This window comes from Lemur catta, chromosome 15 (genome assembly GCF_020740605.2).
Source record: "Lemur catta isolate mLemCat1 chromosome 15, mLemCat1.pri, whole genome shotgun sequence".
In the NCBI taxonomy this organism is placed as follows: Eukaryota; Metazoa; Chordata; class Mammalia; order Primates; family Lemuridae; genus Lemur; species Lemur catta.
Genome location: NC_059142.1, coordinates 10,401,706 through 10,527,259, shown reverse-complemented (window position 1 = coordinate 10,527,259; position 125,554 = coordinate 10,401,706). Strand labels below are relative to the sequence as shown.

The following is a 125,554-nucleotide window of genomic DNA, read 5'->3' as shown; positions in this document are numbered from 1 at the left end:
AAGTCTGGGGCTCGGGCCCAGGGCCCGGGTGAGGGGTCACCGGGTCGATCCCCCTTCTGACGCCCGCCCACAGCTCTCCCCTGCCAGCCCAGGCCAGGGCGGGGTTGTGGGAACAGCTGGCCAGAGCCCTTAATCTCCCCAAGCTGATTAGGGTCCCTTAATTAGGCAGGGAGGGGTGCGCTAGCGGAGGATGGGAGCCCTACTGCGCCTTTCTGGGGTGGGATCTGTCCCGGCTTCCAGGCGGTGAGCCAGCCAGATCCTTTTCCCACCATGCCTCCCAACTCTCCCACCACCACCACCACAACCCCTAGCACGAAAGCAGCCGCGGGTTCCCCCTTCAGGCTGCTGCCGCACTGCCCTGTGCAGGGGGAAAGTGACAAGATGTGCCCACGGGCACTTAGGAGTGATCAGTCCTGGAGGAGGGATTCTCTCAGTCCCATTCGTTACAATCTTCCGTTGCCAGTTCTGCCAGCCAAGTTCAAGTCCCATCCTTTGGCTGGCAAAGTCTATATCCCAGGGACAAAACCCAAACCAATCTAACACCTGCCTTTCTTCTCTCACCTCTCTTCTCTCTCTCACTACACTTGATTCCCTGACCTCCAGTTTTCCATGCCTAGAAAACCATCCCTTTGATCTTGGGAAGGCAGAACCCCGGGAAGTAATGGAAAGAGCTTTGGCCTCAGACAGACTTGGGTTCAAAGTCCTCCTTACTGATTTGTGACCTTGAGAAATTGCTTAGTCTTTCTGACAGTTGTTGTGAAAATTATCTGTGACAATAAATATAATTGCCTGGTTGGCAAGAATGGGTGGCAATTTTAGAGAAGAATATGATGGAGACTTGTCCTACCAGATATAAAAATTTATAAAGCTATAGCAATTAAGACCCTGTAGTATTGGCACAGTGATAAACAAATAGACCAATGGAACAGAATAAAGAGTACTGACACAAGGACAGCAAAAATGGAAATTTGATGTATGAAGTGGACGTTTCTTACCAATGGGGAAAGAATGAGCTCTGACAAATGGAGCTGATTAGTCATATGGGCAGGGGGAAGAGAATTCAATCCCCATCTCACACCATACACAAAATCAATCCCAGATTGAAGACCCACGTGTGAAAATGAAACTTAAAAACTTTAAATGAATCATTTTCAACCATCATGGCAAAAGTTGGATCAGGTAAGAATCATCAATGGATGCTAAAGCTACGCGGAAATTTTGATTAGGAGCAAGATATTTGCAGTTCTTAAAGTGCCTTCCTATAGATTGCCATCAGTTAGAAGGGAGCAAAAAAAAAAAATTAAAAATGGTAATCATACAATGGAGAAATAGGGTAACACTTTGACCAGGTTACCAGAATTAACCAATGAGAGGCAGATAGATATCTTGTGCCTCCAGACGTGATACCCTGAGAAGGACATAAATACTGCTTCTATGCAATTTTGCACAATACTACATCTCTGCAGTATTCCAGCATTATTTCAGTCTAATCACAAGGAAACATCAGATAAACAGAAAATGAGGGATGTTCTACCAAGAAAGAGGGGAGACTATATTCTTCAAAACTGTCAATGTCATAGAATGAAAATAAAGTTTGAGGAACTGTTCCAGATTAAAGGAAGCTAAAAAGACTTGACAATTAAATGCAATACCTGCCTCTAGATGGATCCTGTACTATAGAATTTTAAAAAGTGGTATAGATTGTAGGGTATATAGGGTTACAAAATGCTATAAAGAACATCAACATCAACAAAAAAATTGTCAACTGACAAAATCAGAATATCATGGGAGTTTCAATAAAAGTTATCAATGTAAATTTATGAAGTGAATAACTGTCCTATAGTTATGTTAAACTATCCCTATTTGTAGGAAACACACACTGAAGTATTCAGTGGTAAAGCATCATGTATGTAACTGTCCCTCAAGTAGTTCAGAAAAAGATATATATAACATATGGTACATGCATGTTGTATATATTATATTTTCAAATGATAAATGGGGTAAAATGTTAACAACTGGTGAATCTGGTAAAGGGCATCTAAGTGTTCTTTGCATTATTTTTATTTCCCTACAATATTTTGTAAGCTTGAAATTATTTCCAGGCCAGCCAGGGTGGCTCATGCCTGTAATCCTAGCACTCTGGCAGGCAGAGGCGGGAGATCAGGATCCCTTAAACTCAGGAGTTAGAGACCAGCCTGAGCAAGAGTGAGACCCCATCTCTACTAAAAATAGAAAAAATTAGCCGGGTGTGGTGGCGAGCACCTGTAGTCCCAGCTACTCGGGAGGCTGAGGCAGGAGGATTGCTTGAGTCCAGAAGTTTGTGGTTGCTGTGAGCTAGGCTGACGCCACGGCACTCTGGCACTCTAGCCCAGGTGATAGAGCGAGACTTTGTCTCAAAAAAAGAAAGAAAGAAGGAAATTATTTCCAAATAGTTAATAAAACACTTTTAGATTTAAAAAAAGGATGTCTTTATCAATTCAGGACAGGAATGGATTTATTCAACAATACACATAAAATACAAACTATAAAAGATTGATACATTTTAAAACATTAAAATTAAAATTTCTGTTCCAAAAAGCACATCACAAAAAGAAAACTTAAGCCACAGACTAGAAGATATTTGCAATACGTTAACAAAAAGGGTTAGTACCCATCTCTATTTATATTTATAAATTTCTTTCTATCTCAGATAAACAACCCAGCAGAAAAATGGACATAAGACATGAGTAAGCACATCACAGGAAAATCTAAGGAGACATGCTCAACCTCACTAATAACCAAGAAGATGCAAAATAAAACAATGAAATACTAGTCACACCCATCAGACTGGTAAAAATACAGTGTGACAATACCAAAATGGGGAAACAAACCCTTGTATATCCGTGGTGACAATGTAAATTGGTGGGCAGTTTGGCAATACTTAGTAGAGGTGAAGCAATCCCACTTGTAGGAATCTACACTAGAGAAACTAACATTATCTATGAGAAGACTTGTACAAACAGTCATTCATTTGTTCATTCAAAACACATTTACTAAATTTGTACTATGTGGCAGGCACTGTTCTAGGCTCTGGGGATACAGCAGCAAATAAAGAGTTAAAAATCCCTGTTCTCATGCCTGTAACCCTAGAACTCTGGGTGGCCAAGGCAGGAGGATTGCTTGAGGTCAGGAGTTTGAGATCAGGCTTGAGCAAGAGTGAGACCCAGCTCTATTAAAAATAGAAAAAATTAGCTGGATGTGGTGGTATGCACCTGTAGTCCCAGCTACTTGGGGGGCTGAGGCAGGAGGCTCACCTGAGCCCAGGAGTTGGAGGTTGCAGTGAGCTTTGATGATGCCACTGCAGTCTAGCTGGGACAACAGAATGAAACTCAGCCTCAAAAAAAAAAAAAAAAAAAAAAACCACTTCTGCTCTAATGGAGAATTAAAGATAATAAGCAAAATCAAAAGGTAAGATATAGTATATATGGCAAAATATGAAAATTTGTTATTTTTTGGTCCCAGACACTTAATCGCTATATTTAGGGATGTTCTGTGTGTCTGCCATATTTTATAATTTAAATTGTTAAAATTATCTTTTGAAATAAAAAATTTAAATGTCTAATCTGCATCAGAGTTCCAAAATTCAGTAGGCATCAGTGTTCATTTATGTTGTCCTTTACATCTTACCTTTCACAAGGGTTAATTCCCCACATGTCCTCTCTAAAAGTCCCAGTTTTCAAGGTTCCTCCCATGTTAGGGTGTGTGTCAGAGTTTCATTGATTTTTAAGGCCGGATAATATTCTATTGTATGTACAGTATAGTCCACATTTTATTTATCCATTCATCTGTCTGTGGACATTTAGGTTGCTTCCACCTTTTAGCTCTCATGAATGCTGCGATAAACATACAAATCTCTGTCTGAGTTCCTACTTGCAGTTCTTTTGGGTGTATACCTAGAAGGAGGATTGCTGGATCATGTGATAATTTTATGTTTAATTGTTTAAGGAACACTTTATGTTTGTTTGTTTTCTACAGAGTTTGCACCATTTTATATTTGAGAGGCAGAATATTTTAAATGCGTCCTAGTGCTCATGCCAAGGTTAGGCAGCCAGCCTCCCACCACCACACTGCCCCTCCCACCAGAGCTTGTTTATGTTTCTATCTGTTGCCTGCTAAATTTGTATTCGATCTGCAATGTACAGAAGCAAAACATGCCTCCTTACATAAAGGGCGGGGCCAAATCTTAAAGTAGCAGTCCTCCGGAGTTACTACAGGGCAGAATTATATTTAACCCAACTACTGTACTATAAATAACCTCAACTGCAGGTGGCGCCCCCTTCTGGAAGGTCTTGGTTTTTCTCTCTTTCTTTAGAGGGAAAGGGACTTCTAATCCTTTCCTGCCCCTCATGAAGACATGAAATTTGGAGGAGTTGCAGAAGGAATTAGAAGTTCCTGTTTGTGAAATCACTGCAGCAGGAGATAAGGAAAATTATTTTTAAGTTTAAACGAGGCAAACAACTTTTGAAACCAATTTGGCCTGAATCTCATAGTAGCAAACAAGGTGGGGTGGGGGGGTCTGATTCTTAAAAAATGATTCAAGTGGCAGAAAGGAGCACTGAATCTAAAATAGTGGATGAAAGCCAGGATTCCATTAAAGTGCAGTTTGTAGTAGTTAAAGAATAGTGAGGACCAAACAGAAATGTCTAAACCACAAGGAGATTTCAGCTTAGGTCCAGTTGCTCATGGCACAAAGATCCAATTCAATTATTGAGACAATGAAGATTGCCAGAAATTTTTAATATGACAGATGTCTTGGGAGAACAGGAGAGAAGTTGCCTCAAATCCGTCTCTCCTAACTAAGGTGGAGATCATGGGCTTCTAAAGGAGGAGGCAGGTGTCTTGAAACAGCTCGTGGTGTAACTAACAAGGGGCTACTAGCCTTGGGACAGGTTGTGCGGATGGTGAATCTTGTCAGGAAGTCTGCCCAGGGCCCTTCAGAATCTCAGCTCCTTTGTCTTGCAGAAAATCCACGATTTCTGGGAAAGAACTCAAAAGGTCAATTAGGGCCAGGCACTGTGGCTGACACCTGTAATCCTAGCACTCTGGAAGGCTGAGGCAGGAGAATCCCTTGAGGTCAGGAGTTCGAGACCAGCCTGAGCAAGAGCGAGACCCTCGTCTCTACTAAAAATAGAAAGAAATGATCTGGACAGCTAAAAATATATAGAGGAAAAAAAACTTAGCTGGGCATGGTGACACATGCCTCTAGTCCCAGCTACTTGGGAGGCTGAGGCAGGAGGATCACTTGAGCCCAGGAGTTTGAGGTTACTGTGAGTTAGGCTGACGCCACGGCACTCTAGCCCCGGCAACAGAGTGAGAGTCTGTCTCCAAAAAAAAAAAGGTCAAGTTGCAAGACTACATAGGGGTCATGGAAATTTGTTCAATGGGGGCTGGTTACAGAAATATATCATTTTTTCATTCTTTCTGATTACAGAAGCAATGCACATTTTTGTACAATTAAAGCATACAAAAATGTATATGTAGAAATAAAAGCCCTTCAAAGATAGCTTTTAAAAATGCATATATGAGAAAGTGGATCATTATATGTACTACTCTACAATTTGCTTCCCTCTTTAAAAATATTTTATTGTTTTCCCAAAGCAGGACCCATTGGTAGATTCTTACATATCTTCTGGAGATTGTTCTGCACACACAAAGAAATATTTTCTTTTATTCCCCTTTTGATATAAACAGTAAGACCATTCTGTACTTTGCTATTTTATTTTAACAATATTGTGGAGGTCTTGTTTCATAGAGTGCTGATTATAGCTGTATAGTATTCCATTAAATGGAAGTATCATAACCTGGTTAACCAGTGAATCTTTGCCATTAGTAACATTGCTCCAATGAACAATCTTGCACAAACCTCGTTTTGCATGTATGCAAATACATCTGTAGGATAAATCGCCAAGGTAAATACACTGTAATTTGGATAGATGTTCCCAAATACACTCGCACCAGCAATGAGTGGAGTGTCTCTTTGGCCACAACCTGGATGCAGAGTGTTTTTAAATTTTCCAATCTAATATTTTGGGGAGGGGGAATGGCATCCAAGAAAAAAATGGCATTCTTGTATAGTTTAAATTTGCATTTCTCTTATGAGTGAGGCTGAATCTATTTTCATGTTTATAATCCTTTTGCATATCGTTTTATGAGAACTGACTGTTTATATCTTTTGCTAATTTTCCTGCTAGGTTATTGGTCTTTTTCTTCTAATTTTTTAGATCTCTTTATATGTTAGGAGAGTACTAATTTGTGATATGTGTTGCAAAAAAAAAAAATTCCGGTTTCTGTGTCTATTGTTTGCTTATAATGTGGGTGTGTTTTTGCCAAGCATGTTTTTAAATGTAGTCTTTTTTACTTTTAAATGCCTTTTGGATTTCAAGTCCTTATTTGAAAAGCTGAGGTTATAAACAAATTCTTCAATGTTTCCTTCAAGGACTTATAATTTTCACTTTTTTAATTTAAATCTGTGACACCTTTGGAATTTATCCTGATATGAGGTGTGGAGTATGGATCCAAGTTTATTTTCTTCTGGCTGGTCCCAGTACAGTGGTGTTTACAGCTAACTGATCACAACCAGTTGCAGATGCCTTTGTTTCTTCTCCACTCCCACTGCTTCATTTGACTAGCCTTAAAAAAAATTTAAAAAAAAGAAACAAGTTTATTTTTTTCTGGCTGGCTCCCAGTTGTCCAGTTACCATTCATTGAATAATTCATTTCTTCCTCATATTCATCATAAAGGACATTCCTGAATGTATCTGCATGTATTTCTGAACTTCCTCTTCTGTTCCACTGGTCAGTTTGTCTAATATGAACCAGTACCATACTGTTTTCATTACTGAAGTATTGCAACATTTTTCATTACCTTATAGAGCTACTCTCCACCCTCTGTCTCATTGCTCCTCCTTTCCAGAATTTCCTAGCTATTCTTATGCATTAATTTTTTTATATGACCTTTAAAATCAATTTTATTACTTTAAAAAAATCATTGGTACTTTCTTTGTTCTTGTGTTACATTTATAAATTAATTTATGGAAAATTTATATTTTAGGATGTTGAGTCTTTCTATGCAAGAATATGGCATATGTTTCTGTTTGTTCAAGCCTACTTTTGTATCCTCCTGTATTATTTTAAACTTTTCTTTAAATAGGTTTGGTATGTTTCTTGTTAAGTTTATTGAAAGGCATTTTATCTTTCATACTGCTCTTTTTTTTTTTTTTTTTTTTTAACACAGAGGCTCCCTCTGTTGCCCAGGTTAGAGTGCAGTGGCGTCATCATAGCGAGCTACAGCTTCAAACTCCTGGGCTCAAGTGATCGTCCTGCCTCAGCCTCCTGAGTAGCTGGGACTACAGGCAGGTGCCACCACACCAGGTTAATTTTTCTATTTTATTGTAGAGACAGTCTTGCTTTTGCTCAGGCTGGTCTTGAAGTCCTGACCTCAAGCGATCCTCCTGCCTTGGCCTCCCAGAGTGCTAGGATTACAGGTGTGAGCCACCACGCCCAGCCTTATATTGCTCTTGCAGGTTGTTTTCTTCTAGTATATCTTCTAACTGGTTATTCATTGTTAGTTTCCATTTTTACTTTATTATATATCTTAAGCATTTTCCATGTTCTTAGATATAGATTTACTTCATTTTATTAAACTATTGTTTCTCCATTTGAATGTATAAAAAGGTAAGGATCTTGACATCGGAGATTATCCTGGATTATCTGGATGGGCCCTGAATGTGCTTGCAAGTGTCTATGTAAGAGGAAGACTGAGGGAGATTTGACAAAGAAGGAGCCAGTGCAACACAGAGCAAGATGCTTCATCCAATGGGTGCAGGAATGCAGCTCTAGAAGCTGGAAAAGGATAGGAAATGGATTCGCCTCCAGAGCCTCCAGAGAGAGCACGGCCCTGCCAACATCTTGACTTGGGCCCAGTGAAACTAATTTCAGACTTCTGACTTCAGAACTGTAAGAGAATAAATGTGCGTGTTTTAAGCCATTAAGTGTGTGGTAACTTGTTACAGCAGACATGGGAAACTAACACGCGGGTCTTTCTTTGCTTTTGTATGTGCCGTATGGCCAACCTGAAAGTGTAGACTTGGGGCTAATGCGTGAAAGTTGGAGCTACAGGCTAGGAGGAAGGTTCTCTTCCTAAAGAGTATAAATATATCATCAAAATATTTGATATCAAATCCACAATAATATAGTACATTTTAGACTCACTCTCCAATGATGCATTTCCAGGATTTTGAGTATTTTGTTTGTTTCATTAACAACTGAATGTGCAGACTATCATATCTCCCAGCTTAAATCCAATGAACATCCTGTTGTAAGTAAAGATGTTTGTCTTGTCTCCATTATATGAAGCGTACGAGATTTATGTTATCCATAGTCTCATATCTTGTAAGATAAATATTCCAAAAATGGTAAAAACAAGCATTGCTATACAGATGAGGATGCAGCTGAAATAGAAAGTGAGGTTGATTGACAGGGTCACAGTGTGATCCCTCCAAATAACTATCAGCTGATGTTCAAAATTCTGAATGCAGCATGGAATGTAGCTATGAGATTTGAAAGTTAAATGAAACTAAGGAGGTTCTACAATTGGGGATGACATCCAAGTAGTGGAATTAGTTCACTCAATGACAGCCCAGAGGAATGGTGATACCAAAAGTCGATGTTGGCAGATTCTGGGTCTTTCTTATTCATCCGGGTTTTCCATAGTCTAACACAGTGCCCGGCAGGTGCACTGTATTCAGGGAGTCCTCGTAGCATGTTATGATGCTACGTTCCAAGGGCAACTCTTGCCCGCTCCACAGATGTGGCTGATCTCATTTTTAATTCAGGACAGGTAATCTGAGTGCTGCTGAAAATTGGTGAGCAGCACCCACAGATGCTTATCTGCATCTGGACCCAATTTGGATGCTGAAATCCTAGACTTCCAGTTGATGCCATAATGGGAAAAAACTTGTATTTTCACGTGGGAGTGAAATGTTGTGGCTGGAGGGTGGGCTGTGGCAGATTGTATTTTCTAAAGATGGCTGCAACAATATCCCTCACGTCACACACATGTTGCACAATGTGACTTTGACTCTCTTCATTGAGAAATAATATCTGGCCAGGAGCGGTGGCTCACGCCTGTAATCCTAGCACTTTGGGACTCCTAGGCAGGAGGATTGCTTGAGGCCAGGAGATCAAGACCAGCATGAGCAAGAGCAAGACCTTGTCTCTACAAAAAAATAGAAAAATTAGCTGGCTGTTGTAGTGAGTGCCTATAGTCCCAGTTACTTGGGAGGCTGAGGCAGAAGGATCACTTGAGCCCAGGAGTTTGAGGTTGCAGTGAGCTATGATGACATGGCTGCACTCTAGCCCTGGCTGACAGAATGAGACCTCATCTCAAAAGAGAGAGAGAGAGGAGAGAGAGAGAGAGACTATCTCTGTCCCCTTCCTTTGAATCTAGATGGGCTTGTGATTATGGCAAAATTCATATTATGTGACTTCTCAGGCTAGGTCATAAAAGCCACCATGCAAGCAGTCTGACTGCCCTGAGGCTGTCATATTGTGACAAAGCTCAAACTAGAAATCTTAAGCAGAGACACCACATAGGGAGACCCTGAGTCTGTGAAGAGAGAGTGAGAGAGAGAGAGAGAGCGAGAGCGCATACACTTTGTATTTTTTCTTTTTAAATCAAAATTATTGAGGTATAATTTACAAACAGCACCAGGTTAGTTGGAAGAGTCTAGATTCTAGGATTTTAGTTCTAGAACTTAAAATATATTATGTCTTTTATTTTTTAATATTGTCTTTTATATTTTTTGATCCGTTCATATCAGTTGCATTAAGTTTTTCAAACATTTAGGGACAACAATTAAGACTTAACCACGTTTTGCTGGTTTCCTTTCTCACCATTGTTTCTTGTTTTACTATTTATTGTGTTCTGAATTCTGATTCATGTTTATGTAATAAGATTGTAAATTTAACAACACACTCAGATGCACAAGCGATGGAGACTCTTAATGTCTGTAACTGATCTGTTCTTCCTTCCTTCCTTTCTCATACGGGCAGCAGGAGAAAATACATTAACTTGGTAGTGGACTCTCTGGCTCCTCCAGATTAGACACTCTCTTTGGAGTAAATATGCAGTCATTTCCTAGTTCATCTTCTCAACTGGGCTGTCCTTCCCCTTCTCACTGCCTTTCCCAAGGTGGCATTTGGGCATAGTGGGAGAGGAGTGGCTGTCCCTGTGCTGTCCTCAGATGGTCGCTGACACAGGGTGACTAGTCTGGTCTCTAGACCCATGCCTTGGCCTGCTGTGGTGACCACTGTTACTGGCCACTGACGACCCCTCTCTTCAACACCAGGCTGCAGCTGGCTGGGGCCCTCAGCAGACTGACCTCCCTTCACTGTGCCAAGCTGGGAGACATGGGTGTCCTGCATCACACTGCTACATGTCGAGGCTCTTCTAACTCCTGCCTCCCTCTGCCTCTTCTGTGCTGTCACCCAAATCGCACCAGGATGCGACTCCCTGATGGGCTTCTCCTGGTCTGAAGCATCCCCTAACCTATCGAGTTCCCCAGTACCAGTCTGGTTGGTTCCACCACACCAGGAACTCCCCAGTTCCAAACTAAGAAAGGAAAACAGGACCATGGCTGCCTGACCTCTCTGAGGGATATTTCTTTCCCCCCTGTCCATACCCTGCAGGGCCTGAAGAGCGACTTTGCTCCCTTAACAGGCAGCCTTAAGCCCTTCTTCTTAGCTGGCTGTCTCAGCCCGTTCTCTGTTGCTTGTAACAGAACACCTGAAAGGAATTCTTTTCTTACAGTTACAGAGGCGCGTGTATAAGTCCACAGTCAAGGGGCTGCATCCAGTGAGGGACTTCTTGCTGGTGGCGGCTCTCTGCAGGGTCCTGAGGTGGCGCAGGGTGTCACGTGGCAGGGAGGCTAGCAGGTCTCTCTTCCTCTTTATTTTTTTTCTTTTGACCTGTCACTTCAGGAAAGATTTCTTCTCTTCTTATAAAGCCACAATCCCACATCCATGATAACCCGTTAATCCATTAGCCCGTTAACCCATTAACCCATTAATCCACAAAGGGGTGAATCCATGCCTGAGGGCGGAGCCTCATGACTCAGTCACCTCTTAAAGGCCTCGCCTCTCAATGCGCCACAGTGGAGATGAAGTTTCAGCTCGAGTTTGGAAGCGACATTCAAATCATAGGCCTGGTGTTCCCGCTGCACCTCACGCCTCTCCTCTTCAGGATCCCAATCCTTGCCCCTCAGCCTCAAGGCAACGTGCAGGGGATGTTTTCTTTACGCTGTGGAATAAACACTATACTTTTGAGTTAATACCTGATTTTTCATATTGGAACCAAGGACTTATTTGGAAATTGGATTTACTAAGAATGGAAAGAATTATAAATCCAAATAGAGGCCTCAAAAATTTTCTGAGAATTCTTTGGATGGCCTTCCAAATAACAATGTTTTTAAAGCAGTGTCCATTCCATTATTCTCTGCTTTCATTGAGTTTTTCATTTTTACCATTATATTCTGAACTTTTAAGAACTTTTTCTTGTTCTCTGATTGCTCCTTTTTCTATAATAGGTTGCTTTGGGGAGATATTTTCTATTTTGGTAAAAATACACATAAGCCATTTTAGCCATCTTTCAGTGTACAGTTCAGTGGCATTAAATACAGCCACAATTTTGTGTAACCATCACCGCTATCAATACCCAAAAGCTTTTTTTATCATCTCCAACAGAGACTGTACCCATGAAACAATAATCCCAACCCTCCAGCCCCTGGTAACCTCTATCCTACTTCCTAGCTCTCTGAATTTGCCTACCCTAGGAACCTCACATAGTGAAATCATCCAGTATTTGTTCTTCTATATCTGGCTTATTTCACTTAGGATGTTTTTCAGGGTCCATCCAAGTTGTAACATGGGTCAGAATTTCATTCCTTTTTATGGCTGAATACTAATCCACTGTAGCCAGGCACAGTGGTTCACGCCTGTAATTTTAGCACTCTGAGAGGATGAGGCAGGAGAATCACTTCAGCCCAAAAGTTTGAGGTTGCAGTGAGTTATGATGACGCCACTGCACTATACTCCGGGGGCAACAGAGCAAGACTTTATCTAAAAAAAAAAAAACAACACAAAAAAACCCCACTGTATGGATATACCACATTTTGTACACCAGGTTGTTTATTATGAACACAAGATTCTGCCATTAGTATTATTGAGGATGTTAGTTTGAGTATTTTAAGTACATTGGGGTTTCCTCCATCCATTGGGGGCCATTCTTAGCGGATTGTCCTTCCTATTTATTTATTTATTTATTTATTTATTTATTTTTTGAGACAGAGTCTCGCTCTGTAGCAGATTGTCCTTCCTTTTTTTTTTTTTTTTTGACACAGAGTCTCGCTCTGTTGCCCAGGCTAGAGTGCCATGGCGTCAGCTCCATCCACTGGGGGCCATTCTTAGCGGATTGTCCTTCCTTTTTATTTATTTATTTATTTATTTTTTGAGACAGAGTCTCGCTCTGTAGCAGATTGTCCTTCCTTTTTTTTTTTTTTTTTGACACAGAGTCTCGCTCTGTTGCCCAGGCTAGAGTGCCATGGCGTCAGCGTAGCTCACAGCAACCTCAGACTCCTGGGCTCAAGCAATCCTGCTTCGGCCTCCAGAATAACTGGGACTACAGGCATGCCACCATGCCCCGCTAATTTTTTTTTGTATATATATTTTTAGTTGTCCAGATAATTTCTTTCTATTTTTTAGTGGAGTTAGGGTCTCGCTCGCTCTTGCTCAGGCTGGTCTCGAACTCCTGACCTCGAGTGATCCTCCCGCCTTGGCTTCCCAGAGTGCTAGGATTACAGGCGTGAGCCACCGCGCCTGGTCTGGATTGTCCTTCCTTGGCCAGCTTTTTCAGGACGCTCACAGTCCCTACTTCGGGGTGAATCTCCGATGACTGGTAACACTTGGGAGTGTAGGTGGAGGCTGGCGCGAGCTCCCGGAGCGTTTGCACCAATCATCTTCTGCTTCCTCCCCTCCGCTCTCCCCAGCGCCACTTCTGCACACTTCTCGCGGGTGCAGATGGGGCAACAGGTACACTTCCCTGCAGAGACCAGACCAGCCGCCAGTGGGCACCCCAAGGAAAAGGCGAAGGGTGGCTGGGAACCAGGGGCATCTGGGCTACCCGCCCACTGCTCTGTGGAGGCCAAGGTGCCACCGCCGAGCCCCTCCCTCCCTGGCCTCCCCTCCTCTGGCCGCAGCGGGTGGGCTGCAGAGAGCTCCGTGTGCTGCGGGGCCTGGGCAGCGGCGGAAGGGGCCGCGGTGGGGTAGCAGCCGGTGGGACGCTGCCCGCGTTCCCTCTCTGCCTTCCCCACCCACTTCTGCACCGGCCTTAGCAAGCCGCACGCTGACTTGCTGAGGGAGGAAGGCCTGCGCGATCGGCCACTGGACACGGGTCCGAGACCCTGCTGCCTGGGGCCCGCTGCGCGGAGCTGGGGCTGTGCTGTGCTCTGCTGGGGAGACCTTCCCACCTTCTCCCGGGGAGCTCCTCTTTGGGGTGAGCGCTCAGCTCAGCACACTTTGCTCTCACAGAAAACAACAGATTTGCTCAAATTTTCAGTTCTGTTGTTGGTATTCTCTCCAGTTTTTTAGTTTGCTGGAACAGATCATTTTTTAACTTGTACGGTTAGTTTTCTCTGATAATTTCCATGCGGTTTGGGGAGAAAAGAGTGGCGAGTGTGGGGTACAATCCTTCTTGAAGCCAGAAGTTAATGAAGTTATTATATTTGACTGGATTTTAACATTCTACCGAATCACGGTTTTCTGTTTCTCTTCTCCTTTGCCCTTCTTATTTTTCACTTTTTTGATAGTTATAAAAATTGATTCCTAATGGTCTAGCACATTCCGCTGCACGATTTTGGGACATGTTTCGTTGGCGATTATCGTTCTGAATTACAAAGTGTTATCGAATTGCGCTGTGATCAGGATTATAAATGGCGGAAATTACATAGTTTTTGAATTAGAAAAGATGTTCTAGATTGACCTAGATATATACAGACTGTTGGGACACCGGGTGGGTGGATCGCAATTAAGCCCTATTATCAAGACTCTGAAAAACAATGTTTTCCACCAGGGGGCGCTGTAGACTACGTCTGAATACTTTGTTCAGCGAAACGTGTCTTTCCTGTGCCGTTTTTAAACGTGATCCTCCTGATAGCAGATTCAGTAGGGCCACAAGACCAACCAGGCTCAGGCAGAGAGCCTGAATGCCTTCTTGTAACTGAAAGCTAGAGGCATAGGGCTGCCTTCAGGCACAGCTGGCTGCAGGTAGAGACACCCCAAGCCTCACTTAGGCTTTGCTCTCCTCTGTGATTGGCTTTATTGTCCAAAAGGCCCTCCCCTCCTAGTGGCAAAGTGGCTGCAGCAGCTCTGGCCTCCCATCCTCCCAGGCTTAAATCAAACGAGCAAAGACCCCACTTACCTAATGGCTTAAAAAAAAAAATCTGAGAATTGAGTCTCTTGACTCTAATTGGCCTGACTTTGGTCAGGTGTCCACTCCTGAGCCCGTCTCAGTGACCAGGCAGCGTGATGGATTGGCAAGTCACATGGGGCTGAGGGTGGAGCCAGGTTAATCCAGATGACAGGAACTGAGGGGGAGAAGGGAGGGGTCTACAGACAAAATCACCTCTGCTACTGTAGGGAGCTGGGTGAATGGGTGCTGGGCAGTCCTCGGAAAGCATGCAGAGGGGAGGTGAAGACACAGGCAGGTGGGATGAGATAGTGTGGAGGTGGGGGCGGGGCATGGGGTACAGAGCACAGGCTTCGCCATCGGCTTCGGACAGGAGGAGAGGCTTCTTGGCTGGCCATTGTGATGAGCAGGCAGTCTGCACTAGTGACTTCAGAGGTGAGGCAGCTCTGGGAGATGACACAGATGGGGTTTGGTCCTTTGAGGTCATGGCTGAAGAAGGTGGAGGAGAAGCCCACGAGACAAAAGGAGGTCAGAGGGCTAAGAGGCCAGAGTGACGGCGGGATGGATCACAGGGATGTTGGAGTCAGCAGGACAGAAGACGGAGGGCTGCTGAGGAAGCGGCTGTGCCCGCTGCTCAGTGGGGGCTGGCGTTCACCAGGGACGGGGCAGTGGAAGAGATGAGGGGCACACCCTCAGAGAAGCACTGCGAGTGAGGAGGCCTCACCCCCAAACCTCCCTGTGCTGGGGTTAGAGGAGTCTGGGAGGAGCCTTGAGCAGAGCCAGATCTTGAGTAAGGAAGGAGGTGGAGGGGAAATTCTGTGAGTATGTTAAGAAGGCGGGAGAAACTGAATTAAACGGGACAGATTAAACAGATCTATTTATTTCTTCTCCCTCCCAAACCCCACTAAAATTACAGTAAAGAGATTTCAAAAAGGCATAAACCCACAAGGACAAGAAGAACGGGGGAGGAGACGAGCACAGACAAGGGAAGTCAGCGTTCTGGAAAGTGGGGGAGGACGCAGAGGAATGACAGACGCGCAGAGCAGCGAGAGCTCAAGCCCGAGCGCTGGCGGGCGGGGGTGGACTTCAAACCCCAGCAGAATCCTGGAAGCCTGGGGGACAGAAATACCAGGTGTTTTGTCTATTTACTGGTAGGAAATAAAATACCCCAATATTTAGGGACTTGAAGCAACAACCACTTGTAGTTCATGATTCTACACATCCACTGGATTCACCTGGGCAGGTCTCCTGTGTCACGTGAGGCTGGCTGGGGCATCCAAGGTGGCAGCTCAGCTGGGACTGTCAGCAGAGGATCTCTGGACTTCTCCATGTAGGTCTCCATGTGGCTTGGGCTCCTCAGAGCACAGCAACATACAAAATGAGTTGATGCTTAGGTAAATCCAGTGCTTCCTCAGCCATTTTCCCAATACATCTGATTATCAATATCAGCACTATCACATGACCTGTATACATAGGATAGTTGAATCTTAGCTACAAGGTCACTGTTAACACCATATCGCAGTATGGCCACAGATATGACCTGAAAAATAATACTCAAAAGATACTGGTGCATTACTAGAGTCCTACTCAGTCATTAACAATGGGTCTGGTCCATCTAATCACAGCATATGACCAAAGTGTCTCCTGGAGCCACTCCATTCAGGTGTGCAGGCTTCCCTTTGGCTTTGTCAGGTGACAAAAGCTGGAGAGATCTCAGCAACATATGGCTTTACCCATCTAGGCATCCTGCATAAGTGAGTATAGTAAGAGACATATCATCTCTTGCTCTGAGCCCCTCTTGAGGCGTCAATGTAATATTTTACATCTTCATTGTGCACCATTAGTTCATTCCTTTACATTCAGCTACCATTGTTCCTTCTCTCCATTTATATCAGAATGTTTCCACCTTTGAAAGAGACATTGGGTCTGGCCACTGTGCTGGTCTAGAATGCCATCAGCAATATGATTCTAGCAAGTGCTCCCTCAGTCTACTCCCATTCATACACAGGCACAGAACTAATGGGCTGTCTCTACCACTAGCAATGCAGCCGTACTCACTGTTAACCCCAATTTTGCCAGATGGATGAAGACACAGTCCACCCCGTCAGCCCTTAGGAATTCTGCCATAAAGGCTTAAAAGTGTAGTTACAGGTTCTCACTTTTGAACCATCCCTGCTCTGGCACCCACAGTCACAGCCCTGGCCTGGAGGCCACTGCATCAGGTAGGAAAAAAGAAAGTAAAGCGATGTGGGAAAGAACTGGATAATGCTGCCAGCAGCATCCCACATCCCTCTTTCCCCAGATCCCCCAGAGCAGTGGCATAATCTATCCAGTGGGGTCCCTCCCTCAGCCCCCTCATGCTGAGTGTGAGCACATGCTCATGAAGGCGTGTAAGCCAGCCTTCCGTGCCTCTATCTGTCCCCATTTGGGACGAGAAATGTTTCAATTGTCTGTTTCAATTCCTAGCAAACCATTACTCTGAGGATAAAAATGTGTTCCTTGGTCTGAAGAAATATGACTTGAAGTCCAAATTGGTGCAGTATTTTCTGTTTCAATTCTTTAGTGTTTTGAGCACTGGCATCTACTACTGCAAAGCCTAGTCCAGAATGAGTGTCTATTCGTTTCAGGACCTATTTGTGGCCTCCCAGGACTACTGGCATCAGTCCAACCTGTCAGCTCTGTACGAGGCCTTCCCTGTGAGACCTCCCTTATAGTTACCTGCGGTCCCTGCCTCTCCTGTTGGTAGACAGAACAGCTCTTGTTGGCACTTTGTGCCTCAGAGGGTGCAAGAGGAATGTGTCTAGAGTCAGCCCATCCCTGCACTGCTGTACCTCCCCGTGTCCACTCATTTCATGGGCCCAAGTGGCCACCTCAGCCGAGCACCCCAGGATATCCACGTGAAGATTCCAATCCCCTTCCAGTTCTGGAAAGGGGTTCTTCTGTTAAGCATTGGCATGTCCTACTTTAATACACCCCTTAAATGTCCATAGTGATTTCCATGGGGCCATGCTCCATATGGGGATCCCTTTAATAGTTCAGTCTCCACTGTCCTTCTTCCTGACCCCATAGCCTGGCCATTAGCCACCACCCATGAATTGGTAAGAGCCTAAACAGGGGGTCCAAGAGCATGCAATTCAGCCTGCTGAGCTGATTTGTTTTTACCTTTGGAAGCAGAGTGGTGGTCTTCCAAACAGGATGCCATCTGCTCACCTTGGAACTGCCATCCATAGATAAGAAGCTCTTTGCTGGTCAATAGAGAGCCGTGCATAGGACAATACCTAAGTGGCCCAAGTGGCCACCCATCCAGCAGGATCCCAGGTGGTTTCAAAGTGGGTGCCAGGGGAAAAGAAACTACCTGCTCATGAGTCCCTCTTTGCATTCCCTTGGTAGCATGTTGTGGTATGAACCATATCTGCTTGTTATGGAGCTCTTCTGGCACCTTCCTCCCCAGGGCAGCATCTCTCCAACATCGCCCAAGACATTATGGGTATTGGAAGTTTCAAGATTACCTTATGTCCTTCAGTCATAGTGGCAATTTCAATTAATGTTCAATAGCAAGCAGTAATTGTCCCTCAAATGGAAATTTTCTGGTTCAAAATCCCAGTGGTCTTTGCCCGGTAGTGCTTTTGCTACAGCCCAAGTCTGCACTCCACACAGGGCTCTTATACAATCAACCACACCAACACTCCAGCTTCTAACGCAGCAATAATTTAAGTGGTAATATCTTTTTGTCCACCAGGTATTCTATATTGTTGCAAATTAACAACCTGTGTGGGTATGGGCCATTTTATCGGTCATGCGACTTAGCAGAGGGCAGATTTACACGCCTTCTATTTTACAATACTAGGTAGGGGAAGCATTCCCCATTCAGGCACCATATCCATCCCCATAATACATCCAGGTAAAGGAAACAAAAACCACTTCACATAGTCTGTTCAAACATCACAATTTTCATCCAAACTTTCACCTTAATCCCATCAACTGTTGCATTCCCATATCCTCCTAATCTAACAGCATCCTGTGTTAGGACTCACCAACAGGTTTTGGAATCACAGTACATGGGTTTCCATGGTAAGGAGTCCCAGAAATGTCTCTTCTCCATCGCCTGACCAATTTACCCACTCATGGGCCTATGACCTTGGGTTCTCAGCAAAGATTGGGCTAAGAGACTGAGGCTCTTTCAAAAGTTCTTATCTTTTTTTTTTTTTTTTTTTTGGAGTCTTGCCTTGTTGCCCTGGCTAGAGTACAGTGGCGTCATCAGAGCTGCCTGCCACCTCCAACTCCTGCGCTCAAGTGATCCTCCTGCCTCAGCCTCCCAGAGAGCTAGGATTACAGGGTCTGGTCGAAAGTTCTTATCTTGATTAGATTGTGGGATGTCCTCTCAGGCAACTTGAGGTCAGGTTTCTCATTGTCATCTTCGCCATTTGGCTTTCTAAATTCCTCAAAACTAGGGCAAATAAAACAGATTTGTTAAGGGCCCCTCAAAGTTGGGGGACTAGCAGGGGCTCCCATTGGTCCACCTAACCTGCAATAGTATTGAATTAAGACCTTCGTTATGACTCATCAATGTCTGCTTTATTCATCCCATTTCTTAATAACCATTTAAAGATTTCCTCCTTGATGGGATGAGTCCTTTGACTCTCCCCTTTCTCTTTCTCCATTCTCTTACAAATCAGTCTTTCCATGATATCTGTTGTTTCAGCAAAATTTTTGCCATCTGCAGCAGCCCTGAGGGTAGCAGCTGTAACTTGGACTGGCTGGAAACCAACCTTGGCCCACTAAGAGGCACTGTAACACTCCCTTTTCATTTTAGCTATCAAAGACAACAGTAACCAAGAGATTATATATTTAGCTTGTTTCTTGTTATTTTGCACTTCCATATGCATCCAGTGAGCCAACTACGTGGGAGTTAGAGCCTTCATTTCTAAATTCCATTTGTAACTTTCACCTCTAGTAACCGATCACAGTGGAGCTGCAGTTTCATACCAGGGGTGACTAGGTGGCCATTCAGGAATCAAAAGTTCATCAACTCCCACACTTTCATTTTTCCTTTTCCCAAACTACACATTTCAGTGACTTACCGTCAATCCCACATTTGATGCCAATTGCAAGAGTTTCGGCCAACTGTACAGTTACAGGAAATAGTCCACACACAGGACTTCCCTCACTTCTGATATCAGTAGCAAGTGCGGGGGATTCCCCAAATTCTCCTCTGTTTTAATACTTCACTAAAAGGACCTACAGAGAGAGCTCACTGGAAGCAGTTATATTCACAGTTATGGCTTATTACAGGGAAAGGATGGAGATTAAAATTAGCCAAGGGAAGAAATGCATGGGGCAGAGTCCAGGATGGGTGCAAATGTAGAGCTTCTATTGTCCTCTCCCTGTGGAGTCATGGACAATGTTAACTTTGTGATGATACACATAGCGTATTGCCCACCAAGGAGGCTCGCCCAAGCCTTGGTGCCTGGAGTTATTCTTGGGCTCAGTGACATCCTGCCCACATGGCTGACCTTTAGTGTCCAGCACTTCTGGAGATCAGGTTGATACAGTAGGTCTTCAGTTCTTTCAGGGGCAGAACTAACACCACTACCTCCTCCAAAAGCCCATCATAAATTCCACTGTTACACTGTGTCTTTACTACAGAGGTAGACAAAGTATTCTTAAACAGAACAACACAAAAAAGCATGAGCCGTAAAAAGAACCTGGCAAAATGTACTTTATCAAAATGAAAAACTTCTGCTCTTCAAAAGACACCATTAAGAAAATGAAAAGACAAGCCAGAGAAAGGGAGAGAATATTTTTAGTAGACACATTTGACAAAAGACTTGTATCCAAAATATGTAAGAACTCTTACAACTCAATAGTAAGAAGACAAACAGCCCAGACAAATAAACGGCAAAAAATTTGAACAGACTCATCACAAAAGAAGATGAGTGGCCAAAAGCACATGAACAAAATGTTTGACATTATTAGTCATCAGAGAAATGCAAATTGAAACCACACAGAGATGACACTACAGTATCAGAATGGCTAAAATTTAAAAGTCTGACAAAACCAAGCGTTGGAGAGGATGTGGAGCAATTGAAACTCTCATGCATTGCTTATAAGAAAATAAAATGGCCCAACCACTTTGGAAAACAGTTAGGCAATTTCTTCAAAAATTAAATATATACCTCCCGCGTATTTACCATGTATTTACCCAAGAGAAAAGAAAATATATGTCCACACAAAGACTTGAAAGGACATAGTACCTTCACCCATACAGAGAATGTTCATAGCAGTTTTATTTGTAATAGCCCAAACTGGAAACATTCCAATGTCCATCAACGCAAGAATGGATAAACAAACTGTGGCATATCTATACAGCAGGGTACTTCAGCAATAAAAAGGAATGGCCTATTGATAAATCTAATGACATTAATGAATCTCAGAATAACTATACTGAACAACAGTGATGGTTTCATGGGCATGTATGTGTGTTAAGATTTATCCAATGGCATGTCTTGATTATCTTGACAAAAATGAATGAACTACTGATACATACAACAACATGGACGAGTCTCAAAAATATTACACTGAGTGAAAGAAGCCAGACACAAAAGATTATATGCTGTGTGATTTCATTTATATAAAACTCCAGAAAAGACTAATCTAATCTCTTCAGTAAGAGAAAACAGAAAGGTTGCCTGGAGCTGGGGATGGGGCAGGGTGAAGATTGACAGGGGTGGAGCACAAATTTTTTGGAATGATGGAAAAGTTCCATATCTTTATTGTGGTGGTTGTTAATTGGGAGCCTGAATTTATCAAAACCCAGCAAAATATACACTTAAAATGGGTACATTTACAGATACATTTTATTTACTTTAATAAAGTGATTTTTTAAAATTATCTACAAATACTCTTTCCCAGATAGCTAGTGGAGCATGTGCTCTACCAAAACAAGAGATTAAACCAAGAAAGAACAAGATGTGGAATTTAAGAAACAGATGATCCAATCTACAGGTTAAGGGAATTGCTGCAATAATGATGAAAGGAAATCCTAAAATATGTGTATAGTAGACCTAGAAAACAAAAATTTCCAGACTGGATCATGGTGACAGAGGGCTGCAGAAGGTAAGTCTCCAGAAAACATTTTCTTGTTGTTGCTGTTAGAGACAAGGTCTTGTTATGTTGCCCAGGCTGGCCTCTTACTCCTGGGCTGAAGAGATCCTACTGCATAGCTGGGACTGCAAGCATGTGCCACCTCGCCCTCACCTGACCAGAAGACAATTTATAATCTGCTGTGTTTTAACACGTGGAAAATTATATTGAGAGGCTGTAGGAGGATATAGGAAAGAATTAATGATAGGTATATAGAAAACTAAGCAAAGGAAAATACAAGGCAATTACTAACTCCTGGAAAATCAAAATGAAGAAAAACAAAGGAAACACAACCATAGAACACTTACATACTGAATAGATAACCACAGTAATGGAAGTGATGTAAACATGGAATATTGACTCATCTGAAAATTATTTTTTATTTATACTTATACATTTATTCTCCTTAGAAAGTGAGATCATACTGAGCCAGGTACAGTGGCTCACACCTGTAATCGTAGCACTTTGGGAGGCCCAGGCAGGAGGATCTCTTGAGCTCAAGAGTTCTAGACCAGCCTGAGTCAGAGCAAGAGCCTGTCTGTACAAAAAATGGAAAAATTAGCTGGGTGTGGTGGTGTGCGCCTGTAGTCCCAGCTACTTGGGAGGCTGTGTCAGGAAGATCTCTTGAGCCCAAGAGTTTGAGGTTGCTGTGAGCTATGATGATGCCACTGTTTTCTAGCCAGAGTGAGACCTTGTTTAAAAAAAAAAAGAAAAGAGAAAAGAAAATAAGATCATACTGTTTTATAATTTGCTCTTTTTACTTAATTAATATATCATGAACAGTTTTCCATGTCATTAAATACCCTTCTACAATATCAATTTTTAAAAATCAAATAGGATTTGATTGTTCTAACATAACACAAATTTCAGAGGTAGGCAGATCGGGGCTGGTCCTCTAGTTCAATGATGTCATCCACTTTTAGCTTCAGGCTTATACTCTCTTAGTGGAAAAATGACTGTCTCACCTCCACCTTCTCCCACTTTTTTCCCCTCTGGACATTTTGGATGTCTGAAACTCATTCTCTAGTACATTTTTGAGAAAGGGCCCTTGAGAACAATACTCCCTAAACTCTTTTTTTTATATGAACCTGACATTGTGAACATATTCCCTAAACTCTTGAATGTTGAAAGCAGTTTGTACACATTATATAATACTTGAAGATTATTGTAGTTTGGCTGGGTATAAAAATCTTTAGAACACATTTTGTTTCCTTGAGTTTCTTCTTCTTATTATTTTTTTCTTTGACACAGGGTCTTGCTCTGTTGCCTGGTCTAGTGTGCAGTGGCATCACTGTAGCTCACCGCAACCTCAAACTCCAGGGCTCAAGTGATCCTCCCACCTCCGCCTCCCAAAGTGCTGGGATTAGAGGTGTGAGCCACCACACCCGGCCTCCTTGAGTTTCTTAAATACATTACCCATTTACCTCTGCAGAGAATAAAGTATTGCTATGACAACACCTAATGACAGCCTGATTTTTTTTCTTTTATATGTGACTTGATCTTTTTGCCTGAATGCCCAAAAGATATTTTTCTTTCCAGTAATTATACTAGAATATGTCTTGGCCATTGGTCACTATGCATCAGTTATTTCTGGTATGTTGTGCACCCTTTCGTTAATGCTGTTTCAAAAATAATTTTTTAAAACATTTAGGAAAGGTTCATTTTGACTTGTTTTGGAAAAGTAGGTTACAGTTTTTATCTGTTTTGCAGTTATAACTTTCTGGTGATCTTTTATAATCTGTTCTATATTCTCTTTTTCTTTCTTTGTTTTTTAACTTATTTTTATTTGTATATATTCATGGGGTAAAAATGCAATTTTACTACATTGATATATAGAATTATGGTGAAGTCAGGGCCTTCAGTGAATCCATCACTGGACAAATGCACAGTGTACCCACTGAAAATTAGATAAAACTAAACTGGGAGAAAGAGAAGGAAATCTGTGTGTGTGTGTTTGTGTGTCTGTGTACATGTGCTCACGTGTGTGTGTATAAAAGAAATGACTTGTGATGTGCCCTATTAGGAAGTCCACAGATAATTTCTAAAATTGAGAAATCAAAAAAATAGCAGTACCTGCATATTATTTGGTGGATTGATAAAACATGGTATATGTATGTCATGGAGTACTACTCAGCCATAAAAAGCAATGGTGAACTAGCACCTCTTGTATTATCCTGGATGGAGCTGGACCCATTCTTTGAAGTGAAGTATCACACAATGGAAAAACAAGCACCACGTGTACTCACCATTAAATTGGCATTAATTGATCAACACTAATGTGCACATATGGAAGTAACATTCATCAGGTGTCAGGCAAGTGGCGGGGGGTGGGTAAATTCACACCTAATGGGTGCGGTGCAGGCTGTCTGGGGGATGGGTATGCTCATAGCTCTGACTTGGGTGGTGCAAAGACAATATAAGTAACCAAAGTGTTTGTACCCCTGTAATATTCTGAAATTAAAAATAAAATTAAGAATACAAATACCAGAAGCAGCAACTAAAAAAGAATTCCCTCTGGAAGGTGGACCTGGAGAAGAGGGAGGGGTATGGTCATGCCCAGCTGCTGTTTTCATCATGAGCCTTTTAATACAGTTGATGATTTTAACTATGTGAATGCATTACTTGGCTAAATATAGAATTAATTTTTAAAAATCTACGTGAAGAAGTTTGTTTACCTTGGACAGGATTCCAGAGGCCCAAGTATAAGGGTTTGGGACAGACAGGTGCAGAGGCAGGGGATAGGCTGTGGGGGAGGAGAGGAGGAGAGAGGAGCCCAGACTCATGGAACTTATTTACGTTTGCCCTGAGCCTGCTGTGAGGGCAGCAAAGCCAGAGGGCAACAAACCTGACGGAGAGGATCATGGAGAGGATTCTGGAGGCTGGGGCTCAGAAGGATCCTAGGGCTTTGCGCAGAGGAAGGGCTTTCTCACCTCCAAATCCTTGGTGAGACTCAGGCATTGCCAGCCTAGGGCGTTGGCAGCTGAGCGAAAGGACAGACAGGCTATAAAATGCAAATGCAAGATCTCAAAAGAAGAGCAGTCTTGCATGAGGGGCAAAGACCTCACTTTCATACTGCAGGAGTCCCTGGGGACCACCCAGTGCTGAGATCCACGGTGATTTATTTTTACAATGATGGCACTGAGTCATTGGGAAAGTTAAATTATGTTCAGTGGGCTCTGCTTTTTAAGGAAAAGGAGGGTTTTAGAAATATTTCCAGCTGGGCTCATGGTGCACATGCCTGTAAACCCAGCTACTGGGGAGGCTGAGGCAGGAGGATCACTTGAGCCCAGGAGTTAGAGACCAGCCTAGGCAACATAACAAAACCCTGTCTCAAAAAAATATATATTTCTATAAAAAGTGGTTTAAATTATTTAAAATGTGTAGCTTTTGGTTACCTGGCCAGCCTGCTTCTTTCCCCTCCTTCCCTGAGAAGAGCACTCTGCCCCTGTCCCTGTGAGGGGATGAACTGTCCCCTCCAGCTCCACAGGCCTCCCCACGCTTGCTGTGACTGGGAGAAGCAGTCCCGTGTTCTGTCACCTCAGTGAATGGCCATTCAGTAACAGCCACCCTCTGGCCCCACCAGTCCTAAATAACCAAGGTGCTAGAGCTAAATCCCATGCAGATGCTGTAACCCAGCAGTCTCTGGTCCCCAATCTTTTTGGTACCAGGGACAGGTTTCATGGAAGACAATTTGTCCACAGATGGGGGAGGGGGGATGGTTTTGGTATGATTCAAATGCATTACATTTATTGTGCACTTGATTTCTATTATTATTATTACATTGTTATATAAAATGAAATAATTATACAACTCACCATAGTGCAGAATCAGTGGGAGCTGTGAGCTTGTTTTCCTGCAACTAGATGGTCCCATCTGGGGGTGATGGGAGACAGTGACTGTAAATACGAATGAAGCTTTGCTCGCCCGCCACTCACCTCCTGCTGTGCTGCCAGTTCCTAGCAGGCCATGGACTGGTACTGGTCTGTGGCTTGTGGTGGGCGAGGACTCGGGGGGCGGTTAGGGACCTCAGCTGCAACCGGTATGGCTATGGGATGATGAATTGTCAGGAGAGTACACGGCTTCCGAAGGGTTATAATCACGAAAGGCAATCCATTTTCGTCAGGTGATTTGTTTCACCTTTCGGTAATGAAGACTTACTGTTGAAGAGCTACTTTCCTCAGAAATCAAGGGATCTGGGCTCCAGGGATTATTTTCACATTATTCACTGTGAATCCTTGAGCAAGAAAATTAATTCTCCACTCTCGTTTTAGTCTCCCTCACCTGTGTAAAAAATAAAAATACAGAACTAGACGATTTTCAAGGTCACTTCTTTCCCTAATATTGCCAAGTTCTACTGTTCCAACCATGGACCCCTAAGTTCTTGTGCATTTCTACCCAAAGGACGGTGATGAGCTCCATGCCACCCTTCTCTGCAGAGCATCTTTAAGTCTTGGGAATTTTTAAAAAATGGATAATAAATTTACAGGATTAAGAGTCACAACTATATAACAAGACATCACAGAGAAACCCAGAAAACCTCGGTCCCACCCTCGCCTCCTTCATCTTTCCCTCCCTCTGTTCACCAGAGGTAACACGTCTGCAAACATGCATTCTGATCCTCCTTTCTTCCCTATGAGGGAGTGCACACTTTACACTGTTCTGAAAAGTTCTTTCTTCACTTAGCAATAATAAATCAGAAATGCTCTATTCAGTACATAGCAATCTCTCTCCTTCTTTCTTACAGCTTATATTATATTTAGTCCATCATGTGGCAGGACCATAATTTATTCAACCAGCCTCCCATTACTAGACACTTGGATTGTTTCCACTCTTTTGCTATGACAGAGTCTCAGCGAATGTCCCTGTGCCATGTCATTTCATTTTTATGAGTGGATCAGTATCTTGTGCGCATGTCTTAGATGTGTGTCCCTTACGCTGCGTCAAAGGGGAAATGCAAAGTGTGTCTGTTTCCCCAGAGCCGCACCAACAGAGCGTGCTGCCCAACTTTGGGATGTGGGGATTTTACCAACACATTAAGTAGAAAAAAATGGTGTCTCACTACAATTTAAGCTTGCATTTCTCTCATGAGGAAGGTTCAACTTCTTTTCAAGTATTTGAAGACTTCTTTTTTTTTTGAGACAGGGTCTCACTCTGTTGCCCAGGCTAGAGTGCTGTGGCGTCAGCCTAGCTCACAGCAACCTCAAACTCCTGGGCTCAAGCAATCCTACTGCCTCAGCCTCGCAAGTAGCTGGGACTACAGGCATGCACCACCATGCCTAGCTAATTTTTTCTATATATTTTTAGTTGTCTCGTTACTTTCTTTCTATTCTTAGTAGTGATGGGGTCTCGCTCTTGCTCAGGGTGATCTTGAACTCCTGACCTCGAGCGATCCTCCCGCCTCGGCCTCCCAGAGTGCTAGGATTACAGGCGTGAGCCACCGCGCCCGGCCTGAAGACTTTTTATATTTCTTTTTTTGTATGTGTGAACTATCTCTTGCTCATTTTTTTTTAATTAGATTGGTGGTCTTTTTCTTCTCAATTTCTAGAAGCTCGTTCTGTATGAGAGATTCAGCCCTTGGTCTTTGTTATAAGTTGCAAATATTCACGCCAGCTTTTTGTGTGTCTTTTGACTTTGTAATTTTTAAAAATAATTTAAAGAGATTTATTCTGAGCCAAATTGGAGGACCATGGCCTGGAGCCATGCCCAAGAAGTCTTGAGCAAGTGGACTCCTTGATTTTATTTATAATTTTTAATTAAACTTTTTGAGATAAGTGTAGATTCACATACAGTAGTAAAAAAAAATAGAGAGCCATCTGTGTACCCTTTATCCAGCTTTCCCCAATCGTATCATATTGCAAAACTATATACAATATATTTATGATAGTTTTTGCCACACAAAAGCCCTTTGTTGTTGCTTTATCTTTTTTTTTTTTTTTTTTTTTAAGGAGACAGAGTCTGTCTCTGTCGCCCAAGCTGGAGTGCAGCATCCTGATCATAGCTCACTACAGCCTCAAACTTCTGGGCTCAAATGATCCTCCCACCTCAACCACGCTAGTAGCTGGGACTACAGGCTCGCGCCACCATGCCTAGCTAATTTTTGTTATTTTTTGTAGAGGACAGGGTTGGAGGTGAGAGCAGGGGGCTGTCTCGATATTTTGCCCAGGCTGGTCTGGAACTTCTGGCCTCAAGCAATCCCCCCGATCCGACTCCCAAAGTGCTGGGATTACAGGCGTGAGCCACCATGCCCGGCCTATTTTTATCTTTTTGAAGACCCCGGTCTGGCTCTGTTGCGGACTTGGGCCTCCAGAGTAGCTGGGACTACAGGCACACTGAGCTGGACTGCTGTTATTTTTAATGTACTGGAATTTATTAGTCTTTTTATTTATAGCCTCTGGATTGTGACTCTGGAACAAACTCTCTTGCAAATATTTGTGTCGCCGCTAGAGGGGGCAGTTACCTCTGTGAATCCCTAAGCCTTGGCGCGGCGGGGGAAGGGATTCCTGCAGAGGGGCCGGTTCCCCCGGAGTTGTGTCTCCGCCCGCACCGTGACTTTTGTACTCCCCACAGAGCCCACTTCTGGCAACTCCGCTGTTTCATGAACATCCCGGGACAGCATTGAAAAACCGCCCCCCAAACTGAGAGGGAACCCAGAGACCAAAGAATGACTCGGACAAGCCCAGCGTGATGAGTTAGATGAGTTTGTCAGAGGTTACTACTAGGGCGCTCGCTTCTGGGTGGCACAGGAACTTCGTCCGCAGGAGCTTTCTTGCCAGCAAAACCCGCATCTACCCACCCCGTGGTGTTGCCTTAAATCCCTTCCCAATGAGTCATACAAAGTTTTTACGTTGTTATCTTTGCTTGTTCACAGCGAAACACATCACCACGCAGGCACAATACTGTCATCATATACTGTCATGCAACCCATGTTATGTTAATGACATTGCAATTTCCCACTAGGAGGGGATTTCATATTACAATTAGCTAAAGGGCACGATAGGACAACCAAAGCGGCTCTAAAGCGGTCAGGGCCAGTCTGAGCCGGAGCTTTCAGGGCAAGAAAGTGCTGGGCACTTTTCCTGGGCCCCCTAGTTCTCTTGGTTCCCGTTTAGTCTACTTTGTAACGATTTTGCTGAGCACTCCAGGCTAGCACAGTGTTTCTGCTACGTGATGGGGAACATGCATTTTCCCCTCACCCGCTCTCTGGCCCTGGCCTGGGTAGTACCGTTTCTGGCCACACAGACAACTCGACTCTGCTCCCACCCCGCCTGAAGGTCTGCCCATGAGCCCCCCGCTCCTGCCCAGCAGCCACCTCAGTCAGGTCAGGTAACTGGGTCGCGGGCATGGGTGGCAGTGCCATTTCCAGTGCCCTGCCTGTCCCCTTGGCTTGGGGCAAACCTCTCAAAGTGGTTGGTTCTTCAATTCCACAAGCCTCTTTCTCTGGCCAATGCTCCTGCCTTTTCTTCCCGCTACAGATTCAGGGGCTTTAAAGTCAAACTCATCCCCGGGCTGCTATCGACCACCTGTCATTTCTGCTGCTTAAGCTACAATTACAGGCTTCCCACACTTGACCTGTAATTGAATTTCCTTGGGAACTCAATGACAAGATTGATTCAGCCTAATTGAGTCGATGATCAACTCTCCCTGCCATTCATCTAGTCCAGTTTCTGCCTGGGGCTCTCTGAGATGAGGCTATAAGACTTTCACAGTTTTTGTGTAAATAGTCAAGAACCAACTGACACTTTTTATTTATTATTTTTTATTATTATTATTTTTAATAATTTTTTTCTACAAAGCATTCAGAAGCAGAAAAACTGACACTTTTAAACACCATTTTGTTAAAAGGTGCTGTGGAACATTGCCTTTCTTTGCCTTCCTCTGTCTTAGCCAGCCGAGAACAGAGGAAACTTCTGTTTTAAAATTTGCGTGTGTTCTCTTCACATGAATGTTAACAGGCAATTCTAAGGGGAAAAAAAAAGTCCACCCTTGTTCAAAAGCAGGTTTGGAAATGAGTAAAAAGTCAGCTTCTGAGTGATTCAGGAAGTTAGTAACTTGTTATTTAAAAAATTTTCTTGGTATGACTCAATAATAAAAAGACAACCCAATTTTTAAATGGGCAAAAGATCTGAATAGCAATTTTTCTAAAGATGGTATCAAAATGGCCAATAAGCACTTGAAAAGATGTTCAGCATTTTTGGCCATCAGGGAAATGCAAATCAAAACCACAATGAGATATCACTTCACAACTACTAGGACGGCTACACTAAAAAAGATAGATAAGAACAAGTGCTGGTGGCCCGGAGAGGTGGCTTACGCCTGTACTCTGGGAGGCTGAGGCAGGAGGATCACTTAAGCTTGGGAGTTCGAGACCAGCCTGAGCAAGAATGAGACCCCATCTCTAAAAAAAAATAAAAGTAAAAAAAAAAAGAACAAGTGTTGGTGAGGTTGTTGAGACACTGGAACCCTCGTATGCTGCTGGGGGAATGCAAATGGTGCAGTCACTTTGGAAAGAGTCTGGAAGCTCCTCAAAAGGTTCAACATGACCCAGCAATTCTACTCCTAGCTATATATGTAAGAGAAATGAAAATAGATGTCTACACAAAAACTTACACACCAATATTTATTGCAATATTATCCATAATAGCCAAAAAGTAGAAACAACCCAAATGTCCATCAGCTGATGAATGGCTGAACAAAATGTGGTATAGCCGTACCATGGAATATTATTCAGCCGTAAAAGGTAGTGAAGTACTGATATGTACTACAATGGATGAACTTTGAAAGCATTATGTTAAGTGAAAGAAGCCAGTCACAAAAGACTGGATGTTGTGTGATTCCATTTAGATGAAGTGTGCAGAATAGGCAAATACACAGAGACAGGAAGTAGATGTTAGTGGTGGCTTAGGGCAGGGGGCATGGGGAGATTGTGGAGTGGCGGCTAAAGGTACAGGGTGATGAAAATGTTCTAAAACTGATTGTGGTGGCTGGGCGCAGTGGCTCACGCTTGCAGTCCCGGCTACTCGGGAGGCTGAGGCAGGAGGATCGCTTTAGCCCAGGAGTTGGAGGTTGCTGTGAGCTAGGCAGATGCCACGGCACTATAGCCCAGGAGACAGAGTGAGACTCCATCTCAAAAACAAAACAAAACAAAACAAAACTGATCATGGTGATGGTTGTATAACTCTGTGAATATGTTAAAAAAAAACTGAATTGTACACTTTAAATGGATGAACTGTATGGGATTTGAATTATACCTCAATGAGGCTGACAGATAAAAAATTAGTGCCAGGAAGGGAGGAGGGGCTCTTCCCTACACAAAGCCTCAAAAAAAAAAAGAAAAAAAGGAAAGTAAACAGCAGTATGGCCATCACCTGGGAGCTCAGAAATGCAGAATCCCAGGCCCTCCCAGACCTACCAAATCAGAATGTGCAGTTGAACAAGATCCACAGGCAATTCGTACTCATAGTGCTACCTGAGAAGCACTGGACTACACAACTTCCTGCAATGCAAACACAAATTTAAAAAACTACCCCTTGCTGGCCTGGTTCTGACTCAAGTGTTTCTGCAACTTGTATGAGTGCAATAGATAGCCTCCAAAGATGGCTACCATTGGATATAGGAAAAATCAACACTTCTGATACTTCTGACACCACAATGTGTGTGGGGGGGTGGGGGCGGGGGCAGGTTTCCCCATACATCAAGCAATTCTGCAGCAGACACCAGCTGGGTATCAATAATTCAATTTGATTCTGGCACCATCTATTTGGAGGTAGCATCAGATCCCACAGGTTAAGGGCTCTTTCCCACAGCTTGTTCCCCACTGTGCAGTCTGGTCGAGGCTTCAGATTTGCTGCCACTGCAAATCCTGAGCGAGAACTGTTCAGATGAGTCCAGTCAACCCACAGAACCATGAGTGAAAATAATATATTTTTGTTTAAGCCACTAAGTTTTGGAGTGGTTTGTTACATATCAACATATAACCAGAACAATGTACTACCCCGAGGCTAGTCACCTGACAACTGCCTGAAATTGGAGGTCATGGTTAGCAAAAAATTCTGTAACCAAATCTAGTGCTGTATACCAGGAACTGGTGATTTGTTTTATTCACTAACTTTAAAACCCCTTAATATGCCTCCCAGGCAGTTACCTGGTTTAAGATATCACAAAAGAAAATAAGAGGAAGAAGGCTGGGTGCAGTGGCTCATGCCTATAACCCTAGCGCTCTGGGAGGCCAAAGCAGAGAATCACTTGAGGTCAGGAGTTGGAGGTTGCAATGAGCTATGATGATGCCACTGCACTCTAGCTGGGGTGACAGAGTGACACTGTCTCAAAAAAAAAAAAAAAAAAAAAAGGAAAGAAAAGAAAGAGAGAAAGAAAAAGAAAAAAGAAAAGAAAAGGAGGAAAAGAACGATAGAAAAATGGGAACAGCATAACAACATGAATGATAGAAAAATAAATTTCTAAACTTTCTTAAATGAGACTTTACTGCTATATTTGTGTGAGGTATCTTTATCATTAGTGATTGTGAAGAACTGATGTTTATAAGTGACAGAAAAACAGAAATTGTAGGGCAGAACTAAAACAATATTTTAGTTTATGTGATGGTGACTTGTTTTTGCTTTTAGCTTACAGCCAAATTCCGCTTCTGTAAACAAGGCTTGCTTGCTTAACGCTTGGTTATGATAAGAGCTAAAAACATGCTCCAATGTAAAAAAAAAAAAACAACTGCAAGTAACTTCCTGATAAAAAGACCAAGGCCAAGGCGTCATCAGCACGTGAACAGCTTGTGCAGGGAGTATGCGTATGTTCCTGGAGCCCTGGGGAGGGGGGGGAATCTCTTATCTGCAACGGGCTCCAGCAAAGAATATAAAAGACATGCACCCCCGCTGTGTGGGGTCCCTGCCCATAAAAGAGACCACTGCGTTGGTGCTCGGGGCTTGGACCCTAGCTCGAGCTAGTCAATAAAAAAAACTCCTTTGCCTTTTGCAGCCTTAGTGACTCTGTCATTCTGTTCCCGGGGCCGAGGGAAACCGGCTCTAACAAAATGAAAGACAATTCCAAGTAATGTTATAATTAGAGCACAAAATAAATACCTTAAACACTTAAGAAAAAGAAAGTACATATAATGACAAAAAATTCTATTCAAATAGCAATAAAAACTTTAAAATATCTCTGAAAAAATTAATAAGAAATGTTCAGGACTTATAAGTTATAAAATTTTTTTTTCTCTTCTCTTTTTTTTTTTTTTTGTTTGAGACCGAGTCTTGCTCTGTTGCCCGGGCTAGAGCGCTGTGGCATCAGCCTAGCTCACAGCAACCTCAAACTCCAGGGCTCAAGCAATCCTGCCTCAGCTTCCGGAGTAGCTGGGACTACAGGCATGCACCACCATGACCGGCTATTTTTTTCTATTCTAGTTGCCCCGCCAATTTCTTTCTATTTTTAGTAGAGGCGGGGTCTCGCTCTTGCTCAGGCTGATCTCGAACTCCTGACCTCAAGCGATCCTCCCGCTTTGGCCTCCCTGAATGCTAGGGTACAGGCGTGAGTCACCACGCCCGGCCATATAAATAATAAAATTGTACAGCTTTACTAAAGAATAAAGAATGGATAAATAGAGTGAAATAACAAAGATGAGAAATGCACTATTGTAAAGAGGAAAATTCTCCTAAATTAATTTGCGTTATATCTTGTTTCTTTGATGCATTCATTTATTATCTCTAGTAATTTTGAACTGTTTTTTACTTCATTTGTAAAGCATGATAGCTTTATTTCTTCCTTTTCTTTATGTATATCTTTCTCTTCTCAAATAGCTTTGTCGGAATTTTCAGATCTAAGTTAAATAGTGGTGATAATACGTCCTTGTCTTGTTCCTGTTTTAAAGAGGAATAATTCATGTTCTCAATTAAGTGTGATTTTGACTTTTGGTTTTCAATAGAGCTTTTTTTGTCATGTTAAAGAAGCAGTCTTTTATTGCTTTTAGGAAGAATTTCAACGAAGAGTTCCCTTTTGCCATTTATGGAAGTAATTATATGAATTTTTCCAATAATATTATCAGGTATGCAGATGCTTGAGTTTTAGTGGGGGAAAAAAAACAGAAATGGTTAAAGTATATGTTATTTTATATTTATTCATTGATCGATCAATCGATTGAGACAGAGTCTCACTCTGTCGCCTGGGTTAGAGTGCAGTGGTGTCAGCATAGCTCACTGTAGCCTCAAACTCCTGGTGGCAAGTGATCCTCCTGCCTCAGCCTCCCCAAAGTGCAGGGGGTACAAGCATGAGCCACCTCACCTGGCCTACTTTCAAAGTTATGTTCTGATTGCTAAAACTTTATATAGGATTTTTGCATCTCTTAATTCATGAGATTGCCATATAAACTTCTCTGTTGATGTTATTCCTGTTAGGTATGATGATCAAAATCTGCTTCATTAAAGGAAATGAAACAATTTACAAAGATGGTAATATATTAATAAATAGCAATAAAAATTTTAAAGTCCAATTTCAATAGAAAAAAAAGAAATGGTAAATAAAACCATAATGAGATATTAAAATTGACAAGTTTCAAAATAATCTGAGTTCAGAAAAAAAAGGGATAATTTTCATGCATGGCTGGTGGGATTTAAATTAGCATATCCTTAAAATTGTATGTACCTACAATAAAGTCCCAGGGAGGGAGAAAGAGGATGGTAGGATATAAATGATTTTTAGTTTCTTCTTTCTTGTACTTTCTAAATATATAAAAATATAGCCCGGGCGTGGTGGCTCACGCCTGTAATCCTAGCACTCTGGGAGTCCGAGGCGGGTGGATTGTTTGAGCTCAGGAGTTCCAGACCAGCCTGAGCAAGAGCAAGACCCCATCTCTACTAAAAATAGAAAGAAATTATATGGACAACTAAAAATTTATATATAGAAAAAATGAGCTGGGCATGGTGGCGCATGCCTGTAGTCCTGGCTACTCAGGAGGCTGAGGCAGGAGGATGGCTTGAGCCCAGGAGTTTGAGGTTGCTGTAAGCTAGGCTGATGCCACAGCACTCTAGCCAGGACAACAGAGTGAGACTCTGTCTCAAAAAAAAATTAAAAAAAAAATTAAAAAAAAAATATATATTACTTTCATAATAAAAATGTGCACATCCAAATTAAAACCACAATGAGATACCAGTGCCCATCTTCCAGAATGGCTAAAATGAAGAGAAATGACAATACCAAATGTTGGTAGGGCTGGGGAGTAACTGGAATCCTTATACATTACTGGTGGGTGTACAAATTAGTTCAACCACTTTGGAAAACCATTTGATGGTTATTAATATTTACTAAAGCTAAATCTAGACCCACCAGCAATTTCATTCCTAGGTATGTACCAAGCAGAAGTGCACAGTCCATCCAAAAAAACTATACAAGAATGTTCATTGTAACTTTATTGGTAACATTCCCAAACTGGAAACAACTCAATTGTCTATTGTCTAAAGGAGAACAGATATCTTTATTTGGTATATTCAAACAACAGAGTACTGCAGGAAAAAAAAATGAATTACTGATGTGTGCAACAATATGGATGACTCTCACAGACATTATATTGGGATGTAGAAGCCAGATGATTCTGTTTCTATGAAGTTCAAGAACAGGCAGAAATATGCGTTGGTGATGGTAATTATGGTTATCAATCGCTGGGGATGGGTGAGTATTAACTGGGAGGGATCATGAGGGGGCTTTCTGGGTGACGGAAATGTAAATGTTTTATTTTGGTCTGGATAGCAGCTACTTGGGTGTTCACATATGTGAAAATTCATCAAGTATAAAATTTATGTACTTTATATAAGTTATACCATAAGAAAAAGAAAAGTTTTAAATGTACATATCCTTTAATCAAACATTCTACTACTAGGAAATCACTTTAAGGAAGTAATTTGGAATCCCAGAATGAAGGTTTCTGTCCAGAAATGTTTGATGAAACAATAATGTATTATATCAAAACCTTTAGAGAAAACCTTACTGTGCAAAACTAGGGGATTGAGTGCAGAAATTATGGTATGTCCGTGTGATGTCATATTCTGCAGCCATCAAATTTAGGATGTATGAGATTGCTTAATTGCCTGGAAAAAGGTACATACTCTCAATATAAATTTATATTTAACTATAATACTATAAGTTAAAGGTGCAAAATAGTATGCACAAGTGTAAGTACAATTATGTAGACAACAAAAGTGCAAAGTATATATGCATAGGGAAAAAACTAAAAAAAACAGATATAATATTGTATTTATGGTCTTTGGCCCTGGAAATACAGGGTCTATATGCAGACGTTTTCCACTGATGTCCTCCTTTTCTAAGATTAGAATGCAGACTTGGGCCTCAGGTGCTCTCTGAAACCTCAGGCCTCCTTTGGGACTCCTCTTCCTCAGCTTCAAGCAAACAAGCTCATACTGTGAAAATCATTATAAAGTTTGATAGAAAATGCCCTACCTTGATGGGTTGTCTAAGACTAGAATCCCGCTGAGGGAGATGTAGTACCTAAATTCTACCTAAAATATCAGGAAGACTCTAAAATTATTGCTAGTGTTGGGGAGATAAAACCTTTCCTCTACCCTCTTAGGTGCATTTCTTGGGGACCTGTGAATTAAACTGACAAAAGACAGATTAGCAAGAGAAAGGATAAAGTTTATCCACCTACCTACACAGGAACTCACAAAGAAGGTGGCTCTGCTCAGTAACTAAAGATAGGGATTTATATACCTAACTTTATAAGGGTAAGGAAGAAGGGAAAAAAGGCTTCCATGGGAAGAATAAATGGGTTTCTTTAGGAAACACAAATGGACATTTAGGAGAGCAAACCAGGAGACAAGATGATTTATGATAATGTTTGTTTTTACTGGTGCGAGTAACCACCAGTAAAAACAGTAAAAACCTCCAGTAAACCATCAGTAAAAACCTCCTTCCTAACCATGAGACTCTTCCAGACAGGGGATTTATGGTAGTCTCACTTCTGGAAGTTTCTGCTTTTAGTCGGGTAAGGGGGGGAGGGGATTCAGACAAAGCCTCTTTCTCCATCTGTTGATTCTCCAATGTCTTTAGCTCAAAATAATTTTTATGCCACTGTGGTACAATTTGGATTCTTACACTTGCTCAGAAAGACAATATTTTAAAATATTATTCCCCTTTCCCCCCATTTTTCCTGTTAAACCTTAACCCTTTCCTCATCCACCCTTCCAAGTATTCTGTATTCACTACCTCAGGGAAAGTGTGGCACGTCTGAACACATAGGAAAAAGAAAGCCTTCTACTGGCTTCCAGAGTCTAGCCCTGGTGGGACGCAGGAAGGAGTCTAGCAAGCAGATGGGAGAGCCAGGCTGTTGGCTCTCAGCCGGAGAAAGGCTGCGCCAGGAAAGAGCGGAGGCGAATGTGTGCTGAACGCTCTCTGCCCTCCCTCACCTCCAACACCAGGCTGAACCCCAAGGTCAGGGGACAGAATCCGAAATCGCATATAAGTCTGAGATTTCTCCACTCAGGGTGGAGCCCAAGGTGGAGAAAGACCGCGAGAGCAGGAACAGTGATGTGCTCAGACCAGCAGCCCGGGGCAGAGGCCTCACCGGCTCCCCCCGGCCCAGCCCCTTACAGAGCAACAGGGGTCTTGGGAGCCTCACAGATTCGTCAGCCTAGGGGACCACGGGAACAACAGACCGAATTCCTGGGCCCCGGAGAAGGACACGGAGGTTTCGAGGAGAATCACCAGCCCCGAAGAGGCCTCGGGGTGGGAACACGGGACAAGCAGCGGGAACAATGGGGGGCTCCAGGTGGGACGAGGCACACGTAAGCAGAGTGCGATGTGCCGCGAGAGTTTGGGGTGTCAGGACAAGAAGCACGTCCTGGGCCCTGGGGGACGTGCTCAGAATTGGGAGGGTTCTATGAAGGTGAGTATAGATTTGTGTTTTATTAATACAAAGATCACACCAAGTGGGAACCCTTGGAGACAGCCAGGAAAGGAAGACCGAGGGAGACCAGTTACGAAGTGGTCCCGGCGGCCCCGGAGAGAATGATAGCAGGATGGGAGAAGTGAGGAGAGAGATTTCAAAGGGGGGCTCAACAGATAGTGGTGACAAGTTGGATATGAATAGAGAGAGAGAGAGAGAGAGAGAGAGAGAATATCTTTGCTCTTCGCTGCGATTGAGAAAACAGAAAACAGCAGGCTTAGGAAAGGAATGTAATGGGCTCAGTTTGGGACGCATTGATTTTGAAGTGTCTGTGGGACAATCCAACTGCAGATGTCGCGTAGGTAGGCTCTCACGAACTAACACAGTATTCACAGTCGTCGCACAAGGCTGCCCAAGAGAGCTGTGTAATGGTAAACACGCCGTGTTGCCCCCACATTGGGCACACGTAGGTCTAGCTACAACACAGAGCAAATGCGTGCCGGTTCCTCACACTGGCAGCTGTTGATACGGAATGCTAGAACCACAAATACCTGTGGTATTAAAACATTCAAAATAAGTTGAATACATTTTCCAAAAATCTAAATATTTCAGCTTTCCTAAAATGATTTTGCTTAAAATTTTAATGTTTATTATTTATAACTTGTATTTTGTTTTCCTATTTTAATAGTTTCAAAATATTTCAGAAGATAAAGATTTTTAATATTTTAGAAGAAAAATCACTTCTAAAATGTGAAGAATAATTTAAAATGAAAAGGTTCTGGCAGGTGCAGTAGTGCACACCTGTAGTCCCAGCTTCTAGGGAAGCTGAGTCAGGAGGACTGCTTGAGCCCAGGAGTTAAAGACCAGCCTGAGCAACATAGGGAGACCTCATCTCAAAAAAAAAAAAGTTCTACATTTACCTTATTTACATGTTGTGATGAAAATATATTCAAAATTTGTATACTTTTAAAACAATCCTAAAATTTATATAGAACCACAAAAGACCCTGAATAGCCAAAGCAATCCTAAGCAAAAAGAACAAAGCTGAAGACATCATACTACCTGACTTCAAAATATACTACAAAGCTATAGTAACCACATCTTTGCGGGCATCCATTATTCCTTGTCTTTTTGATAAAAGTCATTTTAACTAGGGTGAGATGATACCTTGTAGTTTTGTTTATATTTCTCTGATGATTAGTGATATTGAGCATCTTTTCATATACCTGTTGGCCACCTGTGTGTCTTCTTGTGAGAAATATCTTCAAATCTTTTGCCCATTTTAATTGGATTATTTGGGATTTTTGCTATTGATTTGAGCTCCTTATGTATTCTGGTTATTAATTCCTTGTCAGATGGATAGTTTACAAATAATTTCTCCCATTCTATGGGTTGTCTCTTCACTTGTTGATTGTTTCCTTTGCTGTGCAGAAGCATTTTAGCTTGATATAATCCTATTTGTCTAGTTTTGCTTTGGTTGTCTGTGCTTTTGAAGCCTTAGATTAAAAAATAATCTCTGCCCAGACCAATGTCCTGGAGCATTTCCCCGGTATTTTCTTCCAGTAGTTTCATAGTTTCAGGTCTTAGTTTTAAGTCTTTAATCTATGTGGATTTGATTTTTGTATATGGTGAGAGATGGAGTCTACTTTCATTCTTCTGTATATGGGTACCCAGTTTTCCCAGCACCATTTATGGAAGAGATTGTCCTTTCCCCATTGTATGTTTTGGTAAAAATGAGTTGGCTATAAATGCATGGGTTTATATCTGGGTTCTCTATTCTGTTCTACTGGTCTATGTGTTTGTTTTTATGCCAGTACCACGCTGATTTGGTTACTATAGCTTTGCAGTATATTTTGAAGTCAGGTAGTATGATGTCTTCAGCTTTGTTCTTTTTGCTTAGGATTGCTTTGGCTGTTCGGGGTCTTTTGTGGTTCCACATAAATTTTAGGATTGTTTTCTCTATTTCTGTGAAAAATGACATTGGTATTTTGATAGGGATTGCATTGAATCTGTAAATTGCTTTGGGTAGTATAAATCAGTAGACTTTGAGTAAAGCAGATTACCTTCCATAATGTAGGTGGGTTTCATCCAATCAGTTGAAGTTTTTTATATACCATATATTGAAAGATGAACTTCCCCTAGTAAGAAAGAATTCTGCTAGCAGACTACCTTTGGACTCAAACTGCAACTGTTCCCTGGGTTTCCAGCCTACTGGTCTACCCTGCAGATTTTGGACTTGCTAAACCTTCACAATTGCATGAGCCAATTCCTTAAAATAGATCTCTCTCTATACACACATACACAAACATACAGACACACACACACACATTTCCTGTTGGTTCTGTTTCTCTGTAGAACTCCGACTAGTAAACCTACAAATATTCATGTCCTGTATTTATCCTCACCAACGATCCCCCCAGCCCCCACCAATGCAAAAGAAACCTTAATAATATACTGCACACAAACACTCAATTTGTGGCCATTGGTCATTCTTCTTTCCCAAACAGCCTGCCCAAGAAGCAGGGGTGGAACCTCTGAACATCATCAACAGCTTGGATTTCCTACACTGATGTGGAACTACAGCCACCAGCACTGAGGCCAAAACATCTGGCCGGAAATCCCAGCTTTAGAGCCTAGAGCCAGCCTTAAATCATTTTAGCACAGATCCGATGAGATGTTTTACTCACCAATTCTTGCCTATTAGACATTATTTTTTCTTTTTCTTTTCTTTCTTTCTTTCTTTTTCTTTCCTTTCTTTCTTTCTTTCTTTTTTTTTTTTTTTTTGAGACAGAGTCTTGCTGTGTTGCCCAGGCCAGAGTGCCATGACATCAGTCTAGCTACAGCAACCTGAAACTCCTGGGCTCAAGTGATCCTCCTGCCTCAGCCTCCTGAGTAGCTGGGACTGCAGGCACACACCACCACACCTGGCTAACTTTTTCTATTTTTTTGTAGAGACGGGGGTCTCACTCTTGCTCAGGCTGGTCTCAAACTCCTGAGCTCAAGCAATCCTCCCGCTTTGGCCTCCCAGTGTGCCAGGATTACAGGTGTGAGCCACTGCACGCAGTCTAGACATTATTATTGATTTTAATTTTTAAAGGAAAATTATAAGAAAAATATTATTACATTATCATTTTTTTTAAAAGAAAATCCAGGTACATGGTAAAAATAAAATTCAAACACCAAAAAGTGGCACCAGCTTTCTAGTGACAGCAGCTCTCAGAAGACAACAGAGGCACAGGCCACTTTCATTTTTTTTGAGGCTCTTGATATATCAAAAAAAAAAAAAGAAATGCCAAAGAGAATTATAAAAATTGCAATATATTTCAAACATTTATTAGGTTATTAAGTATGAAATGTCCAGTTTCCATAAGTACTAAATTTGACAGTTGGTATCTCTGACATTTGTTTGACACTTCTTGTTTTATTTTTATTGTGAAGGTGCATTCTCAGTCTTTCAAACGCATGTTTTGGCTTGTGATTATCTTTCAAATGTTTTAGAGCAATTTTTGTGAAACAATGGATAAATCAAACATTCGTGTTATTTTCTAATATGAGTTCCTTTGTGGAACCAATGCAGAACAGACAGCTCAAAATATCAACAAAGTTTTGGGGAAGGATGTGACTAATGAACGCACAGTATGGGGATGGCTTGAGAAGTTCCGTTTTGGTGAGTTTAGTCTTGGAAATGAGCCATGTGGGTGACCTGCGACCAAGGTGGATAATGATGAGTTGAAAGCTGTACAGAAGCAAATCCATCTAAACCAGCCTGAGCAAGAGCGAGACCCTATCTCTACAAAAAAATGGAAAAATTAGCTGGGCGTGGTGGCATGCACCTGTAGTTCCAGCTACTTGGAAGGCTCCGTGATCGCTTGAGCCCTGAGGTTGCAGTGAGCTATGATGACATCACTGCACTCTACTCAGGGCAACAGTAAATAAAATAAAATATAGGATATATTTAAATGACATTAAATTTATATATTTCAAATGATAAATGAACAATTTTATGTTAACTTATATTAATATTAAATGCTATGTTAAATGATATATTAAAATTTAAATGATATATTAAAACCTATAGAAAATAGGTCAATTTTAGTATAATTAATTGCAAAACAAAAGATGTTGGCTTAACAAAAGATTTTTTTGCATAGGTAATTTTTTTAAAAAATTGTTTTAAAAATTTCAGTTGCACATATGGTAGTAACATTCATCAGGTGTTGGGGAGGTGGGAGGGGATGGAGGGGATGGGTATATTCACACCTAATGGGCACAGTGCGCACCATCTGGGGGATGGGCACACTTGAAGCTCTGACTTGGGAGGGGCAAAGGCAATGTATGTAACCTAAACATTTGTACCCCCATAATATGCTGAAATAGAAAAACTTTTTTCAATAGATTTAGGGGGTTAAAGTGTTTTTTGTTATACGGGTGAGTTGTATAATGCTGAAGTCGGGGCTTTTAGTGTGCCCCTCACCAGAATAGTGTACATTGTACCAAACAGGTAGTTTTTTTACCCCTCACTCTTCTTGTAGTCCCCTCCTTCTTAGTTTCCAATGTCCATTACACCACTTTATGACCATACATACCCATTGTTTAGCTCCCACTTATAAGTGAGAACATGTGGTATTTGTTTTTCCATTCCTGAGATACTTCACTTATAATAGTCTCCAGTTCCATCCAAAGTGCTTAAAAGAGGCTGGGCGCGGTGGCTCACGCCTGTAATCCTAGCACTCTGGGAGGCCGAGGCGGGTGAATCGCTCTAGGTCAGGAGTTCGAGACCAGCCTGGGCAAGAGCAAGACCCCATCTCTACTAAAAATAGAAAGAAATTATCTGGCCAACTAAAAATATATATAGAAAAAATTAGCTGGGCATGGTGGCACCTGCCTGTAGTCCCAGCTACTCGGGAGGCTGAGGCAGTAGGATCGCTTAAGCCCAGGAGTTTGAGGTTGCTGTGAGCTAGGCTGACGCCATGGCACTCACTCTAGCCCGGGCAACAGAGCGTGACTCTGTCTCACAAAAACAAACAAACAACAACAAAAAAAAAACCCAAAGTGCTTAAAAGACATGATTTCATTCCTTCTTATAGATAAGTAGTACTCCGTGGTGTGTGTGTGTGTGTGTGTGTGTGTGTGTGTATACCACATTTGCTTTATCTACTCATCAATTGATGAGCACTTAGTTTGAGCCCCTGTCTTTGTCATTGTGAATTGTGCTACAATAAACATTTGAGTATAAGTGATGTTTTTTGTTTTTCTGAGACAGGGTCTCACTCTGTTGCCTAGGCTAGAGTGCAGTGGCGTCATCATTGTTCACTGCAGCCTCCAACTCCTGGGCTCAAGCAATCCTCCTGCTTCGGCCTCCTGAGTGAGCAGCTGGGACCACCATGCCCAGCTAATTTTTTAAAAAACTTTTTGTAGAGACGGGGTCTTGCTCTTGCCCAGGCTGGTTTCAAACTCTTGGGCTCAAGAGATCCTCCCACCTCAGCCTCCCAAAGTGCTGGTATTACCAGCATGAGCCAGTGTACCCATCCTCCTCAAATTTTTCTTCTAATTAAAATATACAGTTTCAAGTAGAGTCCATTCTGCTCTTTGGTGTGTTTTCTTTTCTAATCCAAAATTCTTGTTCTATGACGGCATTTTTTCATACCATCTTTCTCAGTAAGAATACTGATTAGAATTTTTCTTTTTTTTTTCCTGTATTAATTCTTTTGTAGGGGCTGGTTAGTTCATTTGTGCAGCTTGGACTAATTTACATATGCCCAATGTGTTTTTTCATTATCTATAGTTAGTCACTACTAAGTATTGGCATGAGTTGTCTTAAGAATTATTAGTTTTCAGTTTCTCTAAGAGAGGCCCCACCCTCTATAGGGCAGACTGCTAGCTGTCCACTAAAATCCACTCTTTCCTTCTTCTTTAGTTCTTGCACGATCAGTTATTGCTGCATACATGGTAGCCCAGCTAGGCTACATTTCTGAGTCTCTTGCAGTCAGATGTGTCCATGTGACCAAAGTTTTGTCAATGAAATATGAGCAAAATTGATAGCATTTCCAGGTATGGGTCTTAAGACATTGGACATAGCCCTTTTCCCTGCTTGGCAGCTGGGAATCCTACACGGCATTGATCTTGCTTCAACCCCCACAAACAATGACAGTGCTCCAGGGGATGGCAGAGGAATAAGATGGGAGGAACCTGGGACCCTAAGTGACCTTGTAGAGTATGTCCACCCCACTGCTCAGGGCCATAACCAGCAAAATAAACTTTGTCCAAAAGCAACCAAATCACTGGGCTTGTTACAGCAACTTAGCCTTCACCCTAATATATTCCACCACCAGGACCTTCCCCACCCCCAACCACAGTAACTGTGAGTTCTCAGGAGACAAAGTCCCATATCCATACCCTGTCTACACCAAGTGAAACCTGAGCTTAAATAAGGCTACACCCACTTTCTCTGGAAATAGGTTTCAATGCAACTCCTAAAATCCTTCATTTTTCCCCCCTCTCAGAATAGTCCCAAAATAATTATGGAGAAAGTGGGGAACTGCTTGGCTATGGGTTTTCTCTTTCTCCCCAGCCTCCTTGGTGATCTTTAGTGAAGAAACACATCTTAATATGGGTACAATATCTGTATTTTTAAAAATTGAAGTTGTCTTACTACAAAATGGTTAAGTCAGCACTGTCCCCTTTTCTGACTTTGTTTTGAAGAGTTGTTTTAGGAAATATTCTCCAGACTATTCTTCACATAAAGAAAAATGTAGGGCATGTTAACTGATGGTGGCAGGTTGGAATCCAGGAGATAATGAGAAGAATGCACTGGGTGTTCATTTTAGCAACTTTTAAAAACCATGTAAAACCATCTCTTGCCAATGATAGTGTGCCATGAATCAGAGAGTTTGATGAAACCAATTTTATGCACTTGTGCTAAAAATAGAAAAGTAAACATTTCCATACATGGGTAAACAGGGCTTGAAAAGCCCACTGAGCCTGGGGCTACTCCCACACAACTGTGCCTTCCGTTTCTCTGCTTGTACACGCCAGAGGGTGGTCCTGAGGACGGCTGTCCTGACACAGCTGACATGGGGAACCTACACAGTCTTCATCATATATCTTCATCTTTTCTTCCTTTTTCCCTCCACTGGAAGTTAGAAAGTACTTAGGTGGAAGGAAATAAAACCTAAACATTAGTATGAAATACAGTGTGAGTCTATTCTAGCTAACATGTCTATTCTAGATTCAATCAAATAATTCAGGATCAAATAGAAGGAAGGGCCTTGCTCTCCTCACAGAATCGAGTAAACTCTGAACCTTAAGCACCCACCTAGGACCAGGCCCTTCAGAACTGCACTTCCCATCACCACCAGCCTGCACTGTGCTCCAGAGCCGAGAGCTGCGTGCAGGGTCCCCAGGCATCCTCTGCCAGTTTAATTGAAATTATACTACATATTTTTGAGTGTTTGTACCATGAAGCCAGGGCCTTTCTTAGTGTCATGCAGATGTTATTTTCTTCCCTAACATTGTTTTTCTTTGTTCATTTTAGTCAGCATTAGGATGAAAGGTTTTGTAAATGTGACTTTTTTTTCCTTGCCAGCACTCTAGTCTTTTACAAAAAAAAACGCTTTTTTGAGACAGGTTATTACTCCGTCACCCAGCTAGAGTGCAGTGGCGTCATCATAATTCATTACAATCTCCAACTCCTGGGCTCAAGTGATCCTCCTGCCTCAGCCTCTTGAGTAGCTGGGACTACAGGCACACACCGCCATGCCTGGCTAATTTTTCTATTTTTTGGAGAGACGGGGTCTCACTCTTGCTGAGACTGGTCTTTCTTTTTTTTTTCATTATTAAATATTTACTTTTTAAAATTTTAATGTATTATAGGGGTAGAAACGTTTTGGTTACATGGATTGCTTTTGTAATGCTTGAGTCAGGGTTAAAAGTGTGCCTGTCACTCAGATAGTGTTCATTGTACCCGTTAGGTCAGGCTGGTCTTAAACTGCTAGCCTCAACTGATCCTCTCGCCTCAGCCTCCCAAAGTGTTAGGATTACAGGTGTGAGCCACCGTGCCCGGCCTAGTCTTTTACACATGTTTTAAAGCCAAAGCAGTGAAGACTGCAGCCACAATACAGCTGCTGGCTGGAACAGAACCTGCCAATTTGAATCCTACTAATGCAACCTGAAAGAATGATTTTCTCTTAAAAGAGAAAACTCTCTCCCCAACAACCAAATTTTACCCAAACTTTTTACACAATAACTTACTCTTTTATTAAAAGTTTATTTTCTGATTATTAAAGTAATACACGCTTGTTTTAGAAAATTTGGAAAATACAGAAATGTATAAAAATCATCCATAATTCCATGACCAACCGGAGTTAATCACTCTGTAGGTTTTATTCTTCAAACACTGAACCTCAGAGCTCACTCACATTTCTAAATCTAGTCACAGACCTTCTTTAAAGCATTCATGTCTTTTCCCACAGGAAATAACATACAAACATGTAATACATGAAAAACAGTATGGGGTTTCTTTACAAAGCAGTTTCCTATAAAACCTCCATTTTCCATACTCCTGGGAGTCAGAAACTCTAGACTATTGATCATTTATTAAAATAATAACAAGAAGAAGAAGAAAGGAACAAAGAGGAGGAGAAGGGCAAGGGGCTCATCTCCAGACTCCCCCTCGGCTCCTCATGTTACTAGGGGCAGGGTGCCCACTTTTCTTCCGGGTGGGAGGTTTTTCAGTCTTAGGGGCTGTAGCAAGGCGGCGAGGGACAGCCTGGGAGGGAATCTGGGAGTTGAGGGAAAAGAGAGAAAAAAGTCAGTGTCATATACTCTCAATCCCCTAGCCCAGGAAGAAAGCCATAGTGCACACAGAGAGCCAGTCACCACAGGGGCGAGACCATGCCACACAGTGAGAACCAGAGTTGGAGGGGCCGGGCAATGGAGAGAGCCAGCAGGGAGTGTGTAGAGGTGAAGGAACTAGTCAGTGAGAGCCCTTTTCTCCCCGGTCCCCGCCCCACTGTCCCTCACCTCTTTCCGGGGGATCTCACCCAAGCGGGAGTCTGTGTTCCTTCTGGGGACATTATCCCCTTGGCCGTCGGTTCTGCCACACAAATCAAGGGTATGAGGATGAGGAAGCTACTCCCCCTCAATTTACCCAACACTGGATTGAAGAACTACTCCCCAATTTGTCTCTTAAGAATGAGAACAAACACGATAGATCTGGGGTTCAAATAGGAGGAGATATTAATAGAATCAAATAACGAGTTATACTAGCAAAATTCTAGGATTCTGAGTTTTGAGCTGCAGGGTAAAGAGAGAAAAAAACTAAGGTAGAGAGACATGGGGAAGAGAATTTTTTTTTTTTTTTAAGAGATGGGGTCTCTAGAATACAGTGGTATCATCATAGCTCATGGCAGCCTCAAATTCCTGGGCCCAGGCGATCCTCCTGTCTCAGCTTCCCAAGTAGCTGGGACTACAGGCGCACACCACCATGCCTAGCTAATTTTTAACATTTTTTGTAGAGATGGTGTTTTGCTATGTTGCCCAGGCTGGTCTTGAACTCCTGGCCCCAAGCAATCCTCTTGTCTCAGCCTCCCAAAGTGCTGGGACCACAGGTGTGAGCCATTGAGCCTGACCTGAGATTTTTTTTTTTTTTTTTTTTTTACAAGTAAAGAAAAAAGCAGTAGAAAGAAAGAGACAAAAGAAAGGTGGGGAGCAGTGAGAGAAGGAGGTTTGTTGACCATCTCATCCTTCACTTTCCTCCCCAGAAAAAGACAAAGATTCTACTCAGTGTACAATATACACTGTCTACTCTTCTCTGCCTGTTCCATTTCCCATAATCCAGAGTCTATCCTCCCAATCCCTCCTCATCCCTCCCAGGATTGTACCCGCTGTGTTCCAGCCTCTTCAGGTAGAGCAGCAGATCCTCGGCGGGCAGGGCCCCCCAGCCCCGAGCCTGGTAGAGTCGTAACAGCTGTGACACCTCCATCAGCTGCCTCGGGGATGCAAGCCCATCTGCCCCTGAGAGACATAACAGTCATGATCATCCGCCCTTGAGGGCCTCCTTCCCCAGCCCTCATCCCCTTTCCCTAGGAATTTGGAAGGGCCTTTAGTTCCAGGTACTCACTTCACACCAAGGACCTTCCCTTGGTGTGGGAACCATGACCTGCTTACCTCTCTCTGGGGAGCCACTGCTGGGACCACTGCCTTGTAAATGGGATGAGGGAAGTTCATGGACCCGGAAAAGACTAGATGCCATGGCTAAGGGAACTTTAGTTTTATGGACGGGGGGTGGAAGACGTGGCACTTGAGGGCCTTCCTCCCAAGATGGGACAGTCAGAGGACCTAGCAAAAGGAAAGCAATCCAAGAATCAGGAAATGGGGCAAAGAGCCAAGAAGTGCTACCATTTATTAGGCTTTATCACTTTTGCCAGCTCCTGAAAATTCATCCTAGATAATCAACTCCCATCTTTTCCAGGCCCCAGCCCCAACATTCTCCAGAGTTGGAACTCACCAGACTTCGGGGGCAGCATGTCAACAGACGGGTTCTCATTGTTCTGAGGTACTGTCTCTAGCAGCTGGGGGGACAAGAGAGTAAAGTTCCCTAGAGGACTCGCAAAGAGAGAGACATAAGTATCTGAGGGAAGCAAAGTGAAGTAAGAGCTAGGGCTGGTCACCTAAGTTCTAGAAGGGAATTATGAAATAGGAATGATAGACTGAGAAAGGAAGAAGTTGGGACAAAGTATTAGTCCTAAAAAGAAAATGAGGGGCCAAGCATGGTGGCTCATGCCTGTAATCCAGCACTTTGGGAGACTGAGGCGGGAGGATTGCTTGAGATCAGGAGTTCAAGACCAGCCTGAGCAACATAGCGAGACCCCATCTCTATAAGAAATAAAAAAAATTAGCCAGGCGTTGGTGGTGTGTGCTTATAGTCCTAGTTACTTGGGAGGCTGAGGCAGGAGATCACTTGAGCCCATGAGTTCGAGGCTGCAGTGAGCTATGATTGCACCACTGCACTCCAACTTGGGTGACAGAAAAGACTCTGTCTCTAAAAAAAATGAAAATACAATAGGGAATGAAGCCAGATTCCTGGATTCCTAGAGTGGAAAGAGGAAATGAGGAAGGGAAGAAGAAAATAAGATAGTCTATGTGGAGTCTCTCTTACCTGGTGCAAAAAATTCTTGAGGCCATCCAGCTGAGAAGCAGGCGGCAGCCCTTGCTTTAGGAAGCCCTCCCGGTCAGATCCAGGATCTTCCTCAGGGAATGGCCGTTCTGCCCTGTGATCGGGATGGAAGGTTCCAAGTGCAGAGGAGAAGGCCCCAGCAGCTGTAAAGTGAAACAGGTGTGTGTGGATGCGTGCGTGTTGGAGGGGGAAGGGTCTCCTCCACAAATCAACTCATCAAATATCCAGAAGCAAGGGGCCTATCAAATGTAAAAGAAACATCACAGCTAGGAGAAGAAGACAATGGAAGTTTAAAAGAGATGGAGAGGGAAGGGTTGAAGGTGACTGGGAGATGGCACAGCTGAATTCTAAGACAGAAAAGTAGACAAAAGAAGAAAGCTGTGGCATTCAAACTCTAAACAAATAAAGACCACCATAAACTCCTTAAAGAAAAGAAATGATTAACAGGCAGGTTCTGGCCTCTTTATCAGGACATGCCCCCATTCTTTTATTATTACATAATTTAAAAATTTTAAATTGTGATACAATTTACCCGTTGTACTTAATTTGACCCATATAGTCATATTTGTACCACACAGAACACCCCCACGCACCCAAGTCACAGCTGACATTTTAAGCCAGGGGTGGACACCACTCCCAAAGTCAGCCAATCCAATGGATGGTTATCAACCCCTCAGACGGCCTCTTTTAACTGGACCTAAAAAATGGAGACATCAATGTCTCCATAAATACCTAGAGTCTTAGCTAGAGTCAGTGTCACAGCTGGTCAAACTCATGTGCACAACAAAGTGAAGAGGAGCAAGAACCTTTCGTGGGAGAGAATGCAGGTCTAGCAAGAAAAAGGAGCAGATGTGCAGGAAAGGCAGCGCCAAGAGACTATTCAGGCCCACAGAGAGAAGGAACAGCGGCCTCAGTTCTTGACAGCACCCCTGTTCCCAACTCCAGTTCTCATTAAGTCTAGTGACATCATATTTCCATGAGATCTCACTCCCTTTATTTGAACCAACATGAACAGATTTCTGCTCCTTGCAACCTACGATCACTAAGACATCTGGGAAACTAAATGCTCAAGTCCCAGACAGAAAAGAAGGTAGGTAAGAGGGGACAGATTCGTGCATGTAAGGGTAACCCCAGTGACCTCTGTCCCCAGTTACCTGTGGATGGAGGGAGATCTGGTTTGGGCTCCAGGGGCTGGAAGGAATGCTGGCTCTGGAAAGGGGGGCCCAGAAGGAGGCTAAGATCTGAGGAGGAGCTGCAGAGAACAGGAGGCTCTCCAGGCAGCTCGTCCCTTGCTTCCCGGCCCTGCTGTAATACAGGCTTCAGGGCCACAGCCACAGGAGGCCTAGTCCAGACCCTCCTCTCCCCCTTCTCTGGCTCCTGAAGTCCAGGGCTGGAGGGGCCAACAGGAGGAACCTGGCCAAGAGAAAGGCAGAAAGAAGCATCAAAGTCCAATGGGCTTAAACAGACAAGACATGGTACAGACACTTTAATAAGATTATAAATTATTAGAACTTCCTTAAAAGATTTGGTAACACTATCAAATTTTAAACTACTTAATTTTGATTTTACAATTCTATTTCTCGAAATTTTATAGATACACTTACACAAAGACATATATTAACACTATTTATTGCAGTGCTGTTTGTAGATGCAAAATATAGGGAACAACTATTATATCCATCAATAAACACTTGGTTGAATAAAAGGTTATACAGAAGCATATAGAAGGCGACCGTTTGGTATATGGTGCAGGCAGGCGGGGAGACATTCAAGACACCAGTACCGTTGTTGTTTCTGGGGAGAGAAACTGGAAGACTAAGGTACAGGGATAGGATGAAGATTACTTTTTTAATGCAAACCTTTTTGAACAGTTTGGATTTTTTTACCATGTGCATATTATTACTTATTCCCAAAAATATTACAGCTAATAATTCATAATTAAAATTTCATAATTAAAAGAAGTAGGAGATGCTAACATAAGAAAGGTTAGGGGGAGACTTGACTCTTGGGCAGGACTTAGCAATAATTTTTCGCCCTTTCCCTCATAATTTATTCAGCTATCATTCTACAAAACTAGTACCACATATTAATCGTCACATCTTGGGACTGGGAGAAGAGAGTTATGCCCAATGGATGGGGCCAGTTTGAGTGAGCTACGGCCATGGAAAAAAGATGTATTTTGGTGAGACAGTTATTCTTTGGGAAAGCCCACTGATTTTTTTTCCCCTGATGCAGGGCCTTGGAACTGAACTTAGGGCTTCCCTTGGGAGGGAGCTAGACTTCCAAAGAAACTCTGAAAAGCCACCTCAAGGGGCAATGCCTACTGGAGGGTTAGAGGGCGGGAGAGTGGCGCTAAGCAGTTGGTTTGCTTCATCCCAGTGGGCCTGCAGCATGGCTTGGAGTCGCTCTACCAGCTCCACCCGCTGTTCCTCTAGCTGTTGGTTCCCACTCTGCAGTTCTCGCACTCGCACTTGCTCTCGGGCCAGTCTGAAGAAAAGAGGGGAGAGGTAAGTCGGGGTTTGTAAGGCAGCGGAGACATGAAAGATAGAAAGAACCAGAATGGAACATCAGACATCTGAAATTCTAACAGCTAGGGCCAGTTTAGAAGAGGACAGATCTACCAAGGGAGCAGCTCTTTACCATTCCCAGTGGGCTGTACCCATGAGCTGAGGCCTAAAGCGGATACTCCAGGGATCAGTACCTAAGCTCGTAGTCCTGAGCCACCTGCTGCTGCCGTTCCTCTCGTTCTGCCATTTCCACCTTGAACTGAGCCAACTGACTGGCCAGTTCCTGCTGGTGCTGTCCAGTCAGGTCCTGCAGCTGCTTTCTAAGAGTGCATAGGTGAGAAAAGAGGACTGAAACTGGAGACAGAAGAAATGACCACATGAGAAAAAGACAACATGGGTGCATGTGAGAGTGAACCAGACAGCCACAGTTAACCAGCCTGGCCACAGCACAGGAAAGAGAAAAGAACAAAGCTGGGGTCTCAGTATGGGTTCCCCAGAAGCAGAGACTGAGATGAAGATTCATGGGAGGGTGATTTATTTAAGAAGCATTTCCAGAAAATATTGATGGGGGTGAGGAGAAGTGAGACTGGGCTGGGAAGGAGGCTTAATCCCACAGCAGCTGTGGAGATAGTGCAGGTCACCTCAGCACTGTCTCAGCAAGGGAACTAGGCAATTTATAGTCTTGTACCCATTAGTTTTTGGTTAAGGGCTCCTCTATGGGATGAATATTCCCAGGCATTTCTGGCTCTCTGTGAGCACCTGAAGCCAGCCTTCCCAAGAGAAACTTAGGTCTTATTGCAAGTACTCTGGGAGCCAGCGTGTTGGTAAACGGTAAAGATACCCGAGAGGACATGGGCAGGGCACTGACACCTGCTGGGGAGAAGCAGCATCCAGTAAGTCCCAGTACCTGTGATGTTCCCTCAGGGAGGCTGCTTGCCGTAGGCTGCTCTCCTGAGCCTGCGCCAGCCGCTCCGTCACCCGCTGCTCCAACTGCACAGCCAGCTCTGACTCCATCTGGATCCGCTGGCTTTCATACCGGGCCTGGGAGTGGAGGAAGGCGGGATAATGGTCAGCTCAATTCTGTTTGGGCTTAGAAAAGGATGGAATATATAATGTAGACAAAATCTAGTACCAACTTTCCCCCTCAGGATGAAGAAAAAGAATTTTGCCACAAGAAATGAAAGAGGTTCCCTTTTCTTATTAAATCATGAGGTGCTCACACCTTATACATACACCAAAGTGAAAGTGACTTTGGGCAAAAGACATATATTTTTTAATCAAAAGAAATGTTAGGTGGAGCAAATCCATTATATGAGTCTGAGATAACATATATAGTCCCCCAAGTATAGTACCTGAAACCCAGCAGGCATTCAATAAATGCCACTTAGTGTCCCTTCCTCGTTAGGCCATCAATCTATAATTGCTGTCTCCATTTTCTCACCTTACATTCCTTCTTCAACTCACTAAAATCTCAGTTCCATGTATAGTACTTCACTGCAAAGAACTTAATTTCTAAATCCAATAATGGTTTTTTCTCGGTCTCTATCGTGTATGATCTCACTGCAATACCTGACACCCCAGGTCAATACTTCCTACTAAAACCATTTTCCTCTTACCTCCCGTGATACCACCAACCCCTCATTCTCATTCTGTTGACTTCATCTCAGCTCACTGCTCTTCCTCCAACTGCCCATAAAGGTTGAATTGAGTTCTGTCCTTAGTCCTCTTTTCTACTGTTTACTAACATTTTCAGATCACTGATGATTTTACATGTTTATCCTAAACTTTTGGCATTTAGGCTGGGCTTTTTGCTACCATTTATACCATAACACTTCCTAAATCTCTCTCTTTAGCCTAGACCTTTGTTCCAAGCTTTAAGTCCATATACCCAGTAAAACCCTACAAATGGTTCCATTTTCTAAAGAATAAATTTCTGGCTGCTTAAATGGCTTACAGGACCCTTCAGGATCACCCACTATCCATCCACCTCATCATTCCCAACATAGACTCCAATCATACTAAACTCCTCATAATTATCTGAATTTTTTTTAATGAAAAAATTTAAAATATACTCCCTTTGAGCAAGCAATTCCACTTTTAGGAATCTAACCTACAGAAATACTCATAGGGGTGCCACAGATTTATGTACAATGATGTTTACTGCAGCACTATTTTTTAACAGAGAAAAACTGGTATTGAGGTAAATTTCCCATCAAAAGGAATATGCATAAGTAAACTATGATTCATCCATTCAATGCAATATTATATCATCCTTAAAAATAATGGAGTACATTTGCATGTATTGACATGGAAAGATGTCTATGATATATTGTAAGGTTAAAAAAAAAAACAATTTGCCACAAACACATAGCATGTTCACATTTTGTTTTCATGCTCACTCATGAAAAGGTTATGGAAGGATGCACAAGTGGTGTGCTACGAGAAGGCAACCAACATTTTTTACTTCTGTATTATTTGAACTTGCTTTACAGATTACTTTTATATTTAAAACATATTTTTAAAAGGTCTCTGGAAAGTCTACCTTAACTTTTCCATGCAGAATTAATGGTTCCTTTTTTTGTTGTTGATATTTAACTCTGATAAGTAACTTTGGTAACATAAATATGCATATTATAATTGCTAAAGTAACCTCTAAAAAAAGAAACAGAAACCGAGTTAATGACTTTACAACTAGTTGAGGAAAACAGTGGAATGAGAAAAACCAACCAATCAAAATGATGACAAGAGAGGAAAGGAAAATAAACACTGAATAGACAAGACAAAATTGGATATAAAAAAGATATAAATCCAAATATGAATAAATAAATTAAATGTGAATCAATTTAACATTCCAGTTAAAAGAAAATATATGAAGGTTGAAAATATATGAAGGTTGAAAGTAAAAAGGTTACAAAATTTCTTTGTCAGGTAAACTCTATTAAAAAAAAGAAAAAGGCTGCCATAGCTCTATTAGTACCTGGTAAAAATAGACTCTTAGGTGAAAAGGGTAAATGGATGTGTGTGTATATATATATATATGTATGTATTTACGTGTATACATATTTAATATATACATGGAGAGAGAACAAGAACATGAGAACAAGTACCAAAAACAACTCAAGAAGAAATCAAGAATCAGTAGTCAAATACAAATATTCAAGAAGCACACATTAATTTCAACATTATAAACTATTCCAGAGTGTAAGAAGAGGGAAGTAGATTTTCATGTTTCAAGTACTAGCAAATGAAGTTACCAAGATTATCTCTGTGGCTAGAAAAACTTGAACAACAACAACAAAAATATATATACATATATCTCTTCCTTAAAAGCATCAAAGAAGTAACAAAATAGAACAAAAAAATAAAGAATTACTAGGCCAAAGTAAAGGAAAAATGAGACCTTAGCTAGACAGGTTAGCAAGCATGGTGGCCTGTCACTTTTGCCCTGAGGACATCTGCCTACCCTCAAAATTAAAACCTTTGTTTTGACTGTCTTTCAAAGGCAAAAATGAACAGATATCAAAGCCTAAAGCCCATATAAGTTGGGGAATCTAACAGGAGACCCTCCCCACAATAAATTGGGACCCCAATAAGCATCACACCCAGGGTGAAGGCGAACCAGAAGTGGAACAGCCCACATACAATTAAAGCTCAGCTTGACTCACCCAGGATTCATTCTGGAATCCCAACCCTTGAAAATTCATTTTAAATTTGTCCAGGACTTGTACTGTCTTTCAGGGCCTGCCTGGTAGATGCAAATGCAAATCTTCTGAGGAGCAAAGCATTTTCATTGTAGGCCTCAAATTATTCCTATAATTTTTCAAATACAATATCCAGTACACGATCAAAAATAACCAGGACTTAAGAAACCTAGACTCCATGGGAGTCAGCAAAAACAAGAGACAACAGAAAAGGATCCTCAAATATTTCAGATATTGAAATTATCATCCATGGACAATAAAATTGTATTTATTATGTTTTAAGTAATAAAAGACAAACTTGGAAATATCAGAGAACAAGAAACTATGAAAAACTAAGATTTGAAAATAAAAGTAGTACTTTGAGAAATAAAAAATAAATAAATAAAATTAAAAACTCAGTGGATGGATTTAACAGTAAGTTAGATAAAGTTAAACAGAGTTAACGAACTGGAAGATAAATAACAAATTATCGGCTGGGTGCAGTGGCTCACGCCTGTAATCCTAACACTTGGGAGGCCGAGGCGGGTGGATTGTTTGAGTTCAGAAGTTCAAGACCAGCCTGAACAAGAGCAAGACCCCGTGTCTACTAAAAATAGAAAGAAATTATCTGGACAACTAAAAATATATATAGAAAAAATTAGCCAGGCATGATGGTGCATGCCTGTAGTCCCAACTACTCGGGAGGCTGAGGCAGAAGGATTGCTTAAGCCCAGGAGTTTGAAGTTGCCGTGAGCTAGGCTGACACTAAGGCACTCTAGCCAGGGCAAAAGAGCGAAACTCTGTCTCCAAAAAAAAAATAAATAAATAAAAATAACAAATTATCCAGAGTGACCAGGAAAACACAAGATGGAAAATACAAACTATCAAGGGTGAGCAACAGGGAGAAGGTCTAATATACATTTAATCAGTTTTTAGAAAAAGGTGATGGAGAAAATGAAGCAGAGGCAACATGCAGAAATAATGACAGTGAAGTTTCCAGAACTGATAAAAGACAGCACTCTACTAACTCATGAAGCCTAAAGAATCCCCCAAAAGATTATTTTTTAAAATCCACACCAGATACACCCAAGTAAAACTGATAAAAACTACAAAGATAAAACTTTAGAAGCAAGAGTAGTCAACTGAGAACTGACTTCTTGACAGGCAATAATGGAAGCCAGAATGATATTAATATTTAGGTTGAAACAACTGCCAACTTAGAATTCTATACCTAAGAACCTCCTTTAAAAATGAATGCAAGTTGGGCACAGGGAGTCACACTGTAATCCTAGCATTTAGTGAGGGCAAGGTGGGAGAATGGCTTGAGGTCAGGAGCTTGAGACCACCCTGAGCAAGAGCAAGACCCCGCCTCTACAAAAAATTAAAAAATTAGCTGGGCATGGTGGTGTGTGCCTGTAGTCCCAGCTATTTGGGAGGCTGAAGAGGAGGATCGCTTGAGCCCAGGAGGTTTGAGGTTGCAGTGAGCTATGACGATGCCACTGCACTCTAGCCCAGATGACAGAGTGAGACTGTCTCCAAAAAAACCCCAAAAAACCAAAAAGACAAAAAATGAATGCGAAATAAAGACATTCCGAACTAAAATAAATAATAAGAGATTTTGCCACCAAGAAACGGATCCCAGACAGGTATGAGTTCAAAGAAGGAAAGATGAGCAAAGAAACTGGTACATTATGTGGATACCTCAAAATGAATATTGATTTTATAATGTCTTAGAGAGGTTTTTTTATTTAAGAAAATAAAATTTAAAAACTTATATAAGTGTGACGTCAAAAAAAATGGTAGAGTAGGAAACTCCACAGGTCAGTTCTTCCATCAAAATAACCCTCAAGCTGGAAAAAAATACCAGAATCAACTATTTCAAAACCCTGGGTCCTGACCAGACATTTATAGCAACCCAGAGAGTGCTTGATAAAGGAAAAGGCTGCTGAACTTTAGTAAGAGCACCCTTGGGTATGTGTAAACCATATACAATCCCCCATTTCTCAGCCCCACCCTGACCGTGGGGATGGCACCCCATGTTACTAGAGCAGCTGGTCGGAGCAAGGGTGGGCAGCAAGGACCTTGTCCTCCAAAAACATGAAATTGTGTGCTTTGGTCAGTCTGGCAGTTTCCTTAGAAACTACAGTAGACAACTGTCATTGTTTCAGAGCCCCCCAGGCTGCAGCAACTTCCTTGGAAGCATCAATCAATCAGAAATTTCAAGAGATATATATATACTTTTGGTGGGGGGGAAGATTTAGACATTTAAGAAAATCTCTGTCAGGTCACAGGCTAACTGGCTAACTGCAGAGATAATGGAACAGGAACATCAGTTACTATACATAAAAAGGAACACAGACTTTGCAAAAATAGTTGGAAAAAGTCACCATACAAATGAATGGCTGTTAACTATCAAAAGCAATCCCTAAGGCAGAAGAGAGTATGATTTCCAGAGTTACCACATTATAATATCCAAAAGTCTAGTCCTCAACAAAAAAATTATAAAACATACAAAGAATCAGGAAAATATGACTCAATCAAGGAAAAAGGATAATTTGACAGGAACTATGCCTGTGGGAGCCCAGACATTGGGATTACTAGTCAAAGCCATTAAATCAATAGTCTTAAATATGCTCAATGAGCTGAAAGTATGGACAAAGAACTGAAGGAAATCAGGAGAAAGATGTACGAACAAATAGGGAATGTCACTACAGAGGCAGAAATAAAAGGAATAGAAATTCTGAAGCAGAAAAGTACAATCAGTGATATGAAAAATTCACTAGATACCACTACACACCTATTGAAATGGACAAAATCCAGAACACTGACAACACCAAATGCTGGTAAGGATGTGAAGCAGCGGTAGCTCTCATTTATTGCTGATGGAAATGCAAAATGGTACAGCCACTTTGAAAGACAGTTTGGCAGTTTCTTACAAGAGTAAACATACTCTTACCATGAAATCTAGCAATCATGCTCCTTGGTATTTACCCAAAAGAGGTGAAAACTTACGTCCATGCAAAAACCCGCACATGGATGTTTATATCACCTTTACGCATAACTGCCAAAACTTTGAAGCAACTAAGATGTCTTTTAGTAGGTGAATAAATAAACTGTGGTACATCCAGACCATGGAACATTATTTGGCACTAAAACGAAATAAGCTACCAAGCTATGAAAAGATCTGGAGGAAACTTTTTTTTTTTTTAGACAGAGTCTCACTCTGTTGCCTGGACTAGAGTGCTGTGTCATCAACCTAGCTCACAGCAACCTCAAACTCCTGGGCTCAAGCAATCCTTCTGCCTCAGCCTTGCAAGTAGCTGGGATTACAGGCATGCACCACCATGCCCGGCTAATTTTTTCTATATATTTTTAGTTGGCCCGCTAATTTCTTTCTTTTTTTTTTTTTTTGTAGAGACGGGGTCTCACTCTTGCTCAGGCTGGTATAGAACTCCTGACCTTGAGTGATTCACCCGCCTCGGCCTCCCAGAGTGCTAGGATTACAGGCATGAGCCACCGTGCCCAGCCTGGAGGAAACTTAAATGCATATTACTGAATGAAAGAAGCCAATCTGAAAAGGCAACATACTGTATGATTCCAAGTATATGACATTCTGGAAAAGGCAAACCTGTGGAGACAGTAAGAAGATCAGGGGGCAGGGAGGAGGGAGAGAATTTTTAAGGCAGTGAAATTACTCTATACTGTATACTTTATATATTATTATATAAAGATAGATACATGCCATTATAAATTCACCCAAACTCACTGAACATACAACACCAAGAGTGAACCCTAATGTGAACTATAGACTCTGAGTGATAATGATGTATTAATATAGGTTCATCAATTGTAACAAATGTACCACTCTGATGATATTGATAATGGGTGAGGCTATGCAAGTGTGCAAGCAAGAGGTGTATGAGAAATCTCTACCTTCTGCTCAATTTTGCCGTGAACCTAAAACTGCTCTAAAAAATAAAGTCCATTAAAAAAAATTCACTAGAGGGGCACAATGGCAGATTACATCAGGTAGAAGAAAGAGTTAGTAAACTTGAAGATAAGGTAATTGAAATTATCCAGTCTGATTAGCAGAAAGGAAAAAGAATGAAGTAAATGAACAAGACCTGAGTGACCTGTGGCAAACCATCAAGCATACCATCATATGCATTATAGAAGTCCCAGAACAAGATGACAAAAAAATGGGCAGAAAAAACATTTGAAGAAATAGTGGCCAAAATCTTTCCAAATTTGATGAAAGACATGAATCTATTCATCGAATAAACTCAATAAATCTAAAGCAGGATAAACTCGAAAGACCCATGCTAAGCCATATTGTAGTAAAACTGTCAAAAGCCACAGGCAAAGACAAAACTTTAAAAGCAGAAAGGGAAGAGCAACTCATCATTTACAAGGGATCCTCAATAAGACCAGCACCTGATTTCTTACCTGTCAACCAAGAATTCTATATTTGGCAGAAAAAAATCCTTCAAGAATGAAGGAGAAATGAAGACATTTCAAAATAAATAAAAGCTAATGGAGTTTGTTACTAGTATACCTACCCTACAAGAAATGCTAAAGGAAGTCCTTCATACTAAACTAAAATGAAACTAGATGGTGACTTGAAGCCATACAAAGAAATAAAGAACTCTGGGGTAAAACTTACTACACAAGTAAATGTAAAAGCCAGTATCATTGTACTTTTTGGTTTGCAACTCCTTTTTTCCTATATTATTTAAAAGGCAAATCCATAAAACAGTAATTATAAATCTGTGACAACAACAATATGCACAGGGATGGACAGAAATATATAAGAACATGCTATATCCTGTGCATTAAAAAAATAAAAAATAAATAAAAAGATGTACAAGAACAGAGTTTTTGTATACCATTGAAACTAAAGTTGGTATTATTCAAACTAGGTTGTTATAACTTTAAGATGTTCATCATTGTAATTCCAAAATAACCAAAATAAATTTAAAAATATACACAAAAGGAAAGAAGAAGTAAATCAAAATGGTACACTACAAATAGTTCAATGTAGAGTCAAGTGCAGTGGCTTGTGCCTGTAGTCCCAGCTACTTGGGAGGCTAAGGTGGAAGGATCACTTGAACCCACGAGTTAGAGGCTGCAGTGAGCTATGATCCAGCCACTGCACTCCAGTCTGAGCAACAGAACAAGACTCTCTCTTTAAAAAAAAAATAAAAATTTCAATGAAATAGCCAAAAAAAGCAGTAATGGGGGAATTGAAGAACAAAAATATATAAGACATATAGAAAACAAACAGCTAAATGGCAGGGGTAAGTCCTTCCTTATCAGTAATTACTTTAAAAGTAAACTCTAATTAAAATGCAGAAATTGGCAGAATAGATTAAAAAAAACATGATCCATCTAAACGCTCTCTACAAGAGATTCATTTCAGACAAAAAGACACAAAAGAGGTTAAAAAGAAAAGGAAGAAAAAAAATATTCCATGAAAATAGTAGCCAAAAGAGATATGGAACGGCTATATTATTACCAGACAAAACAGATTTTAAGTCAAAAAAAGTGATATTAAGAAGATACTACTCAGGCAGTTGAGGCAGGAATATCACTTGAACCCAGGAGTTTGAAGCCAGCCTGAGCAATAATAAGTTGACCCCATCTCAGAGAGGGGGGAAGAAAAAGGATACAAAAATTATAAACACATGTGAGCTCTGTGTCAGGAGCTGAGCAAAGTTCTGGCCAAGAAGGAGCTCACCAGCTAGATGTGCACCTAACAAGCCCCAAGATATATGAAGAAAAAATTGATAGAATTGAAGGAAGAAAGAGGTAATTCTACAATAATATTTGGAGACTTCAGTACTCCACTTTCAATAATGAATAGAACAATAATGAAATAGAGGACCTGAACAACACTATAAACCAGGCATTTATTCTGGGTGTTGGGGACTCAATAATGAACAGACAAAAAATCCTTTCCCTTGTAGACCTTGCAGAAAATAAAGATTTTAAAAGTACACTATGTAGTATACTAGGCAGTGATAAATGCTAAGGAGAAAAGTTAAGCAGGGAAAGGAGAACAGAGATTGTCAGAGGGTTGCAGATTTTACATAATGTGGCCAGAGAAGACCTTACTAAGATGACATCTAAATAAAGGTTAGCTCTCCTTACTCTCAATTACCACGTCCATCGTACGACTTCAAAAATGTGTGTAGTAAACATGGTGAGACCCCATTTCTACAAAAAATTAAAAAATTAGCTAGGCATGGTGGCATGTGCCTATAGTCCCAGCTACTCGGGAGCCTGAGGCTAGAGGACTGCTTGAGCCCAGGAATTCAAGGCTATAGTGAGCTATGATAGTGCCACTGCACTCCAGCCTGGGTGACAGAGCAAGACCCTGTCTCAAAAAAAAAAAAAAGAACAAAAAAAGTGTGTGTACGTACTAGACAAACTCCCCATCTAGCTGGTGAGCTCCTTGTTGGCCAGAACTTTGCTCAGCTCCTGACACAGACCTCATGTGAGAAGAGCTTATGAGACTTATTGAACTGAAATGAGAAAATAATAATTATGGGTGTGCCCACACACACACACACATCTAGAACCAGTTCAAGGGGTCACAGTAGCCTAAAATTGCTACTGAATTGTTTACTAATGCCTTTACCCTTGGCCTGCCATGATAAATTAATTCCCCCATGGTCAGTCTTCCAATTCAATTACCTAGATAGAAAGTAAAAGGAGTGTGTTTTCTCACTAACCCAGAAATTAGGTAACTCCTTAAGTCAACCATTTATGAAATGTACAGACCTCTCAGACTAGCTTGGTCTCAGAAACTCATCAATTTGCCCTTAACACACATTTTATACATAAAAACAGAAGCCCATAAATTATGGTCAAAATTCTAGCCAGAAGCAGAACTGAGTGTCCTGACTCCCAATCTAGTGCTCTTTCCTCTTCAGTGCTGTGTTTCCACCATAGGATAGAACACAGCTCTCTCTAATCCTTTCCTCTATTCCAGGGATCAGCAAACTACAACCCAATTCAGTCTCCCACTGCCCGTCTGTATAAATAAAGTTTTATTGGAACACACCCATGCCTATTTGTTTATGTACTGTCTATAGCCACTTTTGTGGTATAACAGCAGAGTTGAGTAGTTGCAACTGAGATCATACGACCTACAAAGCCAAAAATACTTACTGTCTGGCCTTTTACAGAAAAAGTTTGCCAACTCCTGCTCTATTCCATGGCAGGGGTCTCACTAGTTTAAATTTAAAATTCAATGTGCTAGCTAGCTAGAATGGAAAGTGTTTTCAAAGTCTAATTATATCTGACAAACAATTTTTGAGTACTATTCTGTGCCAAGCCATGTGTTGTTATGGAAATTTCTTAAGCAAATAAAACAATCAATGCCCTCCTGAGTCCCTGACCTACTCAGAAGGATTAACGTAAGTTATTCAAGTAATGAGAATTATAAAGTAGACTGCTATGTTAGAATCAGGTCTCTGATAAAAACTCACACAGCCAGTCTACTAAATGTGGTATCATCTCTTTTAGAATAGCATAAGGCATCTTTACTAGATTTAAGTCTACTCCTAAAAGTAACACTAGGTCGGTCTGACACATTGTGGAAAACTGTCAGTAAGAAATGGCTATGAGTTTAAGACAGAAAGCTACCCATTCTACACAGAAACTGTTGATGGAATAAACCCCAAATACTTGAAATAGGAGTGTCTACCATGACTTCTGAGAGGTCACTGCCTCAGAGATCTACTTCTTTCAACCAGAAGAAAAACCTCAAGAACTCTCTGTCTCCTGACCTGCACCAAGCTCATTTCCAGCTGCAGGGCGTCTCTCTCTCTCCGAGCTGTATCCACCTCTCCTTCCAATCGCCGCACCTCGGACTGCACCAATGCCAACTGCTGCTGGGCCTCCCGGGCTATCTTAGCCTCCCTCTGGCTGTTCCCCTAAGAAAGGGAAATCAAACTTAAGTACATACCTCATTTCCTATCTCCTGGTTACCTCCATTCCCCATTCCATCCTCCCATAGCCTAAAGCCCAAGCTTTCTCTCTGTCTCCTCCCATTTGTCCTATTTCCCCATCCCTGTTTAATCTCACTCTTTGGACTTCCATGTGTTTGATGCCCCCAGCCCTTCCTGCTGGCCCTACACTCTCAACCTGGATATCCCATCCCATTCAATTACTTTGCCCTTCATCTGTTCCCCATTCCCCAACTCTTCCAACTGCCACTTTTACCTTCTCCCTTTCCAATTGAGCCTGGCTCTCCTCCTGAAGCGCCTGGTAGTGTTCCTTAAGCTGGTGCTCTTGTTGGGCCCAGGTCTGCCGTTCTTCTTCTAGGGCAGCCTGAAGAGTCTCCAACTGATGATGCTCACTGAGTTGCGCAGCCCGAGCCACATCCCGTTCTTCCTGCAGGGCATGGCACCGCTGCTGTTCTACCTCCAAGCTCAGGGTCAGAGCTTGCCTTTCTTCTTCCTACAGCCCCAGAAGAAATCCAAGACCTTTAGTAGGCCCTCAAGAGACCAGAAATCTGTCCCCTGACCCCCATACAATATGCCTCCTGAGAATTATGCCCATTAAAAATACAACAGTTGAAGGCTGGGCGTGCAGTGGCTTATGCCTGTAATCCTAGCAATTTCGGGGGCTGAGGTGAGAAGATTGCTTGAGGTCAGGAGTTCAAGACCAACCTGAGCAAAAGCGAGACCCCATCTCTTCAAAAAATACAAAATATTAGCTGGGCATGGTGGTATGCACCTGTAGTCCCAGGTACTTGGGAGGCTGAGGCAGGAGGATGGCTTGAGCCCAGGCGTTTCAGGCTGCACTGAGCTATAATGATGCCACTGTACTCTAACCTGGGCAACAGAGCAAGACCCTGTCTCAAAAAAACAAACAAACAAAAAAACAAAAATAACTGATAGGTGACAAGCTCACAGGATTATATAAGAGCTCCTGTTCCAGAGTTAGGTAGACCTGGGTTCAAATCTCAGTTTGAATGCTAGTTCTATCATTTACTGTGTGCTCTTAGGCACACATCATTATTGGTAAAATGGAGATAATAACAGAGTCTACCTTGTGAGCACTAAAGTAAAAAGCATATGTAAAACATTTATCTGTCATAGTATCTGGCACATAGTAAGCCCTCAATACACATATAGCTAATAGCATCATCAAAAGAACTACCACAAAAACTAGAAAATCCAGCCTACAATCATGAACTAGCCGAGCAGCAACCATCACAGCACTGTCACATATAGCCAGTTAAGACTATAAGTATTAGCATGCATGCAGCAAGCACGTGTCATGCATGCAACAAGTTCCAAACCTAGCTACTAACTCATATGGGTAATCATCTTATCATTTCAGCTCTAAGAAATGTGAGTGAGTCTCATCTCAACATTTTTGGCTGTGCCCTAGACCAGAGTTCCCAAACCAGACTGAACAAAATCACCTAGGAAATTTCTGAAAATATTTGAGTTGCCCAACCCTACCATATATCTAACTGAATCGAAACCTCTGGGAATGGGTCCCAGAAATCTATATTCTAAAATAATTCCTGAGATGATTCTCATGTTATAATGAGGATAGACTCTGAAGAGTCTCTCAAACTTGCTTAGTGGCAGAATGTTTTTTTGCAGAATATCTAACAGAACTATCATTCTAAAGCAGTGGTCTCCAACCTTTTTGCTACCAGGGACTGGTTTCATGGAAGACGATTTTTCCACGGATCGGGACGGGGTTGGGGACCGCAGTTCTAAGGAACACACTTTGAGAAACACTGCTCTGGTGCAACTCAAATTATAAACTCCCACAATCCACCAATAGCCTAGAGCTCTAGAGGTAATTAACAATCTCTAATGGGATTAACCCAGTCTGATCTCACCAGTGTCTCTCTTTCCTGTTGCTGCAGTCTGGCACTTTCCTGCTCACGATTCAAGGCCTCCATGGCCTCAGAAAGGCTTTGTTCCAGGCGGGTTACTGTCTTTCAGGGAGAGAGGAACATAGGACAGAGGAACTGAGGGAAATTTCTGTATGCTATGCTTCAAAAAGCATTAACAATGTAAACTTGAAAATTCAGAGTTAACTAAATGACTTGGGTGCCAAAGAGAAGACTACACAGTGTGGGAAAAACTGGGAAGACACTGATCATGCAAGTTTAACAGCAGAAACAGTGAAGGGAGAGGAAAGAGGGGATGAGAAGAGTTGTCAGTACAGCTACTGTAAGTTCAAGGTCAATTTATTGGAAACCCTAATTCCAGAGCTATTTCTACCCCTTTCCATCTAGAGATCTGTGACTTAGGTTCCAATGCCATATGATCCAGGTTGCTCACCTCCTGTTGCTTGCTTCTGGTGAGTTCTGCTGCCTGGCGTTCCTCTTGAAGTCCCCGAAGTACCTCTGTCCGCTCAGCCTCATGCCGGTTCCAGCCCTCTACCACTCGAGCCAGGGTCTTGAGTAAGGGAAGTAAGATGGAATTTCAAAATAACTTTTTTGCCCCCTTTATACCCACAGGGGCAGGGTTAACAGCCATGTTCTTCAAATAGTCAGTAAACCAAACCCACCCCTTACCCCAGCTCTTAGCATGCACAATGAAACACTGGTTGGCTACTCCATTATTTACTATTCTTTAACACGCTCCATGGAGACCCACCCACATTTTGCTACCCTGGCACCTTGTCCAGTTGTTCAATCATGATATCTTTCTTGCGGTCAGCAGCCACAGCCACTGCTAATTGTTGCTGTAGTTCTAGCACTCGGGTCTGCAGGCTCTGAATATGGCGCTCACAATGCTAGGAAAAAGGGTGAGAAGTCTGGGTGATGCCCATCTTTAGTTTGACCATAGCACCAAACTTTCCAGCTCCTCTAGGGGAAATAAGGAGACAAGGAGTCTGGGTCCCAAGAAAAGAATAGGTTTAGAGGAGAATCAGGAATTCTGGAGCAGGAACCTTGAGGCCTGAGATCTCCAACAACTCCCTTCTCAGGAAATAGGTGCTTAGATTCCAGGCTCTTCCCTTTCCTGGATCTCCTGAAAAAAATTCCCATAAACCTTCTGGCAGAGGTGCAGCAGCCCACACTGCAAAATGTGCAAAGTTACTTCTATTTTAAGAAGCTCATTGGACACAATGATTAAACATAGCAAGGATAAAGGGGAAAGCCTTTCATTCAGGCCGAAGCAGTTTAAATAGAGGAATAGAGAGTTTCAAAAATGACAACTAATGATTTTGACTTTTCCTCTACCTTGTTCATTTCTCTGTCCACTTCAGACATTAAGGATGAGGCTCACAGAAATAAAGCTCATTATTTCACCAAAAGCTATAAAGCCTTTACACAAGCTAGCAAAGTTTGTGTTCATTCAACAAACACTCATGGACTGTTCCTATGTGTTAGGTATATTCTAGACCTTAGGGAGCCACTGCTGAACAAGATACTGACCCTCATGAAGTTAAGATTTTAGAGGGGAGAAACAAGAAATATCAGAGTGATAAGCTACCTGGAGGAAATAATAGAGTGATCTGACTGACCATTTGGAGGGGAGGTGGTGCCATATTAGACAGAATAGTCAAAGGTCTCCCTGGAGAAATATTTAAGCAGAATCCCAGCTTTCAGGCTCTTAACGTTCAGCCTTTTTCAACACTCAAGTCCCCTATTTTTAACCTTTAGTGCTTTCAAAAGGAAACCTTTGTATCTCACCTTGCGGCGGGTATGCTCTGAATCCAGTGCATCTTTCAGCCCCTGAAAATCTGGGGGGTTGAGTGGGGGCCCTGGCCGAAGGCTGGTGTAGCGGGGAAACAGTTCCTCCAGGGCTTGGGCTGAGCTAGATGGAGATAAGTCTTGCAGGGGCCGAGTGCTGAGCAAATCAGATAGAGAATGTTAAGGTTGGGAAAGATTTTGGGATCTACTAGTCCAACTGTGATATTTTACAAATGAAGAAACTGAGACCCAGAGAAAGCAAGAGACTTGCCCAAAGTCATAAAGCAAGATAGTGATAAATAACACATAGGTCTGTGATTCACTTAAAGGTCTTAGAAGCCTAGGTGACATAGCAAGGCCCCATCTCTACAAAAAGTAAAGAAAATTAGTCACGTGTGCGCCTATAGTCCTAGCTACTTGGGAGGCTAAGGCAAGAAGGTAGCTTGAGCCCAGGAGTTTGAGGCTACAATGAGCTGTGATCACACCACTGCACTCCAGCCTAGGTGACAGAGTGAGACCTTATCTCTAAAATTAAAAAATATAAAATAAAAATAAATAAAAACAATTTTAAAAAAAGTCTCAGCAGAAACAAGCTAACTCTTCCAGGGGAAGAAGGACTGGAGGTTGTGAGAAAACCAGGTACTAGGCAGCAGATGCCCACGTTCCTGAAGGAGTAAAGGGGGTAGAGAAGACAGGAGAGAAAGAATGAAAACTGAAAGCTAAGTAACAAGCCTCTCAGGTCCTTAAGAGGTACAAAAGAAATAAAGAGAGAGCTAAGGAATAGAATACTTGGATTTCTAAGAAAGCACACAAGCTAGGAGAACCCCAAGAACTCACTTGAGCAAGGTGGCAGTGCTGTCACTGTCAAACGAGTCCTCTTCTCGTCTCTCTGAGCCAGCACCTGCAGTGAGCGGATCTCCTGCAGGGAGCCAGAGGGAACCCACTGCCAGAGTCAGGTAAGGACAAGAACAGGGACCACTTGAAGGAGAAAAGAAGGGAGGACCTTCCTTTCTGCTCCCCCATCCCACCATCCCTCTCCCAAAGGACAGGAACCTTTTCTCCTGAACTCTCTTGTCTCAGAGGTCTAGGTTTTTCTGCCTGCTTCCTCTGTCCACCTTCTCCTACCCCCTAAATCTAGGTTCTCCTATATAGCTCTAGAGAAGGGGTTTACTCACGATAGGCTGAATCACGTGAAGTTTGGAGCATGGTCTGGAGTTGACCTCGAACACTTTCCATCTCAAAGATGTGTTTAGAACCATCCTAGAAAAAAGCCACATGGAAATCAGATGCAATCTCCATAATCTACGTCTTACCTACTGCCAGGGAAGAATTTTTACTTCAGCACTTGGGAGAGCAAGAAAAACAAAATAGACCCAATACAGGCTGTCTTAACCTTGAGTTATAAACTCAAGTATCTATAGGAGCCAGAAAGGTAGTAGAAATGAATAAATTGGGCAGGCATAAGACAAGAATGGTGGGGATTCTTGCCAACTAAAGAGCAAATGCCCTGTCTAAAGACTGTATAGCCTATGGCTATCAGTTTTCAAACTCTGTAAGATCAAATCAGTCTGCAAATTGATTAGGGCACCTTTTTTATCCAACACTAATAATGATCTTCTCTGTAACTTGTACAATTGACTAAACTATGTTTGAATGATCTACATGACAAATTTTGAACCATATTATCAAAATAGGTTTTGAGTTGGAATAATTTTAGCATATTTTGCTGCTATCCTAAGTCCCTAGCTCCCTCTTGGGGCCAAGAAACCATTCCCAGTGCCCAGGTGCCAGTCACAGCACACCAACCTACCCCACAGGTTTGCTCCATCTACTCAGAGCAGAGATCTCTCACAGAAAACACTAGGAAGTTTCACAATTCTTCAAATTATGGTGTCCCAGGTCACTCTCCCTTATAAACATTTGCTCTCAGGAATAAGCATGACTGACTGTGTAGTTAAAAGGAATTTGAAATCCAACCGTAGGAGTCCAATCTTGGCAAAGCTTTTTGCTTTTTTGTTTTTCCACCCTCTAAACCCAAGACTCTGGAGTCTAGTATCCTAGAGGTCCCCAAGTCACACCTCCCTTACCTTTTTCTTCAGGTTGTTCTCCAAGCCAACTGACAAGCTGTGACTCAGCTCTTGGGCCAAGCCATCTAACACCTCATGAGGAGGTGGGGAGGTGGAGGGTAAATACAGCTGGGCTCGGGCTGTGGCCTCTGCCTGCCGGCTGAGGCGCAAAGATGCATAGAGCTGGGAGGTCACCTCAGAGGATGCTTGGTTCAGCCCAGGGACTTCTGAGGAATCACTCAGGAGATCCTCCGCTTGGAGAGGTGAACTGGGGCCAGTAGCTGATGTCGCCATGAGTACAAGGAAGAGACAACTGGAGACAGCAGAAAGCTGGGAGATTCTGCTTTAGTAAAGTCCAGGAGGAAAACTTCACGGAAAAGGGAAATTTGGGAGAGGGGAGCAAGACTGCACGCCAAGGATCCTTGGTGAATAACGGTACGGAGGCTTTCTGGTTAGAGGAAAGGTTTCCACTGGTTCCAGAGGCCATGGGAGAGGGCAAAAGCATTCCTTTCCCCAGCTCCCTTGAACGGTGTTAAAAGAGGGTGCGGCACAGAGGGAGTGTGGACAGACCTACTGTGTGACAATAGCACCACTGCAGTTTCTCTTCCCAACTAGGAGTGCTGGAAATGGCAGATCTACTTCAGCACAGGCTATTCCTGGTCGACTGAGCTCTTAAGTTCTCATACCCATAACTTGCAAACTGAAACGAACCCAAATCCAGTGGGGGCCCAATTTCTGTTCCGCTGCCTTACTTGTCCCTCAGCTGGCTCCAGTCTCAAAAGATGCAGGAACTTCACGCCCTGCACGCCCCCCTACTTCACCCGTTCCAACCAGCTTCAACTCCCTTGTACATCCCCTCCGACCCTTCCTGGCAAGAAAGCCATAGCAGAGCTTCCTAGAACCCCTCCCTCCCACCCCAAAAGAAACCTTGTAAATCCTCAGTCACGCCCTCAGGCGTCCCTAAACAGCACGTCGCCCTCAAGCCTAGCCTGAGATCTTCTACCCCGACCACCCCGTCCCAACTACTCTCCACACTTCCAGTCCTTAGCCCCCAATTTGCCAAAGCGGGAACAAGAGACTGGGCCCGGCCCCTAAGCCCAGGTTTGGAAAGACCCAGACACCCTCTCGCGCGCGGTCCTCTACACTCAAAACCGTTGGCAGCCTCCCGCCCACCGCCCACAGCCCCGCCTCGCTCGCCTTGATGACGTCACCCGCCCGCGATACCACACTTGCAGCAGCTCTCTCTGCTTTTGGATCCCGCGACCCTGGGCGCGCGTGCGCGGCTCCGGCCGCCGCGGATTGGCTGAGAGAGGGAGGCAGAGTCTTACGAGAGACATTGGGGCGGAGTTAATGCCCCACTGTTGCGGCGTGAAGACCAGGCGGGGCGGAGCTCAGCGGAAACAGGAAGTAGCTCTTGACTGGCACTCGGAACAGTTCCGGTGAGTCCGGGGGTGGGGTCCCCACCTGGTTGGAGGGATCAGGGACCCAGAACCCGAGGCTACAGAGTAGGGGTGGTCACAGAGCGAGGCTCACACTCTCTGTCCTGCAGATGACTGTCCACAACCTGTACCTGTTTGACCGGAATGGAGTGTGTCTGCACTACAGCGAGTGGCACCGCAAGAAGCAAGCAGGGATCCCCAAAGAGGAGGTGACGAGAGGGCCCCGGCAAAGCCTGGGAGACCTCGGCATCTCCAAACGCACTTAGTCCCAGCCAGCCCCTCCTCTCCAAACCCCAGCTCGTTCCTCCCCACCCCGCACCCCGTCTCCGTCTACAAACGAGAGCTAACTCTGCCCCTCTCCCTCCAGGAGTACAAGCTGATGTACGGGATGCTCTTCTCTATTCGCTCGTTTGTCAGCAAGATGTCCCCGCTAGACATGTACGCGGAGTCAGGATGTTGGGAGGAGGGCTAGCCTTGGGAATTTTGGGGTGCAGGAAATTTTTTGGAGTGGAAGAGGCATTGGCCCCCAGAGAGGGGAGGAGGACTAAGAAAAAGAGGCTGAATCTGAAGTAAGAATGCTGAAGCTGGCAGGAGCCGCGATGGGGAAGATCTGAAGGTAGAGAGGTCGAGGGATGGAGCTAAATTGAGCTCTGACGATGGGCTGGGCGGTGTCATTACTCAACCAGGCTCCTACAAATGATTTGTTTAGACGAAGAGGGAGTCAACCTTGAAGGGATCAGAAGTATCTCTTTGAGAGAGATTTTGCTCCCATTCTTTAACATCCTCCTCATCTCTGCAGGAAGGACGGTTTCCTGGCCTTCCAAACTAGCCGTTACAAACTCCATTACTACGAGACGCCCACTGGGATCAAGGTTGTCATGAATACTGACTTGGGCGTGGGATCCATCCGAGATGTGCTGCACCACATCTACAGTGCGGTCAGTGCCAGCCCCGGGGACCCTTCCCCAAGAGCTCCTTAACGGCCATGGCCAGTTATAGCCCCAAGACTCTCTCAGTTTCCCTGCCCTAATCCTACTATATCCCTATTGAACTCAGGGTTTTCTCAAGGGCTTTTAGGTCCTTAAACACTCCCATCACCAGTTTCTCCTCGGGGAGGGCTTGCCTCCCAGCCCTTGTTCCTTGTGCATTCACACACCTTTGAGGTTATACTAGGTTTGGGGTTAAAAATGAGAAGTGTTCAAAGCCTGGCTCTAACACCCTCCCCCTCCATAGCTGTACGTGGAGCTGGTGGTGAAGAACCCCCTGTGCCCGTTGGGCCAAACTGTGCAAAGTGAGCTCTTCCGCTCCCGACTGGACTCATATGTCCGCTCTTTGCCCTTCTTCTCTGCCCGGGCTGGCTGAAACATCCTACCTCACGCCTCAAGAGAATTCGTGTCGGCCTGGGGTCCTTCCTAATCTCTGCCACTGGAGGGACCCCACTGTAAGCCCCTACACTGCCCTTCTCCTAGGGCAGCAGCCTAAAGGCCTGTCCTGGTGTCCTCCACATCACCAGAATGAAGCCCACAGGAGTCCCTCCACCTCCAAACCAGGCCCTCTCTCCAGTTTTATCCCATACCTGACACCTCGAGAATCACAGAATAAACTTTTTGTCACCCGTTGCTGCCTGAGTGTGTGAGTTTGAATGGGACCTCTTGGTCCTGCCCCACTCATGAAGGCAGGAATAGGGTAGCTGCACGCCCCCTGAAGCTTGAAAAGAGGCTTTGTCAATGGATTTCTTTTCTCTCTCTCTCTTCTTTCTTTCTTTCTTCTTTCTTTCTTTCTTTCTTTCTTTCTTTCTTTCTTTCTTTCTTTCTTTCTTTCTTTCTTTCTTTCTTTCTTTCTTTCTTTCTTTCTCTCTCTTTCCTTCCTTCCTTTCTTTCTTTCCTTCCTTTCTTTTTTTTTAGACAGAGTCTTGCTTTGTCACCTGGGCTAGAGTGCTGTGGCTCCTGGGCTCAAGCAATCCTCCTGCCTCAGCCTCCCAAGTAGCTGGGACTACAGGCGCTTGCCATCAGACCCCACTAATTTTTTGTTTCTATTTTTAGTTGGCCGGCTAATTTTTTCTGTTTTTAGTAGAGACAGGGTCTCACTCTTGCTCAGACTGATCTCGAACTCCTGCCCTCAAGCCGTCCTCCTGCCTCAGCAGCCCAGAGTGCTAGTATTACAGCCAGTGAGTTTCTTAACAGCGGCACTATTGACATTTTGGGCTGGATAATTCTTTGGTGTGGGGGCTGTTCTGTGCTTTATAGGATTTTAGCAACATCCAGGGCCACCACTCACTAGATGCTGATAGGACAGCCTTCCTCACCCCGAGTCGTGAAATCAAAAATGTCTCCAAACCTTGCCAAACGTGCTCTGGGAGACAAAATCCCTCCCGATTGAGAATCACTGGGTAAGGGGAAGGCTGACAGGCCTCTGGTCCCAGAGGGTGCAAGAACCACCCCCTTGGCAGTGCGTCGTGGCTCACGCCTGTAATCCTAGACCGAGGCAGGCGGATCGTTTGAGCTCAGGAGTTCAAGACCAGCCTGAGCAAGAGCGAGACCCCCGTCTCTACTAAAAAAAATAGAAAGAAATTAGCTGGACAACTAAAATATATATATATATATATATGTATATATATATATATACACACACACACACATATATATATATATATATATATATATATATATATATATATATATATATATATATATATATATAATTAGCCGGGCATGCTGGTGCATGCCTGTAGTCCCAGCTACTCGCGAGGCTGAGGCAGGAGGATTGCTTGAGCCCAGGAGTTTGAGGTTGCTGTGAGCTAGGCTGACGCCAGGGCACTCTAGCCTGGGCAACAGAGTGAGACTCTGTGTCAAAAAAAAAGAAAAAAAAAAACCACCCTTGTCAAAAAAAAAAAAAAAAAAAAGAACCACCCTTGTTTTGGGTTCGGCTCACAGAATTTTTCAAGCCGCGGAGCCTTCAGCAGGCGGGTCTTATGCAGATGAGCGGCAGGTTTGCCTAGGAGGCGGGCGGCTCTATGCAGATGAGGGGGCGGTGCCTACATGTTGATGAGCTGGGCCCGCTGCCGACGCTGCTGGGAGCCTAGCGGGTCCCGCTGCGGTTTGGGCTGAAGTAGCATCCCTCTCCCACCCCCCTTGTCCCTGGGTTCCTGCCTTCCGAAGACTGCCCTCGACCTTTACCCTCATCCATTTCCCCTGCCTTACTCCCTGCTCCATTGCCCCCGTAACTGAATATCTCCACTCCTGGCGCCCCCAGCGTTTCTCCTCTCCCGCCGCAAACCTCGCGACCTCCAACAGCCCGCCCCCGCGGCCCGATCTTGCCTGGCAGATCTCGCCGCAGCCTCCCGGGTCTTCCCGCTCTCCCGGGGCTCCCCCCACTACGCCGCCGGGTTGTCAGCCTTCGGGCTTCCCAGCTCCCTCCTCCCACCGCCTTGAAGCCCCCTCCCCCGCCCTGGCCAGCCGGCATGCAGGTGTCTATCGCGTGTACCGAGCAGAACCTTCGCAGCCGGAGCAGTGAGGACCGTCTGTGTGGACCCCGGCCGGGCCCCGGGGGCGGTAATGGCGGGCCAGTCGGCGGGGGACACGGGAATCCTCCGGGGGGTGGAGAGTCGGGCCCCAAGGCCCGAGCTGCACTGGTTCCCCGACCCCCAGCGCCTGCTGGGGCCCTCCGAGAGAGCACCGGCCGAGGCACTGGCATGAAATACAGGTATGGGGGTGGCCAGGCAGCCCGCCCCATCCGCTCCCCTTTCGGGACCCCTGAGGCTTCCTGAGATGGCCACCAAGGCCCTTTCAAACTTCACTAACAAGGTCCCCGTTCCTTCCATCTCTTCTTCCCTTCACCCGCACTCCTTTACTTTGTCCCTCTCTTGGTCTCCGTGGATACCCCTGACTACGACAGAATCAAGTTTACCAAGGTTGACTGGGTCCTGTCAGACTGAGGGGATGCCCCTGACCTTCCCTGTTTACCCCTAGGAAGGCTGGGGATGCACAGATCTCCAAGCTGCACAGATCTCCAGGCTGTGTCCCCCTCCAATGGAGTGTCCTTGGGTTGGCCTCCTGGGGAGAGGAGGGAGGGAAATGGCTTCTCACTCTGGCCTGCTTGGGGTACCTGACCCAGATACTCCCCCCACCTGCTCCAAGGGACCAGCCTCCTGTGACCTTTCTTAGGGGGAGGGGAGTGAGGCCTGTGGAAAGGATGGACCACAACTTTCATCTCCATGCTGAGGGGCAGGGTCTGGGTGGGGAAGGTGAACGGACTTTATCTCAAAGAACTGACTTTATCTCAGAGAACTGGGGGGCCAGGGGCTCTTAGAATTCGCGGTAGGGGAGGGGAGGGGCTCCTGCTTGGGAGTGAGCCAAGGTCACTGATCTGACCTGCTTTGTCACCTAAAGAATCTGATCCCTCTGTGTGTGTGTGTGTGTGTGTGTGTGTGTGTGTGTGTGTGTATGTGTGTGTGTGGTGGCCCTGATTGGGAAACTCAGCTGCCACCTGGATGAGGGGCATTAGGAGGAGGAGGGGCCTCACAGGTTCAGAGACAGTCTTCACAAGCCAATAGGAGCAGAGGGAGCGGAGAAGGGGAAAAAGAGAACTAGGCTTTCCTGTGATACACTCTGCTACCCCCCAGGTCTCCTATTTGCCTTTGCTGGAGGCCGATCTGTCCATCTGCCCTGCCTAACCAGGGACCTTTGCCTGTGTGAGTGCCTGAATTTGACTTGGTTTACCTCTTCTATCCTAGTGTCTGCCCTTCAGCTCACAAACTCACCACAATTAGCTAGCCACACTCTTCCCAGCCCTCCCACTTCCACACATCCCAGAGATGACTCTAAACACAGACAAGACCCCACCTAGAAGAAAGACAAACCAGACAGCATATTTTCAACGTGACAGGAGAGAACAGAGGCACTGGATAGAGGAACAGTCATTTATTGGTTCACTTATTCTTTCAGTAATATTCGTAGGGCCTCTGCTATGGGGCTAGCACTTGCTCAATCCTGTAGGCCCACTGGGTCTAGTTTCTTTGAACTGAGATACCCTGAGGGCTTCTCAGTCTAGGAGGAGAGGAGCTAGGGGCTGATAATCTAGGTCCCTAATGAGGCTCCACCCCTTCCTGCTGCTTCTGTGTCCTGTAGGAACCTGGGAAAGTCTGGTCTTCGGGTATCCTGTCTTGGCCTGGGTGAGTTAGAATGGGGATTAAGGGAAGGGGGCATTCTTTCATGGCCTGCCTCTTACAGCTCTCATGTACCTGGCTTCTCTCTTGCAGGTACCTGGGTCACATTTGGTTCTCAGATCTCAGATGAGGTATAAGTGATGGGATCTAGAAACAGGGTGGGGGAGGAGGAGGAAACCAGAAAAAGGGGAAATGGACCTGGATAGGGGTTTGGACAATAAGCATGAGGAATGAGGGATCTGAGGCTGGAAGTCGGGGAAAAGGAAGAGAATGTGGAAACCAGGGCTGAAGTTCGGTGGATTAGAGTGCAGTGAAGGAGGTAAGTGAGGGGCAGTAGTGGCTCAACTCTTTCTCTCACCTCCCTAGACAGCGGAGGATGTGCTGACAGTAGCCTATGAGCATGGTGTAAACCTGTTTGACACCGCTGAAGTGCATGCAGCAGGAAAGTAAGGACTGGGATCAAAGCGCTAAGTTCCACTTGGAAGGCTGAGAGAATATCAGGGCTTCTTGTTTTCCCTGTAAAGAACCCTGAGAATTCTGAGAACATCAAGTTCCAACCTTTCAGCCAATGGGCCCCCAAAGCATTATGGGAGTTGTAGTCCCAATATCAGTTACTCTCTAGCTTAGAAGTCACTGGGCATACTGTATAGTCACATTAAATAAAATCACCAAATATATCCTGGGCATTAGTTATGTGCAACTACGTGAGGATTACAAAGCTAAATTTTCAAACACACTGCCCCATCACACATCCATGACTTCACACTGGGAGCAATAAAAACCTAGGATGACCTACCCTTGCCTCTTCCACATCTGGCAAATACTTCTGCTCATCTTCAAGACTTGACCCAAATGTCTGCTCCTCTAAGAAGTGGGGGCGGGGGGCAGTGGGCAACCCAGATGGTTGAAGCCAGACAAGGCAGCATCCTCCCTGGCTTTACACCATCTGTCCTCTATTAATCCTATTCTATTTTAGTACCCACAATAGCACTTGGTACATAATTGATGCACAACAGATATTTGTTGAATGAATGAATAAATGAAAACTATATAGCTACATCCCTAGTTCCAGAAGCCCCTCTTATGTAGTCTAGGATGAGGCTGAAAGCCCAAATTGGCTCCTGGATTATGTTCTATTTTATAAGAGAGGAAAAGGTGGGGAAGAGTAGAAGGAATTGATCCACCTTGGAGGGGTCAGTGCCTCTGCATTGTCTTTCTTTTAGGGCCGAAAGAACCCTAGGCAACATCCTCAAGAGCAAAGGTTGGAGGTGAGACTGTGTTTTGGGGGGTTGCTGGGGACATGATCATCCAAAAATCCTTTTCTTGCTGGTTCTCCCATTTCTCCTTTCCCAGGAGATCAAGCTATGTCATCACCACCAAGATTTTTTGGGGAGGACAGTAAGTGGCTGCACCACTATGATTGGGGAGAAGACCTAAAAAGAATGTGTTCAAGTGTATGGGATGGGGTGGGGATAGCTATCCTGCACCTGCTACTCCCACCTGCTACACCCTGCCTGTGAGGACCGTGCAATCCCAGTTCCTCACCGCTCCAGGCCAGCCCTGGTCCCCTATCTTTATCACACTTTATCTTTGACTTACCTTTTCCTACAGGGCAGAAACTGAGCGAGGCTTGAGCCGCAAACACATCATTGAGGGTGAGAGTTAGGGGCTGGGAACCTGAAGTGGTGGGGTAGGGAAGCCAGAGGAATAGGGAACATTTTCTGAAGCTCTGAACTGGAGGCTTTGAATATGGCCTTAGGTGGCCATGGCAAAGGAATAAGGTCCAAATTCTTAGTAAACTGAAGCTGAGGTGCTTATTTTCCTTTCCCCACCCCAACCTCCAGGCTTGCGAGGATCCCTGGAACGCCTCCAGCTGGGATATGTGGACATCGTCTTTGCCAATCGCTCAGATCCCAACAGTCCTATGGAGGGTAAAAGCAGCACCCCCAAGCCTGACAGTTTTTCAACACTAAGCACTCCCTCAAACCCTCAGCAGGAAGCCAGCCCTTGCTCAGACGACCTGGCAAGCTCCACAGTGGAGGCTCAGATCTCATGACTTGGACAGGGAGGGAGGCAAAGAACAGATATAAACCTCTCTGACTCCACAGAGATGCCTGGGGTCTTAGTGGGGCAAGCAGAGGTCTGCAGATCTGGAGCTCTAGATTCCAGGGGTCTGACAGTGAGGCTCTCCCTCTCCTGTGTGCCTAGAGATTGTACGAGCCATGACCTATGTCATCAACCAGGGCCTGGCCCTATACTGGGGGACATCCCGATGGGGGGCTGCAGAAATCATGGTGAGTGTGACTCTACTTCCCCCTGTCCCACAACTGGTTCCCACTTTTCAAATGACTACTCCAAATCCCACTGGACTGGGGGGAAGGAGTGCTCTGACCCCCATCTCTTCCCCACTCCAACCCAGGAGGCCTACTCCATGGCCAGACAGTTCAATCTGATTCCTCCTGTGTGTGAACAAGCTGAGCACCACCTGTTTCAGAGGGAGAAGGTGGAGATGCAGCTGCCAGAGCTCTACCACAAGATTGGTTCGCAGACCCTCATCCCTAATTTTCCCTCAACCTCATCTGTGGCCTAGGTCCCTTTGCCAACACCCAGTCTTCTTCCTCTTAGGTGTTGGTTCAGTCACCTGGTCCCCTCTGGCCTGTGGGCTCATTACTAGCAAGTATGATGGGCAAGTCCCAGATACCTGCCGGGCCGCCATCAAGGTGAGATCTGGGAACTCAGGATGGCAGGACTGGGCTATCTGGGCTTCTGTGTGTGTGTGTGTGTGTGTGTGTGTGTGTGTGTGTGTGTGTGATGGTGGAGGGGTCTTTTGCTGATTCTTCTTGGCTTCCAGGGCTACCAGTGGCTCAAGGACAAAGTGCAGAATGAGGATGGGAAGAAGCAACAAGCCAAAGTCATGGACCTTCTGCCCATCGCTCACCAGCTGGGCTGCACTGTGGCCCAGCTTGCTATTGGTGAGACACTGCCAGCCCTGGGCCCTGCAGGACCCCTGTCTCCTCCCGAGATGTTCCCAAACCTGTCCGCAGACTGACTTGTCCCTAGGGAGGACCCTCTTTTTCAGAGACATCTCTGAAGTCTATATGCTCACTATTCTCCATTGGTTCTCTTTTTTTGCTCCTCTGGCCTCAGCGTGGTGTCTCCGCAGTGAGGGTGTCAGCTCGGTCTTGCTGGGGGTGTCCAGTGCAGAGCAGCTGATTGAACACCTGGGCGCTCTACAGGTGAGCTAAAGACTCAGAGGTTTAGCCTATCTCTGTCCCTTTCCTCAGGGGTCAAAGCCATGCTGTCCAACCCAAAATGGCCCTGTGAGGTCACCCACTACAAACTCCTCACTTTGCAGGTGAGAGGTCCCAGGGCCACAAAGCGAGGCAGGAGCACAGATGCGACTCTCCTTGCCACTGACCCCACTGTGATTTTTCCCAGGTCCTTGAACCCCATGCCCTTCTTCAGTGACCCAGCATGTACTGCCCTCTCCATCACCCCACTATCCTCCAGGTGCTGAGCCAGCTGACCCCGCAGACGGCGATGGAGATAGACGGGCTCCTGGGTAACAAGCCGCATTCCAAGAAATAGTCCGTCGGGGGTGCAGGGACCCAACCCAGAGCCGCTGCACCTACCCCAGAACCGCTTCCGTGCAGCTGCCTCTCTCCCTCTCTGGATCCCTCCCCGAAGCGGCCAGAGCCAGGGTAGCCCCGCCCACTAACGAGTCCCAGCTTCGAGTAGCGATACGCATGAACAAAGCCATATCCTTCCGCAGTGGGGCTGGAGAGAGAGAAAGTAGTCTGCCCGCCACCTGCTGCGTCCTCCTGGCCTTGTAAATCCTGGGCATGAGCTACTGGCCATCCACTCTCTGCCACTTGGTCTCGCTCCCTTTTCCCTTCCTTCTATTGCCGAGGCCCAGGAAAAAAAAAAAAAACCGGCTAATACAGGAAACATGCAGAGTACCTCAAAAGGGGCCCTCGAAATGTTATCAAGGGGTAATAATTTAGTGAATTGTGATGTCCTCTGGGGCACAGGAAACGGGGCTCTTATGTTATTCGGTACAAAGGAAGCCAGGCTGGTCCTGGCAGGAAGTAAATGATAACCTTTGGGAAACCAGGACTCTGCCTCCCAGCCCAGAGATGGAGGACTTACAACTAGAACTAATGTAATACTTTGTTCTTGGGAGAGGGCGGTAAGGGTGGGACTACAGTGACACAGCACTGACAAAGGTAGAGGGAAATTTGACAGCAGGTGTATGTGTGGCCTGGCAAAAGTGGCCAGGGTGGCCCTTGGAAAATAGAGTTGGGCTGTATTTTGCAGGAATTAGCGACAGCCTTTGGGTCATGGGCAGAGCCATGGGACTGACATAAAAAGGTCTAGGGATAGATTTTGAGCCTTGAGTGGGACTTCCTACCTGGCAGTGAAGGATTGGGTCTTCCTCTCAGCAATAACCCTAAAGCAATAATGATGGCCCCTCTTCTGTAATACTTCCCAGGGAACTGTAAATAAAATCTCAGTTGATCCTCACAGTGTCTGAAATTGCAGAGGGTTGGGAGGTTAGGGACAGTCTCAGGTGTCTGGCCCCGTTGCCCCTGCCATTAGAAAGCTCCCAGCACTAACCTTCTCTCCATTGCTCATTCACCTAGGTTACCCAGGCATTTGGTTCTGCTCTCAATAAGGCCCCAGGCCCCAGGTACCCAAGGCCCCATATTTCTTCCTTATTTCAGTTGCCACATTCCTTAGAAACCAGAGATCTGGCTTCATTGTTTTGTTCCTCTTTCTACAAAGGACTCAGCTGTCTGACACCCTTACCCTTGTTTTTTTGTTTTTAAAGTTACATTAGCCATACTTCTTGTCTCATTCTTCTCGTTTCCCTCTTGCCAGATACCCACACATATGCCAAGGAACTATCTGATTGGCTTTCTTGTGACTGAGTGGGAGAGACTGTTCCCAAGCTGAGGCCTTGCCATTTGGTGGGGAGTAAAGTGAAGGCCAGTTTATGGTTGAGGGGATATAGAGAGAAGGAAAGGAGTTATGAATTTAAAATGAAAAAAGAAAACAAGTGAAATATCAGGTATGAGGGTAGCAGAAAAGCAGAATCAAATGAAGCTATGTGAGATATTACACCTATTCTTCCCCAGACAACTCTGATTTCCCTGGGACAGAAAGTGAGTTAAAAGTTACAGCCTTAATGATCACAAGGCAGAGTAGGATGAGCTCTGCCTTCCTTAAATACAACCTTACCATCTCCCTTCTACCCATCCTCATCCTACCCTGATCCTGAAGCTCTGCGAGAGCAGAGTAAAACCAATTTCCAAAAGATAAAAGTCAGCAGCATGCATTTCCTGGATTAGCAACCAACTGGATCAACTAATGAATACTTACATCCACCCCTATCATCTCCCACTCGTTTTGGAAGACTGGAGGAAACAAAGAAGTAAAATGTATGACTAAACTATGATTAGTTACTCTGTAACAAACACTGAAGAATTTATCAACTCAAAATAGTATTCTCCTTAAATAGTTATCTTGGAGGGTTATGCACTTATTTTAATGATGCCTCCCCCATTGCTTAAAACATTTTATAATAAAAATTCTTCTTAGAATTAATCTTCAGAGACGGTTTAGAAACCCCTTGTAAAAAATCTTCATTGCCACACCTACTTTGTATATAAGCATTTGCCATATTTGTCAATCTCCTCATTCATTATTTATTTATTGAGGGCAACTATGGAATGGTACAGAATATAGTGATGAACTAAACCAGACACAGAACAACCTCCATGCAGCTTGCTGATGGGAGAGACAATCACATAACTACCAAATACAAACTTCAGTTGTCCAAAGTCCAAAGGAAAGCACATGGGTTACCAGAGTCTGTTATGGGTCTTTGACATGTGAAGCTGCACTGAGAACTGAAGGATAAGTACATGTTAATAAGGTGAAAGCAAGAGGGTTAGGGGAAGAGCATATGCAAAGGCCCTGTGGCAGAAAGGAACATGAAAGCCAAAGGTCCCCAAAGCCAGGGTGTCTAAAGAGAAATGGAAGCAGAATATGAGGCATGGATGAGTTCAGAACACACAGGGCCTTACAAGGCACCTTAGAATATTATCTTTATCCTAGGATAGCAGGAAACCCTCTATATCAGTTATCTATTGATATACAACAAATCGCCCCCAAATTTAGTAGTTTGAAAAACTTTTAAAAACTTTATTATTTTTTTTTTTTTCATGATTCTGTGGGTTGGCTGGGAATTCCTCTGCTGTTTTCACCTGGGCTCACTCATTCGACAGCACTTGGCTGAGCAGGAAAATCCAAGATGGCCTCACCAACATGTTTGGCAGTGAGTGCTGGCTAGGGCTCTTCTCTTCTCCATGTGGTCTCATCCTCCAGTGGTCTTAAACCTACTTCTTTACATAGTGGTCTTAAGAGGCAAAATGAACTAGGTTTAGTGATGGGCTGGTACAGAAAAGTGAGGGCAAGGAAAAGGTCAAGGATAATACCTAAGTCTCTGGAGTTGAGCAACCCTTGAGCGTTCCAAAGGAACAAAGGCAGAAGCTACAAGGCCTCTGAAGGATGAGGCTCCGGAACTCGCATATCCCTTATGCCCCATCTACTATCAAAGTTAGTTACGAAGCCAGCCCAGATTCAAGGCACAGGGAAAGAGACCACAATTCTTGATGGGAGAAGCAGCAAAGTTATGTTGCAAAGTAATCTGGGGCCATCAAACTACTACTACATTAAAAGGTTTTAAACATGAGTCGAAGGAGTGTGTGATAGGACATGATTCGGTTTGAGATTTGGAAAGATCACTGTAAACAATATAGAAGGAAGCCAGAGTGCCTGTGGAGATTGGTTAGGTCTGAGGCTCCTGCTGGGATCTAAGCAAGAAATAGCAGCAGCTTGGACTAGGGTGGTATGCTGGAGGTGGAGAGAAGTAGGTGCGTTAGAGAGATATTTAAGAGGCAAAATGAACTAGGCTTAGTGATGGGCCGGTAAAGGAAAGTGAGGGCAAGGAAAGGGTCAAGGATAATACCTAAATCTCTGGAGTTGAGCAAAGGAAGGGGTAGGAAATATTGGAAGAAATGCTGGTATAGACAGGGAGACCATTAGTTTCTGTTCTTGAAAATAAGTAACAAGAGCTGTGGAGCAGGCAACTGATATACAGATCTGGAGCTTAGGGGGGCCTTGGCTGTCAAACACATTGGGCACATTTATATAATCAAATTTACCTTAAAAGATTAAGATTTACCACCAATTGAAGATATTAAAAGATCTGAGGAGCACCATTCCAAAGGGAAGTTCCAAAGAATTTTGAATTATGACAGCATTACTGGAATAAGTAGACAGCTTCCCCCAAGTGATAATGAAGACAATACAACTCAAAAGTTCTGAAATGTTTGTGTACAAATAATGTTATACCTCCTCACAAAGATTACCCCCTAGGTCTTAATAATTTAGTTAAAAAACAAAACTAGCTCTACACCGCCTGTTATAGCCAGTTAATGCCATGGGTGTAGAGAAGCCCATCTTTTACGTATTGATCAAGAGATGGGTGTTGAAAATGTTGGGTATGGAGAAGTTAAAGTGAACACAATATAGGCTGGGGACACAGGAAAATAACAATAGCTAATACAGTATTTACCTGGTGTTTACTATCTACTAGGCATCGTTTTAAGCACCTTAAACATGATAAGCTCATTCAATTCTTGCTATTACTATCCACATTTTATGAAGAAACCAAAGCCCAAACAAATTAAGTAACTTGCTCAGTGTCACAACTAGTAAGTGGTGGAGGCTAGGATTTGAACTCAACCCAGCTGGCTCTAGACTGTTTTATTACCCTCCACAACAGAACCTGGGCTGCAGGTCCAGAAGAGGAGGGTGAGGAGGTAGGTAGCTGGGTGTGGGTGTGGCACCATGAGGGAATGTGGGCTGTGAGTAGCATGTCCTGTTTACCTGTAGGGGAAGTCAGACCCCTGAGTCAGAACTCAGGACTGGACTGCTTTGCTGGAGCCATCATAATGTGTGGGTGTCCAGGCCTGGATACTCCAGAAGGAAAGGATTCTCGGCATTCCTCAGGCAGTGGTCCTGGAATCTAGGTCCCTGGTTAGGCAGAGATGTCTGCTGGGAGTTAAGTAGTTTGGGGAGAATGAAATTTGGGAAGCTAGCCTTCAAGAACACAGAGAGGTCACGTAGAATAAGGAAAATTGTGGGCAGAATGAGTTACTGCCAGGGCAGCATCAACTCAAAAGGCTGAGGAGCCCACTAAAGGTTGGATAGAATGGGTAGTGAACTGGCTCAGGAAGTCTGTTTGGGTGGGGTTGTGAAAGAGTATAAGCAAGTGAACAAACAGACCAAGGGGCTTTAGAGACCTGTACTAGTGGCTGCAGGCTGGGATGCAAGAAGGAACCTGGGGGTTGGCACACGGTAGAATTAAGGAGTGCTGGGCATTGTGCTGGGGCGTGAAGGAAGGCGTGACCACCAGAGCTCCAGTCCTAACATAGCTGGGGCTACCTCCCCCGCGCCGCCATAGCTGTCATTCCCCGCCTCGCACCTCCACCGCCCCCACGCGTGCCACAGCAGGGAGCGGCCCGACCACAGCGTGACGCCACGAAGGGCGGGACCTCACTATTAAAAGGGGCAAGAGGCCGCGGCCCCCGCCCCAGGACCAGACGCGGGCCACAGGAGGGTCCGCCCGTTCTACCCACGAAGCCCGCAGCATTAGCGACGCCTTCGAGTCCGCGGCGGGCACGATGCAGCTCCTGGTGAGGGTGCCCTCTCTTCCGGAGCGGGGCGAGCTGGACTGCAACATCTGCTACCAACCCTTCAACCTCGGAGGCCGAGCGCCCCGCCGCCTGCCCGGGACAGCGCGTGCCCGCTGCGGCCACACACTCTGCACCGCCTGTCTGCGCGAGCTGGCGGCGCGCAGCGACGGCGGCGGGGCGGCCGCGCGCGTGGTGCGCCTGCGCCGCGTTGTCACGTGCCCCTTCTGCCGCGCGCCCTCCCCACTCCCGCGCGGTGGCGTCGTGGAGATCGCTGTGGACCCGGGCTTGTGGTCGCGATTGGAGGAAAAAGCGCGGGCCGAGTGCAAACGAGATGAGGCGGGGAGCCTGGCCAAGGAAAACGGCGACGCTGACGGAGAGGAGGACGAGGATGGGGCGAACAAGGGAGCGGGGCCTAGGAGCGCGGGGTGGCGTGCACTTCGGCGGCTCTGGTACAGGGTCCTGGTGCCCGCGCGCCGCTGGCGGCGTCCGCTGCCTTGCAACGGTGAGAGGCCGCCGGGGGAGGATGCTGGGGAGAGCGCGCTGAGGAACTCAGGGGTTCGGTTGCATGCTCCTGACCTTGCTGCCATTAACCTTTCTTCTCTCCCCCAGTACTCTACTGTCCCGAGATCAAGGACATTGCCCATATGACCCGGTGCACGCTGTAATCGGGGAACCCGGAAGCTAAGGCCAAAGGAAGGTGGGAGCTGCAGCTTCGAGGCGTGCTTTAGTACTGGGGGCTGATGTCAAGAATACCGCCTCTGAGAGCCTGGGATTGTCGCTTGATCGGGAGATGAGCTGAGAGCTGGAGGGAACGCCCCGGGAGGTGTTGATGCTGAGCAGGGGAGGCTCCTAGACGAACTCGCCCCCATCTACTAACTGTGCCAGCCTTACATTTTCAGGATGGAGTGGCCAAGGGATGATATAAACAAAGCCTACGTTACCGTGGGAAGCAGACAGACTGTTTTCTTAGCTGACTTTGGCTTTTGTCCAGGGTGGTTCTGGTGTGGGAGCAACAGGTCCCATTTTTAGCAATTCTTTGCCAGCGGTTGGAAATTTTTTAGAAAAGATGGAACAGGAGAGAAGAGACTAATTTTCGTGTCATGTTCATCTAACTTCTCTGACATGAAAGGATGCCTACTGTCTCCCCACTCCCAGTTCTGTGTTCCAAAAACTGAGATGCCTATGTGATTAGGAGCCTTGCTTTATTTCAGAAGGTGTCAGAAGTTCCAAAAGGCATTTATGTGAGGCACCTAATAAGAGCCTAGGCAGGAAGGGAGAGCCATTTGGTAAAGGCATCAGATTTTAAACTTTTGCTATTATCTGTGTTATCTTTACAGTTACAGAGAAGCATTGGCACTACTGAAAAAAGACGGTCATATGATTTTAAACTTGTGTCCCATAATGGGACATTACTTATTGTGTGCCATGGATTCTATTTTAAAATCTTGTAAATATCTTATGATAGTAGAGTCATAGTCAAGGACCAGCAGTGTCAGTGTCACTAGGAGCTTACTAGAAATGCAGAATTTCAGGATCCCACTCCAGACTTCCTGAATCAGACACTGCATTTTCATAATCCCAAGTGATCTGTGTGCGTGTAAAACTTTAAGTAGAATTGGTCTAGATTCTAGACTCTAACATATCACCATCTGTAGGTGGAATATTTAAAGCACAATTGGTATAACTGATACACTATTTTACTCAAAGTTTTAAAGTAATATTGCTGAAGAAATCTTAGTGTTACATTTTCCTTGGTTAAAAAATGTGAACTTATTAACTTCAATTTTCTTAGGGGTCTCCAGACATTTTTAAGTTAGTATTATTTTTGATCGACAAATCATAATTGTATTTATGGGGTATAAACCTCAATTTTTATAACCATTTTCCTGTCCTTAAGTCTCAGCTTAAATGTCCTCTCTTTGGGGAGGACTTTCTCATCATTCAGCCTAGCAGAGCCCCTTCCCCCATCCTTTGCTAACATAACACTGTTTTATTTTTACTTTTTTCATTTTCTGATATTTCATGTTTTGTGGGTGTCCCCCACTGGAGTGTAAGCTCTATGGGAGCAGTGACTGACTTGTGACTGTTTTATCTCCAGGGCCAACAGCAGTATTAATGTATAGTATGTACTCAATAAATATTTGTTGGATTTATATCTTTTTAAAAAAATATATAGTGGCTTCTTTCAGCCTCTGAGAAGCTCTGTTAGTGAACAATAAATGTCAAGGACGTGTCTAGCAGTTCAAATCTTTTGGCAAGTTACGCAGGTTTGGCCCTCAATTCCTTAATAAAAGTGTGTGCCTCTGCTTCATATTGGAACTGAACCTGTGGAGCTGTAGTGACCTCTACTGACTCTGAGGGGAACTAAGCAATTTGAAGGAGAAAAGGATGATCAAAAGGGTGGCTGAAAGGCAGTACTCCTCCCACTACACTTCTGCCCAGTAAGTCCCGTTCTCTGGCGGCCACATAGGTATTTGCTGCTCACCCTCCATCTCTACACAGCGCATCACGTGGCTAGGGTTGTGAAAAAAGCCTCAGTTTTAGTGAATGATCTAAGAGATAAAAATGAAGAAAAGGACAAAGTCACAAGATTTTTAAAAAAGAAAAAGATGAATAATATGAAATGGCAGAAAGCAACAATGCTTCTTATCCCTCCCCGCAACAAGAACTCCCCCCAGTCAAAAATAACAGAGCACACAGAAAGGAAAGTATAATTTATATGTACAACCAATAAACCTGATACAGAAGAGGGGATCAGGACAGACCAGTAGTGGGTGTGAAGAGAGACTAGGAATGGGGCAGCTAGAAAGTGAAGGGGCTGTGAAGAGGAAGTGGGGGGTTCGCCATGCAAACTGCCACTCTCCCCGGCCCCTCCTGGGAAGGGAGATGTGCCCACCTCTCCCTAGCCTGCGCTCCACTATTTTACTCTGGTCCCAAAGGCAAGGTAGGTCCCAAGGCCCTGACTAGGCCCCCTGCCTGACCTACTCAAATTTAGTCTGTATCCAGGCCATGAAGAGGGAAGGTAGAAGTCCTCCAGGGACTAAGACCCAGAGCTGGGGGCTTCCTCCATGTCTGGCCTGCTGTATTCTCTCCCACCCTTCTAGGTTACCTGGGTTCCTAGAACAGGTTGGGGAGCTCCTCTTTGGCTTGAGGGAGTATCGCCCAACCATTACTCTTTTTGTAGGGGTGGTGCTTGGTCCCTAGGGAGAGGGGAAAAGATTCCCAACACAAGATGCTGGTACACAGGAGGTAACTGAGCCAGTGAATGGCGCCTTTATTCTGAGGCTGAACAGCAATTGACTCCCTTCTTGGTAACTGCTCCACCCTCCATATGGGGAGAGGTAGGGGAAGGTAACATGCAGCCACCCCTTCTCTTCCCTTCTTCCCTCCCAGAGCTCAATTTCATCCCTCTCTAAAAGTCCACCTCCTCTCTTCAAAGCTCTTTTCCCCATAAAGTCCTAAAGGCCAGGCAAGGCTAATCCCCCATTTCTGCAGGAGATGGAGCTGATATTGCAGGAAAAAAGACTGGGGAGGCTCCACCTCTTTCCTCCCCACAACCATTTATTGGGAAGCTGTGTATATTCGGTGGGGGGCAGTGGGTAAAAGTACTTGGAAGACCCTGCTAACCATCTCCCACCCAGACCTCTTCTCACCAGCACAGTCTTCAAAGCTTGGTGGGAAAGGTGCATGGGAGTGGAGAAAGACAAAGGGCCCTTCTTGAAGAGAGGAACTGTAGAGAGGGGCAAAGGGGCTCCTAGCCCAGCGGTGACCCAAGGGGTGGGGAAGGTGGAGGGTTGGCAGCAGGCCCCAGAGCCTGAGCTGGGGGTCGGCCTCGAGGACGGGGCCTGGGTGAAAGGCAGGCCTGGGATCCAGTCAGTCGTCTATACAGATCACCTCCCCGGCTCGGGGCTCCTTCCGATCCAGCCCGTCTGACACCAAGGCCCCCACCATTTCCTTCTCCTTCTTCACCAGCACTGGAGGGCCGTTGGTGGCGGCTGTTTGGGAAGGGGGTAAGGAAAGGTCAATCCCACATCACTCCCAAACATCACTTTCTGGCAATACTATATTCTCACTTTTAGGTCACCTCCTGCCACTTCCTGTTGTCCCAGGTAATTTTGGGTGGGAAGACCAGGATGAACCCCTCTCTCTGAGATTCCACTTTGTACCACATGACTGAACATGTTCTAACTCTCACTATACCCCTTCTGATTTCATATTCACTTTTCTTTGAAGTAACCCAGATGGAGGAGGCTTGGGTAGAAGATACCAAACCAGAAAACCACTAAAACCCTGGAGGAGGTTTTGACAATGGGGATAGAAGAGGGTTTAAGAAAGGGATGGGAAGAACAAAGCCCAGAATAATTCTCTTCCATAAAACACTAGATATGGCCAAGGACATGAGTTGGACTGGAGCAGTGAAAGGGCAGCTGAGCAGGGATGAAGCTTGGCAAAGGAGGAGAGGGAGAAGCTGGGAGTAGGAAACCACCAGCTGACCTGTGATGAAGGACCCTGCAGGCATCTGGCTGTAATTGGCGCCTGCGGCGGCCAGGGCCCCTATGGGTGCGGTGCTGAACGCCACCCCGTACCCTGGAGGTGTAGCGTAGGGACCCGGGGGGAAGGCCTGGAATAGAGAGCAAGTTGAAGTTAAGAGTTAGTCCACAGTCTGTGAGAGAAAGCTGTAGGGGAGACATTATGAGCCACACTCCAGAACTACTGAGGATGTAACATACAGGCAGGGAGACTCACTCAAGGATGCAGACTGTGTTCTATCAAGTTGTTTTTCCACATTGTATAGGATTCTGGTGGAAGTGTTTATATGTGTGCAGGAAGAACACCAACAGGGAAAACGAGTTAGGGGGAAAGAGGGTTACCGGTGTGGGGTGAGGCTCCGTGCCCTTGCTGGCCAGCCGGCTGAGGATGCTGCGCTCGGACATCTGAAGGCGGGCTGCGATGGGGGGTATTCGGGACAGCGTGGCTGGCAGGCGGGTCACGTCCGCCTTCATGTCGCTCAGCAACTCCTCCAGCTGGTTCAGAACTGGGGCCCGGGCCACGGAGAAAGAAGGGCAAGAGAAAGACAGGGAAAGAGAGAGATGGAGCCAGGAAAAGAGAGGAGTCAGATGGACAGACATAGTCAGAAAAAGAAGAGGACACAGACATCAAAGAACCAGAGACCAAGAAAGTGACAGAAGTAGACAAAAAAAGGAAGCAACTCAGAGGAAAAGAAAAAGTGTCAGGAAAAGAGAGAGACCAGATCACCACAGAGGACAGATGGAGAGAAGGAAGTAAGGAAAAGGGAATATGGAGAAAAGGGAGAGAGGAGAGGATATTGGAAAACATGGGGGCGGGGAGTCGTCAGAACATCCCATACTGGAAGAGCCAGGTTTAGGGTTGGGGATGATAGGGAGGAAATAGGAGGCATGGGAGGTGGTAAGTGGTATCAAAGCTTTAAGGAATCAAGGTTTTAATACGTAAGGGGAGAGGGAGGTTAGAAGGTCAGTATTACGGATTCAAGGAATTAGAACAGGGATCAAAGGGGCCAGGAGTCAGTCACTACATCAGACAGGATTAGATGGTTAGAGGGCTCTGGGATTTCATCTATCATTATCAAGGTAAGAGGGGATGGGAGGAAGGGTTGAAGGTCAAAGGGAAGTTTTGTAGGGTAGGGTCAGAAGGTCAGATGGGTGGTAGTTTCTGCCTCATGGGGTGAATGAGATGTGAGGGAATGTGATTTGTGGAATCACAGCCAAGGATTTTTGTGGCATATACATAGGCCAAGGCCCCGAATTGGACGGTGCTAGCAGTATGGCAGGTGTGCAATTCCACTGCCAGTGAAGAGGTCCCACTGTGTGGGGGGGTCATGGAGTCTGGGGAGGTCTCTTTATTGGGGACTGATGTGAATACTATCAGGCATGGATAGTATTGGGTTGGCTTGCAGAAGTCCTAGAGGCTAAAAACCAAGGGGGTGTCAAGTAGGTCAGGGGCGGGGTTAGAGGTCAGAGGGGGGTGGTTCAGAGGGTAAAAGGGTTGGGGGGAAGATTTTGAGGGGTGCGGGGTGAAGACTTACGCAGCGTTGTGGGCCCTCCCCCGCGCGGGGCCGCCGCGGCCCTTACCCTTGTGCAGGACGGCGTTGGCCGGCTTGTTCCCCGCCAGCGACTCCTTGGAGAGGTGCTGGTGGCTCTCGGCCAGGCACTCGGCCTCGGCGAAGCGGGCGTGGAGGGCCATGGCGGGGTGCGCCGGCTCCTGTGACAGGTTCAGGTAGGCCGCCCGCCGCAGCTGCTCCTCGATCACCAGCGCCTGCTCCAGGAGCTGAGGGACCAGGGATTGGGGGTTGGACACAGGGCTCTGCCAGCAGTGGGTAAGCGAAGGAGGGGACAGACACAGCACTGGAGACCCACCCTGCCCTCACTGCTGGCCCAGAGCACCCCAGCTCCACACCAACTACAACCCAGCATCAACCCTGACCCTGACCAGAGTCTCAAACACAAGGTTACACTTTGGTCTTGGCCTCAAGCATTGCCTCAACTTTCTTCCCTAGGTTCTAACCAGGTCTAGTCTCACTTCCAACCAAGCCCTTCTACAATTCTGTTCCTCTCCTCCCTTATTCCCACCTTGAACCTCCGGGCCAGGAACTTATTTTTCATCTCCAGAAAGTTTCCCTTGTTGGCTTCAGTTTTAAATGGCTCGTTGATAATGGCAAACTGAGCATCATTCTGGATGTCTTGCCACCGTGCATAGCCATGGCTGCCGATGAAGGAAAGGGGACCATCAAGGAATTTAACAGGGATGGGCTTGGCTGCAAACACTTCTTCCCTTTGGCCTGATCTCCCTGAAGTATGGCATGAACACCCCTTCCCTGGATGTGAACTTATCTTCACTATAGTTCTCCCCTTTCCAGGTTGAGAGAACATTTTCCTTCTTGTATTTGTATCAAAGGATACAGGACAATCCCAGCCAGAAGCCAATAGTCATGTCTTCGGTGCCAGATTTCATTGAGTTTCCCCGAGGAAATAGCTGCCCGTTCCTCATTCTGCCATAGTGTGTGAAGCTCTGAAAAGAGGGCAGCAGACAGAAGAGGGCATCAGGGGTTCGTAAACCATACCCAGCCCAAAAGACAGGTAGAGACGGGGAAACAATAATGGAAGAGTACTAAGAGCTCCGTAAGAAGAATGCGTAAAGGTGAAGCTAGGGGTTAGGAATGGAATTAGTTGTGAACAAGGTTCAAGTTAGGATTAAGAATAAAGGTGGAATTAGAAACAGCTCTGGCATTAGGAGGTACACTTAAAGATTTACAGCAAGGATAAGAGCATGCACCACTTCATTGGAAGTTACTTGGAATTAAAGGTAGCAGGAAGCCTCAGGCAAAATGAGAAACCCCACAAGGGTGAGCAAACCCCATTGAGGAACAGAGAGCAGCAAGAACTCTCCCCACCTGTGAAACCACCATCTGCAATATTGAACATGAACCGGGGCTTCTCTGTCTTCTCCTCGCGTCGCCCATTGGACCGTGGCTCGTCTCGAGGAGGCCCTGGTCGAAGCTCCCGGTCACCTTTTACATCTTCTGCTAGGACAGATTGGGCAAAGCTCACGACTCAGGACAGTCTACTTCCAGGCCCCAAGATTACTTACTACCTGTACTGTACTGAGCAGCTACCCACCCAGGACCCAAGCATTCGCTCCCCCAGACTCCACCTCCCCTGATGCCCTCTCGGACCCAGGGGTCCATTCCTTCCACCCATTACCTCTCTTGCCCAAATCCCCTGCTTCCCCCTCCGGCCTCTCCCTGTGCTCCTGTCCATCCAACGGCTTCTCCTCCCCCCTTTCTCCTGGCGTCGATTCTGTGGCTGTGGGAGGGGGTAGGGGATAGGAAGGGAGGATGTCACCCTCATCCCCTGACCCCAGAAAATAGAACCCCCATATTCTAATCCCCCATCATCCCTAAGACCATGCACCTACCTGACTTCTCTCTGTCCCCTCGGTACCCAGGTTCAGGCTCCATCTCTCCAGGTACCCCTGGCAACTCATCCTCTAGAGGAATCTTCCTTGGCTCCAGACGCTCCCCAAGAGATGGGGCTGGGCTGGGGACATCAGCCTAGAAGAGGACAAGGGAGTCAGGATAAGCCAGAGGGCTCCCAGGCCCCTGGCATTCAAGATCCCTCCACTACTCCTCCCTGGGGGAAGCCAGGTGAGCCACACACCTCTGTCTCCATCTTCTCCCCAATTTTGCTATTCTTCTCTGGCTTCTCCTCCTGGTTTTCAGCTTCCTCCTTCTCAAGAGGTGTCCTTAGGCCCTCTCCCTTCTCACTTGGAGCTGGAGTAGCTGCAGGGAGGGCAGAGTGAGGAAGGCAGAGGTTTCCCTACCCTGACTTCTGACCCCATTTTTGTCTCTCCCATCATTCTGACTCCTGATTACCAGGTTTAGAGGTGCAGGGACTGTTGGTAGCAGAAGCCTCAGGAGTGGTGGGGGACGTTTTGGTAGGAGAGGAAGCTCTGGAAGAACGCTTGGAGTCGGCACTGGGGTCAGGCATCAGCTCCGGCATTGACCAGCGCCCATTGATGTGCTCAAACTCCTGTACCTGCGGTAGAGAGATGGGGGTCTGCTCCAGGCACTGGACACGCAGGAAGCCCTGGTCCCCTCTGTCTTGCACCACCATGAGTCCAGAACTCAGGAACAGAAGGGAAAGGAAGGACAGAGCCTAAGTGGCCAGCTTGATTATTTGGGTGTGAGGAAGACTGATACCTTCTTCTTGACGAGAGACATGACTCCAATGCGGGTCAACACCTGCTGGCGACTCAGTCCCTCCCGAGGGACCCCATCAGCAAAGGTTTCAGAGCCGTCTGCCCCAGGTTCACAAAGATGGCGCATGAACAAAGACACATAGGCCCTAAGGAGCATGGGAGTGAGAGGAGGGTGAGGGGAGCCTTAGAAGGGGTACAGAGCAGTGACAGAGGCACAGGGATTACTGAACCCCTAAACCCCAAACTCCCCAGGTGCTCCAGGGCTCCCCTGGGCCTTTCACTCTGTTACCAGCCCTTTAAACTGTAACTGCCCCAATGGCCTCTCCCCTGTCTTTCCTGTCTCCTTGCTCTGGGTACTTCATTCCTGGGCCCCATCAGTTAGCTCTTCATCCTTTTCACCAGCTCCACCTGCCAGGTTATCGTGGCCAAGTAAATGTGAGGCTAGGACAGCCCAGGCGAGGCTCCTTACGTAAACGCCTCTCCCCAGGAGAGGATGCCTGGCCCCTCTACTCTAGGCTCAGCTGAGAGGAGGTAGAGTAGGCTGAGTCCACCCCCCAGGAAACCAAGCCAGGAGGCATTGTATGGCAGAGAGGGTGATGATCAGTTGAGTAAGGTCACATCATATGGCGGCCAAGAGGAAAAAAGTAACACCCAAAGCTCTTGCCCTTGCATCCAACTCGGCTCCATATCACCCACACTCACTTAAACTCCTTCTCAGTCTTGCCCCTCAGGTCCCGCACCAGCCACTGTGTGGTGAAGGCATCCTGTGGCGGCATCCCCCAGCGCATCACAGCGTTGAGGAAAGCCTTCCGCTGACGAGTGTTGAATCCCAACACCTGAGGGTGGGGCAAAGAAGCAGTGGTGATGAATGTCTAGGGAGTTACAGGTCTTGGTTCTTTCTGTCATCAGTGACCCAGGCCCCAATTTCCAACCCCTAACCCTCATTCTCTCCTTAGAGCACTGAGAGAGGTCTGGGTCCAACTCTCACCTCGATGTTGCCCCCAACTCGGGCCAGAAGTGGAGGCAGTGGCTTATCCTTTTCATTCCGGAGCTGCCTCTTTGACTGTCGACGCCCTGAGGGTGGGGTTGACACCGGTTAGTTGATCCATCTCCTGTAAGCACCAGTCCTCCCTCAACACCCCATTCCCACAAGACACAGAACACAAGAATGGCCTGTGTCATGTTTGAGGCACTTCTAATTCTTTTCCAAGCACTTCCAGAACTACTAACCCAGTGATCCTAAAAAGTATCAAGTCATATTTAAAAATGAATAGCAAATATTTGACACAGGCAAGATTACCAGTGGGAATGTAAAATGATGTAAACTTTCTTGACCTAGGCATTGAAGCCTATGTGGTTATACACTCCAAATTTTAAGAGTGGAGAGATTATGAACATTTCTTCCTTTCCCCTTATTTCCAATCTTTAGTTTTTCCAAAAAAACAAGGCATTTTTTATTTGTATAAAAACAGTGGGCTTAAAGGAAACTGGGAAATGAAATGGGAAGAGCTGAGGTAGAGTCAGGAAAACAGATGCCACCTTCAGGACGTTCATCGAAGTCTTCATCCTCCTCCTCTGACCCCACAGAATATTCTGACTGGTTATCTGTAAGGACAGAGGGCTCAGTGGTCAGTGAGGACTATCTGGATAAGCCTGTGCTGTGGCTCTTCCTGCCTGGATTCCTCCCTGGAAGACTCATCTACCTCTACTGTGGCCTTGGACCTTCCAATGGTTGCTGGATCACTGCCTGCAGTCTGACTGTAGAGCCATGTGTCCTGAACCATCTCTACCCACCACCCACCTTCAGTCTCTGAGCACCTCTTGTTCTGCCACCCTGACTCCTACTGATCCTATTCTAAGCAATGACCCCTGGGTGTCCACAGGATCCCTCTGCAACCACCAGATAGTTTAAGTCACCTGTAAACCCACCTGGTCTCCAGGCAGTTTCTAATGACCATACCTGAGCTCTCTCTTTTAGCAGGGGAAGGCTCTGACCTCTAGGCCTCTCTCTTTTCCTCTAAATAGCCCCAGCCTCCAAGCCTCATCACTTCTTCCCTTTTCACTTCTTGCATCTGGGGCAGTCCTCACCTTGGTCCTCCTGAGCAGCATCATTGTAGTTAACTTGCTTGCGAACCCGCTTGCCTTTGCCTAGATTCCGGGCTAGGTCTTCCTGCTGTTGTTCGTAGTGATGCCTTAGAAGCTTCTCCCAGTAGTCAGGATCCACATTCTCCTCCTGCTTGATAATCTCTCGCTCGATTTCCTCAATCTGAAGGACAGCAGAATTAATGCTGGCAGCCTCCTTCTTCGCCAGTCCTTCTGCCACAATAAAATTCCTAGTCTCCTGTCTCAGCTGAATCCAGTCTCATTGGTCCTAGATCTTAACTCTGCGTAAATTTTCTGGACATTGCATATTTTCCGTATCTCTTAACTGCAATATGCTTCTCCTCCTTGTTCTTGCCCTCTTCTCTAAATCTCTCCTCTAATCCCTTCTGCATTTCTCCTGCACTGACTCAGAAAGTACCCTTGTATGTTTACCAATACTTTCTGTGCCTAAGTCTCTGTTGGACTAAGAAGTCATTTGAGGTCCACTACTGCTCTTTGCTGGGTATTAGGGTAAGAAAACAAATAAAAAATAAGAATGAAGGGGGACTCTCCTATTTTAAAGCCCAGTAAAGGACACTGCCCTTCAGGGATAGACCGTGTCTGGCCCCAAAGCCTCTCACCTTGTCTTCTTCCCGCACGACATACTGTGCCACCTTGAAGGAGCTCAGATACTCGTTCATGTTCTGCACATCGGTGTCCTCAGTTGCATCCTGATTCCGGTCCAACAGCCGAGCGATGGCCTCATTGTCATAGTGAATCACACTGCTGTCCTCCTCCTTGTTCTCCCCTGGTGAACAAAAGGGAAATCTGGGTTCCAACCTTAAGCACAACTTAGAAAGGCTGGAGGAAAGCCTCTACTCTGCTTCCTTTTCATGGGAGCGCTGGAGAAGGCTCTTTCCCTGGGAGCCAATGTTGAGGGTTTTTTGTTGTAACCCTGCAGGCAAGCAAAGAGGCCAACCTTCCTCCAAGAACTACTGAAAAGAAAGCTCTTCTTCAAAGGCTGTAGATAAGAGTTCCTCCCCCGTCCCCCACTCCAGGGGGCGGAGAAGAACAGTGCTTGTGAGAGAGCAAGGGCTTGCTCCCATGGAGCTGCAAAAAAGGTTCTCACCTTCATTTTCATCCTTAAACAGCTCCTCAGTGCCAAATTTGAGGATGTCGTCAAGCTCCTGCTTGGACATGGAGCCTGCCTTGGAGCCCAGGCCAGGCCGCACCACCAGGTGTGTCAGCATCATCTTTCTCTTGGCCACTTGTGTGATTCGCTCTTCCACTGACGCTCGAGTCACAAACCGGTAAATCATCACTTTGTTGGCCTGGCCGATCCGATGAGCCCGGCTGAAGGCCTGCAAGGTGGGAGAGAGTGGGGGTGGGCCAGAGAAGTGGCAGGGAAGAAGCTGCCCACATACTTGGGCAAGAAAGCTGGCATAAAAGGGTCTTCTTCTCTCCCTGAAGAGGTTTATATCTGACCCCAGAGAACAGCCCCCTCCTCCGTGATCCCACATCTGCTTGCTAAGTGGCGCAGGAGTTCCAGGATGTAAATTCCCACCTGGATGTCATTATGGGGGTTCCAGTCAGAATCAAAGATGATGACAGTGTCAGCAGTGGCCAGATTGATGCCCAGGCCCCCAGCTCGGGTGGACAGGAGGAAGCAGAATTGTTGGGCCCCAGGAGCTAGGAAGTGAGAGTTAGGAGATCAGGTTTTTCTCGTACCCAGTAGTTCTGTCTATCTGATCCTAGATGTTCCCTGACTACAAACAACCATGGCCCCAACTCAAAGCCTAGGTGTTCAATATCCACACCAGTCCCCCTCCCATACCAGGGACCTAGCACAGATTCCTTGGGCCTCCCATACCTACCAGGGACCAAGGCATCTCCCCCTCACCATTGAACCGATCGATGGCCTCCTGCCTTAGGGCACCAGTGATGCCACCATCAATGCGCTCATATTTGTAGCCTTCGTAGTCTAAAAAGTCCTCTAGCAAGTCTAACATTTTGGTCATCTAGAACAAGAAAGAGAAAAGGAAGGAGTCTAGAATGACGAGTCAATGGGATGGCCTGTCTATTCTAACTATCCCTTCACTCTAACTCTACCCCGATCCTTACACTTGAACCTCAGCCCTGTCTTAAGCTCCCTTAAGACACCTATTCCCCTACTCCCCAGGATCCTCATTATTCCATATTCTTGCCACACTCTCTTGATTTAAGATCATTTCTCTTATGGCAGAGGTTCTCCTCTGAGACCCATGAAAAGTTTTCAGGGAAATCTAGAAACAGTCTGAAAATTTGTATAAAATTATAAAATTGTATGTGCAGTCTTCTGGAGAATGGACCCATAGCTTTAATCAAATTTCCAAAGGATCTGAGCCCCTCACCCTCCCATAAGGTTAAGAAATAGTACCAGTCCCAGAGACCCCCAGGAGGAGGCAAACGGCTAACCCACACCCTTCCCCCAGTCATCTTAAAAGGAGCTGGACTAAAACTTCCAACAGATTTAAGAACAGGGATCAGAGGCCAAGAATGAACTAGCTATACCAGAAACTCTTATAGGTGGAACCTCCTTATCTATCATACCAGAGCAGCAACAGGAAGGAGGTAAGGAATTAAAGTCTGGAAGGTAAGGAGAGGGAACAGAAAGCAGATATAAAGAGAGAGTCAAGGCGATGGGTTACCTGCGAGAAGATGAGTACTCTGTGCCCTTGCTCCTTCAGCTTCCGCAACATCTTCTGCAGCAGCATGAGCTTCCCAGATGACTTAATAAGTGCCCCACCCTCATAAGCCCCACTGGGGAGTTTTGGGGACTCCTGAAAATAAGCAAAGAATAAGGAAGAGGAGAGGGTCAGGAAACACGTCCCCATGTTCTTACCATGCCTAGAAAGCCAGATGCCCAAATCTAGCTTCCAAGCCTTTCCAATTCCTACTCCTCTCAGGGATGTAATTGCTGGCCTCCCAGCCCAGCCCCACCCCACCCCTAGGGCTCAACACCACCCCCTAGGCCCCCACCTAAATGCTGAGAACCAGGCATTTGATCAGTTCCCTGCTCTTTGTATCTACCATAGCAGCCACAGGAAAGAGGTATGGATGGTTGCAGCACTTCTTAAGGTCCATCATGATGTTAAGCAAAGACACTTGGTTCCCACCGCCTCGAGAATTCAAGGCCTCAAAATTTCGAGTCAAGATGTACTTGTAGTATTTCCTAAAAGCCAGGATGGGGGTACAGAAGAGACATAATAAAGGAAGCAATTACAATATTGCACTTGGAAAGCTGCCACCAAATCCCCAATCCCTAGTCCAGTCCGCCTTGCATCTCACTTCTGCATGGGGCTCAGCTCTACTCGAACAATGAGCTCTGTTTTGGCTGGCATGTTCTTAAAGACGTCCGCCTTGAGCCTCCGCAGCATGTGTGGCCCCAGCAAATCATGCAGTTTCTTAATCTGGTCCTCTTTGGATATGTCAGCAAACTCCTCCAGGAAGCCCTCCAAGTTACTAATAGCCAGAAGAAGAAAAGGAAGTGAACGGGTTGTCGAGTTCTTTGCCCTTGATCTCAGGCTCTATTCTCCACCTCAGATTAATCCTCCACCAGATCATTTTAGCCACTCCACTTACTTAAACCTCTCTGGAGTGAGGAAGTTCAACAGATGGAAGAGCTCCTCCAGATTATTCTGCAGTGGGGTCCCTGTCAGCAGCAACTTATGATCTATCTTATAGCCATTGAGGACCCTGAAAAACTAGAAGATGGGGCAAGGAAAGGCAGGAGAAAGGGGCAAGTGGTTAACCCACAGCATCGACCTTTCCTGCCCCCTGCTCTCATTTCCCTCAGAATCAGAGGCCCCAAACCCCTGCTTCTCTCCCTCTTCTAACTTGGACTTCTCCCCAGAGGTTCCCAGGGACCCTGCCTCCCAAACTGCAGGAAGTCCCCAGAACTTTAAGGACCAGGGTAAGTGGGAGTCCACAGCCCCAAGTTTCTCAGGTCTAGGAATCTCACTCACCTTGGACTGGTTGTTTTTGAGTCGATGGGCTTCATCTACCACAAGACAGGCCCAGCAGATGGAGCCAAGTGCTGCTTGGTCGATGGTGATCAGCTCATATGATGTCAGGAGAACATGGAACTTCACCTGTGCCTCCCTCTGCCAACACAACCGTTGCCCACTTGGCTGCTACCTGACACCCATGCACCTGTGCACCCAGCCTCCATTCTTCACTCAGACACCTCGTCCTGGCTGTGAGTCCCAAAGGGAGCCACTTATTCTGTCCTCCAACTTCAACTGTAAGCAGGGATTACTGACCACAGCCCCAAACTTCCATCCCCATGTCCACTACTGACAGACCCAAGTATACCCCTGGGAGTACCTGCCATATCCCTAGGATGGGAGTGCAGAGGTGCAAGGACAGGTGGAAGAAGGGAGGGAAAAGGGGGAATAAAGGAACTGAATTCCTAGTTGGGGCAAAGAAATGACAGTTCTGAGGCTCCTAGAGATGAGGTAGAGGGGCTTACCTTCATCTTAAAAGCTTTCTTGCCACCTTTGATGGCATTGTCCTCAAAGGAGAACTCATTCTCACGAATAATGGCCCGGCTGTCTTTGTCACCCGTGTATGTCACCACATAGAACTTGGGTGCCCACATCTGGAACTCCCGCTCCCAGTTAATGATGGTGGAGAGTGGGGCACTCACCAGGAAGGGACCTTTTGTGTGGCCCTGGGAATCAAGGGTGGGGGACCCATTAGTCAGGCTTGAGGTTGTATACCCCAGTCCCCTGCCTGCCACACCCCTCTACCCTCCCCACTCCCCTAGTCCAGGCTAGGCCTCAGCCCAGCTATCCCCATCAGGGGCTAGAATCTAGCACCTCCTTATAGAGCGAGTAGAGGAAGACGATGGTTTGTATGGTCTTGCCCAGCCCCATCTCATCAGCCAGAATGGTGTCAGTGCCCTGGGCCCATGAGAAGCGTAGCCAGTTCAGCCCCTCCAGCTGATACATGTGCAGTGTGCCTCCAGTGGCTGTGATAAACCGTGGCTGAGTCTCGTATTTCACTGTAGGCTGCAGAGTCAAGAAGTCAGAAAGCTTAAGGGAACAGTCAGCAGCTTCTCTGGTATTGGTCTCTTCCTCCCTGGCACTGATACCAGGTTGGACTACAATTCCCTCTACTATGACCTGAGTTTATGAAAGTTCTAGTCTTTAGTCCCTCCCCCTCATTCCTTAAAACAATACCCAGCAGCACCGTGGGGAAGGGCTAGATGGTGAAAGAGCCCCAAGTGGGCTATCTCTAGTGGCTCTCTCACTCTTATGCCAAAATTGTTAGCCACTCTTGGGGCAAGGCTGAATGCTAAAGGAAGAGCTACACTGTTCAAAGAGCTTGTTGAAACTCTGGGAGTTCTGTCAATAAACCCCAGGAAATCTTCAATTACCATGGTTCCAGAAACAGGAGAAAGGCCAACTGAGAGGACTCACATCGTTAGTAGGAGAACTGGGAGGTCCATCACCCTGCAGCTCCTTCTTCTTCTTCTTATATTTGCGGGGCTGGGCAGGGTCTTCCCCCATAATTAGTTCTCTGGAAAAAGAGGATCTAAATGAGGCCTGGTCCTTGGGATGCCCCCTTTTCTTTTCTTAACCCATTCCAGACCTACCTCCCACTGTCCATAACCTAGATTTTCTCACATTTCTTTTCTTCCAGACTCTTAACCCTTGCCGTTTGGATTTTACCTCAAGAGGCAACCCTCCCTGCTCCTGAGCATCCTCTTACCCATTACAGAGCAGATCTTATTTCCATTTCTTCCACTGTCTCTTTACCACTCCAAAGCACTCAGCCCAGGCTGCCACTGCCCTAAACTCTAGATTGGATCCGTCCCTACTTCATGCTGGAGGTTTAGCTTTCATGCCACCAGCCTCAGACACCCACTGATCCATGACCTCTCTCCCTCACCGATGTCTCCAGTAGCTTTGCTTATGGTCTTCATATTCAGGGATGTTCATTTCATCTTCTTCCCAGGTGGACTGGTCATATGGCAAGTCCCTCCACTTCACCAGATAGTGGTAATTCCCCTTTTTATCCACACTGGGGGGAGGAGGCCAAGAGGAAGAGCAGGAGGAGAAAAACAACATTGATCAAAAACATAAAGTAGGCCTGATAAATGCAATTATTAGCAAACATGCAGAATTTGTCACCTAACCCCCAATGGTGGGCTGCTAGAAGAGAGTTTACAATGGTTGAAGTACTATGCTAGCCTTTTCAGGATGGCATCCTAAAAATCTATTATAAAACATTCCAGTATCATTTGTTCACCCAGCCAGTATTTTCCTCATGGAACTCATACTCTACTGGGGAAGGCAGCATTGAAATAAACAAATATAATGTTAGGCAATAATAAGTACTATGAAGAAGAAATACTCAAAACAATGGTCTGGATGAATCACGTTTCTCATGGTTTGCTTTCATGTCCCCATCCCCAGACTCATGTGCCATGTCTTATGCTACTCGAGATTAGAGGAGGTAAGGACAAAAGGGGCAGTGCTGGGCTGGACTTTTCTCCTGGTTTCTCCCGTCCTCCTGGAGGAAACAAGGCCAGAAGGGTTGAAGCGCCAGCAGGAGTTATCAAGGCTAGATCAATAATTTGGTTAATCAACAAACAAATGCTAACATGGGGCCATCACCACAATAAGAACAGTGTCATATCCCAGGTCAGCCTTCCCACAGACCAAGGATTCACCTGTGGTTGATGATACGGTGGACAGTCATCCACTCTGGCTTGATGCCAAAGCGATAGTACTTCTCCTCCATCTCAGCATAGTGTGGATCTTTCACCTTGCGCTTGTCACTCTTCCCGTCATCCTCCCCAGAGCCATAGTCCAGGGGTGGAGGCTCATCCATGTCATTCTTTCGCTGGTAGTTTCGGTACATTACCAAATGGAAAATCTCCAGCTGATGCACAGAGGAAAGAGGTAGAGATAGTCCCAATATCCAGAGAGGATAACAGGGAAGAGGGAAGAGGCCAGCAGGGGCAGTGGGATGGGGAAAGGGAGCTATGACAGAGGCTGGATGAGAGACAAATCGGTAAAGGCCAAAGCAGGAGAGTAAACAAAATCAAACAGATGTAACAGAGTCAGAAGACAGGGGCTGGGTGGGGCTGAAATGAGGAAAAGGGGGCAGGGAATGGGGTTATTATTAAGATAGAGGATATTGATAAAACATGAAAAAAGAGAGAGAAGGAAAGAGATAAACTTAAGAAAGTCTATGTTACATCTAAGGAAACAAAGCTAATGGAGATTGAGAAAGAGGACTGGAGACCAAGAGAATCATATATGGAAACTAAACAAGTAGGTAGGGTATGAGGACCAGAGACCTGAAATGATAGGCAACACAAAAGGTATTAAAGCCCCGAGAACAGAGGGGTAAGACAGTGAGAATGGCAGGGAGCAGAGAGTCACAGGGAGAGGAAAAGGAGAGGACCTTGTACCTGAAGCTCCTTGGCCCAGGAGCAGTGCCAGTAGGACAGTCCTACCCACTTGACAAAGAACTCTCGCTCCGATCTGCCTTGAAGGGGACGGGGGGGTGGGACATCAGGATCCCCATCTGTCTGTTGAGGGGCTGGCACTGCCACAGGTGGCTCTCCCCACCGCCAATGCAGGATCTTCTGCACACGACCCTTCAGCACAGGGCACTTTGGGATGGACATATACAAGAAGGAAGAAAGAGGCACAAAGAACCCATCATTAGATTAGAGGATAGCGGTCCCACAAGGGTGGGGGAGAGCAGAGAAAGGAATAGCTGGACATTTGGGCCCCAGTGATGGCTGGGGGGGTTGGGCCTGACAGTAAACACCCAGGAGGAGATGATTCCACTCACTGTGCATCGGGGACACAGCCATTCACCATTGGGGATGTCAGGCAGGGGAGGGTTCAGACAATGAATGTGGTAGGAGGAGATGCAAGCATCACAGCACAGGAGCTCCCCGCCATCCTTGCACACACGGCAGTACTCCATGTGATCGTCCTCTTCTTCCTTCTCCCCTTCTTCTTCTCCCTCCTCTTCGTATTCTTCGTCCTCTTCCTTGGCCTCCCACTGTACCCCTTCCTTCTCCTGGGAGGCCAAGGACAGACACAGAGACAGATGGAAGAAAGAGATAAGGGCCGGGCGTGGTGGCTCACGCCTGTGATCCTAACACTCTGGGAGGCCGAGGCGGGAGGATCGCTCGAGGTCAGGAGTTCGAGACCAGCCTGAACAAGAGTGAGACCCCGTCTCTACTAAAAAATAGAAAGAAATGATCTGGACAGCTAAAAATATATAGAAAAAATTAGCCGGGCATGGTGGCACATGCCTGTAGTCCCAGCTATTTGGGAAGGCTGAGCCAGAAGGATTGCTTGAGCCCAGGAGTTTGAGGTTGCTGTGAGCTGGGTTGATGCCATGGCACTCTAGCCCAGGCAACAGAGAGAGACTCTGTCTCAAGGAAAAAAAAAAAGAAAAGAAAGAAAGAGATAAGGAGTGAGACTGGAAGATACAAGCAAAGATAGGACACCGGAATCTTACAAGTACAGAGAAGAGTGGTGGGAACTAAGGAACAGGACACCCCAGTTTCCAAAAATTTTGATTCTGAGGCAAAGGGATAGGAGAAAGGAACAAACTAGGATTCTGGACACTTGAACATCTGCTGCTGATAAGCCCAGACATCTAGGGGCAGGAAGAGGATAACTGAAACCAAGGAGGAGAGAGACGAATAGGTAGGTCCTGAGAGCCATAAGACTCTGGGCACCAGGTACTTACACAGTGGGGGCAGCTCCATTTGCCCTCAGGAGCCCGGTCAAGCTCAGGATCAAGGCAGACGAGGTGGTAGGCACGAGGGCAGGTGTCGCACAGAATAATTTCCCCACCCTGCTGGCACACCTCACAGTAGTCCTGGTGATCCGTCTCGTAGCCATCAACCTCCTCCTCCCCGGGCACTGCAGGACAGCCCAGGACTGTCATATACCCCAGTGGAGGCAAACGGAATGGGGGTGAGGGAAGAGTAAGAGGTAGAGATTAGGCGGAATGGGGAGGGAGAGAGAGAAAAAGTAAAAGAGAGAGAGAAGGGTTGAATAGAAAAGTCAAAATTGAAAATAAGAAAGACAACAAAGGAATGAGAAGAAGGCAGACTGACAACATCACACACAGCCAATATCCCTTACCCTTTTTCTTCTTCCTTCCTGGCCGGCCTCTCTTTAGTTTTTTGACACGGACAGGGCCATCAGGCCGGCCTGAGGCACTGTGGACACTGCCACTGTCCAGGTCTGACTCCTCAGCCTCTGGTTCGGGGCCCTCGTCACTCTGAAAAACATACTGCCCATAGCCCCATGGCTGTCAGCAAGACAGACTTGATTCCACTCCCCTCTCCAGGCCTTTGGCTTCCTGCTCCAGTTGCCCTCATGGACCCCTATCTCTGGACCCCAGCCCTTGACCCCCCGGTGTTTAGCAGACAGGGCAGGGGTCACTCACTGAGCCTCCCTTCTTCCTCTTGCCACCCAGCAGCCCTAGTTTGATTTTGAGTGGTGCCATCTTCTTTCCCCGAAGCTTCTTGCGTCCGTCAGGCACTCGGGGGCTCTTACTCCTCCTCTTATGGCCTGGACCTGAATGAGGAGTGGGGGTGAAGGGAGAAAAAGCAGGGGTCCTGACACATCCTGTAACAATAGAGGTCACAGGGGCCTCTGGACTCCTCTGCCGGCTAGGGTTTCACTAAGACACACTTCCTGGAAAGCATTTCTTCTCCAGCAATCACGGCTAGGAAGGCAAGAGATCTAGACTATAATTTGAATACATGCAGTATAGAAGGCTGGGTGACAGTTGTTAGAAGGAGAGGTTCCCTACCTTTGCCCTCTTTGGTTTTGGCTCTTCGGATGGGTGGGGGCTGGATATCAGCAGCAGGGGGTGGTGGAAGGACAGGGGGTCCTGAAGGTGCTATGGGGGTGGCCGATGAGACAGCAGCTGACACCTGCTCAGCTACAGCTGCTGCTGCTGCTGCTGCTGCTGCTGCCACAGCAGCTGCTGACCCCTTGAAGGGGTTGTTGGCGCTGAACTCTCTCCACTTGGCCCCAAGGATGGTCATCATCTTAGACATTGGGATCTTAGGATTCTTCTTAGCAATTAGGGGCCTGTAAATATAGAAGCAGAAAACTCAGACCCTTCACAGATGGTCTGGGAACACTGCCATCTCATCAATTAAGTCTATGTACATGCTGGGATTCCTGGGTGGTGAGAATATGTCCTATTAAGAAAAACATCCATTTTAAAAAAACAAATTAATAAAAAGAAGTTTAAAAAATCAGGAAGTTTTTAAAAAGCATAAAGATTAGAAAAAAATTAAAAGCACAAAAGGTAAAAAAGAAAAAAGCAAACAAAAAAGTATAACGCCTATAAAAATACTTTTGCACCCTACTTTACAGTTCATAAAACTACTTTCGTATACGTTATATCTTACTTCAGCCTCACAGTAATCCTAAATTATTATGATTCTCTGCATTTTACTGGTGAGTTCCTTGGGCCCTGAAGGGGCCAGGCAGTGACTGTACTAGGCTTTCCATTCATTATTCCACCAAATCTCCACAGACTTCCATGATATATAGACTATTATTATTCCTATTTTACAAAAAAGGAAATGGAGGATCAAAGAAGTTAAATTTAACTTCCCCAAGATGACACCAGGACCTGAACCTCAGCAGCTGCCTCCAGGGCACAGAACTGCTGTGTTAAAATGCCTCCCCCCAAAGACATCTCCACCATTCTCTACTCTACTACTCTCTACCCTCCTTCAAGAGCCACTGAAGCTCAGGTCCTGCTGCCAGCAACACAATGTTCATTATTACCAGGGCCTAAGGAGGTGACAGGGCAGAGGACCATGATAACTGAGCAAAAAAAGTTCAAGAACACTGATGGTATCTCTCAGGTCCAGTCTAGAGAGAAGCCATGGAGAAGATGGACCTGCTGGAGCAGGGGACGGCTCACTATATCCTGTCCTCACTTTATTCTGTTGCTAGAGAGTTTTCTAACTTAGCACTGGAATCACGATCTCCCCTAAGTGAAGAGTTTCTAACTGGGATCCTTGGGTCCTTAGGAGTCCAGGAGCTCCCTGAAATTATGTGTAGAATTTTGCATGTAAGTGAATTTCTCTGGAGAGCAGTTTCTTAGCTCTCATCAGATTCCAAAGAGACTAGGGCCTCCCTAAAATTAAGTGTCTATTCTAGAGTATTCCTCAGTCCTACCGTACCTCATGAACTGGCTAAAGGCTTTGTAGTTGGTGAGTGTGTGGTAATCCTCCTCAGAGAACACATGTTCCACATCCTCCAGGCCCCAGGTCAGAAGCAGAGTTGCTGATGACTTTTGTTCCACCTGCTGGGAGAGAGGGGGCTTCAGTGAGGTGGGTGCTCCTCCAGCCCCTATTCTGGGGCCCTCACACATGCCTCTACCTACGATCCAGCTTCCCTGGGCTTTCGTGCTTTGCGCTCCATATCCAGGCCAATCCCCATCCCTCACAAACTATAGTTTCTGGGGCTTTCCCTCTCTTCTCATGCCTATCTTTAATGTGGATTTCTCACCCTCACACTCTAATTCTACTCACCTTTTGCCCCCCGTCTCCCTCCCCTTTTTTCCGCCGCTTTGTCTTCTTCTCCTTTTTTTCTCGGTGCTTCCGTCTTCGCTTCCGACCTGGTCCAGTTCCATATTCACTACCCCCACTTTCTGACTTCTCCCGGTATTCATCTCGTTCCGAGCCAAATTCCTCCTCACTGTCCTAAGAAAGAAAAATAAAAATAACATTTATTCATCCTTACCATGTGCCAGGAACTGTTCTTAGCAAATAACATATTTTATCTCTTTTAATCTTCACAACAATCCTATGAGATAGTAACTAATCTATTTTTATTCACTTTTTACAGACAAGGAAACTGAGGCACAGAGAACTAAATAAATGGCCCAGGAAGACAGGGGACTGCTAAGTTCTGAATTCACGCATTCCTCCTCCAGAGCCTGTGCTTTCAACTGCTTCTCTTTGGTGCTAAGGCAAGTCACATTGACAACTGGGCTCTTCACTAGGTTGTAATGAGTTAAATTAGGGTCCCAGATCTGTGAGATAACAGGCCAATGGCCTGTGAGAGTGGGGGTCAAGCCTCCCTGGCTTTAGGACACACCTTCCACCCTGTAATCACGACCAGAGGAAAGGTAGGTCTCTGAGAATGTAGGCCTTATGAGCCTTACTGTCGAGTTAGGAAGCCTTTTTTTTTTTTTTTTGGTGAGACAGAATCTCCTGTCACACCAGCTAGAGTGCAGTGGCACAATCTAGCTCACTACAACCTCAAACTCCTGGTCTCAAGTGATCCTCCTGCTTCAGCCTCCCAAGTAGCTGGACTATAGGCACACACTACCACGGCTGGCTAATTTTTCTATTTTTCGTAGAGACAGGGTCTCACTCTTGCTAAGGCTGGTCTCGAACTCCTGGCCTCAAGTGATCCTCCTGCCTTAGCCTCCCAGAATCCTAGGATTACAGGCGTGAGCCACCATGCCCAGCCAAGTTAGGAATTCTTGACACTTACACGCTTCTTGCGTTTTCGGGGTTTTCCTGGCTTGTTCTCTTTCTGCTTCTTGGGTCCTCGTTTTCTCTTCTTCACACCCAATGCTGAAGGTAGCAGCCGAATGTCATCTTTATCTTTGGAGGAGAAAGCACCAGAAAACCTAAGCCTCTACATTCCCCATCTCTGAGGCCCATGACTGCCCCCTTCCCCATCTCCTCAGTTCCCACTCTCTAGGAACTCAGACATTAACTCCTCCAAACCCTGCCTCCCTTCACTGGATGCAAACAGAGAGTATTTCGAGTACTCTGGGATGCTCTGGTTCTGAATGGGAGGTCAGGGGTCAGAAAGGATGAGCAGCCAAACCACTCCCTTCTCTTCCCTCCTACTAACAAGGGACCAGGCTCTAGGCCACAGGCTCTGACTGTGGCAGGTCCTTTCAGTCGCCGCCAGGGCTCCTCCTGCCTTCCACCTCACTTCGCCAGCTGGCATCCTGCCCAGGAACTGGGGAAGCCATGCCCAGCTGCTGGCCTGGCCTGACCCCAGCACTTGGAGTGGGGAGACACAAGCTGGCAGCTCCCTAGGCCAGATGCTGAGAAGGGAGAGCCAAAGGTGGACACCTGGGTTCTCACACTAACACCCTGGGGCCCTGACATCCTTTTTGCCAAGAGGGAGGCCTCTGTTTACATTTCCTCGGATAATCACCAGGCATCCTGTCACCCCAACACAGTCCTGCAGGAAAAGAAATTCCTCAGCTAGTCATTTTCACTTCTTGCCCACAGGATCACAGTGTCTGCCTCCTTCATCATACCCTAATCCTACAGGAAAAAAGTCTCCACAATTCTTCCTGCCAAGTAGCCTGGAATCTGCTCTCAAATCTATTTCTATATCCCTGCTCCCTTTCAGAATTTAGGAGCCATACCCTTTGTTCCCTGGTCTCACCCCCCACCTCCAAATTTGTCCCCAACATCCTGACCCATTCATATACACACAGTATGGTAGACCCAACCAAAGACATAGGCACAGGGAAACACATTTAGCATCAGCTTTCTCAAATGCATGCATCTACACACACATTTTGGAGCACAAATCCAGAGGGCGGCCTGTACCTGCTTCAGCAGGGCTAGGTCCCTGGCTTTCTCTCCAGATGTCTCTATCAGACGGCCCTAGGCAGGTTCTTCCCTGATGTCCCCCCACCTCATTCTCTGTGACCCATGCTAGTCTGTGGTGGCTTGTGGGCCAGAGAGTTACCCACATAGCGGAGGAACCACACAGACATGGGGCCCTGGAGCCCTGGTTCGCCTCCCTCCCCCACTAAGCACTAGACTAACCAGCCAGACCTGTCTTGTTCAGGCAGAGGCAGCTGCTGCAGGAGAGGAAAGCCTAGCCTTGGCTCAGCCTGTTGCTCTAGGACACATAATCCTTCTTTCCTCAAAAGAAAATTAGCCACAATTAACACCAGAGGCCTTGGTTTTTACTGCCTCAGAATCAGGGCATCTCCTTCTTTCAATGTTACTTTTCCTCTTAACTCCAGCATTCTGTGTCCTCTTGAGCAGGAAGACACTCTAAGAGTGTGTGAGTATGTGTGTAGGGGAATAAAAAGGGGGAAGGTATTGTAATAGGAAGTCAGTAGGCGCCATACCCGAGCAGCGGCTCCCCCTGACCCCAGGGACTTCGGTTAACATGAACATGGAAACGGAGGCCGCCACGGCACTGGCAAGGGCAGGCCAACTGGCTAAGGATCAGGGACATGGCCTAGGCCACCACCAGCTGGGGGTGCGGCACAAGCCCTGGGATCTGAAGGCTGCTTCACTCCACGCCCCGCCCCAGCGCGAGGTTCCCGAACTTGGGCAGACGTCGGTGGCGGGAGAGGCAAACGGAGAACGGCGAGGAAAGGCAAGAGAGGGTAATAAAGCAAATCTAAGTCCCAACCTCGGTCTCAGCAGCCACTCAATGCTGGCCGGGAGCCCAGACTCTCCCACATCCCAGGCTCGGATCTCGGGAAGGCGGGGAGGGAGGAAGGCGCAGGGAGGAGGGCGCAGGGCGGAGCCTGGCAGTCGAGAAAGCAGGAGGAGCCTCGGCCGAAGCCTCGCCTCCCGCCCGCCCCTCTCTTCTCCTAATCTCACCATCAATCTCTCACACATATATTTATTTTTTCTCAAATTCCCCTCCCTCCCCCACAACGAACCACCATAATAGGTCTGCTGCACATGCGTACTGCATGCAGGGGGTGGGTTTGTATTTTCAGACCTTTCGCAAAGAAACTACCAGAATTTTCCGCACCACCCACAATCATTCCCCACCCCCACCCCCAAGGAATCACATCTATATATTATGTTATATTATTTCTCCAGACTTGCCAGAAGGGGGAGGGAGAAGAAATGAGTTTTTGGCTTCCTGCTCCCTTCCCCCACCGACACGAGTGCTATTATTTTAAACGTTTAACAATGTAAGGAGACTGGAGAGAGGGGGAAGGGATAAAATTGGTCTTGGGCAAGAATGTAAAACAAAATGGTGAGAATCAAAGCAGTCAGAATGGAAAACAATGGAAAGCTCTCATATGTACAAATGCATATTCTAGAAAAGGATGAGGGAGGGCAGCCTGAATAAATTTCCTTAGAGGAGGGTTATTTTCCCCACACTTAGGTAGACAGAAATAATGAGCGGGCTAAAAATATTTTCCCAAAGTTTTACCTCACAAAGTCATCTGAGGGGGTGTATCTGGGTCACTCATTTGACTTAGAGGAAGAAAAGGAGAGAAAATTGCCCTGGGGGAGAGGAGAGGTGGGTTTTCATTTCAAATATAAAATTTAAAAAGCATCTGACGTTTCTTCTCGTCTATTCAGAAGCAGAGGGTAAAGGGGAGGAGTAGAGACACAAAGACCCATCTCAACCTTAGTTCTTTCACGCTCCCTTGATGTACCCAGATCCGGACCAAAACCAACTAAACACCACACTCCAAGTTCCCATACAAACAGGTGAGAGCTGCCAGCCCCCTGCCAGAACCTGACATCCTTTCTTTCCCAATTTTCAGCACCTCTGCTGTAGGCAACCCCTTCCCCACAAGCCTTTATTCCTTCTGCCTCCTGCGAAAGCAGTGGGCTCTCTGGGATAACTTCTTCAAAACTTTTTCCTTTTTCAGACAGCCTGGGGAGGGGGGCGGGGAGACTTTATCCAATTTCCATTAGACACATATCCTTCCCCCGACCCACAAGAAAGCACCCTGCACTTCCTCAAAGGTTGTCTCAGCTAGACGGGAACATTTGCCACATAAGCCACACGGATCTACATGACAGTTTTACAAAGAGACGGGTGTTCGCCGTTTTGAAATTTGGTGCATTTGTGCCGCATGGCAGCCAGAGGCCTGGGGGTGTGGGTGTCCCCTTCCATTCCCCAAGCAGGCGATGTGGACACCCAGATGCTCATCTATCCCAAAGACCACCCATCCCTCCACAAGGAGGGTGATCTGTCCCCTCCACCACTGGAGAGTGCTGCCGGGGGACTTGTCATCCCAAGGAAGGGGTGCTGAGTGATGGTCAAGCTGCAGAACAGCTGGGTGGGCAGTTCACGCCCCCTAACGTGGTCAGGGTGTGGGTGGTTTCAGCCAGAGAGTGAGTGACAGTGAATGGCAGCCACGTGAGAGTCACAGCTGGGCAGCTCGGCCACCCCAGACTGACGGGGTCATGAGGGGGTGGACTGGCCCCCCCCTGCACTTGACACAAAAGAGCCCAGAGCCGAGGCGAGGTGAAGGGGGTGGGGCTGGGGGCAGCTCGGTCCCCAGACTCTGCTCTCCCCATTGCAAGCTGGGGGGAGTAGCGGGCAGGCTCAAGTCTTACTCCAGGAAGTGGTCTGCGTGGAGTGTGGCCACCACCTGCCCCTACTCATCAGCCGCCCACAAACATTCACACGACCCCTCCCCTGCGTGCCACCGCACGCCCCTCAGTTGGCGGGCACCGAAGTCCCCGCGGGTGGAGGGGGGTCCGACGGACACCGTTCCCCTTCTGCTTGTCCAAGTCCTGAGTGAAGGGGAACAGGGCCGCGGTCCGCTCCCCACGCGGAACCCCTACTCTCCTTCAGTCCAACCCCACAGGGGTCCCGAGCCCGAGGGGCACTCGCGCGGCCGCCCCTCCCCCACGCACCCCTCCCCCACGCCGCCGTCCGGCCGCCAGGGTCTCCGCGGTCCCTCGCTCGGCCAGGGAGGGGGCCCTGGCTTCGCCTTGGCCGTTTCCTGCCTACCCCCTCCCCGCCGAGGGTAAAAAAAATATCTCCTCCTCCTCCTCCCCCGAAAGCCGCGACCGAGTGGCCCGGACCGCGCGCGCAGCTCGCGCCCAGCGCTCTCCAGCCGGGGCGGCGGCGGCAGCGGCAGCGGCGACGGGGGAGGGGTGCAGCGGGGGAGGGGAGGAGGCCCGGCCCTGCCGCCGCCGCCTGCCCGGACCGCCCGAACCGCCGCGGGGCGACGGGCCCGAGCCCCGGATTCGCGCCGCGGATTCGCCTCGGCTCGGCCGCGCGGTGGGTGCCTCGCCCCCGCCCGGCCTCGCGCGCCCGCGGCTCCCACTCGGGCTAGGGGGGGAGTCGGGGCGGCTGCTTACCTGGCGGAGGGGGCGGCGGCGGCGGCGGGGGTAGCGGCGGCGGCGGCGGCGGCGGCGGGAAGAGGTGGCAGCCGGGGGGGCTGTGGCGGTCGCGGCCCCGGTCGTGGCCCGGCCCGCGTCCGAGTACTCCCTTGTCGTCGTCCTCCTCATCGTCCTCGTCGGCCGCCTCCACCTCCTCCTCCTCCTCGTCGCCCTCTTCTTCCTCCTCTTCTTCCTCCTCCGACACCACCATCTCCTCCTCCTCCTCCTCCTCGTCCCTCAGAGGGGAAGCCATCCTGTGGCTCTGGCCCCCCCACCACCCCCCCACCCACCGCCCGCCCGCCTCCCCCACCGCTACCACCACCACCTCCTCCTCCTCCTCCTCCTCCTCCTCTTCGGCGGCGGCGTCCTCCTCCTCACCGCCTCCCCCAGCCCCCAAAACCCCCTGGCCACCCCCCTCCAAAACCCCCACCCTCGGGGCCGCCGTCTGAGGAGGGGGGCCAAACCACCCCCAAAAATTTTCTTGGAAAAAATTGAGGAGAGACTTTTTTCCCTTCTCTCTTTCCTCCCAAGAGAACAAGAAAGGGGGATTTTAAAAGAAAAAGAAAATATATATATATATATATATATAAAAGTTTTCGACTTCTCTCTGCCCCCCTCTCCGTTGCTTTAAATATATTTAAATTCTGAGGGGGGCGCTCAGAAATATTTCTCAGAGCTGAGGCACTAAGATGGCCGCCTTGAAATTATTTTTAAAACAACCCCCCCCTCCAGCACCGCCACCCCCTCCATAAAGAAAGGGAGAGGGGGGAAAATCCCCTTTTAAAACAAAATGGCTGGCTTAATATTTCATTTTTCACCCCCCCATTCTCCTCCCTGTTACACCCCCATCTCCAAGCCTCTACCCAGAAACCCACAAATTTCTCCTTTTTCATAACTGATTAGTGCACAGATTAATAGAGATATTTTCCTTGTGTACTGAAGTGTGTGTGTGTGTGTGTGTGTGTGTGTGTGTGTGTGTGTGTGTTGGGGGGGCATGAAGGATTTCTGCATAAAACAAAAATGGCTGCTGTGACTAACTCCCCCCTTATAAAAAATATTTGGGGGGGGCATTAATCAGTACTCATGCTCAGTCTGACATCAGCATAAATTGTTAAAGGTTAACTAGTTAGATACTAGTCCAACTAGATTTAATTTTTTTTCTTTTCTTTACTAGTCTCTTCCTCCCCACCTCCCTTCTCTAAAGAAAAGCTTTTTTTTTTTTTTTGAATACTTCAGAAGGGAGTGGTTTGATGTGAAGGTTTTTTTCCCCTTCAGGCATTGAAAAGGAAAAAGATGAAATATATGTTTATATATAACTCTGTTTCTACATACCTCATTGAATTCAAAACGCATTTAATTGTGTACATATCTTTTAAATGAGAAGCGGGACTGGATTTTTTTCTTCTTTCTTTAAAAAAAGTGATAGAAAGCCTAGTGACTTTTGGGGGAGAGATATGAATAGATACGATGATTGAGTTTTTTTTCAAAGGAGTCCATGTTTGATTCTCCCCTTTGCCCAGCCTTTTCAGTGATTTATAATTGTTGTAAATTTTATCTTCACTCTTTTCCCCTTTCCCTCGCTCTCCCCTCCCCCAGTTGCTTGAATGTAAAATTCATCTGACTTGAGAAATTAATTTGGGGGTAAATACAACACATTTTTAGAATAAAGGGGAAAGAGTCAAGTCTGAAGATTGTGAAATTATTTTCTCTTTTCTTCCGTTTCAGTAGGTTTCCCTTCCTCCATGATCTCCAACACTGATAAAGTAGAAGCAACTGAGATTCCGTGAAAGAGAAAAGGAACTGGGACTAAGAAAAAGCAAGAGGTAGGGGTTATACTCAGGTGTTTTCATCTAACTTTCTGACCCATAATTTCCCAGTGTTTATCTTACAGGAATCAGATGGACAGTTGGAAAGGAGTCCAAAAGTAGCTTTCTCATACAATGATTTGATCTGAGAAGTCTAGGCATAAAATAAAACTTGCTAATGGAGCATAGGAAAGAGGGCAAGTAGCTCAGTTCTATCCTTTCTCATTCTTGTCACTCTTTCCTTATTCTAGTTTCCTCCCCTTTTAATCTCATTATGCCCCTTCCCTTGCTTCTGGTCCCATGCCTGTGGAATCATTTCTCCCCTGGGTTATTTCTCTAGAATGTAACTGCCAGCCACCCAGCTTCTGCAGTGCTCAGGAGCACCCTGGGCGGGAGAGGGGGGTTGCGCAGTAAGCAGCAACCAGCAAGTACTAGTAACTGGGAATACTGTGCACATTTTTGTTTACGAAGCTAAAATATTCTTTATTAATGTTCTACCCCACACACTAATGCACTTTATTGAACATTGATTTTCTTTTTTTTTTTTAACCTGGCCTTTGGAATTCTCTTGCCTCTGTACCTGTATAATTTCTGTACTGAGTCTAACTCCTCTTCTTCCATTTGATTTTGCTCTCTTGTCTTCTTTCTCAGTTTCTCTGTACTAGTATGTCCAAGTCTCCCCCTGTTTCTTTATATGAGCTTCTCTGTATTCATGTCTTTGTTTTTCAATGAGTCTGTCTTTCTCATCCCTTTGACTCTCAGGCTCTGTCACCTCTAAGTGACTTTCCATCGCTGTCTTCTCTCTGTTTACTTCTGTCTTCCGGTCTCCGCGAGTGGCTCTTCCTCATGTGTGCCTTACTCCCCCTCTTTCTGGCCCCTTCTGTGTATGTCTGTGCACCATACTGTGTCTGGGAAGAGTGTCTCCACGTGTATGTGGGCCACACTGCACATCATGTGCACCGCAGCCTCTCTGCCCCTGTGCCCTCTCCCTGTGCTGAGTGCCTCTGCCTGCCACATGTGCCATGATCTGCAGGGGTGGGTGGCTAAAGGTGGCCGTGTGCCTCCCTGTACAAACATTCATCATTCTCTCTCTTGAGTGTGCTTTGCATGTGGATTTCTTAATTTGCCTTATTCTCCCTCTCCTTGTCCATCTCCCCTTCTGCCTGTCTGCATCTCTCTCCTGTTCTTTTTTTCTCCTACTGACCCCTTGATTTTTCTTCTTCTATCCTTGTTTCCTGCCTCTCTACCTGCTTGCTCCTATTATGGTGTCTGCCTGCCTGCCTGTCTGCTCCTCCCTGACTGGCTAGCAGCCTCTTTCTCTCTCTGGTTGTCTGTCTGCTTCTCTGGCTGTTTGCCCACCACTCTCTCTCTAGCCATCTGTCTCCCCGCCTGCCTGTCTCTATCACTTTTTTAGCCTGCATCTCTTGGTTTGCCTACTTTCCAGGCCCTGCCATGGCTCCCTGTCTTGGTTTGCCTCTTATCTTGCCCCTCTACTTGTTCCTCCTCTTATTTATGCCTGTTAAATTCATCATTTTTCCTTGCCTCCCTTTGGTCTGTCTTCTTGCCAGTCTACCCCACTTGCTTGCTGCTATCCCACTGTTTAATGCTTGTCTCTTTTTAGTTTTTCTACTTCTCAGCTTTTCTCTCTTGGCTTCCTCTCTGCCAACATCCCATCAATGGGGATAGTTTCTCTCCCCTAAACCTCTCAGTAACTCCCTTGCCTCAGAGTCTTATCCGCCTTCTTTCCATATCCCCATCCTGCCTTCTGTCATGCTTGCCTCCATTTCATTGGTCTCTTTTTCTTTCTGTCTTTCTGGTTCCTCAGTCTGTCTGCCTCAGTCATTTTGCTGTTCTCCCAGTCTCTCACTGTCTTCCTGCCTTTTTGCTGTCTGCTTGGCAGGCTCTTGCTGTCCACATCTCTTCTTGCTTTTCTTCGTGTTTTTTTTTCTCAGTTAACTTTTGAATAGGATTACATACACATGGTATAAAATTTTTAAAGTACAAAAAGTATACTGTAAAAAGTAAGCCTCCCACCTACCCTTCTCCTCCAGTCCTCAAGTTCCTCTCCCCAGAGGCATCCATATTTCACATTTCTTGGATACTGTTCCAGAGAAGAGTCTACATACACAAGTCTGCTTTGCTTTTTGCTGTGCTCCTCCATTACTTCTTTATTTTTTTTTTTCTTGAGACAGATTCTAACTCTGTCACCCTGAGTAGATGCCGTGGTGTCATCCTAGCTCACTGCAACCTCCAACTCCTGGGCTTAAGTCATCCTCCTGCCTCAGCCTCCCGAGTAGCTGGGACTATAGGCACATACCATGACACTGCGCTAATTTTTCTATTTTTTGTAGAGATGGGGTCTCACTCTTGCTCAGGCTGGTCTCAAACTCCTGACCTCAAGTGATCCTCCCGCCTCGGCCTCCCCAGAGTGCTAGGATTATAGGTATGAGCCACTGGGCCAGGCCAACTTCTTTCCCAGCTTTGCTCGATGTGCCTTCTGTCAGTCTGTCAGTACACCTTCCTAACTTTGCTCAGCTTGCCAGGTATTGTCTGTAGTCTTTTTGATTCTACTTTATGTCGCTTGCCTTTTCCATTGACTAGTTCTGGTTGCATGCTTTTTACTACCAGTACCTGAGGAGTGCTTGGGAAGGACTTGCTCTCTCCAAATGTATTCTACTCTGCATAGGAAGTTGTGTTGATGACAGCACACCTTGGTTGGTCTCTTCATCACTGAAATATGTATTAATTGAGAAAAGACATGAAAGCACTGGTAGTACTGAAAAATACCATATAAATATAGGTATAATTAATAAGTATAGATAGTTTGTAAGCTGAGCGCACATAGGATAATCACTCTGGTTTTGCCACTTAGTCCATATGAATTCTTTAAAGGCATATCAGTCTAGATCCTTTGAGGTTGTTGACCTAGGCCTGTCCAAGAAGTTTATCTTCGTCCTAGTATAAAAAGCTTTGCTCATGATTAAAACTTGTCTCCTTTTTCATCCTTCTTTCTGGTTCCTCACACATGCCACCTTAGAGACATTTTATAATTCTTTGAGGGAGACAAAGACACAGCCTATAACCAGGTCTCTCTCTGAGAAAGATGATAGTAAGACTTCTATACCCAATGCACTGTTCTTTCATTTCTGCTTTTTTACTGCCTGTATTCCTGAATTTAACTATTTCAGCCTCTATATCTTTGTGTCTCTCCTTTCCCTCTTTCCTTCTCTCACTTCTCTTTTCTTGGTTCTGTCTTTCTTCTTATCTGTGTGTCTTGGTCTCCTTTCTAGTCTCTCTTTCTGATTGGCCACCTCCTCTCTCTTCTGTCTGATTGGCCTGTATCCCTCCATCACCCCATCTGTCTGCTGGATTCTCCCTGTCTGCCTGCAGTAGTGTGTGTGATAGCACTTTGTAAATTATAAAGCACTATGTTATATAAAACACTCTTACCACTTTGTTTTCCTTCTTACCTTATTTTTTCTTCCTTTATCTGTCTGCCTTCCATCTCTCTCTCCTCCCCCCTCTCTGTTTGCCTGTCTGTGTCTCTTTTGGTGATATTGCCTGTTTCTCTGTCAGTCATTCTCCTTTCTCTCCCTGCCACCCTGTCTATCTTTCTGCCATCTTCCTTCTCTGCTCAGTCCTTGTGTCTCTCCTCCTGTTTCCAGATTTCTCTGTATTTCTTTTGCCTGTCTATTCTGTCTGTCCTTAGGCCTTTTATCTGTGCCTGTGTGTCTTGCTGGATAGAGTCTTGCTCTGTTGTCCAGGCTAGAGTGCCGTGGCATCAGCCTAGCTCACAGCAACCTCAAACTCCTGGGCTCAGGCAATCCTCCTGCCTCAGCCTCTTGAGTAGCTGGGACTACAGGCATGCACCACCATGCCCAGCTAATTTTTTTTTTCTATTTTTAGTAGAGATGGGGGTCTTGCTCTTGCTCAGGCTGGTCTCGAACTCCTGAGTTCAAGTGATCCCCCTGCCTCGGCCTCCCAGAGTGCTAGGATTACAGCGATAAGCCACCGCGCTCGGCCCCTGTCACTTGCAATGTGGGCATCACTCTCTGCCTTTTTCTGTATTTCTGTACTTCAGAAAATAAAAATAAAGTAAAAAATTAAAATCCCTTATGACTAATTGGAAGAGGAGACTATTTTTTGTTTTTAATGAGAAGACTGTTAAGGTGAGAACAAGGAGCTCAAACATTCAGCTGTCATATGCAAACCAGAAATTAGATGGACATCCCCAAAAAGAAAAAAGAACTAGAAAAAACAGTTTAAGGAACTCTCAAGCCAATAATAACATTATTTATTTAAAACAGAAGCAAGAAACTTAACTAAAGCAATAGTTTCTAACCTTTTTGGATCATCAACAGTTATAAACTCTTTCCCCAGAAATAAAAAGTATATACCCAAAATATCACGTTTCCATGGTGTTATGAATACCCTGAAGTCCGTGATCCCAGGTAAAAACTGTGGTATAGGGAACCAGTAAGAAAGAGTGATAGAAAATAGACATGTACTTACACAACAAGCAGATCCAAGGACTGAAAAAACAATCTGCTTTCTCTACCCAAGGAGATGGTAAAGAAATTCCTAATTGTCTTTTGACATATGTAGGTTAATGATAATAATGAAAGGCACGTAAATGCTAAGCATATTCTAGACCTAATCGTAGAGTTTTAGAAATGGGAGGCCATGTAAATCAGTGATTCCCAAGTAGGTAAGTAAGGCTGCCACTTGTCCTTTCCTGGGAAAGTCTGTCCTTTATTCTGACGATGTATATTTCTTATATATTTTTTCATGTACAATAAATACATAGTGTACTATATTTATGTGTAATATATGTATATATGCTTATATTTTATATATTGTTATAAATTATATGTAATATCACATATGATTGTTCAAAATATATATACATATACATACACACATTTATAATGTTAAAAATGTCCTTTCTAAAAATGAGATAGATCTGTATAGAAGAAAGTCCATAATAGATTTTAGAGAGAAACAAGGAATGACTTTTTATGCTTATTGTACAATCTGCAATTTTTTCAACATGTACTTCTTTTATAATTTTAAGCATTTTTAATATCTTTTTATGAAAAAATAGTAATGAGTATATAGGTTTAGGTTTTGTTGTTTTTTAATATATACTTTTTTAATTTTTTTAAGACAAAGTCTCAATCTGTTGCCCAGGCTAGTCTCAAACTCCTGGGCTCAAGTGATGCTCCCTTTTCAGCCTCCCAAGTAACTGCGATTGTAGGCATGAGCCACCACACTCACCTTTGTTGCTCTTAATGTCCTTACGTAGCACAATGAAAAGGCAGCAACCCCATGTTGATCATTAACTTTTTTTACATTGGTCATCAAAATCTAAAAGTCTAGGATCTACTGCTTTAATCTAACCTCTTCTTGATGTCAAGGAAGAAACTTAAGTCCTTCATATATCATATTCATGATTTGTCATGTCTACATACTGTCTTATCTGTACCATTATATGCATACTATTTTTTAAATCAATTCGCTTTTCTTTAGCTTGAATGTCCTTTAAAATTTTATATTACTAGAAATACTGGCCGGGTGCAGTGGCTCATGGCTGTAATCCTAGCATTCTGGGAGGCCGAGGCAGATGGATTGTTTGAGCTCAGGAGTTTTGAGACCAGCCTGAGCAAGAGCAAGACCCTGTCTCTACTAAAAATAGAAAGAAATTATATGGACAGCTAAAAATATATATAGAAAAAATTAGCCGGGCATGGTGGCACATGCCTGTAGTCCCAGCTACTCAGGAGGCTGAGGCAGGAGGATTGCTTGAGCCCAGGTGTTTGAGGTTGCTGTGAGCTAGGCTGACACCACGGCACTCTAGCCCAGGTAATAGAGTGAGACTGTGTCTCAAAAAAAAAAAAAATTATGTTACTAGAAATAATATCCATAAATCCTTGACCTGATATGGTAATTATGTTTTTCCTAATTTATTTTAAAATGCAAAAAATTATTAAAATAAAAATCAATAAAAATAAAAGCATCTTGCATGTTACTGATGGTACAGATACCATATTTTAGGAAGCATCACTTTAATCTAGTTTTATAGGTCCAGAAACTGGGGCCTAGATATTGAAAGGTTTGCCTAAGATCAAGTTAGTAGTTAGGGACAGAACCAGGACTTGAACCTATATCTTTCAATATCCAGTCTAGTGTTCTTTCTGCTATATACAACATGACTTCAAAGTGGATTTTAAAGGCACTAATATGTGAAATTTATGGTCACATATATAACTATTATTAACTATAACTATACCATAGAACTGGCAAAGGCCAATCTAATTGTATCTATTACATTTCAAAACTTACATGTTTTTTGACACAGCGTTCTAGTTTTCACCATCTATTCTAGAGAAACAGTCATCACACTTGTGCATAAGGTAACATGTACAAAGATGTACATTACAACATTGTTTGTCATAGCAAAAAATTGTGGAAACACCCTAAATCTCCAACAGTAAGGAATAGATAAATGAACTACACAATTAAGAAAAATGAGTTACATCCATAGGTATAGACGTCGTAAGGTTCTTTAATATATTGTTGAATGGAAAAAAGCAAGCTGCAAAACAATATATACATTATGATATCATTTAGTTTATTTATGTTTAAAGAAACTAAAAGCAATACTATCTATTTCTACAGATAGATTTATATGTATATAAATGCCTTTAAAAATTCTGGAAGTATACATACCAAACTGGTAACAGTGGTTACTCTGGGGAAAGAATAGTCAAAGGGGATTGTTAGCTTCATTGATAATTTTGAATTTTTACAATGAGAAGGTATTTATTTATTATTTGTGTAAACAAATTTAAGTAGCCTCATTGATCACATTAGCAAATGGAGCCAAATGGGATAAAATATAGTATGATTTCTCTAGAGAAGTCATTCCTTATCAATCTCTAGTTCTTTGAAGAGAAAAACATGTAAGCAAAGTATAATCAGTGGATGCAAATTCATAGAGATAGAAAGTAGATTAGTGGTTGCCTGGGTTGTGGGGAGGGAAGAATGGGAAGGAACTGCTAATGGGTATGGGGTTTCTTTTGGGGTGATTAAAATGTTCTGGAATTGTGGATAATGGTGATAGTTGCACAGCCTTATGAATATATTAAAAATCCCTGGATTTTACACTTTAAAGTGGTGAATGTTCTTAAGCAATTCTTGAGCAAAAATAGAAGAAAAAAAAAGAAAAGAAAGAAAAGTTTTTAATTAAAAAATAAAAATAAATAAAATGGTGAATGTTACGGTGTATGCATTATATTTCAATTTTTTAAAAAAAAAACACAAACTAAGAAAAGTATTGTATTTGGCAGTTGGTCACCTTTAAAGCTAGTTTTGGTAAGGAAGTTAGATAGCAATTAAAGAATGTGAGAAACCATTAAAATGTTATTTAGGAAGGTTTTTAATTTAAAAGTTTTTATCTATTATTGAAAACTGTTTCATAGATTCAAAAGAATATATATAACATACATCAACCACAAAGAATAATATTAAAATGAATACATGTATTATCTGGTTTATTAAATACAGTATTAGTAATATCTTTAAAACCTCATGTAGTCCTTCATAACCCTTTACATCCTCTTTCCCCCCAACCAGTATCTTGAATTTTGTGTTTATTATTTTCTTGCTTTTCCTTTGAGATTAGTTCCCTTTTCACCTGTAACTTCTTAATTTTGAAAAATTTCAAACATGCAAAAAAGTTGAAAGAATACAGTGAATACCCATATACTCTTTACGTAGGTTTACTGATTGTTAACTTTTTGCCACATTGACAAAAGTTCTTTTTTCTTTGAGACAGGGTCTCACTTTGTTGCCCAGGTTAGAGTGCAGTGGTGTGATCATAGCTTGAACTCCTAGGCTCAAGTAATCCTCCCACCTCAGCCTCCCAAGTAGCTGGGACTACAGGTGTGTACCACCATGCTGGCTATTTTTTAAATTTTTTGTAGAGATGGGTTCTCACTTTGTTGCATAGACTGGTCTTGAACTCCCAGCCTCAAGTAATCCTCCTGCCTCAGCTTCCCTAAGTGCTGGGATTTACAGGCATGAGCTACTGCACCTGGCCAGCAAAAGTTCTTAATGGCATGAGCAAATGTTTATGATTTACTGTTAAGTGAATAAACAATATAAAATTACTATATATGTGTAGCCTAATCTAAGCCATGTAGGGAAAATACTAGAAGGAAGTGATTAAAATGTTAATACTGGTTTCTGCTGAATGATAGTATTAAGAGTGATTTTTGTTTTCTTCATTTTTATACTTCTCTACCTGGAATTTTCTGTTAGGAGCATGTGTTCTATAATGAAAAATAAGACTAAGTTTAAAAACTATTTATATGTGGAAAGAGATGGAGAATAGGAGACAGTGGGTATGAAACTTTCGGTCATGAAGTTTGGTATCCCAAATAGATAGTTTAAAATAGTATGGAAAATAAGCCTGGCTCCTGAGATCCTTAAGAAAAAAAAGAAAGAAAACAAGCCTGGCAACAGATCACATACCTGAGAGAATCTAATTCTTTATCTCCAGGTTGTTTCCAGATTCCCCCATCTTGTGTAAAAAGCCCCTATTTCTTTAGGGCTGCTGCAGTCTTATTGCATACTCCTTAACTTCTCTTCCTCACGATCATCTGCTTACCTCCTGACATTCCCCTCATTCATTGAAGACTGACACCTGGCTTAGTCCTGCCATCATCTTGAGTGACCTTAGGATCCACATGAATGATCCATTCGTCATCCAGACCTCTCTCTCCGTCCCACTTGTGCCCCCCCATCTCTGGACTTACCTCTTCTGAAATATTAATAATAATAATAAATCCAACCTCCCACACACTTTGGCCACAACTTTCTATCCTACTAGCTTTATAATTACTTTTACTCCACTATTCTAGGACCCATGATATACTCTAATCCCTTAACTCCTAATTTTCTCCTTATCAGTTCCACCCTGTCTTCACCTCTTTTCCTATCCAGCTTAAATTCCATGGCCTATCATTTCAACTGCTCTCCTGCCACTGTCTTAGTGCCTTCCTTCCTGCAAATCCCCAGCCTTTGATCACTTTGGCTGTCTGTTTACACTCAGGATGCAAAGGGCTACTGAAGAAAACACCATGACCATTCAGACCAGAGTTTCTGCTTAGAAATAGTTTCTCCTAGTCAACTTCCTTTCAGTTCTCCACAGTGACTTTTTCAAACCATCCTCAAATTCCTCAAAACCTCCTCCTTACACTAGAGTAGAAAATCCTTAATCCCAGCACTGGGAGGCCAAGGTGGGAGGATCACTTGAGCCCAGGAGTTTGAGGTTACTGTGAGATGAGATTGCACCACTGCACTCTACCTGGGGAACAGAGTGAAACCCCATCTCAAAAAGAAAGAAAGAAAAAAAAGAGAAGAGAAGATCTTAATCTACTTCCAGGAGATAGATCATCAGATGAGAACTCCTTTGAAATACTAGCACTAAATTACGTATTTAACTATATCCTTGTTTGTCCTTCCCTCCTTCCTGTCTGAAGCTAATCCCTGCACTTGGGCTCTTGCTCTCACCCCTGCCACCTTCTCCAGGACTAATGGTTACCAGTGATCCTCTAACTCAATCCTTTATCTCCCATTCTACTTGCTCTTTCACAACCATGTTTAAATGTGCTCAAATCTCCTTATCTTCAAAACAAATACTTTGGACCCCTTTAGCTGCCACCCTACCTCTCTATGTCCATTCACAGCCAGGCTTCTTGAAAGAATTACCTACCCTCAGTGTCTGTTTGCCTACTCATTTCCAGCCTTCTGCCCCCACTGCAGCTGCTTTCACCAAATTACGAAGAATCTACTGGTTGCAAAATTGAGAGGATATTTCTTAGTTCTTAACTTGACAACCCACTTCTTGAAATAGTCTTTGTTTGACTTCTGTAATCTCACGTTCCTGGTTTTTCCCCTGCCTCTCTGACTTCTCTTTAGTCCCCCTTTAAGGCTGTGTTGGATTAGTGGTCAGCCATGGTACTTAAGAACCTGGGCTCAGGAGAGACAGGTCTTGGATTCATATCCTGCCTCCACTTCAGCTCTTAGTTTCAGTTTTTTCTGCTAACATGGTGATATATGTGTCTTTCTGTGAAGCCCTGATATTGTAACGTCAACAGAATTATACATTTAAAGTTCTTAGTACTGTGTTTGACACACAGTAAACAGTAAGCGAGGATGCACAAAACTTCCCTGACTCTCCAAGCTTATAATGACAGGCACCTCTCCTATGTGCTACCATATAATCCTTTGTCTCTCTCATCAGACTCGAGGGAGGAGGAGCCCTGTCCACCTTCTTCACTGTTGTTATCAATCTAGCACATGGCCTGGCACAAGGCACTCTGTAAATATCTGTTGACTGCTTTGAGTGTTTAATTTATGGTAAAGGTGATATTTTAAATCAGTGGGGCAAGGATTATTGATAAATGAAAGATTATTGATAAATGAAAAACTGGGAAAACATAAAAGGTGCATCCTTACCATTTACTAAAATGGCTTAAGGTGCATTAAACAGTAACATTAAAAACAAAAATTCTTAATTCTGACAAAAAAATAATTTAAAACAACTAGAACACCATGTAAGTGAATGTGAATATTTTCCTGGTCTTGGGGGTAAAAAAGGCCATAGCATACAATGAGCATCAACCATAAAGGAAAATACTGATAGATTTAACTCGATAAAACTAAATTTTACTATGTATAAAAACATCATAAAGTTAAAAGACTAACCAAGAAAATATTTGTACCATTTATGACAAACCATTCACACAGTAAATACTGTTTGCTGTAACAGAGCTTGGAGATAAGAGAAACTACTCTAGCTCTTTTAAGCAGAACTGAGATTTTATCCATGAAACTGGGACTTACAAAATTGTTGGAAGGGGCAGAGAAGCACTGTATCCTGGGCTTCCAGAGTGAAAAGAACATTGCAGAAGTGGCCCACCAGAGATCTACTTCCTATCTCTGCTGTGATCAGCAAGCTGCTGGGGCCAGGTGCTGGCTCCAGGATGATGAGGTGGGTAGAAAGAAAGATAGCAACCTAGTGTTTCCATTCTTGATGGAAAGTATCTTAGAGGCTGGGTACAGTGGCTCATGCCTGTAATTCCAACACTTTGGGAGACCAAGGTGGGAAAATCGTTTGAGGCCAGGAGTTCAAGATTAGCCTGGGCAACATAGTGAGACCTTGTCTCTAAAAAAAATAAGAAAAATTAGCCAGGAGTGGTGGTACACTCCTATAGTCCCAGCTACTCAGGAGGGTGAGGCAGGAGAATTGCTTGAGCCCAGGAGTTCAAGGCTGCAGTGAGCTAGGATTATGCCAGGCACTCCAGCCTGAGTAACAGTGAGACCTTGTCTCTTTAAAAAAAAAAAAGAAAGAAAGTCATAGAAATCAACAACTAAAAGACCAATAGAGAAAATCAATACAAAAATAAATAATTATATGTGCAAAAAATGGACAATAAGATGAAGATTGCTAAGTTTTATTGAGTTTTAGTCTGTGTTCATATACTATCTTAATTACTGAATATGTACTAACTCACTTACTACTTCCAGTAACTTATAAAGTGGAAACTATCATAATGTTCATTTTACACATGAAAAAACAGAGGTAAAGGGAGGTTAAATAGCTTGCCTAAAGTCTATTGAGCCATTGAGAGGTGGAACAAGCATTTATACCCAAATTCATGGACTGTGGTGAACCTGAAGAAAAGGAGAAAGTTGGATGATG

The 125,554-nt window shown here is 45.0% G+C and overlaps 5 protein-coding genes and 1 non-coding gene across 20 annotated transcripts; 3 read left to right on the top strand and 3 right to left on the bottom strand.

Moving 5' to 3' along the window:
• Positions 1–46,116: 46,116 nt before the first annotated feature.
• CNTROB (centrobin, centriole duplication and spindle assembly protein) lies at positions 46,117–69,928 on the bottom strand. Of its 4 annotated transcripts, none has more exons than XM_045570169.1 (19): positions 68,666–69,927; positions 67,754–67,838; positions 67,416–67,521; positions 66,579–66,735; positions 65,561–65,677; positions 65,221–65,337; positions 64,773–64,871; positions 63,131–63,367; positions 62,695–62,841; positions 52,129–52,262; positions 51,416–51,541; positions 51,039–51,201; positions 49,869–50,127; positions 48,697–48,857; positions 48,046–48,109; positions 47,706–47,876; positions 47,420–47,552; positions 46,560–46,632; positions 46,117–46,317 (listed from the first exon to the last, which is right to left on the bottom strand). In XM_045570169.1, exons 1-19 carry the CDS (start codon positions 68,936–68,938, stop codon positions 46,192–46,194), a joined length of 2,748 nt encoding a protein of 915 aa, XP_045426125.1. In that variant the 5' UTR covers positions 68,939–69,927; the 3' UTR covers positions 46,117–46,191. The 4 variants fall into 4 exon arrangements, with proteins under 4 accessions (XP_045426125.1, XP_045426126.1, XP_045426129.1 ...); XM_045570170.1 differs by having other exon boundaries at positions 67,416–67,497; XM_045570173.1 differs by lacking the exon at positions 68,666–69,927 and having other exon boundaries at positions 67,416–67,497; positions 67,750–67,837.
• Positions 69,914–71,702, top strand: TRAPPC1 (trafficking protein particle complex subunit 1). The gene is made up of 5 exons (XM_045570174.1): positions 69,914–70,083; positions 70,194–70,292; positions 70,451–70,521; positions 70,883–71,021; positions 71,317–71,702. Exons 2-5 carry the CDS (start codon positions 70,194–70,196, stop codon positions 71,443–71,445), a joined length of 438 nt encoding a protein of 145 aa, XP_045426130.1. The 5' UTR covers positions 69,914–70,083; the 3' UTR covers positions 71,446–71,702.
• Positions 71,703–72,971: 1,269 nt separating this feature from the next.
• KCNAB3 (potassium voltage-gated channel subfamily A regulatory beta subunit 3) lies at positions 72,972–79,771 on the top strand. The gene is made up of 15 exons (XM_045570168.1): positions 72,972–73,785; positions 74,705–74,773; positions 75,210–75,253; positions 75,341–75,378; positions 75,614–75,693; positions 76,471–76,515; positions 76,601–76,645; positions 76,859–76,902; positions 77,092–77,178; positions 77,456–77,541; positions 77,667–77,787; positions 77,873–77,967; positions 78,099–78,219; positions 78,395–78,483; positions 78,758–79,771. The coding sequence occupies exons 1-15, from the start codon at positions 73,544–73,546 to the stop codon at positions 78,833–78,835; spliced, it is 1,284 nt and encodes a 427-aa protein (XP_045426124.1). The 5' UTR covers positions 72,972–73,543; the 3' UTR covers positions 78,836–79,771.
• Positions 79,772–83,946: 4,175 nt separating this feature from the next.
• RNF227 (ring finger protein 227) lies at positions 83,947–85,038 on the top strand. The gene is made up of 2 exons (XM_045570167.1): positions 83,947–84,514; positions 84,622–85,038. Exons 1-2 carry the CDS (start codon positions 84,001–84,003, stop codon positions 84,675–84,677), a joined length of 570 nt encoding a protein of 189 aa, XP_045426123.1. The 5' UTR covers positions 83,947–84,000; the 3' UTR covers positions 84,678–85,038.
• A 1,673-nt stretch (positions 85,039–86,711) lies between these two features.
• CHD3 (chromodomain helicase DNA binding protein 3) lies at positions 86,712–112,259 on the bottom strand. 12 transcript variants are annotated; one of them, XM_045570140.1, is made up of 40 exons: positions 111,959–112,259; positions 107,394–107,506; positions 106,424–106,594; positions 106,073–106,197; positions 104,677–104,960; positions 104,308–104,438; positions 104,001–104,151; positions 103,600–103,793; positions 102,685–102,918; positions 102,296–102,499; positions 101,549–101,760; positions 100,765–100,896; positions 100,293–100,392; positions 99,690–99,881; positions 99,341–99,541; positions 98,835–98,972; positions 98,452–98,573; positions 98,158–98,331; positions 97,900–98,041; positions 97,518–97,649; positions 96,731–96,848; positions 96,395–96,519; positions 95,960–96,191; positions 95,472–95,638; positions 94,837–95,014; positions 94,288–94,353; positions 93,737–93,822; positions 93,451–93,584; positions 92,750–92,894; positions 92,423–92,585; positions 92,208–92,329; positions 91,966–92,101; positions 91,752–91,853; positions 91,442–91,573; positions 90,951–91,059; positions 90,621–90,753; positions 90,077–90,318; positions 88,884–89,047; positions 88,507–88,633; positions 86,712–88,007 (listed from the first exon to the last, which is right to left on the bottom strand). In XM_045570140.1, the coding sequence occupies exons 1-40, from the start codon at positions 112,230–112,232 to the stop codon at positions 87,767–87,769; spliced, it is 6,348 nt and encodes a 2,115-aa protein (XP_045426096.1). In that variant the 5' UTR covers positions 112,233–112,259; the 3' UTR covers positions 86,712–87,766. The 12 variants fall into 12 exon arrangements, with proteins under 12 accessions (XP_045426096.1, XP_045426102.1, XP_045426097.1 ...); XM_045570146.1 differs by having other exon boundaries at positions 90,123–90,318; XM_045570141.1 differs by having other exon boundaries at positions 91,442–91,570.
• Positions 93,180–93,318, bottom strand: LOC123621415. The gene has a single exon (XR_006729141.1). It is a non-coding gene; the product is annotated as a small Cajal body-specific RNA 21 (non-coding RNA).
• Positions 112,260–125,554: the final 13,295 nt, after the last annotated feature.

Coding starts and splice junctions, on each gene's coding strand:
- CHD3 (XM_045570140.1), bottom strand. CDS start 112,232: ATGGCTTCCCCTCTGAGGGACGAGGAGGAGGAGGAGGAGGAGATGGTG. Junction 96,192..96,394: donor ACCCCCATAATGACATCCAG/GTGGGAATTTAC, acceptor CCCACCTTGCAG/GCCTTCAGCCGGGCTCATCG. Junction 92,102..92,207: donor GGGAGAAGATGGAGACAGAG/GTGTGTGGCTCA, acceptor GTCCTCTTCTAG/GCTGATGTCCCCAGCCCAGC.
- TRAPPC1 (XM_045570174.1), top strand. CDS start 70,194: ATGACTGTCCACAACCTGTACCTGTTTGACCGGAATGGAGTGTGTCTG. Junction 70,293..70,450: donor CAGGGATCCCCAAAGAGGAG/GTGACGAGAGGG, acceptor CTCTCCCTCCAG/GAGTACAAGCTGATGTACGG. Junction 70,522..70,882: donor AAGATGTCCCCGCTAGACAT/GTACGCGGAGTC, acceptor TCATCTCTGCAG/GAAGGACGGTTTCCTGGCCT.
- KCNAB3 (XM_045570168.1), top strand. CDS start 73,544: ATGCAGGTGTCTATCGCGTGTACCGAGCAGAACCTTCGCAGCCGGAGC. Junction 76,516..76,600: donor CTCAAGAGCAAAGGTTGGAG/GTGAGACTGTGT, acceptor CTCCTTTCCCAG/GAGATCAAGCTATGTCATCA. Junction 77,788..77,872: donor AGAGCTCTACCACAAGATTG/GTTCGCAGACCC, acceptor TCTTCCTCTTAG/GTGTTGGTTCAGTCACCTGG.
- RNF227 (XM_045570167.1), top strand. CDS start 84,001: ATGCAGCTCCTGGTGAGGGTGCCCTCTCTTCCGGAGCGGGGCGAGCTG. Junction 84,515..84,621: donor GCGTCCGCTGCCTTGCAACG/GTGAGAGGCCGC, acceptor TCTCTCCCCCAG/TACTCTACTGTCCCGAGATC.
- CNTROB (XM_045570169.1), bottom strand. CDS start 68,938: ATGGCGACATCAGCTACTGGCCCCAGTTCACCTCTCCAAGCGGAGGAT. Junction 65,678..66,578: donor CAGAGCATACCCGCCGCAAG/GTGAGATACAAA, acceptor CCTTTTTCCTAG/CATTGTGAGCGCCATATTCA. Junction 51,542..52,128: donor TCCCTGAGGGAACATCACAG/GTACTGGGACTT, acceptor ATGCACTCTTAG/AAAGCAGCTGCAGGACCTGA.